We start from the raw sequence: 123,065 nt of genomic DNA on the forward strand, positions 1-123,065 counted from the left end.
TAATATATAAACTCAACTTTATGAACGGATCCCTTTATAAATCTTATAAACAAATTTCAATTCACTTAATCGTTAAAAACATTAAATAAATTAATTAATCAATTTTGAGTTGGTTGCTTTCGTATTTGTATTTGTATTGTCAAACACGTTTCTAAGATATCGGTAGGACGCATGATTGATAAACGTTCGATCCGCATAGTAGCCGGACCCAGCGGACATGTATTTCTTCTTTTCAGATTCTCGGCAGACAGGTATGATTTTCTAAACATTTCTCATTTTCCGTCTTGCACTCCTTTGTGGCCGGAGGTCCCTATGGAAGCAGTCTCTTTACCTTTGTGTAGAGGTAAGACTGTCTACAGCTTACCTCTCCTATACCCCATGCAAGAATTGGGTCTTGTTGTTGTTGTTGTGCACAAGTCCAAATAAACTAGAGGAAATTTGATAGGCCCAACCTACTTTGGCCAACCGAAATGAGTATGGTTTTAAATCCCACATACCAGCTCAGTCGTTGTCCACTTGATCGACCAACCCGTCGCTATTCAACATGGCATTGGTTCGAGCCTTTTAAAGTGGGGAAGAAGTGCTCAGTTGCTGGTTCGAGCCATTTTCCTTGACTACGCCTAAATATATATATAATGCTAGGTAGGACTCCTTGGCCTTGCACAGACCATATGCACAAAACATACTAACGTGGATGTGAAACCACCCAACACATCTCCTATAATTTCTGTCACTCCACTCCATACACCCCAACCCGAACTAACTATTCTTCTTCTTCTCCTCTCTTTCATTTTCTTGAATTATTGTATTATATACGATAATTATAATATAAATTATAATAATAGCAAAAAATGACACATTTCATTGCTGCCACGTCATCTTTATCCCCTTCAGCTGTCTTCCCTCCTTTCAATCGTAAGATTTTCTCTCCTTTTTATTGTATTTAGGCACCCAATAACATTCAGTTAATTTCGTCAATATTGTTTATTTTTATATAAAGTTAAATAAAGCTTAGTGATTTTTTTTAATTTATATATATATTGTTTTAATAACAATGCTTTGATTAAGTTTTAATGGTGATAAAGGGTCATAGATAGAATAGAAACTTATATAACAATAGCTAATACCCAATTTCGTCAAAGGCGATTATCGGGTTATAGGGGAAGTACGATGTAGACAATCATACTGACCCATTTTAGGTTAGGCCGGCCTCGACGCAATTCCCCGTATGCCCGAAAGCAACTGCTTCCAGAAAGTCCTCTAGCAAGAATGTGTGGCAATAACATAAGTGTGGTGTTTGTCAAAATTTCGCTTACAGTCCCTAACGTTTGGAACATTACCGAATGTGACTGCTTTTAGAAAGACCTCCAGCAAGAATGTGTGGCAACAATATAAGCTTTTGGAACAGTAACTTTCCTCGCCCGTGGGCTCAAAGGGTTCACATCCGTTAGATAGGTCCGTTAACTTTACACACCAGTAATGCCCTTTGGGTATGTCGATTTTTGCATGCTTTTCCGTTCTCTTGATAGACATTTTGATGGAAGTTAGCACTAGGGACCATCTGTCTGTTTAGGTTTTACAAGGTAGGGACGAACGATGTGGTTTCATGTAAACTACAGGGACTGTCCTTGTAATTAAATCATAAGGTAATGAAGATGATTTGAAGCAATTAGTTATGGATAGATGAAACCTGTGTATATATGATGTTAAAAGGATTTTGTATTACGTGGAATTACAGGTAGAGTTGCTCATTTGGGTAAACTGTTTCATTGTTGTTATTCGGCTAAGTTTCGCTGTTCTAGTTCGTTGTTTTATGGGAGTATTTCAAGGAGTAGAGAATTACGTATTGTTAGTTCTGCGCTGGACGGGAAGAATGCGGGCAGCACGGACGTTTTTCAAGAGGAGCCTGCAAAACCTTATTTTTCTTGGCCCGATAGAAAGGTTGAATTTTTTCTTTTATATTTTTGGTTTTACTGATAATACTTACATTGTAGATGCATATACGTATTTGTAGTGTTGCTTGTTTGTCTCACCGTTTTTGATTGCTTTACATTGTGTTTCATTGCTACTTTCGAGATTGGAGAGTGAAAAAGTATTTAGTTAGAACCTGGATTTAAAATGGGAGCTGAGTAGCGCCATTTTTAATAAATATACTATACAAGTATATTTCATAAAGTTGTGGTATAATCATCAAAAAAGGGTGGCACCTTTATCATCTCCCTTATAAAATGATCATATGATAACTGATAGTTAGATGGAAAACGATGCAACAATACAGGGTTCATTTTGTCTTCATGTAATTTTCAAAAACTTTGTCAACTAAAGATAGTACTAGTAGAACATGCCGTCTATCTTCTTATTCGTTCAAAGACCATGGGTTTCAGCAGGGATACTTGCACAAAACAATTAGGCAACTTAAACTCTCCAAAGAGCTCATGACTTATGTGGACTGTCATGATTAACCCAACTTATCTGTTTACATGCTAATTATTGACAAGTTCCAGTTAGAAATACCACCGGTCACGCAAATTGACAAGCAGCACAAATCAGGGAGAAACTAAGTGACCCTCTTGATTGTCGCTTATAAAAAGTACATGTGTACATCTGAACCTGAAATGAACTAGTGAACAATTATTGATAAATAGTTAAATTATAGCTATCAATATGTCAACTGCAGTGTTTGTATTAAGTAAAGATATAGCTGTCAAGTAGCTTTGTATTTGATATTAGGTAATTGGACTAATTTTAGGTCATCATTTCAATTGGTTCTGGGGTTTTGAGTTCCTATTCGAGCTTCTCACTTCTTAGCCTGTTCGGTTCTCTCGGCTAGGCTAGTAGTTACTCATAACTAATGGACCAAATCTGTTGAGTTGGGTCTCTTATTTGGACTATTACTTGCACATAAATATTGTACCAGATCTGCTAAGTGAAGTTGAGAGTGTGCACCATATCGACTCAGGGCATACACTATCAGTTTTTTTTCTGTTTATACTAAAGTTATTGTATTTGTACACTAGTAAAACCTTTACTATCTACAGTCTACACTATTTTTTATTGTAACCTGTGTAATTTAAACAGAAAACCAAAACCAAACCAGAAGCTGAAAAAGTAAAGCAGGGGTAGAGAAGTCTTTATTTCGTTATAAATACTTAATAGAAAAGCCTTTAGTTCCTGATGTCCTATGTTTTTGTATGCACGTTTATCAATAATCATAAATTTAAAAGAACTTAGAATCTTATTCATTTTAGAGGCCAAGGGTGTGCATACTTGGAGGTGGATTCGGAGGACTATACACCGCTTTAAGATTGGATTCACTAACATGGCCTGATGATAAGAAACCTCAGGTAGCTATGTTGAAGTTTAACATGCTACTTTATCCAAAAATATTCCTTTCTTCCTTACTTCATCGCTTTATTGGTATATCATATCATTTACACATTAGACAATTTCTACAGGTAATCCTTGTTGATCAATCAGAACGCTTCGTCTTTAAGCCCATGTTATATGAACTTCTATCTGGAGGTACATGCTTAAGTTCATGGTTTTTGCTGAAGTTTCATTATTGTCCTTTGCTTACTCTATACTGATTGCTCTGAATAACATTTTGAAGTGTAGAAGTAGATGCGTGGGAAATTGCGCCACGATTTTCAGATTTGCTTGTAAACACTGGCGTGCGATTTCTGAAAGATAGGGTGAAACTCCTTAGTCCATGTGATCATGCGGGAGTGAATGGGCCTAATGTATCCGGCTGTGGAGGAACTGTTCAACTTGAAAGTGGGCTTACTATTGAATATGATTGGTATGGATACCCTGCAAAGTTAGATCTTTCACTAATAAAAGCAAGCATATCGTATTCTTAAACCAGATTAGTTTTACTCATTTTCCAATTGCTAATCTATGTTTTGTATGTGGGCAGCCAGGTTGGTGCTTTCCTTGGGAGCTGAACCCAAGCTTGATATTATACCGGGGGCTGTTGAATTTGCTCTACCGTTCTCGACCCTGGATGATGCTCTTGTAAGTGTTTGGATATAGCAAATTAGTCGTCTCTATGCACAGTTATGCTTAGAAAGAACAATTAAATGGAAAAAATGGGTTAAGCTGGTCCTTTTTTTTGTTAGTCTTTTCGGTTTGTTTATCCAAATAGGTTATTATATAATTTATAGTAAAATGAAAAAGCAGGGTACCAAAGCTTACCTGGACTGCTACTTTAAAATAGCCCATGTGATGCACTACATGAATTTCAACTGGATACTTAAATTGCTATTCTATATTTTGTGATGCAGAAAGTAAATGAGAAGTTAACAAAGTTGGAGCGCAAAAATTTTGGTAAGGCAAATCCGATTCGTGTTGTTGTGGTAGGACTTGGTTACTCTGGAGTTGAACTGGCTGCTACAGTATCAGAAAGATTAGAGGGTAAGGGAGTTGTTCAAGCAATCAGTGTTGACTCTTCAATCTTAGCAACTGCTCCTCCTGGAAACAAAGAAGCCGCTTTAAAGGTAATATACTTTTATTGTTAAACACATATGTGGTGGTGGCAAATCTGACACATTTGTTTATAGATTGGTTAATTTATCCGCGTTTATCTCTAAGGAGCCGAATGGGTTGAGCTCAATATTTCACTTTAAAAAAAGGGTTCAAATAATTCGAGCAGGTCAAATGGTTGAACGTCTTGCTACATGTAAATAAAAGTTTCAGATTGTTGTTGCTAAAATCTACTTTTGTAATCATATGTCGTGTACTCCCGATCAGTCAGATTTTAACCCGCCCTAAGAAGTTGCCTGTTTTGAACCATTACATAGTTATAATTCGTTGAATTTTGAATTGGCAGTTAACTATGATACCTATAAAGCTTTATGTAAAAAAGTATAGATATATATGCAAACTAGACACTTGAAGCAGCAGATACTGAAAGACTTAATCATCATAGGAACCAACAAATATTTAATTACAAAATCCATAAGAAATAAGACGATTACATTGAAACATAAATTAGGGTTTTTAAACGGTAAGAAACTTCAGCGGCTCAAGGTGATCGCTACAGTGGCCAAGAAGACTATTTATACACAAACCCTAAATGAATTTACAGAAATGGTCCCTTCACAATTAGTCACCTAGAAAAGGACCCTAATAACATAGATGTAGAAAACGGCAACATTAGTCCTTCTTGTATCTTCAAGCATACACCAGTAGTCCAAACTTATCCATGCAAAGAGACTTGAATAACATTCTTCATCTACATATCAATCCTGCATAAAAACAAACCAAGTTAATACACAATTGATTTGTTATTTCAACACCCCCCCACAAATTAATTGTGGAAGGGGTCAAACATTCCTAACAGTTTGCAAAATCTGTTATGTTGTTCACAAGACAATCCTTTAGTAAAAACATCTGCTATATTGTTTTCAGAATCAATCTTGATTGTGTCAACAACCCCCAAAGTGATCTTTTCTCTAACAAAATAAAGGTCAATTTCAAAGTGTTGTCTTCTCATGAAAAACAGGGTTGGCACTGATTTGTATAGCAGCCTTGCTATCACTGAAAATAGGAACAGGCTCATGTTGTCTAATACCAAATTCATTCAAAACCTTTAGGACCCAAATGATTTCACATGTAATAGCAGCAAGAGCCCTAAATTCTGCTTCTGCAGAAGATCTGGAAATTGTGGGTTGTTTTTTACTTTTCCAAGAAACGGGTGAGTCACCTAGAAAAAGAGAGTATCCTGTGATACTTTTTCTGGCCGTCACCCTCTTGGCCCAATCAGAATCCACATAAGCTTTTAAGGAGAGAGATGAGTTACCTTTTAGCTGAATTCCCTTACCTGGGCAACCCTTTAAGTACCTAAGAACTCTTAAAGCAAGTTTGAGATGAGACTGATAAGGTTTATGCATATACTGACTCAGAACATGGACAGAAAAGGCAATATCAGGCCTAGTTAAGGTAAGATAAATAAGTTTGCCAACCTACTTTTGATATTCAGTAACATTGTCAAGAGGAGAGTCATTAGAGTCATCACTACATGGTCCAAGATTGGACTCTATTGGGGTTTGTGTTGGTTTACAACCCAACAACCCAAATTCAGAAATGACATCCATGCAATACTTTCTTTGACTTAAACACATTCCATCAGTAGTTTCAATAACCTCAATGCCTAAAAAATATTTTAGTTTACCAAGATCCTTGATGGAAAACCTTTTACTTAAAAAATCTTTGCACTTATTGATTTCAGTCATGCAATTTCCAGTAACAATGATATCATCAACATACACAAGTAAAGCAACAAAGACACCATTTTCAGATTTGATATAAAGAGAATAATCACTTTTACTTTGATTGAAACCATTATCAGATAAGGCAGAGGTCAATTTTTCATTCCATTTTCTAGGGGCTTGCTTAAGCCCATAGAGAGATTTAACTAACTTGCACACCCTAGAATCATTAGCAGAGAAATATCCAGGAGGAGGATTCATATACACATCTTCTTCAATCTCACCATACAAAAAGGCATTATTAACATCAAGTTAAAAAATAGGCCAAGAATTATGACAAGCAATAGTAATAAGACACCTAATAGTAACCATTTTGACAACAGGAGAGAATGTCTCCTCAAAATCAACACCAGCTTGTTGACTGCAGCCCTTGGCTACCAATCTAGCCTTATATCTATCAATATCACCATTAGACTTATACTTTGTCTTATAGACCCATTTACAACCAATAGGTCTTCTATTAGAGGGAAGATCAGTGAGAGTCCAAGTACCATTTTTATGCAATGCCTCCATTTCAGCATTCATAGCATCAACCCAAAGAGGGTTTTTACAAGCTTCTTCAAAGCAGGTAGGTTCAATATGTTTGTTTAGATTAGTAACAAAACATTTGTTCTCAGAATTTAAGTTAGAATAGTTCACAAAGTTTGAAATACTATGCCTAGTCTTAGTTCCTAACACAAAATCATGCAAGTTCTGGGGCAATCTGGTTGTTCTGGCAGATCTCCTTAGAATAGGACTGCCTTGAGGAGCTGGGTTAGAATTTCCCTCAGAATTAGTAGTGTCATCAAGAAGTGTTGCACTGGAGCCCTCATTGGTAGTCCTAGGTGGACTGCCAGAATGAGAGAATGATCCATTTTCACCAGTAGTCCTCAAGGGACTGCCAAGGTTAGATGGATTAGTGCCATCACTTCCAGAATTCAGGTCTCTCCATTCATCATTGGGAATAGAGGGAATTGGGTGTTCATTATTTTCAAACAGAAAGTTTTCAAAGAAGTTGAGATGAGAGACATCTTCAGATGAAGAATGTTTTATTAAGGTTTTTATTTTAAAGGGAACAACATTTTCATAAAAGACAACATCCCTGGAAAAGAGGATGCTTTTATTATCAAGGCTGTAAAGTTTGTACCCCTTCTTGGCATCACTATAGCCAATAAGAACACATTTTTCAGATCTACTACTGAATTTATCAGTGTTATTTAAAATAGTAGCAAAGCATAAACACCCAAAAACCCTAAGGTGGGACAGACTAGGAGAGCTTTTAAAAATGAGATCATAAGGAGATTTGCCACATAGAACAGAAGAAGGAAGCCTGTTAATCAAATAAGTAGCAGTCAGAATACATTCACTCCACATAGAAAGAGGAATCCCCCCTTGAAACATAAGAGATCTTGCCACATTGAGCAAATGTCTATGTTTCCTTTCAACTATCCCATTCTGTTGAGGTGTGTAGACACAGGTGGTTTGATGAATAATACCCATTTGATTAGTGAAATTACTCATTCTATGATTAATAAATTCACTACCATTATCACTTCTAATCACTTTGATTTTTTTGTTGAATTGAGTTTGTAAGAAATTGTTAAATTTAACAAAATTGTCATAAGTTTCCTCCTTACTTTTTAACAGAAAAACCCATACACCCCTGGAATAATCATCAACAACAGTTAAGAAGAATCTAAATCCTTCTTTACTCTGTATCTTATAGGGTCCCCACAGATCCAGATGAATAAGATCACCAACAGAATTGGACTTATGATCACTTAAGGGAAAAGGTTCCCTTGTTTGTTTAGCCTTATGGCAAGTTTCACAAGGAGAATTTAAAGAAGTATTATCAAGTTTCAATTTGTGTTTCAAAATAACCAAGACTTGTTCAGCAGGGTGACCAAGTCTGGAATGCCAGACATACTTAGAAACATTGCACATAAGATTAGAATTAAAGCATGCAACATTATTCTTACCACAACTAGTTTCATCAAAAATATAGAGTCCACCACACTCATTACCAGTCCCCACAATGACTCTTGTTCTCAAGTCCTGAATGTAACAGTGATTCTCATCAAACCCTATAAAAAACTTATTATCTTTAGCAAGACAATGCACAGATAAGAGACTGACACAATATTCTGGAACAACAAGCACACCATAGAGAATAATATGTTTTGTAAGATTAAGATTTCCAATTTTCACAACTTTAGCTTGTGTCCCATTAGGGTGACCAACAGTTAAGCCAAGATCACTAACATCAATGACATTAAACATATTTTTGTCAGTATCAGTCATGTGTTGAGTTGCACCAGAATCATTGATCCATCCTTTTAAAGGTTTGCATGGTCTATTTGTTTGATCAGGACAAAAGAAAAGGTCAAAGTTCTTATTAAAGAAAGCATTGGAATTAAAGAAAGTACCTCCCATATTTGCTTGAACACTATTTGACATAGACTGATCACTTAACAATTTCATCAACTGATTAATTTGATCATTAGTGAGATGAAGATTAGACTAAGAAGGTCCAGCAGCAGTGCTAGGAGCAGTTTGATTAGGACTCTGTGGTTCTGAAGAATGAACATGATTACTAGAAAAAGGTTTAGAAAAGGACTGATTGTGAGAGAAACTGTTTCTTTTGCCAAAGTTATTGTTGAACTTGTTTCCAAATTGATTTCCATAACCAGAGGGGTGACCAACAATCTCATAACATCTGTCTATAGTATGACCAAATCTGTGACACTTAGAACATTTCAAATTCATATTTGGTCCTCTTTTTACTTCAAAGTTTCTGTTTTCATGCATTTTATTGTCAAAAAACCTTGAGTCAAAATTTTTCTTCCTGTTATCAAAAGTTTTGGCAACAAAAGCAGAATTCTGAGGTTTGGAGGAAGTCTCAATAGGTGAGGTCCTATGAGACTCCTCCCTAGAAATGATGGCAAAGGCAGTCTTAACATTTGGTAAAGGGTCTCTGGTCAATATATTGCTCCTGACAGGAAGATACACATCATCCAAACCCATAAGAAATTGCATAAGTTTAATGAGTTGATGGTGTTCTTGAAAACCTTTTGCAGCATTACAAGTACAAGTTGGAAGTTTAACAAGAGAGTCAAATTGCCTCCAAAGAGCATTCAGTCTATGATAATAATCAAAAAGAGTACTCCCATTTTGAGTCAAAGAGTTAATTTTGTGGTGTAAGTTAAAAGTAATTGAACCATCAACCTTGTCATAGGTTTCTTTGAGTTCTTCCCAAACCACCATTGCATCTTTAGAAAAGATTTGTCCCAAATACACATCATCAGACAAGGAACTAAGAATCCAAGAAAGAACCACAGAATTGCACCTTTCCCATTGTTTAGCAAGAACATCATTATCAGCAGGTTTTTCACATTCACCATTAATAAAACCAAGTTTATTTTTAGTTTCCAAAGCAAGTTCCATAGCACAAGCCCATATTTTATAATTTTCAGTGCCTTTTAGCTTTAAACTAATAAGAGGAACACCAGAAGTGTCACTGGCATGCAAGTACAAAGGATCACCAAAATCAAGTCTGCTTATTTGGGTAGGTTCAATTTCACTATAAGTATCATCATTTTCATTGTTTTGAGGTTGAAGAAGAGGGTCAATATTAGGTGGAATGTTAGCCATTATTAAGAAAAAAAAAACACAGACCAGATAATAGATTGACAAAGTAAACAAAAAACACACAAACAGGGCAGATACTAAGAACACATAAAAGACCTAAAGGGAAGAAGAACAGAGGCCAGATTCAAGAACCAAGAACACTGAAGTGTCTTGACAGGTATATTCAAACAACCCTCTCTTCTACAAAAGAGACAGAGTTAGAAAGAAGCAGATAAGAACCAGAACAATAACCTACAAGTCACTCAAATTTCACATAAAACTTAATAACAACCCTTGAGATTTCCACAATAACTTCACAATACACAGAGATAGACATAGAAATAAACACTTTGACAAACAAAATTGCATAGAAATAAAGATCCCAACTGATAGGCCAAACTTTCCTTACTTAGAGCACTCCAAGCAAGAAACAATTTGCTACTAAAGGGGTAGGTAAGAGTGCTTACAGAGGGGTCGCCAACAGTAATTCCAAACACATCAAGAATCGGGACAGAGTAGGCAACAATGTTCTCCAACGGAATCAAATATCAACCCTGACGGATTGATAAAGACAAGGGGAGAGAAATCAAGAGACAAAACCTGAATCTAGAAAGATTAGATTTAACTCTTGATAAAAACCACTACAAGTGGCAAGATCCAAGATCTAGGAAGATCTGAACCCTACACACGAGTATACAAACAAAGTATATAATATCAAAAAAGTTTGATATATGTAAATATATATATATATATGTATCTGTATAAATATTAATTTTAATAAAGATATTAATTACTTTAAAAAAAATCTAAATATTTGAAGAAGAAATTGGGAACCTGGCTCTGATACCATGTAAAAAAGTATAGATATATATGCAAACTAGACACTTGAAGCAGCAGATACCGAAAGACTTAATCATCATAGGAACCAACAAAGATTTAATTACAAAATCCATAAGAAATAAGACGATTACATTGAAACATAAATTAGGGTTTTTAAACGGTAAGAAACTTCAGCGGCTCAAGATGATCGCTACAGTGGCCAAGAAGACTATTTATACACAAACCCTAAATGAATTTACAGAAATGGTCCCTTCACAATTAGTCACCTAGAAAAGGACCCTAATAACATAGATGTAGAAAACGGCAACATTAGTCCTTCTTGTATCTTCAAGCATACACCAGTAGTCCAAACTTATCCATGCAAAGAGACTTGAATAACATTCTTCATCTACATATCAATCCTGCATAAAAACAAACCAAGTTAATACACAATTGATTTGTTATTTCAACACTTTATTTATACAGTTACCTGGTTAAGTTTCATAAGGCAAAGTGATTATTAGCCTGCCAATTTGACCAACCATGAGGCTTACCATTACCGATATGGATCGGTATCTATGAATCCTATTTGCTTATGTATCTGAGGTGTCGTATTTCTGGGTACTTTTGTTAAAGGGTGCTTAAGTTATATAGCACTGTTAAATTAGTTGCCTATCAAAGATGCAGTCAATACCATGGCTAATTAAATAAAAAGAAAGTTAACAAATGCCCGTATAACCTTTGTGTTTTTGGAAATTAACCATTAATGCTTTTAATATATCACCTGATAATGATTATATACTTTCCGTCCAACAGCTGAAAAGCATGAAATATCTGACTCTTGGTACATAATTAATACAGCCATTGACTATCAAATACCTATGTTACCTCCTAAACAGTGAAAATTGAGAAAATTTGTGGACTAGAATCAATCTCAACAATATCTTTTAATGGTTGCAAATGACAAATAGGTAAGTTCTGGAATGGAATCTATCTAGATAATGAAACTTTTCACGTTTAAGACATTTTGTAACTGTTCTCATCGACACCCAACTAAAGAGTTATGCCACAGGTTCTCAACTCGAGGAACGTTCAACTTCTGCTAGGGTATTTTGTGCGTCGTATAGGAAAAGCAAGTGATTTTAATCTTGAGGAATCAGATATTACAGCAAATGGCAATGATCCTGAAAAGTTAGTCCTGGAAGTGCAGCCTACTGAGAAGGGGGCTAACACTCGTCTTCTGGAAGCCGATTTGGTTCTGTGGACTGTTGGAAATAAACCTTTACTTCCACAACTGGAACCAAGTGGCTGGCCTTTTGAGCTTCCTGTTACAGGTAGAGGACAAGCAGAGACAGATGAAACTCTTCAAGTCAAGGGTCACCCACGCATATTTGCTGTTGGCGATTCTTCTGCTTTAAGAGATTCAAAAGGAAAAGTGCTTCCAGCCACCGCACAGGTACGATAGACAGGAATTTGCTAATAGTAATGGATAGAGGTGGCAACAGGGGGGGCTCAGGCATGTTGGGTAATGAGTCAAAAGGGGTCTGGGTTAAAATGGATTAGGTTGGATTGACCCACAAACATGTTTTTCCCTTTTCTTACTATTTCTACTGATAACAATCTTGATTACACATAAGTCATAACTATTCTATAATAGTTTGATTTTGGAGGTTCTATCTGTTAAAAAACTACTATTTTAACTGTTCTCTGGCTATTCGAGGTGTTCTATCTGCCAATATTTTTTAATCGTCTCAGCTGCGATAGAACACATCTAAACTGAGCTAACAGGGTAGAATTGTACCTCCAGCTAATAGTATTGGACACATTGAAAGATACACATAAGTGTCTGCACAATTTCCCTGATGTTCTCTTCAGTCTTTAATTTTCTTGTCTTCTTTCCTTTCTGATTTTATGTGTGTATTTTATTGTTACTCCCATCATCCTATGTTGCAATAATTATTCAGTAAATTTTGGCAATTTATATATTTCTATTTTTAAATCATCCGTATAGTGGAGTCTCGTGGAACCAAATCATTGCCATCAATATTTTTTGCTGAAAGTAAGCAAATACATAATCCAACTTAGAATATTTCCAATAACCATGCTGCAACTTCCATTAGACATCACAAAAGTGAGTGTTGCAATAGCAGTGGGTAAAGAAATAATCCTGGATTGAAACCTTGCCAATAAAGAAAAATTCTCCATTTGTTTATAGATAGGCGGAGTATTTACTTTTTGTCGTTATTTTGTGTTTGGTGATGATGGACTGATGGAGTGTAATGTGTTTCCAGGTAGCGTTTCAGCAGGCAGATTTTGCTGGTTGGAACATTTGGGCTGCCATCAACAACCGTCCACTGTTGCCATTTAGGTTCGATACTAAAGCAATACTTCCATTCCCTGATAAAATTTGTAACATTCTATAGGAGACATTAAAAGCAACTGTTTGGCCATCTCTGAAAAGTTAGTGAAGACATATTACCAGTAATGATCATTAAAAGACTTTAAGGGAAAAAGTGATGTTTCAAATTTCATATTGCTTTGTTATTTCTTTAATGTTTCATTAGGATACTAGGGTCACCATTATGTAAAGGATAAATTTCACCTTTTCTATGTTACCTGGTATATAAGGTACCCTTGTTTTGTGTACAGATTTCAGAATTTAGGTGAGATGATGGTCCTGGGGAGAAATGATGCTGCCATTACACCAAGTTTCATTGAGGGACTGACGTTGGAGGGCCCTATCGGTCATGCTGGTAACTATTCTGCACTTTCTGGATATATCTTTTTGGTAGAGAGGCCATTTTTGGCCCATTTACCTATGAATGGGTTGGTCTGGTTTTTTGTATTTTCTGAAACTTGATCAAACACTTATAATAAATCTAAAAGTTAGGCTGATATCAATATTCGATCTTTAATGTTTTAGATTTTTTCTCTAAGTTTTTTGGCAAGTGGTTCAAGTGATCAAGTCTATACGACCAGTTATGATTGTTACCAAAACGGACATATTTTGGCGTCCTACCCAACCAAACTGACCTGTGCTTTTTCAACAATCCACCTCTATCTCACATACTGATTCTTGGTGGTCATGTGTTACGTAATGCAGCTAGAAAGATAGCCTACTTGATCAGGTTACCAACTGATGAGCATCGTGTTAAAGTTGGGATAAGCTGGCTTGCAAAATCCGCGGTAGATTCCATTGCAACGGTGCAAAGTAACATCACCAAAGTTCTTTCAGATTCTTAAATGGAAGCTCAAGACTAAAAGTCCTTTTTATTAGGTTCTTGATCATTTTTATACTGAAATGAAGTTTGAGCATCTGTTCATAGAATCACAGCATATATATACCCCATTTAACACATGATCTTTAAGTAAATCAAGGTAATGGCATCCTTTGTCTCATCACATCAGGATAATAACACAGTTCTGGTTCTTTTGGCTCTAAAACCTTGTCCGCTCTTTTTTTTTCCCTATCTATTTACACTTCTCGTCAGTTCTGGTTTTCTTTGTGGTCACATCAAGTAGGCGAGAACCAGAAAAGTGAGTATTTCCAGACAAGATTAAGGTTAAGTTTGAAAATAGATACCATTTGAATATAATATAATATGCAAATTCCACTTGAGCAAACACTTCACAAATTTGTTAATATTCAAATTTGACCAAAACATAATATTGAGAGAAAAACTAAACACCTAAATAAATCTGACTTGGAATCACCAGGTTCTTTTTTCTTGTTTATATACTAGTACGAAGTTTGGTGTAGCTGAACTTTATTGTTCATTTATTGTAAGATCATTTAGCTTTCGGATGCTTTAAGTCTGGAAAATTGGATCACAAACAGCCTTTTCTTTTTTTCTTAACATATGCATTTTGTAGTGAAGTTACAAAGTTGGTTGATCAAAGACATGAAATATCTTATCTTATGTTTGTACTATAGTTGAGCCAAATTGAACAATAAATGAATTATATTTTGGCAATTTTGGTGGAGGCTGGTGGTGACTGGTGAGAAAAGATGGCATGTGGCACATTTATATCCAATATACTTAGGAGTGGTGTTACATTTTCCTATTTATATGAGAAAGACTTAAATATACAACTTACAATTTTGTTAAAACTGTGAAGTGATAAACTAAGTAATCTAAAATAAATTCAAACTTTTAACAAACTAACAAAGAAGCCTCAAAGTGACATTGTTAAACAACTTGAAGGTCCAAAAAGTAAACTTTTATCCACAAACAACAGCAACCAGAAGCTTTTTCCCCCGCTCATTTTCTAACCACCATTTTCTGCCACAGACACACAATGCTAGTCCGCCCAATCAGCAGCAGCAACACTATCTCACCCATCTACTCAAAAACATCCAACAACAACATTAAACTAACAATTCCACCATTAAATGTCTTACGTAAATGTAACAAAACAAGAAGATGGGTGTGTGCAAATGCTATAAATAGTAATAATAATAATAATGGGAGTAGTAGTAGTAGTAGTAGTGTTGTAAGTGCCGAAGAAGTTGTGTTATATGAAGAAGGTGGTAAGAAAAGAAAAGTTAACTGTGAAGTCGAAGTTGTTTCGTGGCGAGAACGTCGGGTTAAGGCTGAAGTCCAAGTCAATGCAGACGTTGATTCGGTTTGGAAGGCGTTAACCGATTACGAAAGGCTTGCTGATTTCATTCCTAATCTTATCTTTAGGTATATATATATATATATAGTGAAGTGATCCAAGAATGCCCTATTTATATATATTTATATATGTGTTGACAGTTGACTTCTGTTTGATTTGGTAGTGTTGATTGTGAAATTAGCTTACGACAATTGTAGTATTAGTGTTTTGATAACCAGTTGGTATTCTTATTGTTAGCGCGATAATTCCCTGCGCTCAACCTGGACGAATATGGTTGGAGCAGAGAGGGTTGCAAAGGGCATTATATTGGCATATTGAGGCCCGTGTTGTTTTAGATTTACAAGAACTTCCAAACTCAGTAAGTACCTACTTAATGTCTTGCTATTGTTTTATGGTCTTTATGCAAATTTTCAGATTGTGATGGATAAGTATAGACTATGCTTAGACTGAAAAAATGAGTCTGTACCTTATTAGCTTTATGTCTACGAACCAAATTGGTAAAGTAAATTTGGATAACAGAAGTACATTGTATGTATCCGACCAATTTGTAAGTGAGACAATAAAAAACTAAGGATGATGCTTGTATCTTCGTATTGTACACCATTACAGCATAAACCAGTCTGAAAACTTTATATTATAAGGGCGTCACCTTGATTCAAATGCTAACTGTAACTATTTTTCATAGTTCAGGCTAATGGTCGTGAACTCCACTTCTCTATGGTTGATGGTGATTTTAAGAAATTCGAAGGGAAATGGTCTGTCAAATCTGATAACAGGTAGAATCTTTTTATCTTTATATTTGCAGCTAATATAAAGGTACCATTTACTATTTACATTAGCACATTTGCTTTTCTGCTGTGTGTTTAGGCAGTAAATGATAGCACTCAAATAATGGACTGAAAACAGACTTTTAGGCTAAGCTGTTATGAGATTTAAGATAATATCTGAAAGTCATTCTCAAAAGTCTAAGAAGTCTTTACATTAGCAATTCTGTCTGTTGTAGGTCTTCAACTGCAATTCTGTCATATGAAGTTAATGTGATACCAAACTTCAACATTCCTGCGATCTTTATGGAGAGGATTATTCGATCTGACCTCCCTGTGAATCTTCAAGCCATAGCACGTAGATCCGAGAGAAGTTTTGAAGGAAAAGAGAATACCGTTATAGAAGTTCAATCGGCTACAGAATCTGTAGCTTCAACCATCAAAGATGTTGATGCTAGCATCGAGAAGAATATCCCTACTGTAGCTCCCAAAACTACTGCAGAAGTAAATAACAATTGGGGAGTGTTTGGCAAAACATGTGACATTGATAGCCCTTGCAAGGTGGATGAAATTCATCTTCGAAGATTTGACGGCCTACTGGTAATAGATGTGATGTAGACTATTGTTAGCAGAGGTGGCAAAGTGGGTCGGTTGGGTAATGGGTCAGGTGGGTTTGAGTTGTTGGCCAACAAATGTTTTTTTGTACACCTTATTTTAGTTTGTTTAGTAGTTCACAATAATAAACTATCAGTAATCTGGCAAAACTGACCTATAAAAAAAAATTTCTTATTGAACTCTGCCTTCCCAAGGGTGGGAGAAGCTACTATGTATCTGTATGATGTCTTTTATTAATAGTTTTTATTTGAAGGAAAATGGAGGTGTTCACCGATGTGTTGTTGCAAGCATAACTGTGAAAGCTCCTGTTCGTGAAGTTTGGAATGTTTTGACTTCTTATGAGACCCTTCCTGAGTAAGTAATCTGTTGCTTCTTGAGTTTCTAGAATGTGCAAGTTTCACTATAGTGCTTAAATGTTCTTGACTTACTTTCCATCTTCATGAAATTGCTTTCTGCTATCGGAGCAGCTGTATATACTTTAAGTTCCGTTTATCAATTGGTTTATTCAATAGATAAGGAACTCTTTACTTTCTAGGGATCAAGTTGATCTGAATGACCGGAAATATAAAGACACACAATCTTGAAAATGGCTGATGGATGCATGCTAGATCTTTAAGAGAAATTATACACTTAAAAAGCTACGTTATTATCAGTTCTTCAATTGAAATTTTTGTCTTCCTGATGTCTTACTACGGGAAAAAACTATTTGACAGGATAGTTCCAAATTTGGCTATTAGCAAGGTTATAGCACGAGAAAACAACAAAGTTAGGATCCTTCAGGTAATTTTTGTTTTCCTTTATAGCATTTTTGTAAGAACTTTAGGTGTTACCTGGTGTATTTGTATTACCGTATTCTGGATTTTGATGCTCAAGTCAATCTGTATTACCATTATATATATATGTGTATGCTTTTTCTAATACAAACAACGTATTTATATAATCTTCTATTGTTTGATCATCCAGGAAGGATGCAAGGGATTACTGTACATGGTACTTCATGCACGTGTTGTCCTAGATCTGTGTGAACATCTTGAGCAAGAGATAACCTTTGAGCAGGTTGAAGGTGATTTCGATTCATTCAAGGGGAGATGGCTACTTGAACAACTTGGCAATCACCACACTTTATTGAAATATAGCGTCGAGTCAAAAATGCACCAAGGATCTTTGCTTTCAGAGGCCATTATGGAAGAGGTATGCTCACCTTTCTTATTGTAGCTTCTTTCGCCTATCATAGTGTTGAGTAACCGTGACAAGATGGGCGGCTTGGGCAACGGTCCAAAGTGGATCATTTTTCAGTAGGGTCGATTCAGGCAGGATTTGTTTGACCTGTGAAAACATATTTGAGCTTTTATTGCCAGTTTCAACCTGTCGGATCATTTAACCAGTTCCAGGTGACAAAATTAGGTGATCTATGAAGATCTCCCGTCAAACTTGTGTGCAATTCGTGATTATATTGAGAAAAAAGGAGCAGAAAACTCTGCTGAAGTATGTAATGATACATTACAAACAGGAGATTATACTAAAGCCAATGGAGTGCATACTAGCCATGTTGGAATTCACGATTCACCAATACATCCATCAAAAGGAAATGATGAAAATGTGTCAAGAAGAAGACACCGGGTTGCTGGGTTACACAAGGATATTGAAATACTTAAAACTGAGCTACTGAAGTTCATTTCAGAACATGGACAAGAAGGGTTTATGCCGATGAGAAGTCAATTGAGAAAGCATGGAAGATTTGATATGGAAAAAGCGATATCACGGAGAGGAGGATTCCGAAAGATTGCTTCATTGATGAACCTTTCTCTTGCTTACAAAGACCCCAAACCAAAAGGTTACTGGGATCAGCTTGAGAATTTAAAAGAAGAGGTCAGTTTTGCACTTTCACCCTTTATCTACATTGAGGAAAATTTATTCTGGGATAATGACATTTGCTTAAACTCCAACGGCACGTGTTTGAATAGATAACCATCACGTTAAGGGTTATTATATACGAAAATATGAGCAGGCTTTAAAGGGTTAGATCTCAATGAGCAGTTGATAAACTACTGGGTCAAAGTAGCTACCTCTAATTATAATCAGTTTACAAACTCAAAAATGAGATTTATGGTGTTTACTGCATTAGTGACCACTTCCCCCTGGGAAACTTTTTATTTTTTTGGAAATCATAAATATGTTAGAATATGAACACCTAAACAAACATAATCACGAGTACGCGCAACGGAAGAAATCGAAACATATATGCAATCAAATTAATTAACAAAGACTAGAATTGAGCCGTGTACCTTATGCAAGCTCCAATAAAGATAATAATAATAAGATTATTATTAATGCTTAGGGTTTAAAGCAAAACCCCTCTACGATCGCACACTAGACATCCCGAATAACGTATGCTAGTACCCGATCACAAACCAAACAAACCTTTTGCTTGAACCTTAAACTTCAAAGTCGAAACACCCTAATGAAAGGGAATTTCGGCCACTTCAAAGAAAAAAGAAGAAAAGTAGAGAAAGCTTATGTGAAAAAGTGTGAAAGAATCAATGAAAACTTAGAATTAAGCCCTCTATATATAGGGAATAATTAGGTTAAACATTCTTGGAAAACAAGTTAGAATTAAGGCTTTCCAAGCCTTAATCCAAACCGGCCCCCCATAGAATTAGGGCCCAAAAACCATTTTCCAATTTTCACATTTTTAATCCTCCTTTTTAACTAATTAAATATAATTAACCCTTTAATTATGTTTAATTAATTATTTCGTGATCAAACTAATTAATATATTACTTTAATATATCAATTAATATTATCGAGTTACCGTGTCATTTCGTGTGACCCCGTAGGCTTAAATTATTCCCGGACATGCGATTTATAATAAAATGATCACACTCTAACAAAATATAGTCTCGGGGCTATGTTTAAGATGTTATTACATGCTCAGAAGGTTGTACATTGGATATCATTCTGTAAGTATAGGAGCCTAGGAGGTGGTTGTGTTTAATATGCAAATCATTTATGCATGTAAAAGATTGTTAAACATAGCCCCGGTGACTATGTTTATCATTTCCCTTTTTTATTAGTATTTTCAGTTTTATTTGTACAAATTATAGGTCCATCCAAGAACTGCATGATTTCCACTTCCAGATTCATTCTATATTCATTATAATTGTTAAATGTGGTATGAATAATAGTTCACATTCACTGTAGTTGCTAAATCTTGTAAGCATTGTGTTGATTTTTTACTCTGTGAGGTCTTCATTTTTTTTTACCTTCACAGATTAGTCGATTCCAGAAGAGTTGGGGGATGGATCCAGCCTTCATGCCCAGTAGAAAATCGTTTGAGCGTGGAGGTATATTAACTCAAATTCATGTCACATGACAAGTTCAGTCATTTCATGTCCATTTCACATCTCTGTAGGGAACAGAACACACCTTTCCTAAAGTAGTAAGTATTTTGAACTGTCGTTGTCCAGGAAGTCATCCTATTGGAATCCGATATTAAAATACATGTGGTATATGAAATGACCACCAACAGACAGTAACATGTTTTTAGAGTGTAACTAGGTCGTAAACAGGTACTTTTTGGTACAGGTGGAAAATAGTTCTGGTCGGGTTATCTTGACCCAATAACTTAAAAGGTCACATGCATCAAATTCACTTTGGGTGAATTTTGACCCGTTTTTACTATGGCAGATATCTTTTTATTAGCCTAATCTGACCCATTAAAGATGAACACATAACTCAACTCATTCATAAACAAAAAGGTACCAATTGCCCCATGTCTAAATTTAAACTTTGGGATATTTGGCCAACTGAACATGGATTTTGACACTCTAAAACAAGGAGACAGCTATTTATGGAATCTATGTTTCTATGCATCAGAAGTTATTGAGACTTACGAATGAGTGGGAATATGATAGAACCCAGGAATTGATCGATATATTTGTTGTAACAGAACTATCACAGGATAGTAGACCCAATCTGAGAGGGGTTAATCTCCAAGAACATAGGTAATTGATACCCGATTTAGATAATATAAACTTGGACAAAACCTAAAACTAGAACAAATGATATAAATAAGCATTTATAGGATAATAACTGGCCCTAAACTTCTGCTACCCATTTAACCACTATGCACTATCCTCCTTTTAATAGCTTTTTTTTTTTTTTTTTTTCCTTTTAATAGCTTTGACCAATGTTTGGGATTGTATCAGAATCCTTCTAATGTTTATGGGGATGTTTTTGTAGGTCGTTATGATATAGCACGAGCTTTGGAGAAATGGGGCGGTCTACATGAAGTTTCACGTCTTCTCTCACTTAAGGTTAGGCATCCTAACAGAATGAGAACTAATGTGAACGATGGAGAGAAAGCACAGCCGTCTAAACAAGATGTTTCACAAGACACAGAGAAGTGGATGGTGAAACTGAAAGATTTGGATATAAATTGGGTAGAATAACAAAAATGTATATTATATCATTAACTTTCTTAGTTTCTAGTTCAGTTTTTCAATCTGATAAATAGATGAGTAGCTATCATATGGATTTGTATATAAATAGTAGTATAAAAATTGTATGTTGTACCAAAGCAAGAGATGATAGAGTAATTTATTTATCCTTTGGCCAGATTTTATCATTGCAGTTTACTTTTGTGTCACATATAGCTTCTGCAGCTTAGAACCAGGCATGGTTGATTTGTTGTGCAATATCCAAGTCATGAGGTTTTTGTCTGAGCCACTAGCACGCTACCCAGACGCTAGGAACGCAATTGGAAGAAAAGCATTGATGTGAACATACTTTGAGAGTACAGATACTCGAGGAATGAGCTCAACCAGGCCCTGGGTAGTGGTTTCTTGAAGGCTTCATCCTTGTGATCGCAATTTGCAGTATTTACTAGGTCCAGTTAGGCCAGGTCTCGTCTTTTACTTCTTCATTACCCAAAAATATAGTTTACAAAGTTTTGGTTATATTGCTCGAGACACTAAGAAGGAAAGTTTATCGGTTGATGATATCTTAAACCGTCTGGTGGAGTTTGCGATTCAATTAATCATAGACAACCACAGATTACTTGAACATGGACAATCTTTTTTTGGTCCGTTGACTGGAAAATTATCCTTTTTGGTCCGGGATTAAATTCAAAAAGAAAATGGAAATTGGTTTAGCCGACAACAGTAGTAGTCGCCAAAGGTTTCGCCAGAGTCAAAAGTCAAAAAAGCAAAAAATTGTCACTTAGAGGGTGAAGACATGGTGTTGCCGCTTAAAAAGGACCGTTTCATTAATTACATTTTCTTCTTGTACTTAATGCTCAACTGAACATCTAATATAACTAGATATCTCTTTGGGTCGTGTGATCGATCACTTTTCATAAACAACAATTCGAACCCATTGTGTAAGTCATTTGAACTTCATTTTATGATATTACAAAAAGTCTATTTTGGCTTGATACAAGTATCTTGCTGCAAGAGTTAAATTAGTGTGCTTACTAATAAGCTTACATAGTCCCTGGTCTGTTTGTTCATATGAGTTTGTTTCATGGCTTTGGCTTGCTGATATGATTGAATACCATTAGACTTGCCAACTTCCATACTCATTAACTATGCCAATTTGATTTGAGGTTTAGGTCAGCTTCATTGAAGTTTTGGGCCATTGAGAGAGTTTAAGACCATTAATAAGGGGCGTTTCCCTTAAGACACTCATGGTGGTGCAACTCCCTTAACCCAATAATTGGGGTTTGACCTTAGGTAATTCTGGTAGAAAGGTATTCACCCCAGAATAACCGTTGCTTTAAAAGGTAATGACCTGAGGATACTTCAGCAACAGACAAATCACGACCAATGATATGATTCCATGACTTATAATAAGCCAAAGGATCTTCTTTTTTGTTCCCATCATCATACACAAGGCTAACACCATACTCCCTTACATTTCCATAATCTGGTCCGTCCCCGCCATAAATAACATAATCTGCTTTATCAATATACTTGAACTTTTTACTAAAGTGAATACTAACTTCATCACCATCTTCAAACTCATTGTTCCCGAACATCCAATGGCTTAACCATACCTCAACAGCATCACCATCTTCAAAGACATGATCTTCGGGGTGTGGAAAGATCAAAGGTTGGTAAGTCCAGGAGCAGTTCTTTGTCAAATTCCTTATTTCAATTCTTGAAGGGCCAACTTCTGTCAGGTTTGAAATTGTACTTACAAGACATACGTTTAACCCACAAATCCTACAACTGTTAGGAGATGACTGCAAGGTAAATATATTCCCGTTGCTTCTCTGCGTGAACCAGTTGGGAACCTCTTGCCCTTCAATATATGTGCTGAATATTCCATGTTCATAAAGCATCTGCCATTTCCAAGTTTTAGTAATTAGCTTCACTCACATACATATTGAGAGAGAGGAGTTAATGATGGATAAGAAAAGAGGCGCACCTGTGTTGGGACTGTCTTTCCTGTGTAACGATAAAATCCAACCAGATTCGCCATTGGTATTTTATAATGACTCAAATATTCTATATTAGTCCAGCCCAAACTATGTAGTATCTCTTCATCGATCTGTGCTAAATTTTCCAATTTGAACTTGTCCTGAATCTCTCTCAAAGAATCAGTCTCATAATAATCAACAACTGGTGGTGCTGAACTCTCTGGATAAAATGTTATTCTCTCCAATGACAAACAGGAACTCATACCCAAATAGTTTATTGTGTTTGGAGCAGACAAGACCATTTTCAGCCTACGACAAGTGTATAACTTGAGATCATTCAACCTGCTTAGGCTTCTCACACAGTCGGGCAGGAATTCAATTGGATTTCCAGATAAATCCAGATCCTTCAACATTGACATGCTACTAAAATCCTTTGGAAAGGATTCATTGGACAAATTATTATTTTTAAGGGACAATCTTACTAACGAGCTTGGTAAGGAAATTAAAACTGTCTTTAAACTTCGTGGTATCACAATAGCAGATGGAGGCCTATGACCGGATTCTATACAAATATTGTCAGCCCGTAGCACTTCTAGCGACTTTATATCCTTTATCTCACATGGAATTTCAACAAGAACAGAACAACCATCTAATAATAGTATTCTAAGCTTCTTTAACTTTCCTATGCTTCTTGGAAGTTTTCTCAGCTTTTTGCATCTACTCATATCAAGCATTTCGAGTCTATCACAATGGTTTCCGATTGATTCACAGACCTGAATTAGACTTGTACATCTTGCGAGTATTAAGCTTTGAAGTAAAGGGAATCCAGAGAAATGATCCACTCTAATAAGCTCACGGCAATTGCTGAGATTAAGAAACTTCAGTGACCCGAGTAACTGTTAACACAACATAAATAAAAAGCAGCATGTTAGTAAATGTTAATTATTGTTAAAGAGATAACCATGGACCACAAAGAAGAATAAGTAGAAGTTTGAGATTTAGTACCATGGGCTTCTTCCAAAGACGACGTAGTTTGCTATTGGAGAGGTCAAGTGCAACTATATCCTTCATTTGTAAGTCTGAAGGTATATAACTCAAAGGGAATCCATGCATGCACAGCCATCTTAAACCAGCAGGAATATCCTTGTATGATCCGTTGAGTTGTACATAGTTCAGTCGGAGTAGTCTTAGATCACGCATCTTACCAAATGCAAGTGTTTCAAAGCCACATTTGCTATTACGAAATGAGGAATGCAATATTCCAGAAACCCAGCCATATAACCACCAAATAAGTGACAGAAGAATGTGAGCCCAATTGAGTGATTGCAATGATCTAAATTCAAACTTACGCATATTGGTTTCATATGGCTCACATGAAGTTCCATTGTCACATGTTTTCATGTCAAGGGCTAGCCCTCGAATTAGCATTGTTCCCTAAGAATGAAAGAAACAACAGATGATCCAAAAGTTAATCCATATTTCTAGATTATCAATACAAATTGATATACCAAAATTGATGATCAAAAGAAATGTCTCGTTTAGGTAGAAAGTGTACGAAGGATTATGGAAGTCACATGCGTATGATCCACTTTTTTTACCAAAATTTATTTAATGCATGAAGGCGTGCATCATGCATATGTGCCACTCCCACAATATTTCCTGCACTTTATATACATAAATGAGACTTTTTCTGATCTATAGCTATACAAACTAATCGAAGTTTACATAAATATCGGTACATGCTAACCTGCCTCTGTTGCAACACATCCACACACTCCTCGTGACGCCATAATAGACTACGATTCCATGGCTCCTTAGGATATTCCTGATGGACTATATCTCTCCCCATATCTTGAAGAAGTTGATGCATCTCCAACTTATTTGTGGATGCTACTGTAAGAAGGCATCTATTTATTAGAATCTTGATCCCGGATGATTTGCATATTTTACAAGATTTTAAAATTTCTTCAGTAAATTCTCTATCTTCTCCAACAAAGAAGCAAGCAATGTACTTAAACATATCCCTGTCGTTGTCAGCTGGCAAAGAGTCGAAACTTATTTTGAGGACCTTTTGAATATCAGGGTAAATGTCATTTTTCCCTAATGATTCTAAGATATCCTCCCATGTGGCATCTTCACTACGTACAGAACTACCCAAAACTTTAAGAGCCAATGGGTGTCCTTTGCAATACCTGACAACCCTTTTTGACTCCTTCTTGTAATCTTCATTCGGTTCATTGGGCCCAAAGGCATGCCAACTTAAAAGCTGCAGTGATTCCTGCTCATTTAAACCTTTAAGAAAGCGCTTTTTATGATTTGGTGGAAGTACTCTTGTTTCAAACAACCTACACTTTTCTGTTAGTAACTCACTTTTAGATGTTACTATGATTTTGCTTCCAGGATGAAGGCCTTTTGTGCCAAGTAACACATCTAACTGCTCATACTTACCAATACCATCTAGAACTAGAAGAGTTCTTTTCCTAAGCAGTGCTTTCTCGATCTTAAAGGTGCCCGCATCAGTGCTATGTATCTCCCTCCAACTTGCATCATGAACATCTTTGAGAAGCTGTTTTTGTAAATCAAGCAATCCGTCTGGTTGTATACACTTCCTTTCAATATCTTCAAGAAAACAGCTTCTTTCAAAGTCTTGATAGTGCAACTGAAAGACATAATTTGCCAAATATGTCTTTCCAATTCCAGCCATTCCCCATATAGTGAAAATTTCAGTGTTTTCACTAGATCCATCTTTCAAAAATGAAGTGATTTCTCGAATCGAAAACTCCAACCCAATTATATGTGGGATTTCACTCCTTTTGTGTAGATCTAATCTGTGACTAATCTCTTTAATAACTCCTTCAATAAGAATTGTCTCTTTTCTGGAACATATTCAATGACACGAAAAAGATACCATACAAGTAATTATCAGATATACTCGTATATAAATAAAAATCAATTTTTATCATCCAGTGTACGTATCATATCCCTCTTTTTATTCAGAATTATTATATATCTTCCTTATCCTTAGTATTCATAATATTAATTCAGTGACTACAATTACTAAGTTACTAATTTGCATATTATCGTCAGAATCCAGATGAAGTAATCCAAGGAGTTTAAAATAAACTAGATGATTAAAGATTAATGATCACGAGAGTAAGTCGCGCGTTGCGGTGGTGAGATGGTGGAGTGATAGCTAGGTCATAAAGTGCGATAGGAGTTGATATGTCATAGAGTATGATAATTAAATGCCTAAACCGTACGGGCTCCGCCTCAGATTTAGAAATTCGTTAAAAGTATATCGAATGACATGAAAGAGCATGAAATTTTAACAAACACTCATATAATACGGTTTTTAAGATAAAAGATTTTTAATGAATTGGTGAAATAAATGATTTATGGAGTAGAAAGAAAAAAATGATTGGTTTAGATTTGATGAGTGAAAAAAAAGTTATTATAGTTATTTTTAGTAAATATAGGAGGAATATTTTGGAGAAATACTTAAAATCAATATTGAAAGTTTAAGTTAAATTAAAAATCCATAAGGAATCTGCTTTATAATATAGTATAGTATTGTAGATAGATTATAGATATATGTTTTTAACTTTTTATGGAAATGCGAGGAAGAAAGCGTTACATGGTGCCATTTGCTTCCTCCCCTTTTAAATCAGCAACTTGTGCAAGTGCTTTTTCCCATTTCTCCATCTTGTGGGCCCATTGACTTTTTTTCTCCGCATCTGTTTCCGCCTCCATCTTGTTTTTATGCTGTCTCATCGCATCTCCGAAGCTACCTTGTTGCTTCCTCACATCAGTAGGCTTCACATGATAGAATATCGGAATCACAATATGTTTGCAAGTCCTACGTTGTTCCAGAATCAATGCCAGCTCTTCAAGACACCAAGTGGAAGTAGCGTAATTCTCGGACAGCACGATTACAGAAGCTCTGGAGCATTTGATCGCGTTCTCCAGTTCGGGTTTCAGTTCCTCTCCTGTTTGGATCTCGGCATCATCCAGAAATGTGTCGATATTGGCATCCAGAAGTGCCTTGTGGAGGTGATCAGTGAAATTATTACGAGTGTCGGTTCCTCTAAAACTTAGAAACACGTCGTAGTCATGGCCTTGTGGGATTTCAGTAAGAACAACCATGATGATTGATCCAGAAAAAAATAAATAAAAATGAAGTAGCTAGTGTGTGAAGAAAAGTCAGTCAATGGTTACATATAGATGAATGAATGATTCATGATGAGGAGGCTTTTTAAGAAAAGTCGTCGTCTTTACATTTTTATACTTTTATTTAGAGTCCAATATTTTATCATAGAGCCCAAAATAATTGGATTGAGGCAAACGTAACTTTCGGAATAGTTTTATTTAGAGGCCAGTCTTTTGGTGGGAGAAATGAAAAGTTGATATTACGAGTATTAGGTGTTTTATGACAGAATACAATAGTTAATAACCCACTTCGAATGTCCATCTTGATGTTTGATAGAGTAATGTTATTATAGGAAATTGTTATGATAAAAATAAAGAGAGAACCAATTTAATGAGTTTGACTAGTTATGAAATTTAGTTAAGCCAAACACTTCGATGATTGTTTGGGTTAGCTTAGACTAAAAATGAGACTACCGTATTTTGACTTAGAGTTAGTTATTCAAACCAAATTGGTCTTATCATCACTTGAACATATAAAGATGTTTATATTTTAACGCTTTTATTATTATAATATACATAGAAGATATATTAGATTTTAGACTTGTGTTTGGACACGAGATTTACGATATTATCAATATTAGATCTTCAATATTTAATACATAAAAACTTATAATTTTGAAAATATACGCTGTTATTATTAATTGAGACATATTGATGGAATTGTTTGTCGTAGTCATTCCACAATACACATGCTACAATAATTTCTCTATCATCGAAGTTTTTGAAACCAATTGTATCCATAATGTGATATTGTTCTGAAAGATAATTAATAATTAAAATATAAACATACTTGTAATCCTTACTTGACATTCAAGTATATGTATTTGGTCATGATGCGGGCTCATAATACGAATAAGTTTATTTTCAATCATCTGTCCTATGATAATTAGATAACAATTAGGATTGTTTTCAAATTCTTAGATACATTTAGGACTCTTGATTTGAGTGACAATTTTCACTTTACATAAATATAAATACTTTTTGTAACATTTTAGAAAAAAATTTTAAAAAATACCCTCAAGTTGATGGCTAAAAATAAATATAAATTAAATATTCAGGGTTACAAAATGTAAGTTATTGATTGAAAACAAAAAAAAGTGTAAATAAATGAGACTTTTTTACAAATTAATATAAATACTAATATAATAATATATTTGGATAATGATTATTGTGATTTTTAATTTATAGTTAATCTAAATATTGATGACATAAGCGAGAATCAATTTGATGAAATTGAGTAATTTGATTGGTTAATAAGTCTTTAGTTCAACTATCTTATAATATATATTAAGATTAAGATTATAACCGTATATCGCATGTGTATTATTAATATGAATTATCAAAGATACTTGACCAATGCTTTAAAAGGTAATGACCTGAGGATACTTCAACAAAAGATAGATCACAACATATGATGTGATTCCATGATTTATAATAAGCCAAATGATCTTTTTTGTTTCCATCATCGTACACAAGGCTGATACAATACTTCGATCCCTTACGTTTGTATAATCTGGTTCAACCCCACCATAATGAATAAATTTTTTTTCCATCAATATACTTGAACTTTTTACTATAGTGATTAACTTCATCAAAACGAATATACATTTTTTCATAAAAATAATTGAACTTTTTAGTAAAGTAAATACTAACTTTTTGGTGAGGGCTTTAAAAGGTAATGACCTGAGGATAATTTAGCAAAAGATAGATCACGACCGATGGTGTGATTCCATGACTTATAATAAGCCAACGGATCTTCTCTTTTGTTCCCATCATCATACACAAAGCTGATACCATACTCCCTTACATTTCCATAATCTGGTCGGCCCCCATCATAACGAATATACGTTTTTCCAAAGACATGATTGAACTTTTTAGTAAAGTGAATACTAACTTCATCACCATATTCAAACTCGTTTTTCCCAAACATCCAATGGCTTATCCATACCACAACATCATCACCATCTTCAAACTCATGATCTTGAGGGTGTGCAAAGATCATAGGTTGGTAAGTCCACGAGCAGTTCTTTGTCAAATCCCTTATTTCAATTCTTGAAGGTCCAACTTCTATCGGGTTTGAAATTGTACTTACAACACATATGTTTAGCCCACAAATCCTACAAGATTTAGGAGATGACTGCAAGGTGAATAAATTTCCGTTGCTTCTCTGCGTGAACCATTTGGGAACCTCTTGTCCTTCAATATATGTGCTGAATATTCCGTATTCATAAAGCATCTCTCACTTCCAAGTTATATTAATTAGCTTCACTCACATACATATTGAGCGAGAAAAGTTAATGACGGATAAAAAAAAAAGTTGTGTACCTGTGTTGGGACTATTTTTCCTATGTAAGGATAAAATCCAACCGAATCCGCTATTGATATTTTATAATAACTCAAATAATCATTAGTAGTCCAGCCCAAACTACGTAGTATTTCTTCATCTATTTGTGCTAAATTTTCCAATTTGAACTTGTCCTGAATCTCTAAAGAATTAGACAATTTACAATTGACAGTTGGTGGTGCTGACCTTTCTGGATAAAATGTTATCCTCTCCAATGACAAACAGGAACCCGTACCCAAATAGTTTATTTTGTTTTGTTTGGAGCAGACAAGACCGTTTTCAGCCTATGACACAGATTACTTGAACATGGACAATCTCTGTTTGGTCCGTTAACTGGAAAAATTATCCTTTTTGGTCCGTATTTAAATTCAAAAAGAAAATAGAAATTGGTTTAGCTGAAAACATGAGTAGTCGCCAAAGGTTTCGCCAGAGTCAAAAGTCAAAAAAGCAAAAAATTGTCATTTATAGAGGGTGACGACATGGTGTTGCCGCTTAAAATGGACCGTCTCATTAATTACATTTTCTTGTAGTACTTAATGCTCAACTGAATATCTAATATAACTAGATATCTCTTTGCGTAGTGTGATCGATCGATCACTTTTTATAAACAACAATTCGAACCCATTGTCTAAGTCATATGAACTTCATTTTATGATATTATTACAAAAAGTCCATTTTGGCTTGATACAAGAATCTTGCTGCAAGAGAGTTAAATTAGTGTGCTTAATAATAAGCTTACATAGTCCCTGGTCTGTTTGTTCATATGAGTTTGTTTCATGGCGTTGGCTTGCTGATATGAATGAATACCATTAGACTTGCCAATGTCCATACTCATTAACGATGCCAATTTGATTTGAGGTTTGGGTCAGCTTCATTGAAATTTTAGGGCATTGAGAGAGTTTGAGACCAATAATTGGGGTTTAATCTGAGATAATTCGGGTAGAAAGGTATTCACCCCAGAATGACCGTTGCTTTAAAAGGTAATGACCTGAGGATACTTCAGCAACAGACAGGTCACGACCGAGGATGTGATTCCATGACTTATAATAAGCCAAAGGATCTTCTTTTTTGTTCCCATCATCATACACAAGGCTAATACCATACTCCCTTACATTTCCATAATCTGGTCCATCCCCACCATAAATAACATAATCTTCTTTATGAATATACTTGAACTTTTTACTAAAGTAAATACAAACTTCATCACCATCTTCAAACTCGTTGTTCCTGAACATCCAATGGCTTAACCATACCTCAACATCATCAACATCTTCAAACTCATGATCTTCGGGGTGTGCAAATATCATAGGTTGGTAAGTCCACGAGCAGTTCTTTGTCAAATTCCTTATTTCAATTCTTGAAGGGCCAACTTCTGTCGGGTTTGAAATTGCACTTACAACACATACGTTTAACCCACAAATCCTACAACTGTTAGGAGATGACTCCAAGGTAAATATATTCCCGTTGCTTCTCTGCGTGAACCACTTGGGAACCTCATGCCCTTTAATATATGTGCTGAATATTCCACGTTCATAAAGCATCTGTCACTTCCAAGTTTTAGTAATTAGCTTCACTCACATAGTCACATACATATTGAGAGAGAGAGGAGTTAATGATGGATAAAAAAAAAGATGTGCACCTGTGTGGGGACTATTTTTCCTGTGTAATGATAATATCCGCTATCATCCGCAATTGAAATTTTATAATAACTCAGATAATCTTTATTAGTCCAGCCCAAACTATATAGTATTTCTTCATCTATTTGTGCCAAATTTTCCAATTTAAACATGTCCTGAATCTCTTTCAAAGAATCATTGTCGAAATAAGTGACATCTCGTGGTGCTGATCTTTCTGGATAAAATGTTATTCTCTCTAATGAGGGACAATGATGCGTACTCAAATCGGTTATTGTGTTTGGCACAGACAAGACCGTTTTTAGCCTACAACATTTGTGTAAACCAAGTGAATTCAACCTGCTAAGGCTTCTCACACAGTCAGGCAGGAAATCAATTGGATTCTCAGATAAATCCAGAATATCCAACATCGACAAGCTACTAAAATCCTTTGGGAAGGATTCATTAGACAAATTATTATTTATAAGGGACAATCTTACTAACGATCTTGGTAGAGAAAATAAAACTGTCTTTAAACTTCGTGGTATCACAATAGCAGAGGGAGACCTATGGCCAGATTCTATGCGAATATTGTGAGCATGTAGCACTTCTAGTGACTTCATTTCTTTTATCTCATATGGAAATTCAGCATGAACTGAACAACCATCTAATAATAGTATTCTAAGCCTCTTTAACTTTCCTATGCTTCTTGGAAGCTTTCTCAGCTTATTGCATCCACTCGTGTCAAACATTTCAAGTCTATCACAATGGTTCCCGATTGATTCACAGACCTGAACTAGACTGGTACATCCTGCGAGTATTAACCTTTTAAGTAGAGGGAATCCAGACAAATGATCCACAGTAACAAGCTCACAACAATTGCTGAGATTAAGAAACTTGAGTGACCCCAGCAACTGTTAACATACATATATAAAAAGCAGCATGTTAGTACATATTAATTGTTAAAAAGAGATAACCATGGACCACAAAGAAAAATAAGTAGAAGCTTGAGATTTAGTACCATGGGCTTCTTCCAAAGACGTTGTAGTTTGCTATTGGACAGGTCAAGTGCAACTATATCCTTCATTTGTAAATCTGAAGGTATATAACTCAAAGGGAATCCATGCATGCACATCCATCTTAAACCAGCAGGAAAATCCTTGTATGATCCATTGAGTTGTACATAGTTCAGTCGGAGCAGTCTTAGATCACACATCTTACTAAAAGCAAGTGTCTCAAAGCCACCTTTGCTATTATGAAATGAATAATGGAATATTCTCGAAACCCAACCATATAACCACCAAATAAGTGAGAGAAGAATGTAAACCCAATTGAGTGATCGCAATGATCTAAATTTAAACTTTCGCATATTGGTTTCATATGACTCACATGAAGTTCCATTGTTACATGGTTTCATGTCAAGGACAAACCCTCGAATTAGCACGGTTCCCTAAGAATGAAAGAAGCAACAAATGAATGAAAAGTTACTCCATATTTCTAGATTTATAGTACAAATTAGCCTGAGGATCAAAAGAAATGTCTCATGTAGGTAGAAAGTGTATGAAGGATTATGGAAGTCACATACGCATATTCCACTTTTTTTTACAGATTTATGTACCAACATTTATTTATGCACGAAGGTGTGCATCATGCATATGTGCCACTCACTTTATATGCATAAATGAGACTTTTTCTGATTTATAGCCAAACAAATTAATCAAAGTTTACATACATATAGGTACATGCTAACCTGCGTCTTTTGCAACACATCCACACACTCCTCGTGGCGCCATAATAGACTACGCTTCCATGGCTTCTTAGGATATTCTTGATGGACTATATCTCTCCCCATATCTTGAAGAAGTTGATGCATCTCCAACTCATTTGTGGATCTTACTTTGAGAAGGCATCTATTTATTAGAATCTTGATCCCGGATGATTTGCATATTTTACAAGATTTTAGTATTTCTTCAGTAAACTCTCGATCTTCTCCAACAAAAAAGCAAGCAATGTACTTAAACATATCCCTGTCATTGTCAGATGGCAAAGAGTTGAAACTTATTTTGAGGACCTTTTGAATATCAGGGTAAATGTCATTTTTCCCTAATGATTCTAAGATATCTTCCCATGTGGCATCTTCACTACGTACACAGCTACCCAAAACTTTAAGAGCCAATGGGTGTCCTTGGCAATACCTAACAACCCTCATTGACTCCTTTATGTCATCTTCTTTAGGTTCATTGCGCCCAAAGGCATGCCAACTTAAAAGCTGCAGTGATTCCTTCTCACTCAAACCATTAAGAAAGTGCATTTTATGATTTGGTGGAACTCTTGTTTCAAACAACCTACACTTTTCAGTTAGTAACTCACTTTTAGATGTTACTATAACTTTGCTTCCCCGATGAAGGCCTTTTGTGCCAAGTAACATATCCAACTGCTCATACTTATCTATACCATCTAGAACTAGAAGAGTTCTTTTCCTAAGTAGCATTTTCTCGATCCTAGAGGTACCCACATCAGTGCTACGTACCTCCATCCAACTTCCATCTCGAATGTCTTTAAGAAGCCGTTTTTGTAAATCAAGCAATCCATCTGGTTGTATACACTTCCTTTCAATATCTTCAAGAAAGCAGCTTCTTTCAAAGTGTTGATAGTGCAACTGAAAGACATAGTTTGCCAAATATGTCTTTCCAATTCCAGCCATTCCCCATATAGTAAGAATTTCAGTGTTTTGATAGGATTCATCTTTCAAAAATGAAGTGATTTCTCGAATCGAAGACTCCAACCCAATTATATGTGGGATTTCACTCCTTTTGTGTAGATCTAATCTGCCACTAATCTCTTTAATAATTCCTTCGATAAGAATTGTCTCTTTTCTAGAACAGATTTAACGACAGAAACAAGATACCACACAAGAAATCATCAGATATACAAAAATAAGCATTGATCTCATCATCCAGTGTATCTCTCTTTAAATTCAAAATTATATTTCTTCATTATCCTCACTATTCATTCATACTAGTTTAGAGACCGCAATTACTAACTAATCAAAATATATAAATGCAGCAGACCTTTTTCTAGAGCTTAATAATATGATCCAAATGCTAATTATGTATTGAAGTATTGTGTCCCCAATGGTATTAGGAGGATATATTATGTGTGTTGCTTATTATAAGTATAAGTTATGAGTTATTAGTCATGGTTTTTAACTAATTGATTCTTGTGATGAGAAGAACTTTTGACAGTCGAAAGTTTCTATAAAATGTGAAAAACTAGCATATTCTAGTTTGTTGAGAGTTGGGAGTCTCCATTTTTTATTTTTATGGAAACGGCAAATTTGGGCTCATTCTAGTTTGTTGAGAGTTGGGAGTCTCCATTTTTTACTTTTATGGAAACGGCAAATTTGGGCTCAACGGAATGCCCTTCATATAACCCAACTCCACTTCAAGAAGAAACCCATTTTGGAAAATCCTTGTCGCCATTCTTGGCGGCATGCCAGCATCTTGCTCGCACCAAGATTTGAACCCAAGGTGTTAAGGTTTCCATCCTTCTATTACTAAATCTCGAGTTACTTGCAATCGACAAAATTCAGATGAAGTAAACAGTTTTTTGTAAGGAAGATTTACATATATTCCGCACTTATGGGACATAATTACATATTTCCCCAAAATGCAAAATAATAATGCACAAATACAATACTCCTAAAGCCATACTATTGGGTATATATGTAATTGATGATGTAATTGATTATCTATTGACAACTAGACAATTATTGATCATATGTTTTACCTGGTGCCATTTGCTTCCACCCCTTTTAAATCAGCAACTTCTACAAGTGCTTTTTCCCATTTCTCCATCTTCTGAGCCCGTTGACTTTTTCTCTCTGCATCAGTTTCCGCCTCCATCTTGTTTTTATGCTGTCTCATCGCATCTCCGAAACTACCTTGTTGCTTCCTCACATCAGTAGGCTTCACATGATAGAATATCGGAATCACAATATGTTTGCATGTCCTACGTTGTTCCAGAATCAATGCCAGCTCATCAAGACACCAAGTGGAAGTAGCGTAATTTTCGGACAGCACGATAACAGAAGCTCTCGACGATTTGATCGCGTTCTCCAGTTCGGGTTTCAGATCTTCTCCGGTTTGGATCTCGGCATCATCCAGAAATGTGTCGATATTGGCATCCAGAAGAGCCTTGTGTAGGTGATCAGTGAAATTATTACGAGTGTCGGTACCTCTAAAACTTAAAAACACATCGTATTCATGGCCTTGTGGGATTTCAGTAAGAACAACCATGATGATTGATCCAGAAAAAAATAAATAAAAATGAAGTAGCTGTGAAGAAAAGTCAGTCAATGGTTAGATATAGCAAATGAAATCATGAAATAGGTAAATGAAATAATGAATGGTTGAAGATGAGGAGACTTTGAAAGAAAAGTCGTCGTCTTTACATTTTTATACTTTTATTTAGAGCCCAATATTCTATCATAAAGACCAAAATAATTGAATTAAGTTTGACTATTTGACATTCCGTTAGTTAATGTTAAGTTTCGTTAAGTTTATGTGCCCTATATAGGATTATGTGATTAAATGCTTATGTGTTTAATATGAAATGCTTAATATGAGTTAAGTGAAAGTAATTTAAAGTAAAGTAGGAAGTTAAGTGCTTGTTAGATTGTTAAGTCTCCCGGTAAGTCAATTAAGCTATAAAAGTAACGTTTAGGAAGTTGAGGGGTCTATGGGCACAAAAGGTAAACTTATGGACAAGAGTTAAGGGATTAATTAGGCTCCATGTTCTGAATATTTTCATGATTAAGCCCTAGGAACAGATCCCCTCCCTCTCAAAACAAGTTTTCTCCAAGAATTAATCATTTAGTGTCATTTCGATCAAGTTTGGTTTAGATCATGGATCCTTATGATCATCTACAGGTATTATAGGTAAAATTCTCTTTGAAATCTGATTATTTAAATCATTGATAAGTATTCAATCCAGGCCATGGGGCGTGGGTTGGGTTATTTGATTAAACGTTTACCGATTTCATGATATTCGGGTGATTCAATGAGTGATTTATGTTGTAAAGGATTGAAGGATTCATGAAGGATTAAAGTCATCAAAAGTAATGTCAAAAAGGTTAATTTTATGTCTCCAGGTCGAATTAATGGTTTGAAATTGAATAGAAATCGTTTAGAGCAAGTTTGAAGTTAGGTTTTCTGATCAGAGCCCGATGTGCGGTGCACACACTTTGTGCTGCGCACAAAGTGGTCTTTTGTGGCAAATTCACGATTTAGGGAGCCCTTGTGCGGCGCACAGATTTTGTGCAGTGCACAAGTGAGGTCAGTAGGTTTAGGATTTTGGTTTGTGCGACGCACAAAGTTTGTGCAGTGCACAAACAAGCAGAATTCCATTTTAGTCTTGTTTCTACCATCTATTGATCTTATACTTATTCTAGGTTGTCGGGAGCACTTAGCAAGCACTGTAAGATAGTTTAAATGGTTGGTAAGCTCTATCTAGGTAAGATAACATATTTTGTCACCTGTTGGTACAACAAAACAAGTTTCATAAGTTAAACCTTCCCATTGAACATGTATGCACATTTTATGTTATGGGTGATTATGCGAGGTTACTATGCGGAATGATGCTTACCTTTTATGATATATGAAATGTATATGCAGGTTGCAAAGGTATAAGGTAAGTTCCCATGTTACGAAATGATGCTATGCTTATGTAAAGTGAATATGTAATGATGACATGATTATGATAGGTGATTATGAATTTATGTTATGCTTATATTATATGATCATGAAATGATGATATGTTTATGATAAGATTGCATATGTGGCTTGATCATCTAGTTACTAGTCCTTTGACTAGGATTACCATGTTCACGTGCACATTAAGGGCCCTAAAGTAAATAGGATATATGATTAACTTAGGTGAAAGTGTAGCCTACGTTAATATAAAGTAAATATAAAAGTGATTAGTTTAGGTGAAAGTGCAGCCTAAACTAATGTAATAAAGAAGTCTCGATGTGTTAAGCTTAACCCGTGCTAGTTGCAAAGCTAGTACGTACGTGGTCACTTGAGTTGATCATTGTGACATAGTTATGTTTGTTTATTCCGGGTGGAGTAACTAACCACCAATGCGTAAAGGCATAAACAGTTTATTCAGTTGGAAATGACTATGTCTTTCCTTAACAACGCCGATGGACCCCTTATTGGTTACCTCTATAACCGCCTACACACAACCCCACATCCCTATGTAAGTGGCATAAGTCACTTAGCCTACGTCTAGGCAAAGAAACAAAGAAAAGATACGAAGTAAAGAAAGTTGCGTAAGAAAGTTAGGCACACTTAGGATTATGATGTTCCTAATGTGTTATGCTATATGATGCTTATGATGTTCATGATGTTTCTTATGTTTATGATGTTTATGATGCTCATGTGATATTAACATATAACGATGATATGATTTTGTTAATATATCTAATCGGCAAATATTTTCAAATATATTATTCTTACTTAGCTAATTTATTAGCTAACACTTGCTCTTTGAAAATGTTGTGCCATCAGATTAGGTGAGTTTGGAGCTAGAGAAAAGATAGCTTGGTGAAGATGGGTAGAGACATTAAAGATAGCTTTTATGTTCTTGATGCTTAAGCTACCCTTAGCATTTTGTTTGGCTACTTCACTTACGATATTATGATTTAAGACTATGTAATAATGCTTGGCATTTATGTTGGTGCCAGGACTTGGATTTTCTTTTATTATTTCGATGATGCATTTAGTAACACCAAATGTTTTCAAATGTTTCATCCGGTTACGGATGGGCAGATATATATGAGATCATTTTCCGCTATTATTAAACGCCATTAGGCAAAAGTTTTTTTGAAAATCCAGGTTTTAAAATGACGGGTGTTACACGTATTTTGATTTAGAGTTAGTTATTTAAACCAAAATGGTCTTACCATCAATGGAACATATAAAGATGTACATATTTTAACGCTTTTATTATTATAAAATACATAGAAGATATATTATAACCGTATATCGTATGTGTATTATTAATATGAATTATCAAAGATACTTGACCAATGCTTTGAAAGGTAATGACATGAGAATACTTCAACAAAAGATAGATCACGACATATGATGTGATTCCATGATTTATGATATGCCAAAGGATCTTTTTTGTTTCCATCATCTCTTCGAAAGTACTTAAAAAAATCTGGGCCCAAGGCAAATAAAAAAATTGGGCCCCAAACATTTATAATTTACTCGAATTTTTACATGATAGATAAAGATATGTTACTAAACCTTGTTGAAAATTATTTTATTTCCTTTTATTCATATTGTTTACTGCTTGTTTGTGGACCCCAATTTGAGTTTCCATCATATTTATCCGAATATTATTGTCTATAGTTATAAAAAGACCACGTTTGTTTACGGCTTGTACAAATATTTTGGGTCCCCAAGATCAATGGGCCCTAGGCCCATGCCTATATTGCCTATGCCAAGAGTCGGCCATGCCATCATCGTACACAAGGCTGATACAATACCCCCTTACAGGCTTAGAGGCTACCCAATGGCCTCGTTCATGGGTTCGTTCGACATACAGGGACGAGTCTACAACATTGGGTGGGACTCGTCCCTTGCTCATTCCTATCACTCGTCTGGCGTGCTCGTTCCACCAGGGACGAATGTAATTTTTTTTTAAAATCTTTTTAATTGGGATAAACAATTTAGGTTTTTAAGCTATTGAGTAATTTTGGTTGAGATAAATGTTAATTTTGGTTGATATGTATTGAAATTTCAAGCGGAAAAAATTTCCGGCGGTCGGAAAATTAGATGAAGAAGACGAAGGCGCAGGAACTTTGTTTTTTTCCAAAATTGTCTTTTATTGTAATTATTATGAATTTTAAATTCTACCCTGCACTTTAATGTTATTTTCAAAAATAACCTTAAAATAAATAAACTTATTTTCTCTCTAATTAAATAAATATTATTATTATTATTATTATTATTATTATTATTATTATTATTATTGTTATTAATTTTTAATGTGTAAAATTACATAATTAGTGGGTCCAAAACTAGTCCTTGAGGAATGAATCTTACCTATTGGATATACTCTTATATTTGTATAATCTGGTCCATCCCCACCATAATGAATAAATTTTTTTTCATCAATATACTTAAACTTTTTACTAAAGTGATTAACTTCATCAAAACAAATATACATTTTTTCATAAAAATAATTGAACTTTTTAGTAAAGTGAATACTAACTTTTTGGCGAGGGCTTTAAAAGGTAATGACATGAGGATAATTCAGCAAAAGATAGATCACGACCGATGGTGTGATTCCATGACTTATAATAAGCCAAAGGATCTTCTTTTTGGTTTCCATCATCGTACACAAGGCTTATACCATACTCCCTTACATTTCCATAATCTGGTCGGCCCCCATCATAACGAATATATGTTTTTTCAAAGAAATGATTGAACTTTTTAGTAAAGTGAATACTAACTTCATCACCATCTTCAAACTCGTATTTCCCAAACATCCAATGGCTTAACCATACCACAACATCATCACCATCTTCAAACTCATGATCTTCAGGGTGTGCAAAGATCATAGGTTGGTAAGTCCACGAGCAGTTCTTTGTCAAATTCCTTATTTCAATTCTTGAAGGTCCAACTTCTGTCGGGTTTGAAATTGTACTTACAACACATATGTTTAGCCCACAAATCCTACAACTTTTAGGAGATGACGGCAACGTAAATAAATTCCCGTTGCTTCTCTGAGTGAACCACTTTGGAACCTCTTGCCCTTCAATATATGTGCTGAATATTCCATGTTCATAAAGCATCTGTCACTTCCGAGTTTTAGTAATTAGCTTCACTGACATACATATTGAGAGAGAAGAGTTAATGACGGATAAAAAAAAAGGAAGTTGTTCACCTGTGTTGGGACTATTTTTCCTGTGTAAGGATAAAATCCAACCGAATCCGCTATTGATATTTTATAATAACTCAAATAATCTATAGTAGTCCAGCCCAAGCTACGTAGTATTTCTTCATCAATTTGTGCTAAATTTTCCAATTTGAATTTGTCCTGAATCTCTCTCAAAGAATTAGACAATTTACAATTGACAGTTGGTGGTGCTGACCTTTCTGGATAAAATGTTATCCTCTCCAATGACAAACAGGAACCCGTACCCAAATAGTTTATTGTGTTTGGAGCAGACAAGACCGTTTTCAGCCTGTGACAATAGTATAAATAAAGATGATTCAACCTGCTAAGGCTTCTCACACAGTCGGGCAGGAAATCAATTGGATTTCCGGATAAATCCAGATACTTCAACATTGACAGGCTACTAAAATCCTTTGGAAAGGATTCATTGGACAAATTATTATTTTTAAGGGACAATGTTACTAACGAGCTTGGTAAGGAAATTAAAACTGTCTTTAAACTTCGTGGTATCACAATAGCAGGGGGAGGCCTATGACCGGATTCTATGCTAATATTGTCAGCCCGTAGCACTTCTAGCGACTTTATATTCTTTATCTCACATGGAATTTCAACAAGAACAGAACAACCATCTAATAATAGTATTCTAAGCTTCTTTAACTTTCCTATGCTTCTTGGAAGTTTTCTCAACTTTTTGCATCTACTCATATCAAGCATTTCAAGTCTATCACAATGGTCCCCGATTGATTCGCAGACCTGAACTAGACTGGTACATCCTGCGAGTATTAACCTTTTTAGTAGAGGGAATCCAAAGAAATGATCCACAATAACAAGCTCATAGCAATTGCTGAGATTAAGAAACTTAAGTGACCCGAGCAACTGTTAACATAACATATAAAAAAAGCAGCATGTTAATACATGTTAATTGAAAGAAAAATAAGTATAAGCTTGAGATTTAGTACCATGGGCTTCTTCCAAAGTCGTCGTAGCTTGCTATTGGACAGGTCAAGTGCAACTATATCATTCATTTGTAAGTCTGAAGGTATATAACTCAAAGGGAATCCATGCATGCACAGCCATCTCAAACCAACAGGAATATCCTTGTATGATCCATTGAGTTGTACATAGTTCAGTCGGAGCAGTCTTAGATCACACATCTTACTAAAAGCAAGTGTCTCAAACCCACCTTTGCTATTAAGAAATGAGGAATGAAATATTCTTGAAATCCAGCCATATAACCACCAAATAAGAGAGAGAAAAATGTGAGCCCAATTGAGTGATTGCAATGATCTAAATTCAAACTTTCGCATATTCGTACTATATGACTCACATGAAGCTCCATTATCGCATGTTTTCATGTCAAGGACAAGCCCTCGAATTACCATAGTTCCCTAAGAATGAAAGAAACAACGAATTAGCGTGAGGATTACAAGAAATGTCTCACTTAGGTAGAAAGTGTATGAAAGATTATGGAAGTCTCACTTAGGTAAAAATATTTGATGCACTTTACATACTTAAATGTGACTTGTTTCCGGTCTGTAGCCGTACAAAGTGATTAAAGTGTGCATAAATATAGGTGAATGCTAACCTGTCTCCTTTGCAATACATTCACACACTCCTCGTGACGCCATAATAGACTACGCTTCCATGGTTTGTTAGGGTTTTCTTGACGGACTATCTCTCTCCCCATATCTTGGAGAAGTTGATGCATCATCAATATATTAGATGGTCCTACTGTGAGAAGGCATCTATTTATTAGAATCTTGATCCCGGATGATTTGCATATTTTACACGATTTTAGAATTTCTTCAGTAAATTCCCTATGTTCTCCAACAAAGAAGCAAGCAATGTACTTAAACATATCCCTGTCTTTGTCGGATGGCAAAGAGTCGAAACTTATTTTGAGGACCTTTTGAATATCAGGGTAAATGTCATTTTTCCCTAATGATTCTAAGATATCTTCCCACGTTGCATCTTCACTACGTACAGAACTACCCAAAACTTTAAGAGCCAATGGGTGTCCTTTGCAATACCTGACAACCCTTTTTGACTCCTCTTTGTAATCTTCATTCGGTTCATTGCGCCCAAAGGCATGCCAACTTAAAAGCTGCAGTGATTCCTGCTCATTTAAACCTTTAAGAAAGTGCTTTTTATGATTTGGTGGAAGTACTCTTGTTTCAAACAACCTACACTTTTCTGTTAGTAACTCATTTTTAGATGTTACTATGATTTTGCTTCCCCGATGAAGGCCTTTTGTGCCAAGTAAGACATCCAACTGCTCATACTTACCAATACCATCAAGAACTAGAAGAGTTCTTTTCCTAAGTAGTGTCTTCTCGATCCTCTACCCACATTAGTGTTACGTATCTCCATCCAACTTCGATCTTGAATGTCTTTAAGAAGCTGTTTTTGTAAATCAAGCAATCCATCTGGTGGTATACACTTCCTTTCAATATCGTCAAGAAAGCAGCTTCTTTCAAAGTCATGATAGTGCAACTTAAAGACATAATTTGCCAAATATGTCTTTCCAATTCCAGCCATTCCCCATATAGTAAGAATTTCAGTGTTTTGACAGGATTCATCTTTCAGAAATGAAGTGATTTCTCGAATCGAAGACTCCAACCCAATTATATGTGGGATTTCACTCCTTTTGTGTAGATCTAATCTACCATTAATCTCTTTAATAATTCCTTCGATAAGAATTGTCTCCCTTCTGGAACAGATTTAACGACACGAACAAGATACCACACAAGAAATCATCAGAAATACAAAAATAAGCATTGATCTCATCATCGAGTGTATCTATCTTTAAATTCAAAAATATATTTCTTCATTATCCTCACTATTCATTCATACTATTAATTAGTTTAGAGACCACAATTACTAACTAATCAAAATATATAAATGCAGCAGACCTTTTTCTAGAGCTTAATATTGACCCAAATGCTAATTATATATTGAAGTATTGTGTCCCCTATGATATTAGGAGGAAATATTATATGTTCGTTGCTTATTATAAGTATGAGTTATGAGTTATTAATCATGGTTTTTAACTAATTGATTCTTGTGATGAGAGGAATTTTTGACAGTTGAAAGTTTCTTGAAAATATGAAAAACTAGCATATTCTAGTTTGTTGAGAGGTGGGCGTCTCCAAATTTTCTTTTTTATGAAAACGGCAATTTTGGTCTCAACGGCATGCCCTTCATATAACCCAACTCCACTTCTAGAAAAAACCCATTTTGGAAAACCCCTGTCACCATTTGAACCCAAGGTGTTAAGGTTTCCATTATTCTAATACGGAATCCCTGAGTGACTTGAAATCAACAAATTACAGATGGAGTAATCTTAACAGTTTTTTGTAAGGAAGATTTACATATATTCCCCACTTATGGGATATACTTACATATTTCCCCAATAGCCGTTCAACAAAAAAAATATAATGTATATATATTTCCCCAAATTGCAAGATAATAATGCACAAATACAATACTCCTAAGTCCTAAAGCATGCAATGGATATATATGTAATTGATCATTATGATTATGTAATTGATTATCTATTAACAACTTAACAATTATTGATCATATGTTTTTTTTTTATCGAAATAAGAGGAAGAAAGTGTTAAATAATTACCTGGTACCATTTGCTTCCTCCCCTTTTAAATCAGCAACTTGTGCAAGTGCTTTTTCCCATTTCTCCATCTTCTGAGCCCGTTGACTTTTTCTCTCTGCATCAGTTTCCGCCTCCATCTTGTTTTTATGCTGTCTCATCGCATCTCCGAAACTACCTTGTTGCTTCCTCACATCAGTAGGCTTCACATGATAGAATATCGGAATCACAATATGATCAGAGGTCCTACGTTGTTCCAGAATCAACCCCAGCTCATCAAGACACCAAGTGGAAGTAGCGTAATTCTCGGACAGCACGATTACAGAAGCTCTGGAGCATTTGATCGCGTTCTCCAGTTCGGGTTTCAGATCCTCTCCTGTTTGAATCTCGGCATCATCCAGAAATGTGTCGATATTGGCATCCAGAAGTGCCTTGTGGAGGTGATCAGTGAAATTATTACGAGTGTCGGTTCCTCTAAAACTTAGAAACACGTCGTAGTCATAATTAGTTGATGATATACAGTGTTGTGGGATTTCAGTAAGAACAACCATGATGATTGATAAAAATAAAATAAAAAATTGAAGTAGTGTGTGATCAAGTAAAGGAAAGTCAGTCAATGATGAGACATAGGTGAATGAATGATCTAAGATAAAGTGGTCGTCTTTATGTATAACGACCATGGTACGAACAAAGCGGCGGCGGTGGTGGTGGGGAAAGCAGTCTAGTGATGTCGGTGATGGTACTATTGGTGGTGGTGACTGGTGACGGTGTCAAATGGTGTAGGTTGATGTAATTGTGATAGTATAAATTTTTTAGAAGATTAGGGCTTAAAGTGTTAATTATTAAAATAAAGGTTTAGAGTGTAAATTATAATTAATTAAGGACAAAACATAAAAAGTCAAGGGTAATTCTGTAATTTAAAGTTAGAATTACCTAAAATAAAAAGATGGTATTTCTTTTATAAGGGAGTAAAGAAGTAAAGATAGATGGGTGCCCACACATTTTAAAAAGTGAGGGTTAAGTGTGGTGGTTATGGATATGGAAGGCGGGTGTCAGTGATGATGGACACTATTACACTGAAAAGTGATATTATAAAATAAAGAGAGACAAAAAAGTGGTGTGAAGTAAACTGTGAATGTGGATGTATTACTTATTTTAAGGTTAAAGGTAATTTAGAGATATTGTAAAAAATGCTTAAATTTTAAATTCAATTCTCTTTATAAGGATTTTTATAAATATAAAAATAAAATAATAATTGGGTTAACAATGAGTAGAGGCAAACATAACTTTAGGATAATTTCAACGGTACTATTTAGAGTCCTTGTCTTTTTTGTTTAGAGAATTGAAATGTTCATGTTATTGTTCGTGATAAAATACTATAGTTAATTAGCCCCTTTCCAAGAAAGAATTTCATATTTGCCCTCCCTAAACCATCTATATATCAAATATACCCAAGTCAACTTTAAAATATCAAATTTACCCTACCTAACTTTAAATATATCAAATATCCCCATATCATCATTTTAATTACCTTTAAATGTCAAAAAACTCATGAAACTTATTCATCACCTGTTTGTTTCACAATCAAAGTCATATGCTAATGTTGTTCCACAATGTTTTGATAGATTTATATCTGTATAGTTGTCTCTTTTTTTCTTTCTTTTAGAACTAACAAATTCATTTACTCCATATTAGTTATTACGTGCCTTTGCTTATCAAGAAAAATATGCAGATATGTAGCCATTGTTAGTCTTGTTTTATGTTGTTGCAATATGTAGGTATATAGCCTTTGCTCGTACGAGTTCTTGTATGTTGTCTTATGTTTTTGTTGATATATAGTTTGTTTTGTAAAAGAGCCAAAAGGATATACTATTCATTACAAAATTAAAAAACAAGAGTTTATGATTTTTTGAGATTTAAAGGTAATTAAAATGATGAATTTGAGGATATATAACATTTATAAAATTAGGTTGGGAAATTTGATATTTTAAAGTTGAGTTGGGTATATTCAATATATAAATGGGTTATGGAGGGGAAATATCCACTTCGAATGTCAATCTTGGTGCAACGGTGCTTGGCAAAGTAATGCTATTATAAAAAATTGATATACCCTAATACTTCAAAATCCAATTCAAGCAAAGATATATAGTATTTCTTGGTCATTCATTCTTATCTTTTTATTGGCCTAATTTAGTTCTTTTAACGTAGAATTTAAATCAAATATAATCAACACTTCAAAATCTAACTCAATCTTTGGAGATTACATTTTTGTGTCATAATTATTTTATTATTTATTTATTTATATATTCATAAGCAATTTATTATAATATATTTATGTTATAATTTCTATTACAATTCTTTCACTTACAATTTATTATACATATTTTGACTTATTCCATTGCAAATTATCTAAACTTACATTCCAAAAGACAATACCTTACTATGGTTCCTTCCGTTTTTATAACCAAACCACATAACCTTCTTATATTTCAATTCCTTCTTATTTTAAAAACTAATAGTTATACACAGAAAATATATAAAACAACATGATTTATGTTAACACCTATACATACAATCTCTATATATCTATCTCACAATGAATGGGCCCTTAAAGAAAGTGGGTCTGACACTCTTGCATCCCTTCTGAACCGACCTTACCTCAAAGTGTTAAATCTATTTATTAATTTGTAATTTAATTTAATACCTAAATAAAATAAGAGATTAGAAATATACTTGGCATAACCTCATACCCCTATAGTTTCCTCCCCATGGAAATGTGTTAAGTTGTGATTTATAAAACATTTATCTATTCTTTTTAATATCTTAATTATTAAGTAGAAATATAACTATCAAAATCGTACCTACCCATGCAATGCTTTTGACTAGTGTCAAAATTATCATATTTTTGCTTTTTTTTGTTTGTAAGGTAAAATTTACAAATAAATTTATGAGAAAATTTCAATATATCACCCTGTGATTTGTCATTTGATCAATTTTCACCACTCTATTTTTTTTTTATTATTACATCACCTTGTGGTGACTTTTTGTATCATTAAACACCCCTCTCCTAAACGTCCGTTTGCAACTTGTCGTTAACCCCCTCACGTGCATACCACGTGAGGGTATATTGGTCATTTTACCTTCAAACATTTTCTTCCTCTGTTGATTGTCTTTCAAAGATCTAAACACCATCCTTTTGATTGTCTTTCAAAGATCAAACTTATCTTTTTTCTTACATCCAAACACAAAAAACTTCATGAACAACAAAATCCCAAAAACCAAATTAACAACCCAAAACACCAATAAAATCTTCTCACAACCCTAAATACATCTCTAAATGTCATATGAACTTACAGAAGTGACTAAATACATCTCTGCCTACCTAAAACCTATGTACATCCAAACAACCAGAAAATCCAATACAATAAACACAAATCAAAATTAGACGAAACTGGGAACCATATATTTGGATACACCTTATGCTTTCAAGTTACCATATCCATCGACATATGGTGTCAACACCTAGTTTCAATAATTTCCAACTAGTTTCTTTCATATTTACACAAGCATGACAATATGACATACATACATCCAGATCTAGAAAAAAACAACCTTAGATCCAGCAAGAAAAGGAAAAAAATATTAAAAAGAAACTAGAGCGATTGGTGCCGATGCTAGTGTTGGTCGAAGACGGTCATGGTGGTGATTGTGCCAGTGGTGGTGGTGGTATGTGCCGGTGGTCCTAGTGGTGGCGGAGGATGTTGTGGCGATGGAGGCATGGGGTGGATGTGAAAACAGAGGAATTGCATAAAATACGATGATTCAAGCTCATTGCCCCATTTTCCCAAATCCCCAAAAAGCGTCATCAAAGACATGACAACATCTGCTTCTTGTTCTTGTTCGATTTTTTCGGATAGCATAATTGTTGAAGCATTATTATTACTAATTTGGTTATTATTATAAACATTCATAGAGATTGAAGATGAAGTTTGTGATTTTATTGTGAAATTTAGATAAAAGAAAAAAGAAGATAGATTTTATTGTGATGAAATTTTGTGATTGGATTTAAGGTTGTGAGAAGATTTTATTGGTGTTTTGGGTTGTTAATTTGGTTTTTGGGATTTTGTTGTTCATGAAGTTTTTTCGGTTTGGATGTAGAGAAAAAAAATAAGATTGATTTAAAAAGAAGTTGAAGGATGGTGTTTAGATTTTGGAAAGACAATCAAAAGAGGAAGAAAGTGTTTGAAGGTAAAATGACCAATATACCCTTATGTGGTATGCACGTGAGGGGGTTAACGGCGAGTTGCAAATGGACATTTAGGAGAGGGGTGCTTAATGATACAAAAAGTCACCACAGGGTGATGTAATAATATAAAAAAAAAAAAGGGACAAAAATTGCTAAAATGACAAAGCACATAGTGATGTAATGAAGTTTTCTCTAAATTTATTAAAGGAGTGGAATTAAAATTTGTACACATAATCTCGATCTTAACGAGTTGTGCAAATTAAGCCCGTATCGAGAATCTTTAGATGTTTTTTCCTTGTATCTGGTCTCAAGATTAATAGCCAAAAATCCTGTTTCTATGGAATAAACCTTCCATTAGAAGGTTGTACCAGTTCTTGTGAGACCCTCATGTGCAAATCTGGGCAATTTCCAATCACATACCTTGGACTAATTGTTGGCTCCAATATGAATCTCATCAAAAATTGGGCACCTCTCATCAAAACCTTTGAAATCCGCCTATCTCTTTGGAAAGCCTCCACCCTTTCTCTTGGTGGATGTATCACTCTTATTAAATCCGTGCTTGATAGTCTCCTTTCTTACTTCTTCTCCTTGTACAAGGCACCGGTAAGTGTTCTTTTCAAACTTGAATCTATTCGTAGATCATTTTTTTTGGGGGGGGGGGGGGGGGGGGGGGTTCCTCATCTAGTAGGAAAATACCTTGGGTTTCTTGGGAGCGTGTGATCTCCCCTGTGGATTCGGGTAGGCTCGGGCTGGGTAGTTTACAAATAAAAAATCTTTCTTTTTTGTCTAAATGGTGGTGGAGATTTCGTACAGAAACTACTAGTTTATGGACTCAAGTTATCACTGCCATTCATCACTCGTCTAGGAATTGCTCTCCTGTTCCTGTCCGTAATAACTTCGTGGGAGCTTGGAAAACCATTGCGGGTTTAAGCTCTCACTTATCCGAGTTTGATATTGCTCTTGAGTGTTTTATTACAGGTTCACTTGGCAACGGTAACATTCTTAGGTTTTGGATTGACACCTGGATGGGAGACGAACCTTTAAGGTCGACCTTTCCTGATCTTTTCAAGCTCGAAAAAGAAAAGAATTGCTTAATCAAGGATCGATGCACAGGTGCTGGTACTTTCTCACAATGGGAATGGAGATGGACACGACCACCATCCACCACAACTGAACTGCAACAGTTATTGGTTCTACTATCTCGGCTCCAAAGAACTCACTTGTCTGGCGATAATGATTCATGGGAATGGAAACTAGACAACTCTCTTTCCTTCACAGTTAAATCCATGAGATCCAAACTCGAGAATGCAACTGTTGGGCCCAAGCAATGGGCTTTCCCCTGGAAAAGTTTCGCGCCCCTCAAGGTCAACATACTGGCATGGCGTATTGAGATGCAATGTATACCCACGATTGATCGTCTTTTACAAAGGAATATCAATGTCCCTTCTTCTCTTTGCTCCTTATGTAACTCTCAAAATGAAAACACTGAACACCTCTTCATTCATTGTTCCTTTACAAAATCATTATGGGTCTTCCTTCAATCTTGGTGTCGGCTGCCTATTCAAACACCCGAAAACCTTCACGAACTCATGGAATATCATAAGACAATTTACACAAACCTCCACAAACAGAAACTCATTCATCTAGTCATTCTTAGTTTCTGTTGGATAGTTTGGAAGAGTAGAAACGACCATATTTTTTCCAACAAATCGCCCTCCCTTCGTTTTGCCATTAAGGAACTAAAAGGGTTAAGTTTTCTTTGGTTGAATAATAGAGCAACCTCTGACCCATTGGAACTGTTTTAATTTTTAATCTCTGTAATACTCTTTTTAGTTCCCCGCAATTGTATGTTCTAGCTTCTTGCTAGATTTCATATAAATTAAATATCTTTTTAATGTTAAAAAAAAAAGCCCGTCTTGAGCCAAACTCGAGATCGCTTAATTTAAATGTGCCGAGCTCAAGCTCCGACCTGAATTCGACTTCTCGACTTGACTACTTTACATTCGAAAAACTTACAACTCATTTATAAGGTTGAGTAAAAACAACCGTTTCCTCCAAAACATATAAAGTGCAAACACCAATGGCACCAATACACTCCACGACACACACACCAGATTGTTGAACCAAAATTAAATCTATCAACAAACCCAGAAATTAAATTATGCTATGATCCCAAAAATTCAATATATTTTATTTAAATCCCATAATGTCAATTGCCACACGTTTCAGGGTTCCAATTCGTAAATCATCATCTCCACTAATCAAGAAATTAGGAATAGGGTTTTGTCAGAAAGAGGTTTATTAGGGTGTTGACATGTGAAGAACAAGACTTGGTTAATGATGATATTGAGTGTGTTAAGAGTAGAAAGTTTGTTGCTTTATGGGGTAATGGTGATTATGGGAGGTTGGGTTTAGGCAGTTTGGAATCGAAATGGAGACCCGCTTTTGTTTCGAGTTTTGGAGATGGTAGTTTGCGTGAGATTGCGTGTGGCGGTGCTCATAAGTTGTTTTTGACAGGTTGAATTTGGTTTTTAATACTTTTTATTATTGATTTTGAAATATTATGTTTAGTGTACTATCTGAATGCAGGGTCTTAGAATAATTGATTTTGTATTATTGGTTGTTGGGTTAACTTTTTAGTAGTGCTTGATTTAATTGGGATAAAAAAGTAAATTTTTTTCAGGGCCTTTATAATTTCGTCTTTATACGGCTTAGGTTTTAGTAATTTGATAATTATAGGAAGGCTGCAAATACTCAGAGACAGCCCTTTGATAGACTTAATGACAAATGTAATTTAGGGGTCGTTTGTTTTATTACTATGAATCACCGTGGATATGACTAAACACTTGTATTGGGAATGAAAGTCGTTCCTCCATTGAGGACTGAACACTTGTATTTCCATGGACCAAACACTAACATAATTAGGACTAGAAGTTATAAAGGTTATCTTCGGTTTGGGGATTAAAGGGACGGGTTTGATCTAAGATTTAAGTTAGTGGGAATCCTTAAAATTATGTTTTATACTTTTTTGTATACTTGTATTGAGATATGAATTCAATGAGATAGTATGTGGTTTACAGACACTGGAACTGTGTATGCTGCTGGACTCAATGATTGTGGACAGTTGGGTGTGGCAGATGGTAAAGGCTACACAATTGTACGGTATTCATGCTTCTTGTCATTTTATAATTGTTTGCTTTTCATGCCTTGTTTCTTGCGTGTTACTACATATTTATGAACTTGTCACTCCCAAAATCATGGCAGTTTGAGTCAGTGCTAGTCTTTATCACTGGTTAATCGTAAAATGCTAGAATTTATGGTATAAACAATGTTTTGGAGTATGCATTATGAAGGCATGGTCTCTTAAATGCATTAATATCTGGGAACTTGTTTCTCCTCTATTTTGTTAACTTTTCTAACATTGTCTGTGAGTCTACTTGTGTATAATATATATTTTACATGGAGTGGCTTGTCGTGGCAGGACCTACTTGAAGTTTCTGGACTTCCCGGGAATATTGTGAAAATATCAGCTGGTTATTATCACCTGTCAGCTATTACAGGTTCGTAGCATCCTATTAAGTTGAGGCTTTTATAAAGATATATTGAACTTCAAATGGGCCTCTTATCAGTTGCATAAAACATGTTTTTATTGCATAAAGTGGGGAACTATATGTCATATGTGTGGGGCGAAATTATCAGTTGCATAAAACATGTCTTCATTAAGTATTGATTCTCTGCATTATATGTACTTGATGAGGCATTCTTGTAGAGGATAATCAGGCCATTTTCTTTTAGTCTTCAGAACTAATTGAATGAGATAAAGGAGCATGATATATCAGTGATATGCAGTTTTCTTTTCCATTTGACATGTAGTTCTCTTATTTCTATCTTTTGTGTAACGCTGCTTGCATTTAGATGGTAATGTTTACACTTGGGGATGGGGTGGCGCTATGGGCACCTTTTTTGAAGAGGAGCATTCTTCTGGTGGATAATTGGTATGTTCCATATCTACTACCAATTATCTTATAATTCATCTGTTTGTTGGCTGTTCTACTGCCCTGTAAGCCTGTTTTCTTTTTGGTTAAGTTTTTGAATCTACTGGTTGGACCCGCTAGAGATAGCGTAAGCCAAAGTGACTCGTTCATAAGTAGAATGGGTTGGAATTACCATTTTTAAAGATGTGATTGAAGTATACTTTGTTATATGTAGCTTTTTTGTGCTATCATCTTTTTTAACAGTGAGTTAGTAATTAGTAGTTAGCAATTCACATTCGAGACACCACAGTGACATCCAATTAGGCAATATGCGGAGCTTGAACAACTTGGTCTTGATATGACTCTTTGTTATATCTTTAGAGTATCGTATAATGGTGATATTAAATGTTTTTATTCTTTCTCAGCTTGGTCTTGATTAATTGCCTTGAAAAAGGAAACATGTGTTTTCCTAGCAAGTAATCATGACCAGTGGCGGTTCTAGTGTATAGCTAGGGGGTTCAATAGACCACCCTTATTCCTTTAAAAATTAAAATCTTTTATAGAGACCATGGAAGGATTTATATGAACCTCCTTGAAATTGAAGTTGGAACCCCCCCTTAAACTTTTAACAAATACTCGTAATATGAACTTATTTACGTTCTAAAATTTACAATCTAATGGTTTATACGGTCATAATTGTTATAAAGCAATAGTATACTCTGTAATGGGAAATACCCAAATAGGTTTTCCCTTCTTTAGTTGCAGGCTTTATTGAAAAAGACGAAGAACAACATATAAAAGAAAGATCCAAACATTTACAAATTTTCTAATCCCTCATGATTGTTACAAGTTCAATTTTTACCCTTTTAGTTTAAAATTTATTAATTAAAGAACCAATTTAAGAATTTTTTATTAATCGTTAATCTAAATAACTACATATGATTCATAAGTGATATTAGTAATTTATAAACATTTTGTTTAAAACTATCAAAGATATATAATAAAAATAAAAATAATAATAATAATAATAATAATAATAATAATAATATTAGTTGTAACAATCTTTTTTAATCTTTTAACGACATTATTAAGTTTATGTTCATATATACGAGATTACGAGGTGGGTACCCGTGCAATGCGCGGCGGTGGCGGCAATGGGTGGTGATGGTGGCAGTGGTGGTAACGATGTAGTTATTAATCTAAAAGTAATTGATGTAATGGTAGTGTATTTATTTTATGGTTAAGGGATGCATTTTTGTAAATAATTTTATTAAGAGTATTATAGATATATTAGGTGGAAATATTTAAATTAATGAATAAAGGAGATAGTTTAGATAAATATGGTTGGAAAATATTTTAGGGATATATGGGGTATATTTATTGTGTGAGTTAGGAATGTGTTTGAAAATTAAGGGTATTTTAGATATTTTAAAGGTAGAGAGTTGAAAAGAGGGGAGAGTAGTTTGTTTTATACTAGAGTATAGATATAGAATAGATATAGATATAGATTAGACCCGACCCGCCTCGATCCGATCCGGTCATTTTATTGTGTTAACCAAGTTATCACAAAGAACTGCCTATTATTTTGTCTGTGTTACCTTCTTTATTACAGATTATATCATACCCGAACATAATACACCTGTAACATCTATGTTCTAATCAGCTTTTGTGAATGCAGGGCCTAGGAGATGATGCAGATTATGTTGAACCTACGATGGTTGACTTTTGTGAGAATGTGAAAGCATCACAGATCTCGTGTGGATTTAATCACACCGGAGCAGTACTCGAATACAACTGATTGCAAATAAAGAAGGAAGCGTGTCTCGTTTTTCTTCACCTTCAAATTTTGAATGTACAACCAAGTTGGTGATGAGCTATCACGATGCAGATGGTCTAATGGTCTATACAAGTACAAATAGCAGTGATACACAATAAGAGGTCAAGCATGTAAAACGTCTCCAAAACTTCAAGTGATACACGTAGGGTATATTAAAAATATACACCTAAGCGTAGAGCGACAACTACTGATCTTTGATGACGACCACAATGAATATGAGTTCGTTGCTGAAACCCAAGCACAAGGTCCAATCGATTTATATATTTTTGTAATTAATATATATGTTAGATGTTATTTTTATCCATGTTAATATTTATACTCGTATTATTTTAATATTATAGAGAATCTTTTCAAAAAGAAGATGTTAATGTATTTTATCATTTCTAATAAAATTTAATCAAGGTAAATGCGTATCACATCACTAAAATGGTGGGAAATGATGATATCTATAAGTGAAGGTAAGAGAATTTATAAGATCGAAAGTCTTGATATCCAATCATTTTCATCATTTTTATATTTAAAGAAGACGACTTTTCTTTAAAAGTCTCATCATCTTATCTTTAAATCATTCATTCACCTATATCTAACCATTGACTGACTTTGCTTCACTTCACTTCACCCACTCCTTCATTTTTATTTTTTTGGATCAATCATCATGGTTGTTCTTACTGAAATCCCACAAGACTGTACATCAACTAATTACCATTATGAGTATGATGTGTTTTTAAGTTTTAGAGGAACCGACACTCGTAATAATTTCACTGATCACCTCCACAAGGCTCTTCTGGATGCCAATATCGACACATTTCTGGATGATGCCGAGATTCAAACAGGAGAAGATCTGAAACCCGAATTGGAGAACGCGATCAAATCGTCGAGAGCTTCTGTTATCGTGCTGTCCGAGAATTACGCTACTTCCACTTGGTGTCTTGATGAGCTGGCATTGATTCTGGAACAACGTAGTAGGACCTCTGATCATATTGTGATTCCGATATTCTATCATGTGAAGCCTACTGATGTGAGGAAGCAACAAGGTAGTTTCGGAGATGCGATGAGACAGCATAAACAGAAGATGGAGGCGGAAACAAATGCGGAGAGAAAAAGTCAACGAGCTCAGAAGATGGAGAAATGGGAGAAAGCACTCGCAGAAGTTGCTGATTTGAAAGGGGAGGAAGCAAATGGTACCAGGTAATTATTAAAACACTTTCTTCCTCCTATTTCTATGATGATCCATAATTGTCTAGTTTATTTTAAATGGCTTGGATTACTCATTTACTTCATCTTGTCGATTTCAAGTCACTCGAGATTTGGTAATATCCTCACAGCTTGCATAGGTATAAAAATGAATGTTTATAAAGAATTTACATCGCCAATGTGGGGTTGCCTCTTGGGGTGAAGATCAAGTTATCCCTAGCAGGGTGATCTTAAGATTATTTAGGATGATAGTTAAGGAGTAGGGTAAAATTTCCGTTAAATAAAAACCAAACAACCTTTTTAATACTTCAGCCCCTCGAGTTAAATTGCTCCACCTCTCAACAAACTTGAATATCTTCAGAAGTTTTTCAGATTCTCAACAATTCGTCTCACCACAAGAGTTACTTATAATAAGCAACAAACAAAGATAATTTTTTCCTTTTCATACCAGTATATACTATATAATTAGCATTTGGGTCAACAATATGCACACTCACGTACTGTTTCTTCAGCTCTGGAAGAAGTTCTGCTGCATATATATATTTTGGCCAGTTATTAGTTTGTGGTTACCGAATTAATAGTATGATTACTGAGGTTAATGAAGAAGATACACTGGATAATGAGATTAATACTTATCTGTATATATCTGATGATTTCTTGCGTGGTATCTTGTTCTTGTTGTCGAATATGTTCCAGAAAAGAGACAGTTCTTATTGAAGGAATTATTAAAGAGATTAGTGGCAGATTAGATCTACACAAAAGGAGTGAAATCCCACATATAATTGGGTTGGAGTCTTCGATTCGAGAAATCACTTCATTTTTGAAAGATGAATCCTATCAAAACACTGAAACTCTTACTATATGGGGAATGGCTGGAATTGGAAAGACATATTTGGCAAACTATGTCTTTCAGTTGCACTATCAAGACTTTGAAAGAAGCTGCTTTCTTGAAGATATTGAAAGAAAGTGTATACAACCAGACGGATTGCTGGATTTACAAAAACGGCTTCTTAAAGACATTCGAGATGGTAGTTGGATGGAGATACGTAACAATAATGTGGGTACCTCTAGGATCGAGAAAACACTACTTAGGAAAAGAACTCTTCTAGTTCTAGATGGTATTGATAAGTCGGAGCAATTGGATGTGTTACTTGGCACAAAAGGCCTTCATCGGGGAAGCAAAATCATAGTAACATCTAAAAGTGGATTGTTAACAGAAAAGTGTAGGTTGTTTGAAACTAGAGTTTCACCAAATCATAAAAAGCTCTTCCTTAATGGTTTAACTGAGAAAGAATCACTGCAGCTTTTAAGTTGGCATGCCTTTGGGCGCAATGAACCTAACGAAGACTACAAAAAGGAGTCAAAAAGGGTTGTGGAATATTGCAATGGACACCCATTGGCTCTTAAAGTTTTGGGTAGTTCTGTACGTAGTGAAGATGCCACGTGGGAGGATATCTTAGAATCATTAAGGAAGAATGACATTTACCCTGATATTCAAAAGGTCCTCAAAATAAGTTTTGACTCTTTGCCATCTGACAACGACAGGGATATGTTTAAGTACATTGCGTGCTTCTTTGTTGGAGAAGATGGAGAATTTACTGAAGAAATACTAAAATCTTGTAAGATATGCAAATCATCCGGGATAAAGATTCTAATAAATAGATGCCTTCTTACAGTAGGATCCACATATAAGTTGGAGATGCATCAACTTCTCCAAGATATGGGGAGAGATATAGTCCATCAAGAACACCCTGAGAAGCCATGGAAGCGTAGTCTATTATGGCGTCACGAGGAGTGCGTGAATGTGTTGCAAAAGAGACAGGTTAGCATTTACCTATATTTATGTACACTTAAATCACTTTGTACGGCTAGACCGGAAAAAGTCTCATGTATGTATGTAAAGTGCAGCAAATATTTTTACATTAATCTGTAAAAAAAAAAGTGGATCTTACACTTTTGACTTCGATAATCCTTCATACACTTTCTACCTAAGTGAGACATTTCTTTTGATCCTCGCGCTAATTTGTTGTTTCTTTCATTCTTAGGGAACAATGCTAATTCGAGGGCTTGTCCTCGACATGAAAACATGCGACAAAGGCGCTTCATGCGAGTCATATAGTACCAATATGCGAAAGTTTGAATTTAGATCATTGCAATCACTCAATTGGGCTCACATTCTTCTCTCGCTTATTTGGTGGTTATATGGCTGGATTTGGAGAATATTTCATTCCTCATTTCTTAATAGCAAAGGTGGGTTTGAGACACTTGCTTTTAGTAAGATGTGTGATCTAAGACTACTCCGACTGAACTATGTACAACTCAATGGATCATACAAGGATTTTCCTCCTGGTTTGAGATGGCTGTGTATGCATGGATTCCCTTCGAGTTATATACCTTCAGACTTACAAATGAAGGATATAGTTGCACTTGACCTGTCCAATAGCAAACTACGACGTCTTTGGAAGAACCCCATAGTACTAAACCTCGAGCTTTTCTTTTCGGTTCATGGTTTATCTCTTTATCATTTAACATGTACTAACATGCTGCTTTTTATTTATGTTGTGTTAACAGTTGCTCGGGTCACTTAAGTTTCTAAATCTCAGCAATTGCTGTGAGCTTGTTAGTGTGGGACATTTCTCTGGATTCCCTCTACTTAAAAGGTTAATACTCGCAAGATGTACTAGTCTAGTTCAGGTCTGTGAATCGATCGGGAACCATTGTGATAGACTTGAAATGCTTGATATGAGTGAATGCAATAAGCTGAGAAAACTTCCAAGAAGCATAGGAAAGTTAAAGAAGCTTAGAATACTATTATTAGATGGTTGTTCAGTTCTTACTGAATTTCCATGTAAGATAAAGGATATAAAGTCACTAGAAGTGCTACGGGCTGACAATACTAGCATAGAATCTGGTCATAGGCCTCCCTCTGCTATTGTGATACCACGAAGTTTAAAGACAGTTTTAATTTCCTTACCAAGCTCGTTAGTAAGATTGTCCCTTAAAAATAATAATTTGTCCAATGAATCCTTTCCAAAGGATTTTAGTAGCATGTCAATGTTGAAGGATCTGGATTTATCTGGAAATCCAATTGATTTCCTGCCCGACTGTGTGAGAAGCCTAAGCAGGTTGAATGCTCTTGAGTTATACACTTGTCGTAGGCTGAAAACGGTCTTGTCTGCTCCGAGCACAATAAATTATTTGGGTACGCTTGGATGTTCCTCGTTGGAGAGAATAACGTTTTATCCAGAAAGGTCAGCACCAACCGCTGGAATCAATTATCATAATGCTAGTTCTTTGAGAGAGATCCAGGACAAGTTCAAGTTGGAAGATTTAGCACAAATAGATGAAGAAATGCTACATAGTTTGGGCTGGACTAATATAGAATATTTGAGTCATTATGAAATGTCAATGGCGAATCCGGTGGGATTTTATCGTTACACAGGAAAGATAGTCCCAACACAGGTGCGCCTCTTTTCTTATCCGTCATTAACTCTTCTCTCTCAATATGTATGTCAGTGAAGCTAATTACTAAAACTCGGAAGTGACAGATGCTTTATGAACATGGAATATTCAGCACATATATTGAAGGGCAAGAGGTTCCAAAGTGGTTCACTCAGAGAAGCAACGGGAATTTATTTACGTTGCCGTCATCTCCTAAAAGTTGTAGGATTTGTGGGCTAAACATATGTGTTGTAAGTACAATTTCAAACCCGACAGAAGTTGGCCCGTCAAGAATTGAAATAAGGAATTTGACAAAGAACTGTTCCTGGACATACCACCCTATAATCTTTGCACACCCTAAAGATCATGAGTTTGAAGATGGTGATTATGTTATGGTATGGTTAAGTCATTGGATGTTCGGGAACAACGAGTTTGAAGATGGTGATGAAGTTAGTATTCACTTTAGTAAGAAGTTTGAGTATTTTAATGAAAAAACTTTGATCTACTACAAGGCTGACCAACAAGATTATGGAAATGTAAAGGAGTATGGTATCAGCCTTGTGTACGATGATGGAAACAAAAAAGAAGATACTTTAGCTTATTATAAGTCATGGAATCACGTCATTGGCCGTGATTTGTCTATTGCTAAAGTATCGTCTGGTCATTACCTTCTAAAGTACTGGTCTAGAATCTTTGATACTTTATATTATTAATATCCGTATAATATACTATTGTTATATAAATTCTATCTAGTTAATAATAATAAAAATGTTAAAATATAAACATCTTTATTAAATGCATTGGTTTTTCATAATGATAGCCATGAGAAATATGTACTATTAAAATATTTGTCCTAAGACTTAAGACTCAAGATCTAATAATAATAATAATAATAATAATAATAATAATAATAATAATAATAATAATAATAATAATAATAATAATAATAATAATATAATAATAATAATAATATAATAATAATAATAATAATAATAATAATAATAATAATAATAATAATAATAATAATAATAATAATAATAATAATAATAATAATAAAATATAATAATAATAATATAATAATAATAATAAATAATAATAATAATAATAATAATAATAATAATAATAATATAATAATAATAATAATATAATATAATAATAATAATAATAATAATAATAATAATAATAATAATAAAATAATAATAATAATAATAATAATAATAATAATATAATATAATAATAATAATAATAATAATAATAATAATAATAATAATAATAATAATAATAATAATAATAATAATAATAATAATAATAATAATAATAATAATAATAATAATAATAATATAATAATAATAATAATAATAATAATAATAATAATAATAATAATAATAAAATAATAATAATAATAATAATAATATAATAATAATAATAATAATAATAATAATAATAATAATAATAATAATAATAATAATAATAATAATAATAATAATAATAATAATAATAATAATATAATAATAATAATAATAATAATAATAATAATAATAATAATAATATAATAATAATAATAATAATAATAATAATAATAATAATAATAATAATAATAATAATAATAATATAATAATAATAATAATAATAATAATAATAATAATAATAATAATATAATAATAATAATAATATAATAATAATAATAATATAAAATAATAAAATAATAATAATAAAATAATAATAATAATAATAATAATAATAATAATATAATAATAATAATAATATAATAATAATAATAATATAATAATAATAATAATAATAATAATAATAATAATAATAATAATAATAATAATAATAATAATAATAATAATAATAATAATAATAATAATAATAATAATAATAATAATAATAATAATAATAATATAATAATAATAATAATAATAATAATAATAATAATAATAATAATAATAATAATAATAATAATAATAATAATAATAATAATAATAATAATAATAATAATAATAATAATAATAATAATAATAATATTTATTTCTTTTAAAATATAATAGTTATTTAAGGTTGTCAAAATTAACTATTTACTTATTTGAATTTGGTTATAAATTATTATTAAATTATTATCTTTTTGTCTGTTACATAGCTCTTATTTTTTTATTATTTTTTTAAATCTACTTTTCATAAATGATAAATAAAAAATGAGAATGAAAAATAAAAATTATGATTACAATCACTGCTCAGTATATAAGTTTAACTTTGTTAGGTATTTATATCTTTGTGAAGTCCCTTTACTCGATGGTTTAACCCATAAGTGTAGAATAACAAGTTAAGTATTGAACTAGAATGGACTAGTATCACTAATCTAATTTGATCGAAATACTTAAAGTTATGAAGTATAACTGTTAAGATCGAGAGTATTTAGGCAAGTTCACCAAATTGCAAAAAAGCAATTTGGACGAGGGAAATGACTTGATAATTGTAGCAAAAAGTAATATTTAATTCTTTTTGTTGTACAAATTAAGTTTCATGCATTTAAGGATATAACATTTATTCCTTAAAATGCATTGGTTAAAGTACATGAATAAAGTCACATTGATGTGACTTCTTGTACTTTAACCAACCATCTTTACACGCACGTAAGAACTTTTAACAAAGGACAAATTGATTGCCCGGATAAAAGCATGTAAAGGTAAACAAGTCAATTCCTCATAATCAGTGTTCAGACTTGTAAGGTCTAGAATACTGACAAGGACTCCAGTCAGGAGATCTGGTAAGACTGTTAGTGGGCTCTGCCATTTGTCAGTCTTTTTTCTCTAGACTTCAGTCTTCGACCTCAGTGAGAATGTTTTCAGTGGAATGATCTTGACTGGAGTGAAGTCCAGTGAACTAATCTGGTGGAATCTAGATTCCTGTACAAGTAAATAGTTCACTAGCCTTCTCATAATTTCTGAAGAAATCTTCAGTGGGCTCCAGTCTTCAAGTCTGGAGCGAGTCCAGTAAAACTGGACCTAACAAAATAATTAAAAAAATATAAATATTTATGATATATATATATATATATATTAAAAACAAAGGTACGAAAATGCGTGTAAAGAATAGTAACGGGCCATTTTATTTGTTTGGGCCCATTTTCATTTTCTTAATGGGCTAACTTCATTTTATTTTAGACCCATCTTACATTCTTAATTTTGGGCTTGACAAATTATGTTTTGATCTTTTAAATTGCTTCTAATTTGTTTACAAAGATCACTTATTTTAATTGCATATTATTATTTTTTAAGTTTGTAACATTTTTAAGATTATCTCATGTTATTACAAGTGAATTATTACATAGTATATATACAAATAACAGTAGGGTGTATGTTTTGAATATATACACCTAACCATCTCCGAAAAATTTGTTTGCAATACTGATTAGTTTCAATGTTATTTCAGTTGATGTTTTATTATTATGGATTATTTTTGTTTCACTTTCTATTTTCAATTATTTGAGAAGTTAGCTTTAATAATGTTTGTATTATTATGTTTCTATTTTTATTTTAAAGATTCTACTTTTATACTTATTATCTTTTAGAATTTATATACTATATTAATCTGTAATAAAATTTTACTGTCGCTTTTTTCTAATTTATAGTTGGTTACTCATTAAAAAATCAATATCAACTCAGGTTTTGAGTTATATAATGTTTCTAAAAGCATGTAATAATTTTTATACAGTACGGAACACAATAAATATAATGTCTCCCGGGACAACATCCGGGTAACGTATCTCGTTTAGATTAAAATAAGAGAAATTAAACTGAAAAAAGCTCATACGATATCAATCGTTAGTTAATGTAATAAGTTAAAAAATGTAAATCTATATATACAAAACAAATTATTTCGAAGAGGCGAATTTATAATGTTAGTCTTACGATTTGTATTTATTTCTTATAAAGATTTTTTTTGTATGAGTTAAGTTACAAATATATCCTTAAAATGAAAAAAATTACATTTTATTAAAATCAGGTCGAGGTAGCAGCCATGCATCCGTCCATGTATATTGCCCGTGTGTTATACGTTTATCTCTATGTAACATGTTTTGCTAAAAATGTTAAAATGAAAAAGGTGCGATACAAGTGATAACGTGTAAAACTTATTCGCCTCCTAACATAAGTTCCAACGTTGGTTGTTTACATCTCAATCTCCCAATACACCGTTGTTGCATTGAGACCCAAAACACGTGAAAAATTGACATTGGTGTTACTTTACTCATTTTTCTTTATCTTGTCACCAAGCATTCAAGATTCGAACTCTTACACTTATATTGTGTGTCTGTGTCTTGGATGTTAATGTTTATTGTCAAAAGGTAAGTTGTTTATTTATAAGAAGTTTTTTTTTTCTTTTTCGCCGCCCAAAAAGTTTATAAAACTAAAGAAAAAAATTGTTTTCCATTTAATTGCTTTGTTTTCTCTCTTTTTAATCCAACGGCTATCATCCAAAATAATCACTGGCCATATACTAATAATACGAGTAATTCATTGAAAAAAATAAAAAAATATAAAAAAAATAATTGAAACAAATTGTGAAATTGAATTATTAGATAAAAAAGTAATTAAGATATAATAAAAACATATGTTGACATAAAAAAAATAAAATTTTTAATACATAGATTCATTTTTTTCTAATAAAAATAGTAAATTAATTTTTAAACCATTATAAATTAACATCTAATATTAATAATATCGTAAGTATTGTGTATTCAACACCCGTTTAAAATCTGGTAGACTTATCATAAGAGACATTTATTAAGTTTAAATTTTAATAACATGTCATTCATAAAATAAATAAATAAAGAAACTAAAATATAAAACATGAAGCCATTTATTTATTAACTAAAAAAAGTAAAAAGATGGACATAAAAACATCTAGCTCATGAGCCATATATCAAATTAAAAGATGGAGGTAAAAATACAAACTAATTTGTGGTGGCAGGAATTATTCTTTTGGTACGCACGTCATGGACTCATGGGTTTGAAACCCACTTGTGGCATTTAGTTTTTATTTGGGAGGTGATGTGATCATATTTAGATTTTCATTTTGGACGACAGATAAAAATTGGTTTGTAGACTAAGTGGCGAAACTGTTTTACACTATCCACATAGGTCGCGGGTTCGAGTCCCGTATAAAGTTTTTTAGTTATGTCTTGTATTTAATTTAAATTAAATTAATTTTAGTTTAAGTTCTAAATGAATGTATAGGTGCCAGCTTATGTGTCAATGTTTAAGAAACAAACGACGTGAGAATGCCACGTAGGAAAAAAATGATGTGACGAGCTTTAAGATATGCCACGTATGCACTTGGAAATTATATATATATATATATTATATATATATATATATATATATATATATATATATAGGGGAAAGATAATTTGAGACCAACTAAAAAAAGTCCAAAAAAGGACTATTGATTTTCGTAACTTACACACCACCATCATCAACTACTACGATATACAAGACTTTTTTGTAAAAACACTAAGACTTTCCAGCGACAGGCCCACAGAAAAATCATGTGTAAGTTAACTTACACATGATTTCCTGGTGGGCCCGTTGCCGGAAAGTCTTAGTGTTTTTACAAAAAAGTCTTGTATATTCGTAGTAGATGATGATGGTGTACAAAAATCAATGGTCCTAGTTGGTCAATAAGAGGTGGTCTTAAAATATCTCACCCCTATATATATAGATTAAGAGCGAATAACTTTTGGCTTACATGGTTTTCTTATTGAAATGCCAAGTGATCAATTTGCTTAGGTGTAAAAAACGAGTTTATTTTCCTTAAATCTATAATCCATTATAAAACATATTGGACTCTTTATTTTAGGAAATTCAGCAATCTTTTCAATATCCACATATTGCCCCTAATTCATACATTACCTCTAATTCCTACCAAGATCTAACACACACTCACTTCTTTCTTTCCTTCTTATTTACACACACGCATATCGATTCTTCCAGACTGTTTTGTATTATCATCATCGTTTAATTGTTGCAACGCGTGGATACCAACCCTCGTTTCTCTTAAATATAGTTATTTAATCATTCCAACTAAGCATATATCTAAGATATATCTGATGATGGCAACTACTTTTTCTTAAATTTCAAAGTTGATATAGAATAAAACTAGTTATTGACCCCGTGCGTTGCCGCAGGTACATTTTTTATACAATAAAGTTTTGCAAATTTATGTCAAATATTCGAACTCAAACTTTAAAAATGACAAATTACTATCTAGCAATAACATTAAAAATATTATAAAAGGAATAATAAGTCGTATAAAAACACAAACAATAACTATATTAATGATTTAAATGTTTCATGAATATAAAACTTAAACATGATGAAAATTATTACATATCAAAAACGTTATATATATAATATATGTATAAAAATGGAAGAAAATAATCATAAACCAAATCTTTAAAAGTAAAAGCATAACTGTGTGCAAATTGTATGATGAAAACCTGAAAACCAAAAAATTTAGTGTCAATAAAAATAAAAACGAATTTCGGATAGTATTTATGGTTCTACCTTTTTCTAAGCAACTGGCTTTCATGGTTTTCATGTGATCATAGGTACTCTTTTCTTGAACATATGTGGTATTCGCCAATATCTTGGTCATCTGACCAACTGAAAGGACCAAACTCGATAAACCAAAAACGCAAATTTTAATTTATTATTTTTTTATACCCCCACTGCACCGCAGTGGGGTTGAGCACTCCCCACTGCGCCGCAGTGGGAAGTCTCGAACCTGCACGAGAAAAAAAAAACCACTGCGCCGCAGTGGGTTAGACACACTCCCACTGCGGCGCAGTGGGAGAAAACCCAACCAAGTGCCGAGAGTTCCCACTGCGCGGCATTGGGCAAAACCAACCCCACTGCGCGGCAGTGGGCATCAGATCATTAACTCTAAACATATTTCGACACTTGATCAAACTTACAACCTTCAAATTTCAAAATGAACTTCTTAAAACACATTTCAGAGATTACCAACAACAATATAGACACATTTTATACATAATTGCAACATCAACTTGTTTAAAATCTCATGAACACCATCAATGGGTCATTTACCCATTTTGACACTATTTTCGCCCAAAATGCAACCATACAAACTTCCCAAAAGCTTTGCATTTGATTTTTTACAGAAATTTAACAAAAGTATGACCATCAACTGATCGTACTAAGAGTCATGAGGAGAGGGATTTCTAAGCCTCTAAACCAAAAGATTGTCATTCATCCATGAATGACCTAATACCTTCAAGTCTTGCAAAATCTTTGATTCTAATACTTCAAGCTTCAACCAACAACTAGTTCTTTCTTCTGGAACTACCTATAAAATGGTAAACAACTAAAATATAAGCAAAGGCTTAGTGAATATACTTGCATACATTTACGAATACAAAGGAGGACAAAGTACAAGGACTATCACATGTAAACTATGACACCGTCATGTCACATTTATATGCTCACCTTGCACACTAACATGCTATACATGGATCCATATAAGCTAAACAATCATATCAATCACAACTATTGGGATTCTTAGGCCCCGGAGGTTCTTAGGCCTCATAATCACAATGCCCCACATGGGCTTATGCCGCATCAATTACCACACATGGATAAACAAATTTCAACATGATGTGGTCAATTGATCCAACATATACATAAAGGTATGCAAATATACTCGCCTCCTCCGCAACAAGGACAATAATGCTAAAACGATAATGCACAAACAAGCTTCAACCTATGATCATAACATAAAAGTGCATAAGCTTATATTCACAACTTGACTAGCTCAACCTAGCCATTCTCAATCACTAGCCTTTTCTAAACCCAAAACCCAACCCATTTGTCATTGAGTTACTTTCATTCTCAACAATAACACTAGGTAGTTCAACCTACCATTTTCATCAATATTTCAATAACTAGTAAAATTCATTTTTTCTCATTAACTAAAGTTTTCACTTGAACTTATTAGTTTCATAATCAAACACAACACATAACTCAATGACAAATAGGTTATCTAAGGAATTGGGGAAAGTTAACCATAATTCATATTCTAGCAAAATCTCCAAATTGGTTCACTCCATGAACCCTAATTTCAAAAGAAAGATGAAAACTAAATTAGGGAAAATCAATACCTCAACAATGGAAGACAATAGATTAAGGTTTTCAATTCACAATTCCTTCCCCCTTTTCTCTCAATTTTCGGCCACCACCACAAAACCCACAAACCCTAACTTTTGAATTCTTGAATGAAGATTATTTGATGGTGATGATTATTATGGATGTTCTTATTCTTGAATTAAAGAGAGAATTGCCTTGATTTTGAAAAGAACAAGAAGAATTGCATGAAGGAAATGATGGGGGAAGAAAAGAATAAGAGTGGAAGCAAGAGTCATAACCAAAATAGATGGCTGGCACTTCCTGGGGGATGCCACGACCCATCTCTCCAATTGTGGGTATTTTACCCGCTATCCGCTAAAGTTCCAACTAAATTAACCCCATATCTAAAAATAAAATACTAGGAAATTAATTTAATGTCAAAACTATAAAAAGGGGTTAATTTCTTTTACCTTAAAATATTTGGGGTGTTACACCAAGGAGCATCACGTTGGCTTTGAAGCAGTTGCATGGTACCGACATTTTGTAGACGTGGTTTGGTTATTCCTATTTGTCTCTATCTATTTGTGGGGATGTATATGAAGGAACGAATAAGTGGATTGAAGAATTCAAGCTCGAAGACAAAGAGAAACGGGCTTTTCCAAAGGATTACTGCAGCTTTCCCACTCCCTTTTATTATCATATACAAAAAAGTTCTTCCACTTTCCTACTAAATCTCTCTTTATTCTGGTACATAAATGAATGGATCGAAGAGATTATGGCAGATCATGTTCACCAAGAAATGACCTGAAATTGGATCTTGGTCTATTTTTGTGGGATACAAATTAAAAGATGAAAATTTTAATTAAAAAAAAATAACTAAACGTGTAGCAAGACAATAAAAATAATGTAAAAGAATATCAAGATGTATAAAAACAACATGAATGTAAGACGTAACGATAATAAAAGTTATTGTATAATGAAAACGTTATATGTATAAAAAGACAAATGAAAGTAATCAAATACGAAATGTTTAAAAGTAAAACCATAACTGTGTGAAAGTTGTTTGATGAAAAACATGAGAACCTAAATGTTTAGTGTCACAAAAATGAAAGTGAAAACTTTAATGTGGGGTAAATGTTAAAAAATAGAAATTTTAGGGGGTTAAAACGAAATTTGGTTAAAATTTAGGAGGTTAAAACGAAATTTAGTTAAAATTAGTATGTGCTTTAAAAGCTTGTACATTCCACGCATCAAGTAGCTAGTTGTACATTTATATAGGTTTTTAGTATATATATATATATATATATATATATAAAATAACTTGACAAAATAAAAACTACAAAAAAGGAGCGCATTAACAACTTTGAAAGTTGAGAATTATACTCCCTTACATTATGAGCACGAGGTATTAAACTTTAAACATTTACTAACACGATACCCACGTAATGCAGCGGTGTTCGTAACGGTGATATTGTGGTGGTAAGGAATGACTGTTGGTGGTAGAGACGACGTCAAATAATGTAGATAATTGATGTAAAGGTAATTGATATAAATGATGTGCAAAGATTTTAAAAGATAAATGACGGATAGTATAAGAGTGACATTTATCCTCGTATAACTTGGGTGATAGTGTAAAAGTGACATTTATCCTTGGGGTTATTTTTTTTATAACATAGTATAAATACTTATATTTATATATAAAAATAATAAAAAAGTTAAGATTGAACATATGATTATTATTCTGTAATATCAAAAGATATACCATTTTCAAATTTTTATTTCTTGATATTTTTTAATATACGGATAATATAGTTTGTATTGTGTAAATTTTTGTATACCCGACCAACTATATGTCTTTGGATTTATGAGCTCATAGGGTCATTTACAATATAACATCTATAATGTTTAACCGTAAAGTTACAGAATAATATGATTATTTATGCATTTAATTAAATTAGTTAATTAACTTATTTGTATATAAATTAAAGAGAGTTTAATAAAAGTAAATAAATAAACCGACAACCGTTATCTTTAATATCGATTAAGTTAGTTTGTTAATTAATTAATTGAATTAACGGATTGTATAATTAATTAGTTAGTTAAAAGTCCACCAACGAACAAAAAGCTTAATGGTACAAAGTATCTCAAACAAGTCCATTAATGATGCAAAACCTAAATTTGAGTGTTGCTAATGGGTAATATTTTATCTCAATTAAATGTTATATCTTTATTCAGTTTAATTTGGGATTTTCCTTACATCTCCTGAGGAGTTGATTTACACTTTAAAGAAAATACAACTCATTTGTAAGGGTAATTTAGTAAAAACCACCCTCTCCTCCAAAACATATAAAGTGCAAACACCAATGGCACCAATACACTCCACGACACACACACACATCTTGAACCCAAAAATTTAATCTATCAACAAACCCAGAAATTAAATTATGCTATGATCCCAAAAATTCAATATATTTCAAGCCCATTATGTCAATTGCTACACGTTTCAGGAGTCCAATTTGTAAATCATCATCTCCACTAATCAAGAAATTAGGAATAGGGTTTTGTCAGAAAAGGTTTATTAGGGTGTTGACATGTCAAGAACAAGACTTGGTTAATGATGATATTGAGTGTGTTAAGAATAGAAAGTTTGTTGCTTTATGGGGTAATGGTGATTATGGGAGGTTGGGTTTAGGCAGTTTGGAATCGAAATGGAGACCCGCTTTTGTTTCGAGTTTTGGGGATGGCAGTTTACGTGAGATTGCGTGTGGCGGTGCTCATACGTTGTTTTTGACAGGTTTGATTTGGTTTTTTTAATCCATTTTATTGATGATTTTGACCTATTATGTGATTTTGGATCATTATGTTTAGTGTACTATTTGATATTGAGTGTATGTTAGAAGTGCATTGTTGGTTGTTTAGTAGTGTGTGGTTTGATTGGAATAAAAAAGTAAACATTTTTTAGGACTTATAGAATTTCGTCTTTATACGGTCTAGTTTTTAGTAATTTTGGATAATTATAGGAAGGATTGCAAAATTCAGACACGGCCCTGTGATAGACTTAATGACAATGTATCTTAGGGGGCGTTTGTTTTATAACTATGAATCACTGTGGATATGTGTTTTGAATAGAAACTGAAATTGATTTCCGAGTCCATCACTCTTGGTGGGTTTGGAGTATGCCTAAATTGGTGGGTTTGAAACCCATTTTTTAAGCCAATCTCATCGACCAAACACTTCTATTGGGATTGAAAGTCGTTCCTCCATTTTCATTCCCATGGACCAAACACTACCATATTAGTACGAGAAATTCCAAAGGTTATATTGTTTGGGGATTAAAGGGATGGGTTTGATCAAAGAGATGAGCCAGGAGAAATCTTTGAATCTATGTTGTATTCTTGTATTGTGTATATTCAGATATGAATTCAATGAGATAGTATGTGTTTTACAGAGACTGGAACTGTGTATGCTGCTGGACTCAATGACTGTGGACAGTTGGGTGTGGCAGATGGTAGAGGCTACACAATTGTACGGCATTTCATGCTTTTTGTGATATTATAATCCGTTTGGTTTTCATTACTTGGTTGTCGCGTCTTACTACATGTTACTGAACTTGTTACTCCCAAAATCATGGAAGTTTGAGTTAGAATAGTCTTTATCATAAAATGCTAGAATTTATGGTATAAACAATGTTTTGGAGTATGCATTATGAAGGCATCTCTTAAATGCATTAATATCTGGAAACCTGCTTTTCCTCTATTTTGTCAACTTCTCTAACATTGTCTGTGAGTCTACTTGTATAAAATATATATTCACATGGAGTGGCTTGTCGTGGCAGGATCCAGTTGAAGTTTCTGGACTTCCCGGTAATATTGTGAAAATATCAGCTGGTTATTATCACTCGTCAGCTATTACAGGTTCGTAGCATCTTATTAAGTTAAGCTTTCATAAAGATATTGAACTTCAAATAGGCCTCTTATCAGTTGCATAAAACATGTTTTTTACTTGCAGAAAGTGGTGAACTATATGTGTGGGGAAAAAATACCAGTGGTCAACTTGGGCTTGGAAAGAGTAAGATATTTCTCAATTGCTCTCTCTTTGATTTGTTGCTAAGTTATATCAGGCCCGGGTTATTAGTAGATTAATATAAAAGATGTCTGTTAATCCTTTTATATGTATATACTTCCTATGATATGCTAGATTATCTATAATATATAATTTGTTCATGTCCTTTCGATGATACCATTTTCTAAAGCCAAGTTCTTTCAATTCTATGTATTGTTGACGTTCATTGTTTGTAGTGGTAATACAATTTAAAGTCCATTATATTGCCAAATGGGAATAAAAGGCTCAGTCCACATATTGAACTTTGCAGAGGCAGCAAAGGTGATTCCAGTCCCAAGTAAAGTGGATTTCTTGAATGGAGTCCCAATTAAGATGACGGCTTTGGGTTCTGATCACTCAATTGCTGTTACAGGTTAGAAACGTAAAGTAAAATATTTAATTTAAAAACTGTACAATGTGGATTTGTGTTTCTTCTATGTGGAAAGCTTGTTTTTTTTTTTATAAATTTGGTTGGCATGTTTTTCAGAAAGTGGTGCGGTCTTAAGTTGGGGAGGAGGAGAATCAGGAAGACTTGGTCACGGACACAAATCGAGTCTATTGGGATTTTTGAGTTCTACGAGGTTCATTTCGACTATCTTAGATCCCCTATCTTAATAAAAGTGTTTTATGCTATATTTAAAAGTAGAAGAAAAAAAAGTTCTAATATATAGAGTACTTATTATACAAGATGAGTTCTCTTTGCATAGAGAATCACATATACTTAAGGATTTAGTACCTTCGATTCTAGTCTCTTCTTTTTCATGTTGCTCTCATTTTTTTTTCTCTGTTAAGTTTATCTTTTTTTTTTTTGGAAGGCAGAGAATTTATGTTATATAATAAAGAGATTTGGAAATTCTCAAGTGATGACCCATTACAAAAGTGACTACTAAGAAAAATATTTGTTTTCTCATATTAAATAATCTTGCCTTTTTAGGGAAAAAAAGGTAAATAAAAATATTTTGCTAACATATCAAGTTATATAATCTTGCGTTTTTCATGTTGGCAGAACTCTCGGTGTATTTAGTTTCATTATTGTGTTAACTGTTGATTGAGATGCTAGAGTTTTTTAATGTAAGCAGCTAACATTTCAGTTTTCTTCTAGTGCAGTGAATACACACCAAGGCTCATTAAAGAACTTGAAGGGGTCAAGGTAATTAACTTTAACCTCCATCACTCCTTATCATATACTTCCCATTCTCTACACTCAAAAAAATGTCTTGCTCAAAACCTAAAGATCAGGACGGGCCTTGATTCAGTACACATTGTGCCGTTGATCTAAACTCATTTTGTCAAAACATCTTAGAGAGATAACATCCGAATGAAAAGTTAGAATTTAATGTGGACCTGTGTGGTATTGTGCAATTTTCAATAAAAAAAATTGATTGATTAGCACACAATATTGATAAAATGTGACATTGTTAATGGGAAAGTGTAAAATTATAATCAAGCTTATACAGAATATTGCTTGAAAGTGTACTTTGAAAATCATATCCCTCATTTATTTATGAAATAAATGGCTCAAGGAAAAGGGCCCATCTAGTTTCTGGACATGATAGTACAATATCATCAATTTTACTCCCTTGGGAATCTTTTCCTGATTGCTCATCCACCTTCTAATATTCCCATAAAAGCAGATTAAAAGTGTCGCTGCTGGGCTGCTGCATTCAGCATGCATTGATGGTACTGTTTTTTCCCCATTAGATATTAAAATAAATTGGATTCCATATTCATGCTTCCGTGTTGTGACATTCACTTTTTAAATTTCAGAAAACGGTTCTGTATACGTCTTCGGGGAAAAAGAAGTTAAGAAGATGGTAAGTGTCGCTAGCAGATGTATTGAATCTTGAGTATATTCAAGAGCCATTTTTAAAAATTGCACTGAGGTTACCGATCATGAACTAAAAAACTGAATGCAGGTATCCAGAGAAGGAAGTACTATCTCAACCCCATCTAAGATAGGAGAACTACCATTTTCTGACGAAGTTGCATGCGGTGCTCATCACACGTGTGTCATCACAAGTAATTTATGCATCTCCTTACTCTTTTTCTATTGTGATTAACTTTGGATTATGAGAATGTTTAATAAATCATAAAATGCCATCATGAATCAATGATCATACATGGATCATAGACGTATCTTATTGACTCCAAATAATTTGTGTGACATACTTATCATGTGTGTTATTGCTAATTCTAACTTTGAACTTCATTGGCTTCTATACGCAAAGGAGGTGGAGAACTGTATACGTGGGGCTCCAACGAAAATGGTTGTCTTGGTCTTGGGTATGTGATTGGCATTGCACCTCTGATTTTCATAGTCATGTTAAATCAGTAGATAACCGCTAAATTTCTCATATCAGAGATATTCATGCCGTTCATGTGCCAGAAAGAGTTCAAGGTGCATTCCTGAAGCATTCTGTTTCCAAGGTCTGCTTTTTATGAAGTCATTTACTGCCGATGATATAATGGGCGGGCATATGTTTTGTGTAATGGGTCAAAACATTTCTGGTATGGGTTTCGTTTTGGTCAAAAAGTTGTAGATTTTCTTTCAAATGATTTGCCATGTGAAGTTTATTGAAAAAGATGATGTGGGAGATTTTATGCATTATAATTATACTATGTCTGACGTTTTCCCAGACACCTGTTTGACGCTTTATACTGGTTTCATTTTAAGCTTTTTTATAAAAAACAAAATTTGGTTTTTATGTGTCCGACTTTTTAGTGATAAAACACAAGGTTGTAAATATCGGTTATCGATAAGCGATAAATAGGATATATCGGATACCCTAAATTGTAAAGGAATTTATCTAAAATTTATATATATACTAACAAATAAACAATTTGTAATGCAATACATCAATAATTAGAATATAAAACTATAGAAAAGAAAATATTTACAATTAAAGTTTTGAAATTGAAGTATTTATAGACTATATTCAAAAGGGAAAAACGGTAGTAAAGAAAGTAATTACAATTTACAACTAGAAATTAAAAGATTATTAAAGATTAACTCAAAATGTAAAGAATTAATTAATAATTAGCTAGAAAAAATTGAATTAAAGAAAGCAATAAACCCTAATATTTGATAAGAACCCATTTTTTTTAAAAGAAAAAAAATTGGTCAATTTTTTTTTTTTGACTGATATTGACCGATAAGTGCCGAGTTTGACCGAAATTTGACCAAAACGATAAATTGCCCGATAAGTCATTTTTCTTATCGGTGAAGGGCCGATAACCGATATATCGGCTGATAAATCCGATATTTACAACACTGGTAAAACATGACCTGAATCAACCCAGTAATAACTAAATGAGTTGAAGTTGCCACCTCTATTGTTTATAGTAAAACCTTTCGGGTTTCGTGTTGTGTGCTGCAGTAGTGTGACAATTTCTGATTTGCAGGTATCATGTGGCTGGAAGCATACAGCGGCTATATCTGGCAAGTAGCTTAGTACCTTTATGTTAGAAACCATTTTGGAAACTTCTTTTTTCGTATTAAGCAAAAGACCTTGCTGTTGGAAAAAAACATTTCTAGTATTCTTTGCCAGTCAGAACTCAGATGACTTGCTTTTTGTGAAACACATTACACACATGATGTAGCTCTGTTAAAGTTAGATGGAGAAAGTATTAATTCTCTGCATTATATGTACTTAAATGCGACATTCTTGTAGAAGATAATTGGGCCATTTTTTTTCAGTCTTCAAAACTAATTGAATGAGATAAAGAAGCATGATATATCAATGATATGCAGTTTTCTTTTCCGTTTGATATGTAGTTCTCTTATTTCTACCTTTTGTGTAACGCTGCTTGCATTCAGATGGTAATATTTATACTTGGGGATGGGGTGGTGCTATGGGCACCTTTTTTGAAGAGGAGCATTCTTCTGGTGGACAGTTGGTATGTTCCATATCTACCACCATTTATCTTATAATCCATCTGTTTGTCGGCTGTTCTATTGCCCCTTTAGGCCTGTTTCTTTTTTGGTTAAGTTTTTGAATTTACTGGTTTGACCTGTTAGAGATAGTGTAACCCAAATTGACCCGTTTATAAGTAAAATGGGTCGAAATTGCCAATTTTAAAGATGTGATTGAAATATACTTTGTTATATACTAGCTTTTCTCTTCTATATGGCTCTTGGTTATATCTTTAGAGTATTGTATAATGGTGATATTACTTTCTCAGCTTGGTCTTGCCTTGAAACGGATATATTGTGTTTTCCTAGCAAGTAATCATTGACCTAATAAGATCGTACAATCACAAAGAACTGCTATGATTTTGTCTTTTTGTTACCTTCTTTATTACAGAATACATAGCATACCTGAATATAATACATTTGTAACATCTATGTTCTAATCAGCTTTTGTGAATGCAGGGCCTAGGAGATGATGTGGATTATGTTGAACCTACGATGGTTGACTTTGGCGAGAATGTGAAAGCATTACAGATCTCCTGTGGGTTTAATCACACCGGAGCAGTACTCGAATACAATTGACTGCAAATAAAGAAGGAAATATGTCTTGTTTTTCTTCAACTTCAAATTTTGAATGTACAACTGAGCTGGTGATGAGCCATCAGGAAACAGATGGTCTATACAAGTACAAATAGCAGTGATACACAATAAGACGTCGAGCATGTAATACGACTCCAAAAACTTCAAGTGAATAAGAAAGGTATGTAAATTTCATAGTGGGAAAATCTCTGAAAAGCATAGTGTATATGAGGTTCCTATTTATTCTAAGATCAGTCAATATGTAATCTTCATGTATTTTGAATTCGAAGTGTATATTGGTATTTATTGTAATGTAATGTATTTGTCAAAAGAAATATGTACCATCCTTAAGAATTCAGAATTGTAACTATAAATCGCTGTTCATTTGAGATACTGCCATCTTTGCATTAAAATCGAACCACAACTTCATGTTTTTTCTTTTGTTTGCAATGCTACTAACGTTCACTTCAATCGGCCAAATGAAGCCGATGCTTAATATGCCCATGCCAAAAAACTGTCAATAGATAGGGTGTAGTAGAACCAATTGTGCCAATGCTATTTGCCGATAGAAAATAACCGATTACACATTTGCCTTAAAGATTGTATGTGGTTTAACAATGCATAAAGATCTAAAATGATCAAAGCATGGATCAATATTAACAATGGCGGAAACATGTAAAAATTGTTCTCATGATCACAATTCATTTTTTAAATTAATACGTCACTATACACGTTATTTATTCACTAGGAGACATGACTTTTTTAACCCTTTTAGGAAAATGTTAAACGCAACACTTATGGTTGCATTTAACGTGCATAAAAAGTTTGTACTTTTCATATCAAAAACTCATACCTGAATTTTATGGTAAGTGTACAACTATTAAATACGCCTTAACTGCAGTCTTAAGTACCCACGTGCTGTGACGAAATTTTATAACCACCTTTTTTTGATGAATACATTGGTTACAGAGTGTCAAAAATATAGATTATAAGATTCTGTGAATTGTTTTAAAACTATATGGTATTTTAGTGTTGTAGTGTGTAGAGGGCATTTTGAGAACCATCATTTGAAAGAGACATTTTTGGGAAAAAAAGAAAAAAGAAATGGGTAACTCTTAACCTATATCTCTTTAGAATGGGTTAAAGGAGACGTCCAACTAAAAAATGGATAACGTCAATGATATTACCAAATATAGTACAACACCCCATTGTAGTTTTTAAGGGATGCTTGGAGTCCAAGTTATATTTCATAACCGCGTTTACATATAGTCTACTTGACTCTAATTGACTAATTAGGAAATAGAATTTTAATTATGGTAACTAAATAGGAGGTCCCTCTCTGTCCTATAAAAAGAGGATCAGAGAAGTTACCGAACGTAACAAACCAAGTCATACATTGATAATCAATTCTCTTCCTCTCTCTCTCTCTCTCTGTCGAATATATTTCGCTTTCTTTTCTAAATCTTGGTGTTTAGGTTTCTTATTTAATTCGGATCCATCCATAGGAATTCTGTTTCTTGTTCTTATCAATTAATTAATCCAGTACTGCTGATCGAGATATATACTTATGGATGAGATGGGGAGTTATGATGTTCAGTTGAGTGAAAGTATGTAGTTCTATGAGCTTCTTAGAGCCTCTGAGGCAAAGAAAAGGCCTGCAGTTGATTTCATGGAGACGGTCCAGACCGAAGGCACTACTGCGGGTATGCGTGCAATCCTAGTAGACTGGCTGGTTGAAGTTGCTGTAGAGTATAAGCTGGGACCCGAAACATTGCATCTGACTATCAACTACATAGATCGATACCTTTCAGGTAATCCCATTCACCCTCTAACGTTTCAGTTGCTTGGTATTACTTGTATGATGATTGCTTCCAAGTATGAGGACACACGTTTCGAGGTCCCCCACGTGGAAGATTACTGCTACATAACCGATCACACCTTCACCAAAGATATGGTGTTGCAAATGGAATCCATTGTTCTGAATTTCTTCAGGTTCGAGATGAATGCTCCTACTGTAACATGTTTCTTAAGCCTATTTTTGGCTCAAGTGGATATGACGATGGGCATTGATCATCCGATGAGGTTATATTATTTGGCAAGCTACATATCCGAGCTGTCTCTTCTCGAGTATAATATGCTATGTTATGCTCCTTCCCTCGTTGCTGCATCCGCTATTTTCTTAGCCAGATTTATACTACTTGATAATGATGCATCACAGAAACCATGGAGTTCGTATTTGACGCATATTACCTGGTACCAGCCATCAGATTTACAAGAATGTGTGATGGCCCTGCACACTGCTCTTGTTTTTGAATCCCCAAGTTCTGAGTTGCCAGCAATCAGAAATAAGTACAGTGAACATAGGTACAAATGTGTAGCGAAGATCACCTGTCCTGCATCGATACCATTGGAGAACTTCGACAACATTAATTAGCAGCTCTGTCACTTGATGGACAGATAGAAGAACCTGCAAGTAGCTAGATTTGTCAACTTTCTGTTGTATAGATTTATTTCTTTATTTCATTCTAATTACAATGCTTTCCTGAATTATTTGGTATTCTTTACTGTCTCTGCATATAATGTGCTTTGTAATTAATGTATAACAAGAAGATTTTACTTTGTTAATAATCCAGAACATAAATTTGATAATTGTCTTCTCTCGAATGTGGCAGGGACCTAGGCAACTATTTGTGTTTCATTATGGCATTGTACTTTCATATATAGGTGATCAGTCGGGGATAGATCTGTTTCTCTCCATGGCCGTCCATACAACATTACAACATACCAGCTACTTCTTAAGCTCTCTACATCATTAGGTACATACCTGGAGCAATTGGGAGAGATGATTTTTTGGGTACAATCAAAAACGGAAACTAATTAAGAATAAAATTGACATGAAAGTAACTCTGCAGATAATAAACCACCCTAAATCCCATGTCAAAAGAAACTGCAGTCCTTATACCTCAACTGTTGAAAGGCAGCACCTATTCTATTTCCACTTCTTGCAAATAGCAACCAAAACGTGTCGCACTTTTTGTGACCTGTGTAGATCAACCCTATGTATATGTACAAATTACAAAACCGTACCATTCCATCAGATTAAGAATGTTCAGATTTTTGTTAACAATCAAAAGTAGAGACTGAAATGTCATTACCAAAACCAACTGAAAAGATATTACACTGACAGAAATACACACAAACCGCATAAGCATCTCAGATAGAAGTTCAAGGGCAATACTATACATGTAACTCACAAGTCACATATCAAGTAAAACATGAACCATACACAAAAATAATCAAAGCAACAAACCATGATCTCTCTTTAAGTTAAATTATCAAAAAAGGTGAAAGACATAATAATACTCGTGACAACTAAAAAAGAAAAGCAACTAAATTTAGAGTTTTAACTTCATACACACTAGCTCTCACGCTCAAAGACAAATGCATTTGCCCCGGCCACCACCTTAAAATCTAACAGGCAGACCCAAGGAGACAAACCAGTAGTTACATAACATGTTAATTAAGACTTAAGAGTTTGTAATCTGTGATCACTTCTTGAATGTCAAGGACACAAACCAGCAGTTACATAACAAAGTATACATTTAGCATGTTCCATAGTAAATTTGATGAGGTTCAGATCAGCAAATGAACCTGAACAAAGAGGATTAAACCACCACAGCCCATAGCTGCATTCATTAAAAAAATCAATTAATTAAGGATGAAAAATCCAACTGACTTGTACACAAGACCGCTGAAAGTGTGAAAGTTGCCCCACCATGATACGGTTAACGATTTTGAGCCAAGGCAGTAGGGGCAATGGCCTAGGGTCATAGGTCCATAATCTTAAAGGGCTTAAAATTTTAGAAACCCATAATAATGTTATTACATTTTAGTCAGCAAGCTTAATTAAAATCCCAATTTTCACTTATGTTTTTTATTCTTATACCTTATTTTATGATATTGTGACTCTTTTGGTCTATAAGCAATCCTTAAATATTATTTTAGGGTCTAACTTTTACATTTGCCTTAGGCCTCGATTTTTCTCAACTTTTTTTTACTAAATCTTTGGCCTCGAGTTTTCTCAACTTTTTTTTACTAAATCTTTGGACGATCAACTTTCAGCTTAAAAGATGATTTTTAAATTTTAATTTTTGATTCTAATACAATTGTCAAGGTGTCTCCAACTTTCCCTGATCAACTTTAGCTGATCCCTATCTATACTCTTTAACCTTTCAACTTCTCATCACCTCGTTTAACCTATCCCTTTCGCCTTCCCTTAACAGGTGGGTTCACATCGCATTTTGCTATGATTATTTTTTTTTATGGATAATACCACAACAACATTATCTTAAACAAATCCATAACCGATTGATTCAAAAGCAACACAAAAATCATTTTATCATAGATATATTTGCTCAAAAGTTTATCATATCCAATTTCATTTTATTTAAAAACGAGAGTAAGTACTCGTGCGTTGCGGCGGTGAGATGGTGGAGGTGATAAGTCATAAAGTGTGATAGTCAAATGCCTTAACTGTACGGGTTCCGCCTTCGGATTTAAAAATTTGTCGAAAGTATATCAAATGACATTTCTAATGAAAGAGCATGAAATTTTTAGAACACCCATATAATTTTTATAATTTATCGATGTATGGTTTTTGAGATAAAAGATTTTGAATTAACTGGAAGAATAAATGATTTATGGAGGAGAGAGAGAAAAAAAATGATTGGTTGAGATTTGAGGAGAAAGATAGGGTGTTAGGAAAATATAAAATTGATATATGGGCATTTTGGAAAAGTAAATGTTGAAACTTAAAATGTAAACAGAGAAGATCTTATAATATAATATATATATCATAACCATTTCATCGTACATATGTTTGCTCGGATAAGTCTTATAACAAAAACAATATAATATAAATATTTATTCATATTAATCCAGATCTCTAATTTTTAGTTATGTTTTGTTATTCGATAAGTATTATGCAATAAAGTATTAATTATCTTCACATTTGTTTAAAGTGTAAATTGGTCATGAACACAAAAGAGTATAAATTAATTTAAACATGTACAGATTTAATTAATTTTCAGGATTTACTTAATTTTGGGAATTAAGAACGGTAATTGGTCAACTGTTATTAGATCAGTTTTCTAATAGTATATATATTAAAATTAAGTTGGTTGTCAAACATACCTACAAATTTAACTATTTATTAGATTTTTAAAGCCGGACACCGATAGTTAAATTTCAATAATTAAAAATAGTTGTTTTTATTTGAGTTAATGGAGTGATTGGTATAATGGAATGAAAAATGAGGAAAATTAATGATAAAAAACTTTTCTTGTTTGGTTAAAGTGGAAATTTTATGGTTTTTTTTTTTTTTTTTTTAACATTCAAATTGAAAATTTTATTCAGAAGGAATTAGCGAGTAGCTAGATTTACAAAAAAACATAAATGATAAAAGATGAAGAAGAGAAACAGGGAGTAACTTAGAAATTAAAATAACACCACTTTGTTCAATCTATATCTAACTTCTAAGTTCTGTGAGATAGGAAGCTTAAGCATTTGAGTTCTTTGGAAATTGAAAAAGAGAATAAACAAGTGAAAATCATTTATATTCTCCATTTTTTTTAACGGCAAAAACAAGTATATTATATGAGAAGGCAAAACTAGCAAAATACTAGTTGCCAAAGGATACAAATATGTACAATTACAATTTAGAAATGAAACAAACTAATAATTTTTAGACTCGTCCCAAGACATTGATTGCGAAGATTTCAAAAAGAGTGAAAAAAACTCGTGTCAATTACTTTTCGAAGACACGAGAAAAACTTTCATCCATTAATTGAGGGTCGAGCCACCGGTTTTCATCTCATGGTATTTTTGGTGAAATCTCACCCATGTCTTGGGGAAACAAGAAGCCACAACATGCCTAGATATAAAAGTACGATAGAAACAAAAACACCATACAACAAACAAAAAACACATCATGCCATACATAAATCTCTCGGCACTACGACTTGTAAGCACGAGCCCATCATAGCCATATCAACCAGCCTCCAAGGGGTTTGCGAGTCAAGTGTTCCACACATATTTGCGCTTTATATCCCGATTAGAAGGGAAACATCCATAAAAAGTTAACCTATTTACATGAATTTCCTATTAAATGTAACCTATTTTGTTTTCGTCTATTTAAAGGATCATATTTTCAAAAAATTCATAATAAAGGGTATCTCGTTAGTTTTTGACAGACAGAACTCGTTAAGTGCCACGTCATCGATGCCACGTCATTAGTTTTGCTGACGTGGCGCTTGACTTTGACCGGTCAAGGTCATGTCAAATGCCACATCAAAGTCAAGTGTCACGTTAGCAAACTGATGATGTGGCACTTCACGAGTTTTGTCTGTCAAAAACTAACGAGATACCCTTTATTAGGAATTTTTTGAAAATATGATCCTTTAAATAGACGAAAACAAAATAGGTTATCTTTAATAGGAAATTCGTGTAAATAAGTTACCTTTTTATGGACTACCATTTATATTTTCCATTAATTGTAAAGAATGGATAAAACTAAATTTTTTTCTTTTTTTTTAAGTGGTAACTTCATTCCGTTATCTCACGTTGATCATTGGGTTGATCATCCTCAACGGTAAATTCAAGCAAATTACACGAAACTTATTGCTGGGAAAGTGTGAAGACGTGAAAGCCGAATCAGAAATGAAATTAATGCACACTGATCATCCCAAAAAGCCTCGTAAATGTAGACAATGTCAAAAAACTAGCCACAATCAACGAAATTGTACCCGTTCTCAACATAGCTTTGATATGATGTAATATGTCATGTTTATTTAGCTGCAATCTTACATTGTGATGTATTCGTTTAATGAATCAAATTTCAATCTCTGCCTTCGCTGAAGTTCATGCAAAATAATTTAATTTGATACGAAACATATAAGAATGAAAGATATATTTGGAAAAATGGAAACTAAGAAAAAGTGGCTGGAAAAGCATGTGAGTATGGATGATTTAACTGGTATGGAAGAAAATTAAAATAATTCAAAATCGTACTTTTAGAATCTAAAAAGCAAGTCATCCTAATTTTAGCCATATTATTAAAAACAATACTATTCTTAGAATTTTTTCGTGGTAGTGTGTTCTATATGTTTGTGCCGAGATACATAATTGCTGATGTCTTATTGGTTGTACTAATACGGTACCAACGCAATGCGGCAGTAGTCGTGGCTGTGGGGTGGTCGTGGTGGGATCGACTGTTGGTGGTGGAGGCGGCGTCAAGTGGTGTATATAATTGATATAAAGGTTAATGAAGATATTTTAAAAAATAAATGATTGGTAATATATTTTAATTATTAATGTTATTTTAGATAATTTCTCCATGTAATATTTAAAGGGAGGGTTGTTTTTTTTTATTAGATATTAGTATAAAATTATAGATTAGGTGTATAGGGAAATTATGATTAAGAAATAGGGGTATTTTAGGTATACAAAAGTAATGAATTTCCTAAAATAAAAATTTCAATATGTTTTATAAAGGTTTATAGATATAGATATAGATAGTAGTCGGCAAGTCATAGGTATTATCAAGTTAATAGTTAATAAATTATAGGTAATTTCCAGATAGAAAGTTTGATTTTATAACTCATAAGTGGTCCAGTGGTGTTGGGTTCACTTGGTGACATTTATGTCCCAAGTTCAAATCTCCCACGGTTATTTTGAGTTATATAAGAGGTCCCTCTATGAATGGGGTTTTTCCTCCCATTGGGTTGAGGACTGGTGTATGAGGTGCTCTAGCGGGCCCGGTTAAAACAACATAGTCTAGACCCCCAAAGTTAAAAATCCCTGTTCTAAAAAAAAAAGGAAAGTTTGATTTTAAATGAAAGTGTTTATAAATATACTATCTTTAACATTTTGTATAAATTATTAAAGTGTCACAATATAGGATGTTGTACAATAGTAAATTAGAGCAGAGTTTGTTTACATGTATAGTAGTGCCCTTGGGCTTGAACTTCTATCTGAGATGCTTATGTGGTATTTCTGTCTATGTAATATACATCTTTTCAGGGAAAGCACATTTCGGTCTCTACTTTTAAAATATAAACATCAAGTCTGAAATCAATTGGGTTGAAAATCAAACTATTACTGTACTTTATCGCTCAAAGCAAATTAGATTTACATATGGGTCAACCTTCATATACATATATTCTTCAATAATAAGCTTCCCCTGCTTTAATTTCTTCACGTCTTGAGACCACATTTGTACATGGGGTAGGTCTTTCGATCTCCTTACCCGTAATGCATCCTCATGGAGGGAATCGAGTCCCCGAGTGATCACCCATATAAAAAAGTAGAATGCCATAACGAAACACAAATAGTTGCCTAGCTCCCTGTGACATTTGAGAGAACCTAAAAATCAAATTTATTTGCTGGATTAACAAGGTAAAATCTTCTGGTCAAACATTAATTACAAAACTCTTTAGATGCAGAGACGGTAAAGAGTACCAATAATAAGTTCAAGAGAGACAAGCCTCCTTCGGATCATCCATTGAGCCTTAAATCAACAACTTTTTATTGTAAGTAACAGGTTCTAATCATTTATTCAAACAGTAACCTAAGTTGGTTTGAAAACATAAATGTAACTAGAATGAAATAAAGCAACCCCCATAAAACCGAAATTTGAAATATCTAGCTACTTTGCTGGTAGGCATGAGCAAGAAATCCCAATCCCTGATCCTGAATAGTGGTACTGAGTCCCATTCTGGACCGGGACTGGTATCTATTTTTGGTACTTCGCGGTTTTGTGACTGGAACTGTACGGGAAATACCGGTGGTGCCGAAATTCGTTTTTGACGATTTTCGGGACCGGGACTGGACCAAGATGGTCACATGCCCATCCCTACTTGGAGGTTCCTCTATCTGTCCATCAAGAGAGCTGCTAACAATGTTATCGAAATTCTCCAACGGTATCGACCCAGGACAGGGGATCTCTGCTACACATTTGTAGCTATGTTGACTGTACTTATTTCTGATTGTGGGCAATGCAGGATTCGGGCGTTCACGATCAGAAACAAGAGCAGCGTGCAGGGCCTTGACACAGTCTAGTAAATCTGATGGCTGGTACCAAGTATAACGTGTCAAGTACGAACTCCATGGTTTCTGTGAGGGAGTAAGCAGGAATCTGGCTAAGAAAATAGCGGATGCAGCAACGAGGGAAGGAGCATAACATAGCATATTATACTCTAGAAGAGACAGCTCGGATATGTAGCTTGCCAAATAATATATCTTATTGCCTTGAGCGGAAGCAGGAAGGAAACCCAATATTAGCCCTAAGAAAGATTTGACAGTAGGCGCAGTCATCTCAAACTTGAAGAAATTCAAAACAGAGGATTCCATTTGCAATACCTCATCTTTGGTGCACTTGTGAGCCATCAGGAAGCAGTAATCTTCCACCTGCAGCGGACGTATGTCCTCATACTTGGAAGCAATCATCATGCAACCAACACCAAGCAACTGCAATTTTTGAATAACAACGGGATTACACGAAAGGTATCGATCTAGGTAGTTGATAGCCAGATGCAATGTTTCGGGCGCCAGGTTATACCCGTCAGCAACATCAACAAGCCAGTCTACTAGGACTGCTCGCCTGCTTGCATTAACGTATTTCGGCTGGATCGTCTCCATGAAATCAACTGCGGGCCTTTTCTTTGCCTCAGAGGCTCTAAGATTCTCATAGAAATACTTCGTTTCACTCAACTGAACATCAACAATCTTATCATCATCAGCAGCAGTAGTAGTAGTCGCCATCTCAGTATGTCGATCGATCAAACCCCTCACACACAGATTAATATATAAAACCCCGGCCACCTGCCAATTGATATATCCTTGCCCACTAAATATCCTATATATATATACTCGTATATATATACGAATTAAATAAGAAACCTAAAAACCAAGATTTAGAAAAAGATATTCAACAGACAGAGAGAGAGATCGAGAGGAAGAGATTTAATTACCAATATTTGATCGAATTGGTTTGTTACGCACTGTACTCTTATATAATTATTTGGTTTTCGTTCAATGGGTTTTGGCTCCTCCGAAACTCTTTTTATATAGGAGTGATCGAGAACCGACCTTCTATTTTTTTTTCTTTTTACCATGATAATGATAAATTTTTTCTATTTCCTTATTTAGAGTCCAAATAGAATATCGGTTTTTGAGATTATTAATTGTACTCCAAGCATCCCTCGATATATCGATTCTTGGGTGGGTTAATTTAGGAGGCTCTCTTAAATTAGAACCAAATCTCAATTAACTTTTTTTTTTTTTCTCTCTCCACAAATCTTAAATTGAAAACTGTTTTTAATTTATCGGTAAATATATATACTGATTTTAGACCCATGTCACATACACGGGTTTTACAATTCTATTGATATAAGAATTAGTATATGAAACAAAAAATACTTATACATTAAATATAAAAATATATTTAAAAAAGAATTGAGATATTTAAATGTAAAATACTGAATGATAAATCATATCAAGGTTCAAATGGTGTAGCAAAATTTCTTTTATACAAATTTTTCAGATAAATAATATCTTAACTTTGATTACATAATTAGTCGAGTTCTCATTGATGTCTTACAAAAAAGTAATTTTATTCTCGTTAGCCATGATTGTTAAGAACAATAAAAGTAGCACCTAGTTCATAAAATTTTCAATAATTTTGTATGTTGTGATTTTATTTGTAGGTTTTCAATATATATAAAAAGAATATGTATCATAAATATAATATGATTTTAATTACTAATAACAACAATGATTATCCTAATTATAGTCTAATTAGAATTACTAATAACAATAATATTATAATTAGTTTGATTACAATAAATAATACATAATAAAATATTGATATAAATATATAACCTCCTTAACTTTTTGCTATATTTTGTTATTAGATATACATTATGTAATAAAATATCAATTATTTTTGAATTGGGTTAAAAGTGTAAATTGGTGATGGAAAATCAAAAAGTGTAAATTAATTTAGACATATGTTGATTTATTTGATTTTGTTAAATTAAGAGTTGTGATTGGTCAATTGGGGTTAGGTCAGTTGTCTTTTAGTATGTATATTAATATAGACTCCTAATACCCGTACGATATACGGTAACTATATATGTTGTATCATAAAAATATTTGAATATGCCACATACATGATTCGTAAGTATTAAATAAATTGCGGTGTTAATAAACCGATCATCAAAACTAACTTATAATAAACAGTAATGATAAATATAATATATGTTTAGTTAGATTTTTGGATTTACCTTAAATTTTTACAATCACATTAAAACCAGAACTTGTAATAACCTATTATTATAAGTAATAAGTAATATAAGCCATGAGAGTTGAAGAATTTAGAAAGAAAAAGAAAACACTTCTATATTAATGAGAAAATGACGAATCAAATAAGGTTATAATGTATTTTGCATCTATAAGACAGAAATTAAAATTTAATTCTAAGTCTAATAAAGAAAATTGAATATATATATATATATATATATATATATATATATATATATATATACGAGCATGGTACCCGCGTAATGCGGCGGTGGTGGTGGGAAAGGCGGTCTAGTGGTGTCGGTGATGATACCATTGGTGGTGGTGGCAGTGTCAAGTGATGTAGGTTAATGTAATTGTGATAGTGGAAATTTTTAAAAGATAAGGGCTTAAAGTATTAATTATTAGAATAAAGGTTTATAGTGTAAATTAATTCATTAAGGGCAAATTTGGTATTTTATAAAAAACTCTTTCCATAGTGGGTATTTATTAAGGGTAATTTAGTAATTCCGTATGTAACTATTGTGTAACTATTTCTAAAAATGGGGGGTGTGATAATTTTTATAAAGAAGTATAGATATCACTAAAAAAAACTAATTTAATAAAACAAATAAATTAAAAAGACACGTGCTGATCAAAGATTTTGTCACGTGTCGTCTCAAGAATATCTCAATCCTGTTTTAGTTTATTGGTAAAGTGGGGGAAAAAGAATATGAGGGTGTTAGACATCTAATTTGGGTGAAAAAGCTATCGCATTACCATTTTTTAAAACCATAAAATACTTGGAGCCTAAAAATTTATTGAAAATATTTAAAAATTAGCATTTGAGGGGGTTTTTTTTTACCAAAATTGGGTGCATAACACCCATATACTCACTTTTTCTATATATATTTCGGAGGAAAAAAAAGGGTGACACACATCACAAGTCCCTCACCCTTCCAATATGTCCCATCCCCCTCTTTTGGATATCATATTGGGGTGTGACATGACGACATATAAAGCAAGTTTCTTCCGCCCAAGATGCCTCACTCTCCGAGCCTTATGATTATAGTTAATGTGTATTGAATACTTGTAATATTTATTATTAAATTAATGTGTATAGAATACTTGTATATTTATCATTAAATTGAAGGGGTTGATTTTTTGATATAAAAAGTACTTATGCACGTTAAGTGCAACTTTGAAAATCGTATTTATCATTTTTATAAAACTAGCACGGTGCTCGCGTAATGCGGCGGCGGTGGTCATGACGGCGGTTTGGTGGTGTCGACGACATGTGATAAATGTACGACTATTGGCAGTGGTGGTGGTGGTGTTGTCGAGTGGTGTATGTTAATGTAAATGTACTTGATGGAGACGTAATTGATCTAAATGGGTAGTAAAGAAATAATAAAAAATAAAAGACTAATAGTGTAAGTTATTTCATTAAGGGTATAATAGTCATTTCACATATCTCTTTTTTCTAACTTTTCAACAAGGGTAAATAATTTTTATATAGTAGTATAGATTTATTTATAAAAGAAGTTTAAATATTTCAGTCATTATACATCACGTGTGTTAATTTTATTTGAATTAATAGTATAATAGTTAATCAATCCGAGCATTTTAATTAAAACTTCAAAACCGAAAAAAATATATAAAAATGGTATGTAAATTTTGTTACTGAAATATTATAGTTTGATATGAACATAATGAATCAACTAATACAATGATAAATAATATAAGAATACATATTTCGTTAATCTATAAACCCTTATAAAACATATTGAAGTTCTATTGAAGGTAATTTAAGCATTTTTTTTCAATATTCTCATATTGCCCAGAATTCACACATAACTTCTAATTCTATATCTCTAAATAAAATCAGACAAACACCCTACCATAATCTAACACACAGTAACTTCTTTCTCTCATTTTTATTTGTACATACGCATATCAATTCCCCCCCCCCCCCCCCCACACACACATCATTTTGTTTTATCATCACCGTTTGACCGTCGTAACGGGCGAACACTAACTCTCGTAAAATATAAAAAGACATTTAGTAGAAAATTTATATAAAAAAAAATTCAAATAAAAAACTTAGGAATTTTAAATAAGCATTAAATAGGGTTTTTTTAAATATGACATAATAAATGAAAAAAAAAATTTTTTAAATAATATGTGATTTGACACATTATAATCTTTTTAAAATTACTTTTAAAAAACAATCCTTGTTTATAAAGATTTGTATCAGGGACGAAAATTTTTAAATTTTTAAGAATTTTGAAATTTTGTTCACGCCCTTCTAAAAAAACGAAAAGAAAAAAATTCTATGAGCTTAAAAATGAAACACTTCCTTTAGGGTTTATAAGGTTTATATCCATATATAACAAAAAGAATCCCTATTTATATACTTTATAATAAATAATTGATTGAAATGATATAAACCCTGTTTTTAATAATGGTCATGGCAATGCGTTGTAAATATCCAGCAGGTAAAACATCATTCAAAGGTTGTGTTAAATATGTACAAACAATGTCCCAAAAACCAATTCCAGATTCCTTAAAGAAAGTTGTCCCTGATTCAAACCCAGTAACAACTCAAGATGTTAATCGCTTGTATGATTTTTTTGCCAGAAGGTATATAAGTTTCTTTCTTTCTTTCCTTTTAGTATTATAATATATATTCATATATGTATCTGTATCCAATATTTGTTTTGCAGTAAAAAGCTTGTTGTTTTGACTGGGGCAGGGGTAAGCACAGAGTGTGGAATTCCTGATTATCGAAGGTATACAATTCTGTATCCAATTTAGTTTATTTCTTATTTTATTTATGAACGGGTTCGTTTAGGTTATGTTTTTATGTGTTAACTGATCGAACGGGTAAAATATGGAAGAGAAAAAGGGTTGGATCCTGGAAATGTATCCAACTATAGTCTGAATTTAAGTATTTGTTATTATATATGTATCGGGTGTATAATTTTTCCATAACTTGACATCTATGTAAATGGGCTATCCATATAAGTTCCCACGTCTTTAAAACTAGACACACGTCATTTGTTTACACCTCGTTTAAGATGTTAGATACATAAAATAGTGGCGATATTTGGAAATTTGATAGACGCAAAGGATGAATTTTTGAAGTATGTTACACTAGATTTGCGGTTATGGTTGTATCCATTTCTAAGCACTTAACCTAAATACAGTCTGAAAGAAAAAAAATCGTAAAATAAGGCATGTCAAATGTGTGGAACGGGTTGAAAGTCATCTGATGTGTTTTTAGTATGTAAATTGTCTTAAATCGTTTTAATTTTAATATTCAGATAATTGCCAAAGTATTATAATTTTTGTAATTATGTCTGATACACTTTTATATTCTAAATTTGGAAATATATGTATTTCGGGTCAATCCATCATGGCAGGCATGCAAAAACATACCCATTATGATGACCGTTAACCAACCCACCTGGCCTGTTCATTTTGCCACCTTGAATATTAATTTGTATTCATAAATGGCAGACCCCCTGCTGATTTTGTGTTTGGGCAGTATCTGATTTAGAGACAAATTTGTTTATCCCTTGTTATAGCATTCATCTCTTATGTAGTATGATTCTGACACCATCTAACTTTTTTCCTTCTTCCTTCTCCTATAAGTGCAGCCCCCATGGAGCTTACAGTACTGGTTACAAGCCAATGCAACATCAGGTAATCTAATGGTATTAAGTTGCATTTTTCTAGCTATTGATTGTTCATCTATTTTCAAAACTTGAAAGTAGGCAATTCTTCATTTATTGCTCTGCTGTATCTGCTATATGTTGTGCAGGACTTTATTTCTTCTGGTCAAGTACGGAACCGGTATTGGGTTAAGAGTTATCCATTATGGATGAAGTTCCATGAAGCTAAACCTGGTCCTGCTCATACTGCATTAGCATCTCTAGAAAAAGCCAACAGAATAAGCTTTATGATTACACAAAACATTGATAGGTCACCTTAATCTCTTGATAACTGATTATAAATTGTTTCGTTGAGATTAAATCGTTTTTTATGTTTCAGATTGCACCATCTCGCTGGTAGCAACCCACTTGAGCTACACGGGACAGTGCATTTCGTCACTTGTTTGGATTGTGGTTTTTCGTTTCCACGGGAGTCATTTCAAGATATAGTGAGGTTACTAAATCCAAAGGTCAAAAACATTCAAACTATTGATTGTTATATATTTCGTTTCTTAGTAACTTTTGTATCTGGCAACATAAAAGCTGAGGTCATGGATCCTACCCATGCCCCTTTAACTCTAGTGTTACGTGATTCATCTTCTCTCATTTTGACCGTGGGCTGGTCATTAAGGGAACGATATGGACTGGTTATCCATTTTAGTAACTTTTGTATGTACCTACCTTTTTTCGAGTTACAAATTCTCGCTATTTCAGCATGAGAATAAAGAATATGTAACTTTGATCTACTAACAAGGTTTATCGTAGCTTTTTATTTTTATCTTTATGCTATACGTATTGAGATTTTTTTTGTTTAATGCAGTGGACTGCAGCAATAGAAAGTCTGGATTCTGGCAGCAATCCGGATCAAAGCTCTGGGATGAAGCGGAGGCCTAATGGTGATATTGAAGTTGATGAAAGTTTCTGGGACGATTTGAATGTACCCACTTGCTCAAAATGTGATGGAGTACTAAAGCCTGATGTAAGCTAATTCCATTATAAAAATCATCTCCATTTTCATGATATATAACTGTGTTGATTTTCTCTGTTTTGAAGGTTGTATTTTTTGGTGATAATATACCCATGGATAAAGTTGATATGGCTATGGACGCTGCTGAAGGATGTGATGCTTTCCTTGTTCTTGGTTCGTCGCTGGAGACCATGCTTCCAACCTATCTTGTCCAGTAAAAATCTTGGTGTTCATTGCTTGTAGCTCTAATCCAACTTTTTGGGACCCCCGCTATTCTATTTTGTTGTCATTTATCGGTAGATCTTATGTGGTTTGTACAGAATGGCTCATGAGGCTGGTGCTTCTACAGCAATCATAAATATAGGCAAGACCCCAGTTGATGAATTTGTAAATTTGAAGATCAACGCAAGGCTAGGAGAGGTCTGTTCTATAGCAATCATCTTAGTTTAAGTTTTGCTTTTACATAATTCCTTCTGATTGTGCTTTATTTTCAATGCAGATACTACCACAACTGCTCAAAACTGACTTGCTCGGCGTTCCTGCTAGCTGAGACTTTATATGCATCACATTGACTTTATCATCTTCTCTTAACAGGTTCTTGCAGATACTTAAAATTTCTAGTTAAGGGCACACGGTATTTGCTTCTCGTATTCATAAGATATCGTGTATATTCGGGATCTTACTATTGCCTTAACGTTATGTAAGGTATTTGTTTCTCTTGTTCATGTGTTTGACCATATGTGAGCAAAAGTAAATAATTTTGATCGTTCGTTGAACACTTGAAGCTGAATTTTGTATTTTAAACTTTAGAAATCATTATTATTAAACATTTCACACCTCCCGTTTTTGGAAAGTGTTACACAATAGTTATATATATAAAAAAAAAAATACTAAATTGCTCCTAATAAACTATGGAAAGAGTTTTTATAGATTACCAAAATTTGCCTTTAATAAATTAATCTTTTTAAGTCCTTATCTTGTAAAATATTTCACTATCACTTTTACATCAACATATACCACCTGACATCGCCACCACCAACAACAGTTTATCACCGCTAGACCGCCAATCTCTACTGCTGTCGCATTGCGCGGGTACAATGCTAGTATTACTTGATAAAAAAAAAAAACATGCCCCTTGTTCAAAGTTACACAAGGGATTCGTCTAAATTACCCCCCCCCCCTACCCCACAAAAAAAAATTCTTCCCATTTCATTTACAGTCATTCACACACGTAACCCTCTCTTAATATCTTTTTTTTTTCTCCATCTTTTATTTGTTTCCTGTTAATGATATTCGTTGTAACGTGCGGGTACCATGCTAGTTAGTATACATTGATTGAGAAATTTATCTATCAACTAGTATGTTAGGCATGTCTTATTAATAGATTTAAAAACAAGGACATTCTACCTTTCCGGCCACTAAAATCATTCTTATCAAACATTGGTGGTCTGATGCATAGATTGAAACATTTTAAACGGAAAGTTAAAGAAAAATAGGATCAAGTTATGTATATTACAAAACCCATGCTATGATACCACTTATAGGTCTCAAAGGAAATAACATGAAAGGTTTAAATTATAGAGTTGTAGAGGGGAAAGGGTGAGTACAACTTATCACCTTTTTACATATTTAAAATAATTTTTAAACAAATATTCAGTCCAAGTCAACATAATTATGACCGTGAAGAGTAACTAACATAATATTAACGACAATAAAGTAAAGTGTCGGCAGTAAAGTAAAGTGTCATTCATGAAAACAAAGTTATATTTTTTCAACTAATTTTTTTATGCATTAATAAAAAAAAAATTACAAGTAGTTGTGAAATAGAATCGCTAATGTAATCTAACTACTTTGTTGAATAATAAGTTACAACTGTGATTACTAATTCTATTAGACTAAACTCAGTATATGAACACAATACGGACCCAAGTTATAGCTCTAATCGTTGTGAGAATTAGTAAGTAATGGGTGCACACATCTTTGAGACACCAAGGCAGGTTTATATAGGCACCAACCATGCCTTAGATATCGTCCATTTTCTTCCATGTGTCTTGATCCAATGGCTTCTACAAGATCGGTACTAGATCATGGTGACATTATCCTTGTTCATTAAATGCTTTCCAATGTGATCGTGTAGCCACATTTTAATAAACACCTCATAAAATGTCTACAATCACCAACTGAAAATGGATATGTACCTTTTGATTCTTATCCATTGAAGTGATAGTTAACCAGAGTTGATTAATACAACAATAGAGCACTTGTAAAACTCTAAGGTGTCTGTGTTCTGCTAAGATGACTGTAAGAATCAAGTTGACTTCCACTAATCAGCTTAACCTTCTAATTTTGATCAGCATCTTTGACTTCTTTGACTTTGACCATCTTCCAAGTATACAACTAAAGATGTTCAAGCTCACTCAGCTAGATCAACCCCACTCATCTCAAAAACAAAGACTTGAGTAATTCTCAAAGTTATTTGTCATCTCCCAATCCAGAGCTTGACTCTAACACACAATAAAACTCATCAATCCCAAAATCATCTCTCGTCCCCCGTCTATGCCTAAGAGGTACATGATGGATGATCCCCAATGTAAACCTAAACGTCTTCTGTTTAAGGACGATGAATGTGTGGTGGTGAAAACCAGAGGATCATAAAGGAAAATGGAGGAGATATAAGTGAAAGCGTTGTTAGAGTGGGAGTTTAAATTGAAGGTGATCGATGAAAGCAAAGATTAAGAAGAAGGAAGTTATCAACATTGTTGTAGGATATGAAAGGAAAAATGTTCAACTTTTTTAATACAAAATCATAAGAACGTTACACAAATTAATATCATTAATAATTTTAATCCAAATCCTTATGTCATTTGTTAATTTTGTGCACAAAGTTTTTAATCCAATTAAAAAAACTCTTTTATACACCCTGTGTATAAAAAAGTTTTACGTATAGTTTATATGGGGGATTCCATATTTTGTGGAGACAACATGACCTTTTTGGAATTGGCTATCGTCAATTATCAAATGAAATGTTAGATTGGTTTACAAAAGTTGACATGAATACATTTATAGTAGCAACTGTGGAGTGAAGAGAAAAGCGTCAAGGACTTGTAAATTTTGTATCGTGAATCGGGCGAGTCACAAGAACACGTCTCTTTTATTGATATACGGAGAAGTAAAAGGAGGATGATAAAGTAAACAAAGTACCCGAGACATACCGTTTTTTTTTTATCTGAAAAAACACGCCTCTTTGATTATATACAAAGGAGGAGGATAATTAAGTAGAAGATAATGTATTGAGGGTTAATTTTTGAATAATGATTGATTAAATACTTTATCCTCTATTTTGTTATCCTCCTTCTCCTTCTCTACATATAATTAAAGAGACTTGTTTTTTCAGATCCAAAACAAAATATATGTCTTGAGTTGTTTGTTTACTTTATTATCCTCTTTCTCCTTGCTTTATATCAATAGAAGGGACGTGTTTTTGTGAATCCGGATACCATTACCTTCCTTTCACATTTTTCTCTTGACTCCATAAGCAGCTACTACTTTAAAAGCATCCATGCCAACTTTCGTAAATCAATCACCATTCATTCTGATAATTGACTGTAGTCAATTTCAAAAAGGCCATTTTGTCTCCTCAAAATGTGTAAACTATACATAAATCATTTTTTACATACAAAATGTAAAAAATTAAGCTTTTTTTTATATGCAAAGTATATAAAATTTTTTTTAATTGAATTGAAAAAATCATGCAGCAATTTAACAAACCTCATAAGGATTTGGTTTAATTGGGTTTGGGATTTTTTTTTTACTTTTTCTTTAAGGGGGGTTGTTTTTTAGAGATACAAGTTATCTTTTGGATATTTATTACTATAGTGAACCATTCATATTATCGTGTAAAAATAATGTTCTATTGTCAAAGATATAAATGATCTTTTTAATTTTGTTAAAATATGAATGATCTTTTTAACTTAGTTTGATTGTACTTATTGCAAAATGAGTATTTTAAGTATATTATCATTGATATTAGTTTGTGTAAAGGTTTTATGATTTTGTATTAAAAAGGTGAAACAATTTCCCTTTTCATATCTTTCATCATCAATACTTCTCCTTCTTCTTCCCCTTCATCACCTTCCATTTGAACTCCTTCTCTTACAAAGCTTTCATTTCATCTCCCCCAATTTCTTTTCATTATCCTCGAGTTTTTCACCACCACATCGTCCTTATAGAGAAGATATCTAGGTCTATATAGGGGATCATCGGTCATCCTCCCCTTTGGATTAGAGGGACAAAACGAGGATATGATATTATCATATGGGATAGGGAGAATAATGATGAAGTAGTGGTGGTGTCCGTGTGCGGGGGAGAAAGAGGGGTGCTAAATCCGTTGTTATTTTTTAAAGAGGGAAGAGAGATGATTTTGATGGTGGTGGTAGGGGTTATGTGTAACACCCCGGGCTAGAACCCGAAATATCACTGAAATTATATAGCACACAGTGGAATTATCGTAGAATATAAACTATATGAAAATAAAGGATTCGGTGAATCCAAGTCAACATTTAAAGTGCAAAATACAAAGTAAACATGAAGTCACGAACGAGAAGTAAAACGAGTCATTACAACTAATTTCATAGGTACAAAAACATAAACCTAATTGGACAACGAATCACGGATCCATGGGTGTCCCAATCCAAGCTCTAGTAGAAACGACAAGTAGCCAATCAATACTCCAACTTCACATGAATACCTGAAAAGTGCACTAAACAAAGTCAACACTAGGTTGGTGAGTTCGTAGTGATGGTTCACAAGGAGCCATCGACAATAATCACAATACATAAAAAGAAGATTAAGCATACAAGTAGCCTTCACGTACCACACTATCAACCCATCAAGATTTCACGATATAACAAGCGTGTAATGGTAAACACTCACAATATCAATGCCAAATAGGAATCATATACATGTCAAAGTCAAATGCGTATGATATGCATGCCAATGTCGTGATGCGTATGATATGCATGTCAATGTCCCAAGTACTCGTAGAGTGGCCTTACGGTTCAACAACCTGTCTTTAGAACCATTACTTGTAGAGTGGCCTTATGGTTCAACAACCTGCCTTTAGAACCATTCGTGGCCTTACGGTTCAACAACCTGCCTTTAGAACCATCAACAACCAACCGAAACCATGCGTACATACACTTAGGAGGATTCTACTTCCAACGAGTTCTCGTTGCTTATATATAGGGTCACCCGCAACCTTCCCACCACATACCAAACTCTTTGAAAGTATAACCGACATCCATGTATGCACAACTATCCTAATAACTACTATAATCCAATCATATGCATAATCAATCAATCAATTCATCAAACAATCCATCGATCAATCCATAATTCAATCAACGTTCAACACACACAATTTAATCATAACTAGTGCAAATAGATAAATTAGAACCATCAAACCATCAATAAATCAATCAAACAATAAACATGTATGGGTGCACTTTCCAGCCCGAATCTCAAGCGAGTAGGGAACTACGGAACTCACCTTGGCTTCCAAGCTACGATAAAGAGTTAACAAAGAGTTATAAACGCTCAACAACCGCTACGAGTCCGCAACCTAGCAATAAATATCATATTATCATCAAAGTCAACTTCTATGATCCTAAACAAGTTGGTTTGGTAAGATTAAGGTCGAGTCACAACTCTTAGACGTCTAACCGCTTTCCCGAGTAAGTACAAGACACATTCGACTCGACATTTTTAAAAATGGAGGAAGATTCATGAAAAATGAATGTTACTACAAGAAAGTAGACTCTTATACGATTCCAACGATAGGTCATATGACTCGATTGGACTTACGGATCAAAAGTTATAAGTATATTTGTTTATATAGTTTTGGTTAAAATCTCAAAAGAGCTAAATCATTCTTTATTTAAATTTACTAAGCATTTTACATAAAAATCAAAGGGTCAAAATTTGCGGATGTTACATTATGACAAGGGAAGAGATTTGGAGGTAAATGATGATTTTTGATTTGTTGCCGGAGGTGGGGTTTTTTTTTGCCCTTCTTCACGATCGATTGGGGGCTTGTTTTGATTGTGATTTGATTTTGAGTTTATGGTCCCATATAGGTTTGAACTATGTATATATAAAAAGGATGGAATAATATTTTCGAGACCACCAATTCTAACAAATCATCAAGATGTAACGTGGTTGAGGGGCTCCCCTACACACACCTTCTTTTTAACTTGGTCCCAAAATTAACACTAAACAAGTCCGAACTAATTGAATACTTGTGTCCCAAATTTCAAGAATATTAATGTCATATAATGTGATAATAGACACACATCTATCTAACTTAAGTGGGTTAGAATATCACAGCAAACAAGAATACAATAGGCGATGAGATGTTGGTAGAGCTGACATAAAAGGTTGAGATAGAAATTGAGAAAGGTCGAGACTTAATAACTGATATTGGTAGGTGATTGATAAATGGGAAGAGGATCTCAAGAGATAGAGGCAAGAGAGAATGGAGTACGAGGATGCAATATATATGAAAAGGAAATTAGGATTTAATATTTTAAGTATATACTAGTTGTCACCAACTATCGGATCTTAGAAGAAAGAGAAAGAGAGCAGCAGTGATGTCTTCCAGCGGTGGTGGGTGGTGAGGGTGGCGAGTCACAGTGTTGAGGTGGTGGCTTGCAGTAGTGGTTGGGAAAAAGGTTGGCGGTTATGAAAGTAAAAAAGAGCATTGTTGTTTAGGTTTGCAAGGGGATGGAAAAAAATTTTTGTTTGTTTTTTTAGGGACAGAGATGTATATATGCAAACATGAATCTAGGATTGTGTAAGAGAGTTGTAGGAGTAGATGTTTCCTTTTTAATTGATTATAATTAAATATTAGGGTGTAGGGAGTGGAGCTCAGTTTAGTTTGCTTGAAACCGCAATAACACACCGCTATCTCTTGTTCGGTTTCCTTGTGGTCTTGGTTGCCAACGGTTTGTGGAACCGAGTGAGGAGATGGAGGAAAGTGGTCGGCCTACACACACACACACATCAATACATATCTATATACCAACTAAAGGGTAGATACCGAACTAAACCATTAACTAAGTTCATCATGAACTAAACCACTATAGTGTTTGGCTATACCATTTTTTTCATTATAATTCTCATAATATGACTTCTAAGTTCATATACTAGCCAAACACCAATTTTATGAAATTCCAACTATGGAGTTCTTCATCATTAACTTATTTTCTCAATCATATTATCAATTTCTATATCAAAATTCATTAGGGTTTTATTTAAACCCTAAACCCATAAAACCCCCAAACTATAAAATTAAGAATTTAAATAGTTCAACAATTAGAGTGAATTTCTTACCTCCAAGAAAAGAAATAATAAGAAGCAAATTGAAATCCCAATTTCTTCCTTTTCTTCTTGTAATTTCGACCCACACCAAACCAAAGATTAAAACCCTCAAATTATTTCTTTGTTAATTGAGTTATAGGGAAATTTAGAAGGAAAAATTTCACTATTATTGCTAGATGAAATTTTGAAGAATCAAGAAGGTTTTTATGGAAGAATTTAGAAGAGAATTAAGAAAAGAAAAGAAAAGATGGAATTAGGAATAATCAAGAAAAGTGGCTGGCTTCTTTTCTCCATGCCACGTTTTCTTCCAAATAAAATGGGTATTATACCCGCTAACCATTAAAGTTACAACTAATTTAACCCATTTTCTCAAAACAAAATACTAGGAAACTAATTAAATGTTAAAACTATACAAAAAATAAATTTTCTATTACCTTAAAATAGTGGGGTGTTACAATAACACGATCTGTTTAGCTCATTTGGATCTAGATAAACATAATCAACTTATATGCATGGCTTTCAATCAGGTCGTTGTGGCTCGATTCAAGTCAGTCCGGATCGGGTTAGCAGGTTGAAAATATTTGACCCTAACCTAATCCATTAAATATTTCACAATTTTAACCCGACCCCAACTAAGTCAATTTAGGTAGACATTTTAGTGCATGGGTCAAATAATTATAATGTTAATGATTTCAAATCCTTAGCCGTACGGGATCCACCTCGGATTTAAAAATTCGTCGAAAGTATATCGAATGACATCTCTAATGAAAGAACGTGAAACTTTAAGAACATCCATATAATTTTTTAAGGTTAATCGATGTACGGTTTTTGAGATAAAATATTTTGAATGAATAAATGATTTATGGAGGAGAGAAAAAAAATGGTTGGTTGAGATTTGAGGAGAGATAAATGGTATTATAGTTATTTTTAGTAAATATAGAATAGATAGGATGAATATTTTGAGGAAGTACTTAAAATCAATATTGAAAAATTAAGTTCAATGTTGAAAATCTAGAAGCTTTTTGCTTTATAATATAGTTTAATTATAATTTTTTTAATTATAACTGTTTGCGGCTATCAATGGACTTTATTCAGTGTAAGGAATACGATAGAAAATGCCTCTTTAATCGTCTATGAGTTGGTAAGTTGTTGATTTTCGATAACCGTATTTCATGGATTTCCAATACGTTTAAGATTCCTTAAGCATTCAGACTTCTAATGATAGCTTCACATTGGTTACTTATGATGTGGCAAAAGTAATACCAGTAAGTTGGAAGAATTTGGCAAACAGTCAAAAACATTAAAAAAATGTCATGTTACCGACCATATTCTCGGTCTTATTTTTTCTTCTTTTTTTTATCAGAATATGTTATATATCACAATAGTAATACAGTGATTTAAATCAAGTGATCGGAGTTTTATGCATTTCAATACACATTACTACCTTAGGACGACCGTCGATCGGCTACCCATAGTGTATGACTGTATGTAGCCAAAGTTTATTAACTTACACATTCATTTACGCATTGATATATACATTAACATTGACATAGGCGATTAATAAGTGAAGTCATCATATGACATTTCCCAAAACTACTAACAATAAATCAACTATACTTTTTGGTTATTCAAAGGAGTTTTGAAATGGAAAAATTGAAGTTAAAAAGTAAAAACCTTAAGGCAATAGGCGAGTTAGGCAAAATGTCAAAATAGGCAATTTTCTATAAACGGATCTGAAATTCTGAATATGTACCTCAATACACGGCTAACATAGCTCAAATAGTATTACAAGTTTTCATTTAATAATAAGCGATGTAGGGCAAAGGCAAGAATTGTTTTCTCTCCTAAATTGTAACTTTTCCAGCAATGTAAGGAAATGCAAGAGTTGTTGCCTAAGGAGATAAAAGCGGTACTTTTGGAGACCATGGTGCCATTTACCGAATTGTGTTGTAGTTAAATCCACATTAACATTGTTAGGGTTTTTTTTTTGTTCATTTTTCATTTAACCATTGAATAAAATCCACTTTTCAGTCAGATAAGTTTATATTTTTTTTTCATTGATGCAATCATACAAATGCAACGGAATTAGCATGGACGTAGTAATGCCAATTTTACTTCCCTGTTGTTTTAAAATTTGAACCAAAGTTTTCGCTTTACATAGGAGTATAGGACACGAACCTCCCGGCGTAACGCGCGGGTAATGAGGCTAGTTTTAAAAAAATACAAATTATAATACTTGTGTAATATAGTAGCAAAATTGTCATTTTATACTCTAAATAATTTTTATGTATATAAAGAGTATAAATTATAAACTTTATAAATAATTTTGTTGTAAAACTTCTTGCAATTTATTATAACACCATCAGAAATTAAAACAAAAGCTATAAATTATGTGGTTTTTTTTTTTTTTAACATACGTGTTTTATGTCTACTTATCCTATCAGACGAGTACTAATTAAAAAATAGCTGGTGGAAAAAGTAACAACGTGGAAATATCACAAAATAACAACAAAATAATACAATGAAGAACCCACACAACCAAACAAAACCACTTAAAAAATATCGACTAACGACATTGTTTTGCTGTTAAACACAAATCCCTCCGGACAAGAAGTGTTTGTAACATGGCGATGCGTGTTTCACCCCATTCCTTTTTTCCGGTAATTTCATTTCTTTCTCTCTGTTTTTTTTTTTAACCTCCTTATTCACTAATATATATATGTGATATAATCATGAACTGTTTTTATTTTATGTAAATTTGTTGTTAATTAGTTTTTGAGTTTGATAAGATGCTGATATGTTAATTGAATTCAGATTACATTTTTTTTTTTTTAATATCATTTTGTTTGTTTATTCTTAAACATAAATGGGGTGATTAGGTGGTGTTTGGTTTAAGCCGTATTTCCTTATCGACTTATCGACTTTTTTTCAAAAAGGACAATTCGACTTATGACTTTATATATAAAACCCAAATGTCAGATCTTTCTAGTTCCACCGTGGATTAAGCATATCGAATTGATTTGTCAAATCATGTAAATTATCGTTCAAGTTTGTTTGTGCTGCCCGTGTTCTCTGTGCATTTGAACTTTTGGGTTTGATCATTGAATTTCGAAACCCCGACAAATTTAGCATTTAGGCATTTGTGATAAAGTTTTAACTTTGAACTCCTTGAGTGACTTGACATTTCGGTCATTTTCCAATTTGAAATGCAGTCTTTCAGTAATGCAAGGGAAGTTATTGCACATTTTATGACAGGCAAGTATTTAATGAATAATTGATTCCGTTCTTTTCTTTCGTTTGTTAGAAATGCTTGTGAATATCTCAATTTGTATTATAGTTTTCTATGTCTATCATCTTTGAAGGGAACAGATGTTGTTCATACAGCTACCAAACATTGTAAATTTCATGGGAAAACAACAGCATTATCCTTTAGAGGTTCTGTTAGATATATGCAGACTGTGTGTCGTATATCAGCTCCTGGCACCACTTGGGAAGGAGCTAGTAATCCACCTTCAGTTCCTTTAAAAGACAGAAAAGTGGTCCCTGAATCAGACCCACCAAGCACTAGAGATGTTAATCTTTTGTACGAATTTTTCGATAAAAGGTAAAATTGTATGCTATCAGGCTTTGATATTGAATCTCAAGTGTCAAATTCTTAAGGCTCCCAATTTTGTTCAGTACAAAACTTGTTGCGTTGACTGGAGCTGGGATAAGCACAGAATGCGGTATTCCCGATTACAGAAGGTAATTTCAATTAATTTCTATATTGTTTTTCGATTGATTCATACACTATGTTCACCGATATTGTATCACAAAATAAGCCTAATGTGTATGAAATCGGGTAACACACCAGCAGCTTTTTAAGAGGTTTCAAGGATTCTTGAAACAACTTTTGACAGAATTTTGATTTTAGCATGAATTGTATATGAATGGTTTTTAATCTGTTGATAAACTATAAGTTAACTACTCCAGTAATTCAGAATCAAGATAAATCATGCAATTGGAATTAGAGAAAATTTCATTACATCACCCTGTGGTTTGTCATATTATCATTTTTTTACCCTGTGTTTTTTTTTTATTATTAGATCACCCTAAAGTAACTTTTTGTATTAATACATCACCCTCCGTCAACACGTCGTTTGTCTCCCTCCGTTACCACCCTCACGTGCATACCACGTGAGGGTATTTTAGTCTTTATACCTATAAACATCTAATGTGTTCTTCTTCCTTTAGCTGCTTATTTCTGCTATATCTATGTACCTCTTTATAACTTAGAGAATATAATCATCATCATTAATATCAAAAACATCACACCAAAAGTATAATATAGTATATCGTTATAAAATTGTTCTCTTTGCTGCTGTGCTACCCAAACTCGTCGCCCCCTTTTACCCCAAAAACCCATTTACCCCAAAAACTAAAATCCCACAAACATAAAACAAGAATATAAATTCAAAGATAAACAAAAGAAAATATATTCATACACTCCGATCTCTTTCCTACTGCTGGCCCACGATTATTATGTCAAAAAAAAAAACCATCACCACCATCACTCTTGCTTTATTAAGTACTAGATCTATTCTTGTGATTAGATTTTGAGGCTTTTACTTTTGATGTTTTGATATACATAGAGATAGATATAGATAGGTATAGAATACGAGATGATGATGGCGGTGGTGGATCACCAAACCAGGTAGCTCCGGCGGTGGAAAGAGATTTCCGTTAACTGTGGTCGAGGGTAGCTCCGGTGATGGCGGTTGGTAAACTTAATAAGGAAGATCTAAGGTGGGTTCGGTGACGGTGGAGGTGGTTTGGTCTCTGGTGACAGAATTGTACGGTGCTCCGGCGGCAGACGTGGTGGCCGGCCGGAGTTCTTCAAAGTTGTTGATGTGTGTATGTTTTAAATCCACCATAAACTTTCTTCTATTTTGTTGTGATTTTTCGGATTTTAGAAACTTTTTGGGAAGAATTGTTTTATAGATTTTGATGATGTGTGTATCACATCTCATGGGTTTTTAATCTGATCATAGTTTGTGGGAAGAAAAAGATTTGTGTTATTTATGTATAAAACCCTAATTTTATGTGATGAGGATGAAGAAAATATTTGGGGAAAATGTTTTGATCTATTATTGTGAATAGGGTGGGTAAAAATGTGTTATAAGGATAAATTTAGATTGAAATGTACAATAAGACCCTCACGTGGTATGCACGTGAGGGGGGTTAACGGTGCACGATAAACGTCCGTTAAAGAGAGGGGTCTGTAGTGAAGTAAAAGATCACCTTAGGGTGATCTAATGATAAAAAAAATGCACAAGGTAAAAAAATGATAATATGACAAACCACATGGTGATATAATGAAATTTTCTCTTGGAATTATATGTCTAAACTGTTGCTCAAAACCTGACATTCAACTATTGGTTGTGTACTTGTATAGCTTTTTCCAATCATATTCTTTAAAAGTGGCAATTTTGACCCATTTACATGTAAATGTGTCAAATTGGGTTCTTTTGCTATCATAATAGCTTGAAAAAAAAGGCTTGTGTCAACCGGCTTTAATATTGACCAATATGTATTTTTGGGGAATAAAACCTCATAATATACTTTATTTAGATAATTTAGGTTATGTTTGATGTAATTAAACTTTTGTAACCTTCATGATTAAATTAATTTATATTTTGATAATATTAGTACACACTATTGGAAACTAAGTGTTTCTGATCAACCCAACCTGACCCGGCTGATACAAAAGCTTACCTGCTTTTGCTTTACACCCAACTGACCTGACCCATCCATTTGCTACCTATTTTCTTGGTTCATGAAGGGATACACATCTTTGTTTAGCAATTAGCCACTGCTGATAATCTGCATGTGTTTGCTCAATACCTGATTCAGAGACTAGTTATTGTTATAGATGTGTTAATTTCAGTCAATCTCAAGTAATAACAGCTTTCATTTTTTTCCTTCTCCTTTTCCATGTAATTGCAGCCCAAATGGAGCTTACAGTACTGGTTTCAAGCCGATTACTCATCAGGTATTTTAAGGGAAACTAGTTGCTACTTGTTTCAATTTTATATGTTGATTATTGATCTAACTTTATGCATAAATTACCTTACGATGCTTCGCCATCTTAAATGTAGTTTTCCATTTCATCATTTGTTTCAAAATGTGGTCAAATATTAGTTTGATGGGTTGCGGTATTCGATAAAAGTGTTTGATGAATCCTTCATTTGTAGTTCTCTTGTATCTTTTTTACACGCACAGCAATTTACCCGTTCTAGTCGTGCACGAAGGCGGTATTGGGCAAGAAGTTATGCAGGATGGAGGAAGTTTAATGAAGCTAAGCCTAGTCCAGCTCATACTGCATTAGCATCTTTAGAGAAAGCCAACCGAATTAGTTTTATGATTACACAAAATGTAGACAGGTCAGCTTTGTTCTCCCAAAGAAATCTGATTCTAAACTGTTGTACGAAGATTAAATATCAGTTTCGTGTCACAGGTTGCACCATCGTGCTGGTAGCAGCCCCCTTGAATTACACGGGACTGTCTATATCGTTGCCTGTGTGGATTGTGGGTTTTCTTTTCCACGAGAATCATTTCAAGACCAATTGAAATCCTTAAATCCAAAGGTCAAACGCATTCAAACTATTACTCGCTATCTATTTTTGTTTCTAGGTAACAATTGGACAAACCACAATATTCTATTATATGATGGACACATCTCAAGCTTAAAAGTCTCACTATTTTTGCATCATGACTTCGAAATTCTTTCCTACATAAGCTTTATCATAGCTTGTCTCCTTTTCTGTTTATATTGTTATATGTATTGAGGTACAATTGTTTAGTGCAGTGGGCAGCGGCTATAGAAAATCTGGCTTATGACAGCAATTCAGATAAGAGTTTCGGGATGAAGCAGAGACCTGATGGTGATATTGAAATTGATGAAAAATTCTGGGAAGAAGATTTCAACATACCGACATGCTCAAAATGTAATGGAGTACTTAAACCCGATGTAAGCCAATTCCCTTGATTAGTAGCATCTCCATCATTATAATAAACGAGTAGATATCCTACAACCTTTATAGTTTATATATAAGCTATTATTACAGTGTCTTATCAGAGTAATGTTTGTCTGTTTGGAAGGTTGTGTTTTTTGGTGATAACGTACCAAAAGATAGAGCTAATATGGCAATGGAAGCTGCTAAAGGTTGTGATGCTTTCTTAGTTCTTGGTTCATCAGTCATGACCATGTCTGCTTTCCGACTGGTTAGGTATAAATCTTTGTTTCTGTTCCGTGTAATTCTGCGTGCCAATTTCTCTTACCCCAAAGTAGTGATTTTCTATTCATGTGTTTTTGTTTTGTTGCGTGTAATTGAGAAATCTTGATTGATTTGTACAGAGCAGCTCATGAGGCTGGTGCTGCAACAGCAATTATAAATATAGGTGAGACTCGGGCTGATGATATCGCAGATTTGAAAATCAATGCACGGCTAGGAGAGGTCTGCTCTACAACCACCATCATAATACAAGTTTTGCATTTACATGAATCCTGATTGTAGTTCATCTGTAATGTAGATTTTACCACGGCTGCTAAACACTGGCTCGCTTTGTGTTCCTGCCATCCGAGACACTGTACAGGGCAACAAATACTAAGACATTAGTTCTGGGCTGGAACCTAAATTAGTCAATTTATGATATTGACTCCATCACAGCTCTTCTCAGGTTGCTGCATATATTGAGATCGTACAGTTGGCTTGACGATATGGTACAAAGTATTTGTTGTTCATATATTTGACCATACGTGAACCAAAATAAAAGGTTTTGGTTCTTGTTGTTTGTTTATGTTTTTTTAAATTTGTATTCTAGTTCAACATGCTACAATAAATTAGCCTTAGTATAAGCACCATGTAAAAATGTATCATTTATATTATATGATATCTAAACAAATTAATGTATGAATAGTTCTATGGATTATTTAACATATATCAAATGATTGGATTGATCATATTTTGCACTTCAATTATACTACAGAAGGGAGTCGTTTGAGCAACTACAGTATTAAGTTAGCCTTTACATTATCCCGCTTAATGTGTGTGTGTGAGTGTGTCGTTGCAATTTGTTATCAACGCTTTGCTATTATTGCAAAAAAAAAAAAAAAAAAAAAAAAAAAAATGTTGAATGCACTTGCGTTTTGATGATGAAAAACTATGTGGACAACTACAAGAATGCAGATGAACACTCCATCATACATATGAAATCGAGCATTCTCCACTCTTAAATCAAAGTGTTTTTAATATATATTAATAACAAAGTTAGCTCTTGCATAGTTGCATTACTCATTACTCTCTTCTGTAACTGATATCATCACTAGATATCAAATATCAAACACCATTCGCGTATAGAAATCTCAATATTGACAAAAGAGAGTTACTCTAAATGTCAATCTATTAATCAGAAGTCCAATTTTTCAATTTAGGTTTCATACTCAGAAGTTTACATTACAATCAGAAGCCAATTTGTTCAAGTTAGGCTTTATGCTTGTCACACCCAACCAAGGCAGAATAAAAGAATGGTGACTTCTTGACATTATAATCATCGCCCGGTCTCCTCTTTGCCCAGGCCTAAAGCGGCGACATGAAGGCTGTAGCAGCAATATATGTCGCCCCTATAAGTCCCTCCTAGTAACAATTTTCATGGTCACAATAGAAACCGGCAATAGCATAAGCCGTTGTGGTCACGATGTCATACTTTGTACGTACACATGTTCCTTAGAAAGAAAATATGAAATTGAAAACACTGAGTAATTTTTTTTCGTTTAAGTTTGATAAACAATCCTATCTTCACAATTTATATACCACATTTTCTCTAGATGATACACTTTCATCACAACCACCACAAAACCCACCACAGCTTCTCCATCTCCTCCTCATCCTTAGTTGTTCTATTTTTGTAATTATGTATATAAATACACGTTCCAGAGTCGATCCATTCTCTTATGATGCTAGCTACACAAAAAATTTCGGTACTAAAACAACATGATGAGGCCATACAGATACATGTGAGTTGGGTTACATGAACCTTTTCACTACTAAACCGCAAGAAATTTTGCGAATTGTGAGAGCATCAAATATGATCCAGACATTAAAAATAAGTACATCAGCAAACAAGAGCGTTCAGTAAAGGAGTGAATCAAGTCAATTTTTTCGAAAATATTGCTTATCTAGCATGCATTTTGAATAGAAACATAATTCAAATTCATATTGATCCTTCTATTGATAGAATTTCTACAATTTTCAACTGGTTGAATGTCTGAATCGAACAGCCTGCGGCTTCCAAATAACTTATTGCTGGTTGCTCATCCAAATTCATGCCCGGAAGCCCCTACATTATAGAATATAGATATATAATGACATTGCATTGGCATCCAACTTTATAAGCATAATATAAGATAAAAAACTAAGTTTAACACCCTTTACCAACTGCAATTTCAGCACAGAAAGTCGTTCTAGATTGAGTGAGTTCTGAAGCATCCACAGTAAACCTTGAAGTTGATCCAAATCACCTAATTTAATATCTATAAAGCACCAATGCCTTAATCTATTAGCCACATCTGGAAGCCACCTCGGAACCTATTCTGCAATAAAAGGCTATGAAGTGAAAGTGAGATTTCAACTTGCCAAAAGAACATGCGAAAAGTACTTTGGTTTAAAAAGGTAGATTGAACCCTTTGAACTCTATTTGAAGAAGATCAAGGGTTGCACAGTTAGTATATTAAGTTATATATTACACCTCAATAAAATTACCGCTGATTTGCAACATTCGAGTTTTGGTCAATTTCTTACAATGCGCGACTAGCGCTGCTCGTGGAAAACTTTGTATTGATTTCAGGTCACATATAAAGACATCACTGAGGTGTTTACTGTGCGACAACTGAAGCAATGTGGCATCAGGGAGAGTGAAAATAGTCAAATATCGCAAATTTGAAGCCTGGAGATTGAAATTGTGTACATTTCTGCATCTAATCAACGTCAAAGTTTTAAGCTGTGGTAAGTTAACGAGTTTTCCATACAAGGTTGCTCCGAATTCAACATTGGAGAGACTAAGAGCTTTGAGATAGAGATATCTTTGTAAATCAAGAGGTGAATTTAAGATACAGGGTGTTTGGAGATGCAGCTTCCTCAAATTTAGACAACAATACACAAAAGATGGATAACTTCGATCTAAACTTCTATTGACGGGTTTTCCTTCAATCAAATTTTGTAGTATGGGAGACTTGATGTTGAAACTGTGAATATTGATGCATTTATGAACGGTCAGATTTTTAACTTGTGGTAAGGTGATCATAGTTTTATATAACTTGTCCCCAAAATCAACTTCTGTAAGAAATAGATCTTCCATAAAAATAAATCCTTGAAACTCAGGTGGCGGCTTTAAGATACACTTCTCAAGTTGTAAGTTCCTCAATTCTGTACACAAATACATATAAGATGGAAGGTGATACCGTCGATTTGAATTAGTAAGAACGAGTTCCCTTACACCGTTTCTTGACAGATGTAAAATCCATTGATCAACTTCTTGGAAGCTACCAAGAAGCATATCGGGTACATGGAGATTTAACGTCAAGATAGCACCTTTATGAAGGTTCAAGATTTGGTTTGTGATTGTTATAAACCCATTAGGATCAAAAGCTCCATTTTTGGTGAACTTTTCGGAAAATTGCTTATCAAGAACCAGTTTTGTCATTGTGGTCCATTTGTATCTCCAGTATTTTGATAGAATGTTTGTCCTTATCGCATCTTGAACCGGAAGCTTCTCCAGGATGGAGTCAATCAAGTTCTCTGGCAGGTTACTGATTCTATCTTCTTCTGCAGGATTTCTAAACCCCCTCTTAGTAGTGTTAGCTGTCATTAGATTCAAGAAAACAAATAATTCGTTATTTGAGAGATAATAATGAAATTTATCAGTTTTACTGGAGCTTTGTAAGTTTCACTTGATCAAGCCAAGTCCACTTTATATAATGCCAAGATCAAACTCATAAACGTCGATGCTCAAAACTCAACTCAAACCCGTTCAAGCTTTATTCAAAGTTAAGACTTGACTTGATCATATAATTAATCGGCTGTTTAGAGCTTGCCCTGGACTTGATTATGAGTATTATCACTCTACTACATACTTTCAAGTCTGTCTTGACACAACTCGAACAAATACTTCTACATTCATTCAATTTTGGGTGGGGAAAGCAATAACTTTTGTTCCAGTTTTGTATTGTTTCAAGAAAAAAAAAATAATTCTATGAATCGAAACTGGACCAATATGTAATATTAAGACATTGTTACTTTGAATCTTAAATGAAGTCTAGACCTGTGAAGTTTAAATACGCGGGTTCGATCAGGGTGCCCAGATCATGTGAGACTTACAGGATGGAGGTATTTAACGGCATAATATGGCTCATACGGGTAGGTCAATGGGTATCCAATTGTGGTACCAGGGTGTTCCCATTACCCTTTTTTTAATGTAAATTCGTTCTGAAATACTATGTTTTTATTATTACCCAGAATTAAATTATTACTAGCAAGTAACAATAAATAAACATCAAAAGTTTTAATCAAGAATCAATTTACTAAGAATATATATAGAGATTTATCAAGTAGAAACTTACCCATCAAGAATTAGTATTTGATCTTCGTAGGCAATGTAACCTCTTTATTTTTGTTAATATTATATATATATGTTTATGTTTATTGATTGATAGTTTGATATAAAAGCAAACTTCGACTACAGTCTACAGGTTCAATCGAAGGGGCTCGCATGTATCATACTTATAATAGAACCCAAAGAAACAGGGTTTGGGGTTTTTGTGTCCGTCTGTCATATGTTTTGAGTGACAAGAAGTAAAAAATTTTCAAATATATACTAGTAACGGGCCGTCCAAGATGGCCCAACTACCTTTATTTGATTTTTGGGCTTTTTGTATTTTCTTTATTTTATATTTTTTAATTATTATATATAAATATATGTATTTGGTAAGATAAACTTTTTATTATGGTTATACTATTGGCATATACAACAAATCTTATCATTTCATTATATATACTAAAATACAATTGACCTAACCTCAATGGATTAAGCACAGACATCAATTTCTCAAAATTTAACACATGTCTAAATTAATTTACACTTTTTGGTTTTCAATCAGCAAGTTACACTTTAACCCAATTTAAAAATAATTAATATTTTATAATATAGTGTCAGATTAAAACGAATTAACTTGTATCAATATTTGATTTTATATTATTAATTGTAATCCAACTAATTGTAATATTATTGTTATTAGTATTTGTAATAAGCCTATAATTAGGATACTCATTGTTGTTATTAGTAATTGCTCCAGTGCGGCACGAAGTCGATGATGCCGAGTCGGCTCCTATGTCGTTAGCTATGCCCGGTTTGGTCCCTCGGCACAGTGCAGGTTCCGTAGCGCGTCATGAGCACCAGGCTAAGGGGAGATTAGGTGAAATAGTTCTCCAAAGTTTGTTTGTTCATAGATGCAACGTGATTATAGTAGTCAAAATAATGTGCCAGCCATGCGATTCGAATCAACTTTTTACTGGAGGGAAGGCTTCGAAAAAGCATAGAGCGTGCAGGCTCAGTTCTCGCGCTCCTCACATCCGCGAAGTTGAGGCAGGAGAAAAAGCATAACTCCCTGGTCTCATAGGTTACCTTTCGATCTTCCTCATCTAGGATACAGATTCTTCTAGAATCTTTTATAAACTGAACTCTATAAATAAAACCACAACACACGAAATTATTGAAAACCCAACGTACCAACTACTACGTTTATTGTTTGTAACAACCATGGCTCATAAAATTAAAATTACTTTTTTTTTGCAAGATATCAATGTAATAAGAGTTAAGATATTCGGTAAGAGTTTGTATAAAAGAAATAATGCAACACCATTCAGCCTTAATATGATTTAGCATTCAGTAACTACATTTGAATATCTCAATTTCATTATAAATATATTCTTACATTTAACTATAAATAATTTTTTTGTTCCCTAAACTCTAAAGGATATGAATGGCTTTTTTGCCTAATTTTTTTTTTCCGAATATTTAGTCGGTATGCAACATCAGTAGATATTGACCATGGGCCATTACAAGTATACGGAGGAAAAAACTCCAAGATTTGCCATCCCTAAGGATTGAACTCAAGACCTTGGGTAAAACCTGGGATGCCTATGACCAGTTGGACTAGTTATCATTGGCTGCTTTTTTGGCCTAATGACAAGGTAAAAACGGCGAATGATATCCATAATGTCCCACATTGATTTAGGCCAAAAACATGAGATTGCGATAGATGAGTGTTTTTGTCAATACCATGGTGTCCTAATCCACCTTCATGAACCTCCCTGATCAATGAAATATGAATGCTATCTTTAGATATACACAGTTAATGATTCTTTAAAAGGAAGCCATATTAAATGTGGTATTCACCAATCACCAACAGCATGTTGTTGACAGTATAAGATCAGCTCACCAACAGCATACTACATTTTTATCTAGTACTTTTGGAACATGACTTTTAAGATGACTTGTATCGCCCTATATATAAGCATGTGATCCGTCCACAACATCGTAGATATCATCCGGTCTACTCTCTTTGACCAGGCCTAAAGCGACGACATGAGGGCTATAGCAGCTACATATGTAGGCTATATAGGTCCCTGTCCTGTGTAGCAAATTTAAACCCACAATATCATACTTTGTACGTACAGAGCACATGTTTTTCTAAAAAAGATCGAATTTAAAAGAAAAGATGAAATTGAAAACACTGGGATTTTTTATGTTTAATTTTTTGAAGTTTGATATGCAATCCTACTCTTCCACCAATTATACCTCTAACCATCATCACCACCACGCTCACGCTAACAGCTAGTAGCTACCAGCTAGTTTTATCAAACATACCCTATATATAAATCTATACTAAAACAACATGATCCATACTAATGCATGTGAGTTGGGGTACATGATAAGCCTAACTTTGACTACTAAACCACAAGAAATTTTGCTAATTAATTGTCAAAGCAGAGCCATCAAAAAAATTAAAGAGTACATCATCAAACATGAACATTTACTAATTAAAAGGGTGTACAACGTTAATAAAAATGTCCAGTCTTGCGTTTCGAGTGAATTAAGTAAATATTTATCTAAAATATTGTTTTATCTAGCATGCATTTTGAATAGCAAGATACATAATTCTTGAGTAAACCAGTTTATTAGGATGCAACTTAAATTCAATGTAGCTAGCCAGTCTCGAGGGATTGGGGCCAAGGACCCGAGAAGATCATTTTTGCTTTTGTTGAAGCTCGTCGGAACCTCATCACCTCCTGCAGGTCCTTTGAGTTCGATTCTCATCTTTTCAGGAATAAGAGAATGAGCCATTAAAAGTTTGAGAGTAAATTACATTTTTCATCCCTGAAGTTGGCACGTTTTTCACTTTTCATCCCTTAAGTGAAAAAATTACAATTTTGACCTTAAAGTTGACGGATTTTTTCAATCATCGTCCCTTGCCAAACGTCGTTAAGTTTCAGCCGTTAAGTCAGATACGTGCAACACACGTGAGGGACTGAAACTGCAAAAATGACAAGTTCAGGGACGAAAATTGAAATTTACTTTTCTGTTGTCATCGTCTTCATCTTCTCCGGCTGACTTTCGTCGGAAAATTCGCCGAAAAACTTAAAATGCCTATATCTCACTCTTTTCTTCGAGTTAGACCACAAAACCACCACCAAACTTCTCTAAATTAATTTTCGCACGAATCCTAACAAAAAAAAGTTTCTTAAAATGTCGATATTTCATGAAATGTAAATGAAAAGCATCGTAAATGAAATTGTAACCAAGACCCAGTTGACCAAAAAAATCAACAAACTAGCATGGGACTTGTACGAACTGGTAAATTTGAGTGCAAATAACTTATAACCGAAACGAGATCCAATGAATTGGTTGTCACACCCGAATTCTTCGTACCTCAATCTACAAATCTAACTATTGTAACAACTTAAAAACCTTAACGATTGACCAGTAAACTATATCAAAAACCTTACGATGAAACTAACATCTAACTAAATCGCCAAAAATGAAAGGTAACAAATCGCTATGAAACTTAACACAATACTAGATGAATCAATAGTAAACTCGTAACAACTTTTAGAATGAGATTTCGACGTAAGGATTTTACGAACAACGGATTTAAAGTTTCTATACAAAATATAGAACAATAGCTATAATCAACCAAATGACGAACTGTAAATTGTTTTGAACTTCTATTACATAAATTAAGAATCAGGTGACGATGATCGGAAATTTTGATCTGAAATATTTGAGTTGCAAGGGCTTGTCAGGCTTCCTAGTCCTTTCGTCCTTCTTTGCTTCCTCTTGATATATATTTCTAATTTTCGATCTTATGTCTTTGCCTCATTGACAAAAACCGAACTCACATGAAGGGATCTCCCTATTTTGTACTTTTTTTTTGGGTGCAGAGCTTATGGAATAATAAATGACGCACACCATTGGTGTCTTAGTGAGGAGCACGTACACCTAATCTAACATGGACTTATTTACGAAAACATAAATATTGCATTCTTGGAACAAGCTAAATCGTATAGAAATATTGCTCAAAATCCATGTTATGGGTATTTTGAGTTTTCCGGCAAGTGTTGAATCTGAAATCTTTTGGTTAGGATTCGTGTGAAAATTAATTGAGAAGTTTGGTGGTGGTTTCGTGGTCTAATTCGAAGAAACGAGTAAGATATCGGCATTTTAAGTTTTCTGGTGAATTTTCCTACGAAAGTTAGCCGGAGAAGAAAAAGATGATGAGAACAGAAAAGTAAATTTCAGTTTTCATCCCTGAACTTATCATTTTTTGCAGTTTCAGTCCCTCACGTGTGTTGCACGTGTCCGACTTAACGACGTTTGGTGAGGGACGATGATTGAAAAAATCCGCTAACTTTAAGGTTAAAATTGTAATTTTTTCACTTAAGGGACGAAAAATGAAAAACGTGCCAACTTTAGGGACGAAAAGTGTAATTTACTCAAAGCTTTCTAAAGAGCACCTCGGGTTTTGATCCTTCTATTGATATAAAGTCTACAACTTTTAACAGCTTATTGTTGGTTGCTCATCCAAATTCATGCCCGAAAGCCCCTACATTATAGAATATAGATGTATATATGATGACATTGTATTTGCATCTAACCTTATAAGCATAAAATTTAACGATGTTTAGCAAGGGACAATGATTGAAAAAATCTGTCAACTTTAAGGTCAAAATTGTAATTTTTTCACATAAGGGGCGAAAAGTGAAAAACGTGTCAACTTCAAGGACGAAAAATGTAATTTACTCTTAATTTAAAGTTCTACCACCAACTCCAATTTTCAAAGATAATTTCATTTTAAAAAAGCTCATGACTCTATTCTTAAGCCAAAGATTTTGAGTCTCGGGTTTTGGATGTACCAACCCATCTATTCAGAGGCGGTAAAAAATTTTTTTAAAAGGGACAGATTATAAATTCCATGAAAAGTAAGCCCAAAAAAGGGCAAAATGTTTAATACCTACAAAACTTTTTAATAATCTATGAAAAAATAAAAAAAATACATGACAAAGTTTAAATTACGATAAGGGGGCATTAGCCCCTTTTAATACCGCCCTTGCTTCTATTGATGGCTGTTAAATCAAACTTATACTTAATACCTTAAAGTGAACTAAACCTAAAATTCTTATTTATGACATTCAACTAAAATTAGTACTAACAACAGAAGAACTATATCAAAATTTGTCATTCAAGAATCAATTACCAAAGTATATACAACAAAGGTTTGTGAGGTAAAACTTATTCATATCAGGAATTAGTAGTTGATCTTCGTATGTAATGCATGCAACTGCTCTTCTACTTTTTGCGCGATAAAACAAGAATTTTATTGATTACAACTAATTATTGTACATTAGTGTTTATTGATATAAAACGAGAATTTACACTCGATTTTATTTTTCATTCTTGGCACCGCCTTTCTTTTGTTTCCTTTTATCATTGATTTTGCTTTGTGAAACGATCACATGATCATTATTTACTCGTATATTAGGGTAACATTAAAAATTTATAATTTCCCTCCATTAAATAGGTCAAATTTATAGTAACTAGCTTAAAGTAAAAAACATTACAATTTTAGGCCTAATTATGATTAATTTTTGCAATTGACGCCCAATTGATAACGTCTATTATATTATGCCGTTAACTACATTGACCAACGTATGAAGGTATAAAGTACTGTCCTTTACACCTTGACTAGGGACTAAAAGTGCAAAAAATTAACAACAAAAGGGACAAAAATTGAAATTTACCCATATATTTGTAAACGGCAAGAAATTTTGCTAATTAATATGATCGAGCCTCTAAAAAGTACATCAGCAAACATGAATAACATTCACTAAACGGGTGCACAATGTTTAAGTGTCCGTCATGTGTTTTTGGGTGAATCAAGTGAATATATTTCCTAAATATTGTTGTTTATCTAGAGCATGCTTTTTATTAGAAACATAGTTCTTCCCTAAACCAGTTTAGTATATATATGTATGAAAGTTATTTTTAGTACAAGGGTTTAAAAAAAGTACAAGGTATTTCCTCATTTTTCTTCCTTCTTCCTTCCATCTCTGACCACCACCACCATGATCATCTCCGACCACCACCATGATCCTCCGGCGACGGCGACCATCTCCGGCGAGAGTTACACATGTGTAAGTACAACTTTTTTTTAGCATTTTAGGGTCTAAAATTTCTAGGTTTTTTCCTTCGCGAGACAATCACCACCAGCCACCATCATCTCCGACCACCCAACCACGGCGCCGGCGCCGACATCAAGGGCTTCGCCCGTACCGTAGCAAACAGTCACCATCTCTTGGATCGCCGTCCATCAAATCCATACGATTCCCATATGCGTCCTTTGACGGTCAGCTTAGAACGGATGAGGGCCTCTGGCCAGTACCATATCCACCCGAAAACGAACCTTATTCTCGCTGGAAAGTTAACTTATGTGTAAGTTGTAGTTACACATGTGTAAGTCTCGCCGGAGATGGTCGTCGTCGCCGTCGCCGGAGAATCATGGTGGTGGTCGGAGATGATCATGGTGGTGGTGGTGGTGGTGGTGGTCGGAGATGGAAGGAACAAGCATGTGTAAGTTAACTTAGACATGTACTTTTTTTACTTTTTTAAATGCTTATACTATAAATAACCCACCCCTATATATATATATATATATATATATTTGTGTTTGTGTGTGCATATTTGCACTAATTTTCAACAAGGATAAAGGAAGGATCCCTATATAATTAGACTATAACTTAAGTTTAACATAATTAGGATGCAGCTTAAATTCAATATAGCCAACCATTCCCTAGGAGTTCTGGTCAGGGATCCAATAACAACATTTCTGCATTTGCTGAAATTCGTCGAAACCTCATCACCTCCTTAGCGAAGTTGAGACTCTTATGAGCATCCGCAGGTCCATTGAGTTGGATTGTCATCTTTTCAAGGATAGGAGAATGAGCCAGTAAAAGCTTTATAAAGAGCAGCTCCGGTTTTGATCCTTCTATTAATAGAATTTCTACAATTTTCAACTGGTTGAATGTCTGAATCGAACAGCCTGAGGCTTCCAAATAACTTATTGCTGGTTGCTCATCCAAATTCACGCTCGGAAGCCCCTACATTGAAATTAGATGAATAATGACATTGTATTAGCATCCAATCTTATAATAAGCATAAAAATAAAGTAAAAACTATAAGTCTACCTTCAGCACAGAAAGGCGTTCTAAATTAGGTAAGTTCCGAAGCATAAACAAAGCACCTTGAACTTGATCCAAATCGTCTAATTTTATATCTATGAAGCCCCAATGCCTTGATCTATTAGCCACGCCTGGAAGCCACGTCGGAACCTTTTCTGAAATAAAAAGCTATGAAGTGGAAGTGAGATTTCAACCTGCCAAAGAACATGTGACAAGTACTTTGGACTAAAAATGTAGATTGAACAACTATAAGATTAAGTTATATGTTATGCCTCAATAAGATTACCACTGATTGAAAACTGTAGAGTGTTAGGCAAGTTACGTACATACGTAACTAGCTTTGTTCGTTCTGCTTGTGCTACACTTTGTGTTGATGTCAGGGTATACATCAAGACATATGTAAGGCATTGACTGTGTGACAACTGGGGCAATGTAGCATCAGGGTAAGTGATGACAATCAAAGTTTCCAGGTTTGTAGCTTGGATATTAAAATGGTGAACATTAATGCAGTACATCAGTTTCAAATATTTAAGCTCTGGTAAGTTGATGAGTTTTCCATGTAAGCTTGCCCCGAATATAACATTGGAGAAAAAAAGAGCTTTGAGATAGAGAAAGCCTTGTAAATCAAGCGGTGGATTGAAGATACAGGCTGTTTGGAATTGCAATTTCCTCAATTTTAGAGACGAATACACAAAAGATGGAAGTTGATAACTTCTAATGACGCGTTCTGTAACAATCAACGATTCTAGTAGGGGAGACTTGATGTTGAAATTGTAGAAATTGAGGCATGTCTGAAGGCCCAAATTTTTAAGTTGTGGTAAGGTGATCAGAGTCCCATATAACTTGGCCCCAAAATCAATATTCGTAAGAATTAGATCTTCGAGAAAACTATATCCTTGAAACTTAGGTGGCGGCTTTAAGATACAGTTCTCGAGTATTAAGTGCCTTAGTTCTGTACACAAAAACATATAAGATGGAAGGTGATACCATTGATTTGAATTAGCAAGGATGAGCTCCCTTACACCGTTTCTTGACAAGAGTAAAATCCACTGATCGACTTCTTGGAAACTATCAAGAATCATATCGGGTATATGGAGATATAACTTCAAGATGGCACCTTTATGAAGGTTCAAGATTTGGTTTGTGATCCTTATAAACCCATTAGGATCAAAAGCTCCCTTTTTGGCAAACTTATCTGAAAATTGCTTATCAAGAACCAGTTTCGTCATTGTGGTCCATTTGTACCTCCAGTATTTTGATAGAATGTTTGTCCTTATAGCATCTTGAATTGGGAGCTTCTCTAAGATCGAGTCAATCAAGTTCTCTGGCAAGTTACTGATTCTATCTTCTTCTGCAGAAGTTCCAAATCTCCTCTGATGGTTATCTGTCATTAGATTCAAGAAAAACAATAATTAGGTATTTGAGAAAAAAAATGAAAAGCATAAGTATTTCTAGAGGTTTGCAAGTTTTGGGTGATAACGAAACATGTGAGGAAATTTAATGATTTGATTCACTACTTATCATTGTTGGTTATAAGCACTTTTCATATATATATATATAGTAACAATTTCTACCAAGTAAAGGCGTGATCAAGTAGAGTCCAGTTTATATAATGCAAGATCAAACTCGAACAACCATAAACGTCGATGCTTGAAACTCAACTCCAACCCGTTGGAGCTAGATTAAAGGTTAAGGCTTGGCTTGACCATATAATCAACGCTTTAGAGCTTGCTTAGACTTAATATTAGTATTAAAGTTATTAGTATAATTCAACTCCATACTTTCGAGTCTGGCATGACAAGACTCGATAACTCTAAGTTCCACTTGACATGACTAGACCAAGTATTTTAACCATGCACGTACAAAAAGGGATATCAATGACAGTAAACTCAACAAGAATCAACAAATATTTATGAGCTAAAGTAGTTAATTACATGCTTGAACCATAAATAGTAAGTAAAGTAAGAACCAATGACATCTTTCACGGGTTTTGGGTCCCAATACCTCGACGGTTTATGGGGGAGGTTAAGATGTAGACATCCTTACCCCTACCACAACAGTGTAGAGAAGCTCTACTTCCAGGTTCTATTTAAGATAGAAAAAGACCTCCAGCCTTGCAAGGCATGAGGACCTTTGTCTCCCAAGGCAAGGGTGTTAACCACCTATCCAACCTTGCTTGAACCATAACTAAAGTATATAATTCTTATAGATATGACATGAAATAGCTAAACCTTATGTTGCATACTTGCATATATAAAGGGCACATTCTAATTTATCTTTCAAGCAGTAGATTTCTTGATTATATTTCCAATGGATAGGTGCAATTCAAATGTCTGAATTATTGGTTGGGTTGTATTTTTTCTTGTAACCAGCAAACTAATTTTGTCAAAAACATGAACGCAGTCCGGATTGAGTCTGGGGTCACCGAACAGTTTTTATGATACTGTTAAATAGATTGTGGGGTTGCCACTTAACATTGAACTAAACATAAAATTTTATACATATTGTGGGGTTGTCAAGGCCACCCTGACCACCATATAGCTCCCCCAGTGGACTTACAACACATCAATTAATTGCGTAACTAAAATTGGAACAATTTATTATTTACATTCATCCGATTTTGAATTTCCCCAAAGTTTGGGTGATAAAAGTAATCAAATTTTGTTATGGCAGAAAGAAACATCTTGATGGCATGTCTTGCTAACTCATTAAACAAAGGTTTTGACATAATTAATTCAATGGGAACAAAGTCTCTGTATTGAAACCGAATTATTACTAACAATTAACAACAAAAGAATATCAATATTCGTCATCAAGAATCAATTTACCAACAATGTATGTATATATACATTAATACATATATATATATATATATAGGTTTATGAAGTAAAAAGTAGAAACTTACTCATCAAGAATTAGTACTTGAGCTTCTATGCAACTTCTTTTTATCTTTTTGAATGAAAAACAAGAATATGATTGATTGATAATAGCAGATTATTTAATGCGTGTTGTGTGTGTGGGTGGGTCTGGGTTTACGTTGGGGGAGGTTGAAAACAGAATTTTTAATTTATTTTTCCCTTTCGGTTTCCTTTTAGAAAACAAAAACACAAAAGATTTTATTTTGTTACCTAAAACCAAAAAATATATATTTTAAGTTTATTTTTTAAAAAAAACTTTAATTTAAAATGGAAAAATTCCCTCAGGATATAGTAAAATGTTACAGTTTATCATGGTTTATTAGAAAAGGAAAATTTAAACTAAAAACATAAATAAATACATAAAAAATATTACAGTTGATCAAGAGCTTTTTTAACCATGGTTAACATGATAATCTATAAACCATCCAAATGAGTAGTTAAAAACATAAGAGTTGTCTCCTTAAAATATTTATGTTTGGTTGAAATGAATGAATTAACAACGGAATGAAATTAATAGTGGAATTAAAATTGTAATTCATTGAGGGAATGCTTGGTTGGGGGCATTGACGGGTAGGGAATGACTAACATAATGAATAATCATGCTTGGTTAACAAAAAAGTGGTTAATGAATATCAAAACTAAACAATGAGTCATTATACATTAAAATGAGGGTAATAACCATCATTACCCATCTTTTATAAAAAGAAACTACCATTATTCCACATTTATGCGCCTTTTCCTACGTCCCGGAATTCTCGTTTTGTCCTTTATTAGAGTTTACATTTTGCACATTGTTTAAATATAGTAATAATATTAATATTAATTTAAGCACTATTTTACTTATAATTATACTATACATAATTAATATTGATATACCAAAATATCTACCAATATATATATATATAACAAGGTCCTAAATTCTTTTATAAGAAAACAAGGACCGTAGATGAACTCAAACTTTTAATCACAACCCTTAGATCAAAATAATTGTATTATTACCAAATTGATTATTAAGTTAACACGACATTAATCCTTATACTCTACATATTTATACAAATATAACCTTATGTGTTAAATTAAATATTAAATAAAAATAATTCGTGTGTTTTCGTTTTTCTCTATATCCCTATTATTAGTTATGTTTCCTTTAATATTAACATAATACTTTATTAATCTAATATTACCAATTAATTAATATTGTATACTACGTATAAAGTTTCTTCCAAAAACTTTTCTTATTCTAATTTATTGATAAAACTAAAACTAATTTATGACTTATGAAAATATCAAAAAAGAATTTATTAATTTATTGATAAAATTAGTTTATAACCTGACACTTTTTTCAGTATTTTTAATGTTCATTACAACCAGTATATTTTGTTACTTCCAGTATTGTAAAACCAATTATTTCATGTTTTTGTTTTTTAATTTTTTTATTTATGATACTTCTAACTTTTTTTTATTTATAAACTTTAAAATTTATATTTTATTATGAAATAACAATTTGGTATTATTTTTTAAGGGTTAAGTATCCTGGAGTGTAAGTAACTTTACAACTTAGTTTATTGTTTGTATGCATCAAAAAATTTAAACATTTTATGTAAGTATCTTTCTAAATTGAACACATAATGTAAAAATGTATACGTGACAACTATATGAGCTGCCAACGTAAAAGTTTTTGATTGGTCAACGTAAAAATATTACATTAAGTGTTCAATTTAGCAATAAAATAAAATAAAACAAGATTAAGGCTTTTATAAATCGACATGTGGCGTATTACGTGTATTTATTACTATGTTTGATACTCAAACGATGTATGCAATGACTATATATACTATACCATTGATTTTTTTTAAAAAAGATACATTATGAACATTCTTTATCATATGCATTTAATTTTTTTAATGATATATAATTAATATTTAAAAAAATTTTGCGAGCCCATATTTTATACGATTCTTATTAATATTAGTTTTTCTTTTTAATTTAATTTATATATAAACTCTTATTATTATTATTATTATTATTATTATTATTATTATTATTATTATTATTATTTAAATTTTAAAAAAATAATAGGTTAGAAGTTAGAAATTTGACATTTACAGAAAGGAAAAAAAATTGTTCGAATAATACAAAAGAACATATATAGTACTTCAGTTCTCTATATAATAAATGAAACCTTTATGTAATTGATAGATAATTAAAAATTTTAATATTTTCGATAATCAGTAGTAAACCCTGGTTCATATTTATTAAATATTAAATAATAAATATATGTGAAAGTTTGTTTTAATATAGAAGTTGCCAAGTTATTTTGATATATTGGTGATATACTGAGTAATATAGGTTGTATTCTTTAAAATGTGAATATAAATATTATGTGGATTAAAATAACGTCATCAACTAAAACACTATTACAAGTTTTAGTCTAACCAACTCAATGATTACTATGAAAGCGACTCAGGTGGTACCCTTTCGTAATTTCGTTTAGTTTTTGCTATTGTATACAAACTAAGTACATGAGGTTGAAAATGGAATGAACTTAAAAATTGAAAATACTATGAAAGTGAATAATGGTAAGATTTTGTAAAGGTTAATAATATTTTAAACCATTTTATGTAATAATAACGTAAA

General features: G+C 33.6%; 10 protein-coding genes, 1 long non-coding RNA gene and 3 pseudogenes across 15 annotated transcripts; 8 read left to right on the forward strand and 6 right to left on the reverse strand.

The window, feature by feature from the left end:
- The first annotated feature begins 676 nt into the window (after nucleotides 1–676).
- On the forward strand, nucleotides 677–14,138 carry LOC122581717 (alternative NAD(P)H-ubiquinone oxidoreductase C1, chloroplastic/mitochondrial). Its single transcript, XM_043753981.1, has 11 exons — nucleotides 677–915; nucleotides 1,739–1,941; nucleotides 3,249–3,344; nucleotides 3,456–3,522; nucleotides 3,616–3,799; nucleotides 3,921–4,014; nucleotides 4,284–4,496; nucleotides 11,767–12,150; nucleotides 12,986–13,062; nucleotides 13,344–13,447; nucleotides 13,798–14,138. Exons 1-11 carry the CDS (start codon nucleotides 852–854, stop codon nucleotides 13,935–13,937), a joined length of 1,626 nt encoding a protein of 541 aa, XP_043609916.1. The 5' UTR covers nucleotides 677–851; the 3' UTR covers nucleotides 13,938–14,138.
- A 675-nt stretch (nucleotides 14,139–14,813) lies between these two features.
- Nucleotides 14,814–21,312, forward strand: LOC122580962. The gene is made up of 10 exons (XM_043753109.1): nucleotides 14,814–15,382; nucleotides 15,552–15,672; nucleotides 16,005–16,090; nucleotides 16,318–16,678; nucleotides 16,947–17,047; nucleotides 17,407–17,473; nucleotides 17,657–17,884; nucleotides 18,098–18,562; nucleotides 19,965–20,037; nucleotides 20,936–21,312. The coding sequence occupies exons 1-10, from the start codon at nucleotides 14,994–14,996 to the stop codon at nucleotides 21,142–21,144; spliced, it is 2,100 nt and encodes a 699-aa protein (XP_043609044.1). The 5' UTR covers nucleotides 14,814–14,993; the 3' UTR covers nucleotides 21,145–21,312.
- A 1,415-nt stretch (nucleotides 21,313–22,727) lies between these two features.
- On the reverse strand, nucleotides 22,728–27,308 carry LOC122580961 (annotated as a pseudogene).
- A 2,980-nt stretch (nucleotides 27,309–30,288) lies between these two features.
- On the reverse strand, nucleotides 30,289–35,665 carry LOC122581194 (disease resistance protein RPV1-like). The gene is made up of 5 exons (XM_043753363.1): nucleotides 35,067–35,665; nucleotides 33,028–34,153; nucleotides 32,299–32,727; nucleotides 31,304–32,191; nucleotides 30,289–31,205 (listed from the first exon to the last, which is right to left on the reverse strand). The coding sequence occupies exons 1-5, from the start codon at nucleotides 35,573–35,575 to the stop codon at nucleotides 30,585–30,587; spliced, it is 3,573 nt and encodes a 1,190-aa protein (XP_043609298.1). The 5' UTR covers nucleotides 35,576–35,665; the 3' UTR covers nucleotides 30,289–30,584.
- A 4,180-nt stretch (nucleotides 35,666–39,845) lies between these two features.
- LOC122580855 lies at nucleotides 39,846–44,475 on the reverse strand (annotated as a pseudogene).
- A 5,570-nt stretch (nucleotides 44,476–50,045) lies between these two features.
- LOC122582856 lies at nucleotides 50,046–54,330 on the forward strand. 2 transcript variants are annotated; one of them, XR_006321255.1, is made up of 5 exons: nucleotides 50,046–50,620; nucleotides 51,184–51,265; nucleotides 51,585–51,663; nucleotides 52,019–52,098; nucleotides 53,756–54,330. It is a non-coding gene; the product is annotated as an uncharacterized LOC122582856 (long non-coding RNA). The 2 variants fall into 2 exon arrangements; XR_006321256.1 differs by having other exon boundaries at nucleotides 51,184–51,260.
- A 158-nt stretch (nucleotides 54,331–54,488) lies between these two features.
- LOC122583943 lies at nucleotides 54,489–58,851 on the forward strand (annotated as a pseudogene).
- A 10,231-nt stretch (nucleotides 58,852–69,082) lies between these two features.
- LOC122581726 (ultraviolet-B receptor UVR8) lies at nucleotides 69,083–75,701 on the forward strand. Its single transcript, XM_043753992.1, has 15 exons — nucleotides 69,083–69,487; nucleotides 70,142–70,218; nucleotides 70,529–70,607; nucleotides 70,702–70,761; nucleotides 71,066–71,167; nucleotides 71,282–71,375; nucleotides 71,902–71,944; nucleotides 72,429–72,474; nucleotides 72,562–72,608; nucleotides 72,711–72,813; nucleotides 73,023–73,077; nucleotides 73,155–73,221; nucleotides 74,197–74,233; nucleotides 74,612–74,691; nucleotides 75,167–75,701. Exons 1-15 carry the CDS (start codon nucleotides 69,178–69,180, stop codon nucleotides 75,284–75,286), a joined length of 1,320 nt encoding a protein of 439 aa, XP_043609927.1. The 5' UTR covers nucleotides 69,083–69,177; the 3' UTR covers nucleotides 75,287–75,701.
- Nucleotides 75,702–76,907: 1,206 nt separating this feature from the next.
- Nucleotides 76,908–77,932, forward strand: LOC122583818 (cyclin-A1-1-like). Its single transcript, XM_043756197.1, has one exon. It carries the CDS (start codon nucleotides 76,953–76,955, stop codon nucleotides 77,715–77,717), a length of 765 nt encoding a protein of 254 aa, XP_043612132.1. The 5' UTR covers nucleotides 76,908–76,952; the 3' UTR covers nucleotides 77,718–77,932.
- Nucleotides 77,933–83,983: 6,051 nt separating this feature from the next.
- Nucleotides 83,984–85,102, reverse strand: LOC122583428 (cyclin-A1-4-like). Its single transcript, XM_043755831.1, has one exon. The coding sequence runs from the start codon at nucleotides 85,100–85,102 to the stop codon at nucleotides 83,984–83,986; it is 1,119 nt and encodes a 372-aa protein (XP_043611766.1).
- A 3,906-nt stretch (nucleotides 85,103–89,008) lies between these two features.
- Nucleotides 89,009–92,137, forward strand: LOC122582243 (NAD-dependent protein deacylase SRT2-like). 3 transcript variants are annotated; one of them, XR_006321139.1, is made up of 9 exons: nucleotides 89,010–89,263; nucleotides 89,347–89,412; nucleotides 90,283–90,328; nucleotides 90,447–90,607; nucleotides 90,677–90,806; nucleotides 91,157–91,315; nucleotides 91,390–91,477; nucleotides 91,624–91,723; nucleotides 91,803–92,137. XR_006321139.1 is itself a non-coding variant. In XM_043754608.1 (9 exons), the coding sequence occupies exons 1-9, from the start codon at nucleotides 89,085–89,087 to the stop codon at nucleotides 91,851–91,853; spliced, it is 1,020 nt and encodes a 339-aa protein (XP_043610543.1). In that variant the 5' UTR covers nucleotides 89,019–89,084; the 3' UTR covers nucleotides 91,854–92,137. The 3 variants fall into 3 exon arrangements, 2 of the variants coding, with proteins under 2 accessions (XP_043610544.1, XP_043610543.1); XM_043754608.1 differs by having other exon boundaries at nucleotides 89,019–89,263; nucleotides 91,390–91,517; XM_043754609.1 differs by lacking the exon at nucleotides 91,803–92,137 and having other exon boundaries at nucleotides 89,009–89,263; nucleotides 91,390–91,529; nucleotides 91,624–91,716.
- Nucleotides 92,138–101,178: 9,041 nt separating this feature from the next.
- On the forward strand, nucleotides 101,179–106,684 carry LOC122581636 (NAD-dependent protein deacylase SRT2-like). Of its 2 annotated transcripts, none has more exons than XM_043753879.1 (11): nucleotides 101,179–101,340; nucleotides 101,893–101,935; nucleotides 102,050–102,284; nucleotides 102,359–102,424; nucleotides 104,666–104,711; nucleotides 104,942–105,102; nucleotides 105,177–105,306; nucleotides 105,528–105,689; nucleotides 105,821–105,948; nucleotides 106,077–106,176; nucleotides 106,253–106,684. In XM_043753879.1, the coding sequence occupies exons 1-11, from the start codon at nucleotides 101,305–101,307 to the stop codon at nucleotides 106,328–106,330; spliced, it is 1,185 nt and encodes a 394-aa protein (XP_043609814.1). In that variant the 5' UTR covers nucleotides 101,179–101,304; the 3' UTR covers nucleotides 106,331–106,684. The 2 variants fall into 2 exon arrangements, with proteins under 2 accessions (XP_043609814.1, XP_043609816.1); XM_043753881.1 differs by having other exon boundaries at nucleotides 102,065–102,284.
- A 1,248-nt stretch (nucleotides 106,685–107,932) lies between these two features.
- Nucleotides 107,933–109,585, reverse strand: LOC122583429 (F-box/FBD/LRR-repeat protein At2g04230-like). Its single transcript, XM_043755832.1, has 3 exons — nucleotides 108,598–109,585; nucleotides 108,154–108,251; nucleotides 107,933–108,058 (listed from the first exon to the last, which is right to left on the reverse strand). The coding sequence occupies exons 1-3, from the start codon at nucleotides 109,583–109,585 to the stop codon at nucleotides 107,933–107,935; spliced, it is 1,212 nt and encodes a 403-aa protein (XP_043611767.1).
- Nucleotides 109,586–117,135: 7,550 nt separating this feature from the next.
- Nucleotides 117,136–118,901, reverse strand: LOC122583430 (F-box/FBD/LRR-repeat protein At1g13570-like). Its single transcript, XM_043755833.1, has 4 exons — nucleotides 118,498–118,901; nucleotides 117,797–118,221; nucleotides 117,517–117,665; nucleotides 117,136–117,429 (listed from the first exon to the last, which is right to left on the reverse strand). Exons 1-4 carry the CDS (start codon nucleotides 118,899–118,901, stop codon nucleotides 117,136–117,138), a joined length of 1,272 nt encoding a protein of 423 aa, XP_043611768.1.
- Between the last annotated feature and the right edge of the window lie 4,164 nt (nucleotides 118,902–123,065).

This window comes from Erigeron canadensis, chromosome 9 (genome assembly GCF_010389155.1).
Source record: "Erigeron canadensis isolate Cc75 chromosome 9, C_canadensis_v1, whole genome shotgun sequence".
Taxonomy (NCBI): domain Eukaryota; kingdom Viridiplantae; phylum Streptophyta; class Magnoliopsida; order Asterales; family Asteraceae; genus Erigeron; species Erigeron canadensis.

Bases quoted from the DNA above. Each gene is read 5' to 3' on its own strand.
- LOC122583818 (XM_043756197.1), top strand. From the start codon at position 76,953: ATGGAGACGGTCCAGACCGAAGGCACTACTGCGGGTATGCGTGCAATC.
- LOC122583429 (XM_043755832.1), bottom strand. From the start codon at position 109,585: ATGACAGCTAACACTACTAAGAGGGGGTTTAGAAATCCTGCAGAAGAA. The intron at 108,252-108,597 runs GTAAACACCTCA...GGTGCTTTATAG, and splicing joins ATTGCTTCAGTTGTCGCACA to ATATTAAATTAGGTGATTTG. The intron at 108,059-108,153 runs GTAAAGGGTGTT...TCTATAATGTAG, and splicing joins CTGTGCTGAAATTGCAGTTG to GGGCTTCCGGGCATGAATTT.
- LOC122581194 (XM_043753363.1), bottom strand. From the start codon at position 35,575: ATGGTTGTTCTTACTGAAATCCCACAAGGCCATGAATACGATGTGTTT. The intron at 34,154-35,066 runs GTAAAACATATG...AATCTGTTCTAG, and splicing joins GTGGAAGCAAATGGCACCAG to AAAAGAGACAATTCTTATCG. The intron at 31,206-31,303 runs GTGCACATCTTT...TGGAAGTGACAG, and splicing joins GAAAAATAGTCCCCACACAG to ATGCTTTATGAACGTGGAAT.
- LOC122582243 (XM_043754608.1), top strand. From the start codon at position 89,085: ATGGTCATGGCAATGCGTTGTAAATATCCAGCAGGTAAAACATCATTC. The intron at 90,807-91,156 runs GTCAAAAACATT...TGTTTAATGCAG, and splicing joins TGAGGTTACTAAATCCAAAG to TGGACTGCAGCAATAGAAAG. The intron at 91,316-91,389 runs GTAAGCTAATTC...TCTGTTTTGAAG, and splicing joins ATGGAGTACTAAAGCCTGAT to GTTGTATTTTTTGGTGATAA.
- LOC122580962 (XM_043753109.1), top strand. From the start codon at position 14,994: ATGCTAGTCCGCCCAATCAGCAGCAGCAACACTATCTCACCCATCTAC. The intron at 15,383-15,551 runs GTATATATATAT...TCTTATTGTTAG, and splicing joins ATTCCTAATCTTATCTTTAG to CGCGATAATTCCCTGCGCTC. The intron at 18,563-19,964 runs GTCAGTTTTGCA...TTACCTTCACAG, and splicing joins TTGAGAATTTAAAAGAAGAG to ATTAGTCGATTCCAGAAGAG.
- LOC122581717 (XM_043753981.1), top strand. From the start codon at position 852: ATGACACATTTCATTGCTGCCACGTCATCTTTATCCCCTTCAGCTGTC. The intron at 916-1,738 runs GTAAGATTTTCT...GTGGAATTACAG, and splicing joins TGTCTTCCCTCCTTTCAATC to GTAGAGTTGCTCATTTGGGT. The intron at 12,151-12,985 runs GTACGATAGACA...ATGTGTTTCCAG, and splicing joins TGCTTCCAGCCACCGCACAG to GTAGCGTTTCAGCAGGCAGA.
- LOC122581726 (XM_043753992.1), top strand. From the start codon at position 69,178: ATGTCAATTGCTACACGTTTCAGGAGTCCAATTTGTAAATCATCATCT. The intron at 72,609-72,710 runs GTAAGTGTCGCT...AACTGAATGCAG, and splicing joins AAAAAGAAGTTAAGAAGATG to GTATCCAGAGAAGGAAGTAC. The intron at 72,814-73,022 runs GTAATTTATGCA...CTATACGCAAAG, and splicing joins TCACACGTGTGTCATCACAA to GAGGTGGAGAACTGTATACG.
- LOC122581636 (XM_043753879.1), top strand. From the start codon at position 101,305: ATGGCGATGCGTGTTTCACCCCATTCCTTTTTTCCG. The intron at 104,712-104,941 runs GTATTTTAAGGG...TTACACGCACAG, and splicing joins TCAAGCCGATTACTCATCAG to CAATTTACCCGTTCTAGTCG. The intron at 105,690-105,820 runs GTAAGCCAATTC...TCTGTTTGGAAG, and splicing joins ATGGAGTACTTAAACCCGAT to GTTGTGTTTTTTGGTGATAA.
- LOC122583428 (XM_043755831.1), bottom strand. From the start codon at position 85,102: ATGGCGACTACTACTACTGCTGCTGATGATGATAAGATTGTTGATGTT.
- LOC122583430 (XM_043755833.1), bottom strand. From the start codon at position 118,901: ATGACAGATAACCATCAGAGGAGATTTGGAACTTCTGCAGAAGAAGAT. The intron at 118,222-118,497 runs GTATCACCTTCC...CGTCATTAGAAG, and splicing joins CTTGCTAATTCAAATCAATG to TTATCAACTTCCATCTTTTG. The intron at 117,430-117,516 runs GTAGACTTATAG...ATTTCAATGTAG, and splicing joins AACGCCTTTCTGTGCTGAAG to GGGCTTCCGAGCGTGAATTT.